This window comes from Heteronotia binoei, chromosome 1, assembly GCF_032191835.1.
Source record: "Heteronotia binoei isolate CCM8104 ecotype False Entrance Well chromosome 1, APGP_CSIRO_Hbin_v1, whole genome shotgun sequence".
NCBI lineage: Eukaryota > Metazoa > Chordata > Lepidosauria > Squamata > Gekkonidae > Heteronotia > Heteronotia binoei.
In genome coordinates, this window is record NC_083223.1 from 279,140,100 (window position 1) to 279,252,958 (window position 112,859).

At 47.9% G+C, this 112,859-nt stretch overlaps 3 protein-coding genes across 3 annotated transcripts; all 3 read left to right on the forward strand.

Annotated features, from left to right (window-relative positions):
- Positions 1 to 25,358: 25,358 nt before the first annotated feature.
- LOC132586016 (zinc finger protein 436-like) lies at positions 25,359 to 36,807 on the forward strand. Its single transcript, XM_060257972.1, has 8 exons — positions 25,359 to 25,426; positions 27,581 to 28,084; positions 29,175 to 29,289; positions 30,235 to 30,290; positions 30,457 to 30,583; positions 31,958 to 32,077; positions 32,430 to 33,832; positions 36,673 to 36,807. The coding sequence occupies exons 1-8, from the start codon at positions 25,367 to 25,369 to the stop codon at positions 36,805 to 36,807; spliced, it is 2,520 nt and encodes an 839-aa protein (XP_060113955.1). The 5' UTR covers positions 25,359 to 25,366.
- A 5,411-nt stretch (positions 36,808 to 42,218) lies between these two features.
- On the forward strand, positions 42,219 to 80,236 carry LOC132586100 (methanethiol oxidase-like). Its single transcript, XM_060258086.1, has 9 exons — positions 42,219 to 42,371; positions 56,260 to 56,400; positions 57,841 to 57,961; positions 66,882 to 67,064; positions 69,224 to 69,240; positions 70,522 to 70,704; positions 76,332 to 76,424; positions 79,548 to 79,666; positions 80,024 to 80,236. Exons 1-9 carry the CDS (start codon positions 42,219 to 42,221, stop codon positions 80,184 to 80,186), a joined length of 1,173 nt encoding a protein of 390 aa, XP_060114069.1. The 3' UTR covers positions 80,187 to 80,236.
- Positions 80,237 to 97,323: 17,087 nt separating this feature from the next.
- On the forward strand, positions 97,324 to 104,281 carry LOC132586184 (zinc finger protein OZF-like). Its single transcript, XM_060258205.1, has 4 exons — positions 97,324 to 97,513; positions 100,582 to 100,727; positions 100,929 to 101,980; positions 104,248 to 104,281. Exons 1-4 carry the CDS (start codon positions 97,324 to 97,326, stop codon positions 104,279 to 104,281), a joined length of 1,422 nt encoding a protein of 473 aa, XP_060114188.1.
- Positions 104,282 to 112,859: the final 8,578 nt, after the last annotated feature.

Here is a 112,859-nt window from a genome sequence, read left to right on the forward strand (position 1 = left end):
ATCTCCGTAGCGTGGAGAGAGTTTGCAATTCTAGGAGATCTCCGGGCCCCACTTGAAGGGTGTCCATCAACAAAAGCAATAAAGCTCACGACCAAATTACTGAGGTGCAATAAAGATATTTCATTCAGAATTACGAAAATCTGTGATGTCTTCTTATGTATCAAAGTGTCCAGCAACCGCAGATACTCTTCTTTTGAGGTAAGTCCCTGACTCTGTTTCTTGAAGATTTCCATTTTTTCCTTTAGCACATCTCAGAGTTCTCTGCTCACCCACATTGGCTTTATTCGAATCCCCTTCCACGTTTCCTTCTCGTCGAAACAGTGATGGCCTGAGCTTGCAAGAGCTCTCGTTTTAGGGAAGCCCACCCTTCCTTTGATAAAGGAATTATGGCTGTATCCGCACTTTACACAAATGTACTGCTTGAGGGATCGAGAGCAGCAGTAGAGAGGCAAAGAGAAGAAATATAACCCACCCTCCAAATCATTTTTTGTTGGCTATACCAGATCTGCTTTTTGAGAATAATTATTTCGTGGCGCTGCACACGTCTACCAACGAAAGGGTACAGACAGTGGACTTTGGGGCCATGACAGCAATTGGAAATTAATTTGTATTTTAAGTGGTGCTGTATTCATGGACCTTTGTGAGAATTTTGGTGAAGAACGCGTGAACAGGATATACGAAATATCCGTGGAGCAAGTCTTTGCAATAAGAACATAAGAGAAGCCATGTTGGATCAGGCCAATGGCCCATCCAGTCCAACACTCTGTGTCACATAAGAACATAAGAGAAGCCATGTTGGATCAGGCCAGTGGCCCATCCAGTCCAACACTCTGTGTCAAACAGGGGCCAAAAAAAAAAATACACACACACACACACACACTCTGTGGCTAATAGCCACTTATGGACCTCTGCTCCATATTTTTATCTAAACCCCTCTTGAAGGTGGCCATGCTTATGGCCGTCACCACCTCCTGTGGCAGTGAATTCCACATGTTAATCACGCTTTGGGTGAAGAAGTACTTCCTTTCATCCGTTTTAACCTGTCTGCTCAGCAATTTCATCGAATGCCCACGAGTTCTTGTATTGTGAGAAAGGGAGAAAAGTACTTCTTTCTCTACTGTCTCCATCCCGTGCATTATCTTGTAAACCTCTATCATGTCACCCCACAGTCGACGTTTCTCCAAGCTAAAGAGTCCCAAGCGTTTCAACCTTTCTTCATAGGGAAAGTGTTCCAGCCCTTTAATCATTCTAGTTGCCCTTTTCTGGACTTTCTCCAATGCTATAATATCCTTTTTGAGGTGCGGTGACCAGAATTGCACACAGTACTCCAAATGAGACCGCACAATCGATTTATACAGGGGCATTATGATACTGGCTGATAATATATAAGTAACCCAGTTCAGGTGCTACTAATCAGTACACTGTGGCTTCCGGTTTTGCCTACCTGGGGATTGGCAACCCCAATTGTGGACACAATGGAGCAAGCAGAGGAGAGCGACAAGGAGGATCAGGGGCCCGGAGACCAAGAAGCCTTGGGAGGAAAGGCTGAGGGACTTGGGAAGGTTCCGGGGGGGGGGGGGACAGGATGGCTCTCTTGAAGTCTCTGAAGGGCTGTCCCTTAGAGGAGGGCAGGGAGCTGTTTTTGCTGGCAGCGGAGGAGAGGGCTTGCACAGAGGAGAGCAGCAAGGTTGATCAGGGGCCTGGACACCAAGAAGCCCTAGGAGGAAAGGCTGAGGGATTTGGGAGGGTTCCGGGGGGGGGGGGGACAGGATGGCTCTCTTGAAGTCTCGGAAGGGCTGTCCCTTAGAGGAGGGCAGGGAGCTGTTTCTGCTGGCAGCAGAGGAGAGGGCTTGCACAGAGGAGAGCAGCATGGTTGATCAGGCGACCAAGAAGCGCTAGAAGGAAAGGCTGAGGGACTTGGGAAGGTTTAGTCTGGAGGAGGCGGAAGGGGGACAGGATGGCTCTCTTGAAGTCTCGGAAGGGCTGTCCCTTACAGCAGAGGTCCCCAACCCCCGGGCCGCAGACCATTTTGGCAAATGCAATTTTGGGCTGTATCAACGGAAGTCTAGTGTTCAGATCATGTGATGCGATGGTGTCGCTTGACTCTGCTCTGGTAACACCTCACTTGGAGTTAGGCTTGCCAATCCCCTGGTCCCAGCGGGGGTTCTTCTGCTTTTCCAGGCTCCTTCCCGCCCCCAGTCAGCTGACCGACGGGGGGAAGCCCCGCCCCCAAAGCCACCATGTGACTTTCTACCTCTGGAGGCTTCAGTCTCCGATTGAAAGGCTTCCTCTTGGAATGGGGTGTCTCTGTTACTTGGAAGAAGTTGGCAGCAAGTTATGGTAGAGAGGCCAATCCCTCGCTTCAGAGTTGCCAGAAACGGGGGGGGGGGGAGGGAATGAGGTAGAGGCACCAAATTTTTATTGTAGCATCTACTGCCTCTCCTCAAAATACCCTACAAGTTTCAAAACGATTGGACCAGGGGTTCCAATTCTATGAGCCCCAAAAGAAGGTGCCCCTATCCTTCATTATTTCCTATGGAAGAAAGGCATTTAAAAAGGTGTGCTGTCCCTTTAAATGTGATGGCCAGAACTCTCTTGGAGTTCAGTTATGCTTGTCACACCCTGGCTCCTGGCTCCACCCCCAAAGTCCCCAGATATTTCTTGAATTGGACTTGGCAACCCTACCTGGAGTCTTGTGTTCAGTTTTGGGCACCACATTTTAAGAAGGATATCGACAAGCTGGAATGGGTCCAGAGGAGGGCGACGAAGATGGTGAGGGGTCTGGAGACCAAGTCCTATGAGGAAAGGCTGAAGGAGCTGGGGATGTTTAGCCTGGAGAGGAGGCAGCTGAGAGGTGATAGGATCACCATCTTCAAGTCCTTGAAGGGCTGTCCTATAGAGGGGTCTGGAGACCAAGTCCTATGAGGAAAGGTTGAAGGAGCTGGGGATGTTTAGCCTGGAGAGGAGGCAGCTGAGAGGTGATAGGATCACCATCTTCAAGTACTTGAAGGGCTGTCATCTAGAGCAGGGGTGGCCAACAGTAGCTTTCTAGAAGTTTTTTGCCTAAACTCCCATCAGACCCAGCCATTGACCATGCTGACTAGGGTTGATGGATGTTGTAGGCAAAAAACATCTGGAGAGCTACCGTTGGCCACACCTGCTCTAGAGGATGGTGTGGAATTGTTTTCTGTGGCCCCAGAAGGTACGACCAGAACCAGTGGGTTGAAATTAAATCAGAAGAGTTTCCAGCTCAACATTAGGAAGAACTTCCTGACCGTTCGAGCGGTTCCTCAGTGGAACAGGCTTCCTCGGGAGGTGGTGGGCTCTCCTTCCTTGGAGGGTTTTCAACAGAGGTTAGATGGCCATCTGACAGCAATGAGGATCCTGTGAATTTAGGGGGAGGTGTTTGTGAGTCTTCTGCATTGTGCAGGGGGTTGGACTAGATGACCCTAGAGGTCTCTTCCAATTCTATGACTGTTAAGAGTGGTTCCTCAGTGGAATAGGCTTCCTCCTCGGGAGGTGGTGGGCTCTCTTTCCTTGGAGGTTTTTAAACAGACCCTAGATGGCCATCTGACAGCAATGAAGATCCTGTGAATTTAGGGGGAGGAATTGTGAGTCTTCTGCATTGTGCAGGGGGTTTGACTAGATGACCCTAGAGGTCCCTTCCAACTCTATGATTCTATGACAACAATGCTGATCCTTTAGGGGGAGGTGTTTGTGAGTTTCCTGCGTTGCGCAGGGGGTTGGACTAGATTGATAGAGGAGGCTGTTGTTTAACTCTAGTCTAAGGAGGAAATGCAGAATAGCGTAACAAAAAACATCTTGTATCATGAGGCATAGATGGAGGCTAGAAACCGTTAGGTGAAAATAGATAAGGGGAAGCACAGGAATATAACCTGGGGGAGGGGGTGTTGGGACGGGTCGCTTTAGGATGCTTTGGGGCATGCATATCTTATTACTAGGCAGATTGCGAGGGGGCCCACCAATTGGTGAGTTCCATGAGGGTGTAGGCAGAGGTATAAAGAACTCTCTGCTGCGTCACAGAGCGAGAGTCAACGGGTGGGGCTGTCCATCCGGGCTCTCCGTGCTTTGCAAATCACGTTGAAAATAAACGATCCTTGCTGGACCCAACTGTGTGAGTATTTACTGTCAGGGGGACAGTTCCTTCTGGGTTTGAGTCCCAGGTTACTACTCTATACGTAACAAGATGACCCTAGAGGTCCCTTCCAACCCTATGTTTCTATGAATTTGGTGCCCCCACCCTGCCGGTCCTGGAGCTGCGGTGGGCGGGCCGGCCCTGGTGCTGGTCCCCGGTACCAAGAAGTTTGGGGACCCGGACCACTGCTTTAGAGGGGGGCAGGGAGCGGTTTTTGCTGGCAGCGGAGGAGAGGACTCACACTCATGGGTTTAAATTAAGGATGGGAAGGTACAGAGCTGGATATTAGGAACAAGTTTTTTTACAGGAAGAGTTGTTCAGTGGTGGAATCAGCTCCCAAGGGAGGCGGTGCGTTCCCCCTCGCTGGCAATCTTCAGGCAGTGGCTGGACAAACACAGGTCAGGAATGCTCTAGGCCAGGGGCCAAACAGACTTAAGATAAGAGCCACACAGAATAAACGTCAGATGTTTGAGAGCCCCAAGGAAGGAAGGAAGGCCAACAGATAGGGGGAGGGGGAAAGAAAGTAACTATCACTTTGAAAGCACCGTCCAAGCTACCAACTGGCTTGTCTTGGAGAAGAGGTTTCTATAGACAAATGCCTTCTCCAAGCCAGTCGATGATGGGGGCTTCAAGAGCCACACGATGGGCGTGAAAGAGCCGCATGGGGGCTCCTGAGCCGCAGTTTGGCCTCCCCTGCTCTAGGCTGACCCTGCATTGAGAAGGGGGTTGGACTAGATGGGCTCTGCTGCCACTTCTAACTCTATGATTCTATCAACTTCAGGAGATCGTCCAAACCTGTTTTAACAGATAAACAGGAGTAACAAGCTGTGTTACCCTGAATAAAACTCTGTTGATCTTAAAAGTGCCACTGGACTCAAAGTCTGTTCTAGGAAGCGTAGAGCAGTTAACAATAGGGCATTTGGGAGGTCTGCAGACTGTAAAGCTGAATTATTCCAGAAGGCTTTTTGTATGCAGGCAATAGAGTCACACTGTAATAAATGATTCACAAGGTAAACTTGGGAAAATTATTAGGGACCGTGGTCTGTCCTACCATGCATAGCAGGGGTGGCCAAACTTGCTTAATGTAAGAGCCACAAAGAATAAATGTAAGATGTTTGAGAGCTGCAGGACATGAATATCAGAACTCAGGAAATATCTGGGGACTTTGGAGGTGGAGCCAGGAGACTTTGGGGGAGGAGCCAGGAGCAATTGAACTCCAAAGGAAGTTCTGGCCCTCACGTTTCAAGGGACCGTGTTCCTTTTAAATGCCTCCCCGCCGTTTAGAATTATGAAGGATAGGAGCACCTTCTTTGGGAGCTCATAGAACTGGACCCCCTGGTCCAATCTTTTTGAAACTTGGGGGGAGGGGGGCTTTTGAGGAAATGCACCTATGCTGAAAATCTGGTGCCTCTGCCTCAAAAAAAAGGACCCCTCACCAAACCCCAGATACCCACAGATTGATTCTCCTTTATACCCTATGGGAACCAGTCTCCATAGGGAATAATGGAGTGCCCCCTCCCCGCTTTCTGCTAACCCTGAAGGGAGGGAGGGCCTCCAAACCAGGGAATCTCCTGCCCCCAACTGGAGATTTAGACAACCCGAAAGGTGAAAGACTCAGTGAGGCCTACAACCCTCCAGAAGGCCTCTGAGGCCTGGTATAAAGTTTGCAAGAGGCCTGCGTTTCCCAGGCAACCGCTATGCCCTGTGATTGGACTGGGGTGAAATTGGAGGGAAAGGAAAGCCCAATCACCATCCAAGGGGGCGGGGCCATCGGAGAGAGCATATAAGGCCCTGTTGCTGGGGGTGGGAATTCAGTCTTCTCTGGGGAGCTGAGTGAGTGGACTGTGGTGGGCTGAACTTAGGAGCACCCTCCCAGGTTACGGTTGCCAATCCCCAGGTGGGGGCAGGGGATCCCCCACTTTGGAGCCAACCCCCCCTTCAGGCTCATCAGAAAGCGGGGGGGGGGGGGCAGAAAATGTCTGCTGGGTGCTCCATTATTCCCTATGGAGACCAATTCATAGAATCCTAGAGTTGGAAGGGATCTCCAGGGTCACCTAGTCCACCCCCCTGCACAAGGCAGGAAATTCCCAAATATCTCCCCCTAAATTCACAGGATCCTTATTGCTGTCAGATGGCCATCTAGCCTCTGTTGAAAACCCTCCAAGGAAGGAGACCCCACCACCTCCCGAGGAAGCCTGTGGAAACTTAGAATGATAGAATCGTAGAGTTGGAAGGGACCTCCGGAGTCATATAGTCCAACCCCCTGCACAAGGCAGGAGACTCAGAAAGACCTCCCCCTAAATTCACAGGATCCTCATTGTCAAATCATTAATGATTTGGAGTTGGGAGTAAGCAGTGAAGTGGCCAAGTTTTCCGATGACACTAAATTGTTCAGGGTGATGAGAACCAGAGAGGATTCTGAGGCACTCCAAAGGGATCTGTTGAGGCTGGGTGAGTGGGCGTCAATGTGGCAGATGAGGTTCAGTGTGGCCAAGTGTAAAGTAATGCACATTGGGGCCAAGAATCCCACATACAAATACAAGTTGATGGGTTGTGAACTGGCAGAGACTGAACAACAGAGAGATCTTGGGGTTGTGGTAGATAACTCACTGAAAATGTCAAGACAGTGTGTGATTGCAATAAAAAAGGCCAACGCCATGCTGGGAATTATTAGGAAGGGAATTGAAAACAAATCAGCCAGTATCATAATGCCCCTGTATAAATTGATAGTGCGGTCTCATTTGGAATACTGTGTAAAATTCTGGCCCCCTCACCTCAAAATAGATATTATAGCATTGGAAAAAGTGTAGAAAAGGGCAACTAGGATTATTACAAGATTGGAACACTTTCCCTATGAAGAAAGGTAAAAATGCTTGGGGTTCTTTAGCTTGGAGAAACGTCGACTGAGGGGTGACATGATAGAGGTTTGCAAGATTACACATGGGATAGAGAAGGTAGAGAAAGAAGTACTTTTCCCCCTTTCTCACAATACAAGAACTCGTGGACATTCAATGAAATTGCTGAGCAGTCGGTTTAGAACTGATAAAAGGAAGTACTTCTTCACCAAAGGGTGAATAACACATGGAATTCATTGCCACAGGAGATGGTGGCGGCTGCAAGCATAGCCAGCTACGAGGTTGGATAAACATGGAGCCAGAGGTCCATCAGTGGCTATTAGCCACAGCTTATTGTTGGAACTCTGTGTCTGGGGCAGTGATGCTCTGTATTCTTGGTGATTGGGGGGGAGGAGGCACAGTGGGAGGGCTTCTAGTGTCCTGGTCCCACTGATGGACCTCCTGATGGTGCCTGCTTTTTTTGGCCACTGTGTGACACAGAGTGTTGGACTGGAGGGGCCATTGACCTGATCCAACATGGCTTCTCTTATGTTCTTATGTGACACAGAGTGTTGGACTGGATGGGCCATTGGCCTGATTCATCATGGCTTCTCTTATGTTTTTATGGACCTCCTGATGGCACCTGGTTTTTTTGCCACTGTGTGACACAGAGTGTTGGACTGTTGGGGCCATTGGCCTGATCCAACATAGCTTCTCTTATGTTCTTATGGACCTCCTGATGGCACCTGGTTTTTTTGCCACTGTGTGACACAGAGTGTTGGACGGAAGGGGCCATTGGCCTGATCAAACATGGCTTCTCTTATGTTCTTATGTGACAGAGTGTTGGAATGGATGGACCATTGGCCTGATCCAACATGGTTTCTCTTATGTTGTTATGTTCTTCTAGTGGTGACGAAAGCCATGAGGAGTTGGTTTTCAGGCTCCCCAAAATCCAGGATCTAATCAAATGAACACCACAGTTCAAAGAGGGGCCTCCATTGTTTTTGGAGGTGTTGTTCTTACCTAACACTTTATGTCTATTGAAGAGGTCACCAGTCCCTGTGGTCGTTTTGGGGTCCAGCTCCCCTTAAGATTTAGCCCCTTGCCAGACTGAACCCATGTAAGGAGTGACTAAGCTTTTACCTTTCTTAGAGCCAAACAGAGATGGCCAACTTTCCCAAAGAACCAGGGAGGTATATCTAAAATCGCTTGGTATGTAATATAGCAAAATGATATGAAACCTGATCTGCAAGCCACAGCAAACCCTCTTGAGCTGACCTGCCAAGGCGATTCTCAGATGCCTTCCTCGTGATAACCTTACAGTCTCTGTCTCTCCTTCCCTCTAGAAAGAAGTCTGTCTTTATAGCCGAGTCACTCAAGGTATCTTTACCCAGCTGGGGGTGACCCAAGAGCAGGTGAAGGAGATGGAAGAGCAGCACCCAGGAGAACATGGAGGTGGCACGATATCGAGCAGAGGCCCCCGTCGCACCCAAGCTGGGAGTGGTGCTGCTGAATTACAGGAAAACACTGTGCCAGTTATGTCTTTCCAGGTCATGCCTATCTCAGACGTGCATTGCCAACGCTTTCGGCAGTTCCTCTACCGTGAGGCGGATGGGCCCCGAGAGGTTTGCAGCCAGCTCCATCGACTCAGGAACCGCTGGCTGAAGCCAGAGAGGCGCTCCAAAAAGGAGATCCTGGACGTGGTGGTCCTGGAGCAGTTCCTCGCCATCCTGCCCCTGGAAGTGCAACGCTGGGTCAGAGAATGTGGGCCAGAGAGCAGCTGCCAGGCGGTGGCCTTGGCTGAAGGCTTCCTGCTGAGTCAGGCCGAGGAGGAGAGGCCGGCAGAGCAGGTGAGGGGTTCCCTCCAGGGATGTCCCCTTCAAATCACATTCCCTGACCTGATCCTGAAGTTCCCCTGAGAGATATTTGTCCACGTGGTTTCTTCTTTTGAAAGATATATTACTTACTGGGCTCAAGCAAGATATAAATTGTTCTATTTCCCCAAGTAATCCTCCGTATGGGAAGTGAACAGCCTCCTTCGGCAGCCTCTTCTACTAGGGAATTCCCCCCCCCCCTCCTGGATATCTCACCAGGTGCGGCTGGAAGGGTGCAGAGTCCAGGAACGGCAAACAATAGCAAAAATGGGCTCCAGTGTTAAAACAGTGCACAGCTTTAGAAAAGACAGGGGGACGCACTCCTCATACAATTCAGTATCATATATCACAGTGAACTTTGTATGTTTTGTACAAAAGTAAATCTGTAGCTATTTGCAATTACTCTGTTAATACAAAACGTTCAAGAGCAGCTTGGGCTTGTCAGACGCATAAATTGTAGGTCAGAGTGGCCACTTTTGGAACTGTGGAAGACTTTACCGTTCCGTACGAATTCTTGGTGAGGAGGAGATCTTGAAAAAGACCTCACTTCTGGTGGAAACGATTTTTGGGCAAGGGGCCTCAGGAGCAAGAGACTTCAGCGTCTTTCGAAGAGTTTCATTTTCTCCCAGAGTTTTTTGTCTCGTTATACAATTGTTTGAGCACTCTGTTTGAAGGACTTTTGCTTGGTGTAGTGGTTAAATGTGCGGACTCTTATCTAGGAGAACCGGATTTGATTCCCCCCTCCTCCACTTGCAGCTGCTGGAATGGCCTTCTGTCAGCCATAGCCCTGGCAGAGGTTGTCCTTGAAAGGGCAGCTGCTGGGAGAGTACTCTCAACCCCACCCACCTCACAGGGTGTCTGTTGTGGGGGAGGGAGATAAAGGAGATTGTGAGCCGCTATGAGACTCTTGAGTGGAGGGCAGGATATAAATCCAATGTCGTCGTCTTCTTTTTTAGAGTGCACTTGTTTAATGAGATATGGACTGAGTAACCTACTTCTGGAGACAAAGGACTTGAACGTTTTGTATTGATGGAGTCATTGCATATAGTTTCATATTTGTTGTTGTTGTTCGGTCGCAGTTGAGTCCGACTCTTTGCGACCCCATGGACAAAGTCATGCCAGGCCCTCCTGTCTTCTACCATCCTCCGAAGTCTGCTAGTTTCGTATTTACTATTGTATAAAACATATAAAGTCCACTGTGATATAAGGTGTTGAATTGTATGAGGTGTGCATTTTCCTGTGATCTATATAGCTGAGTACGGGAGTGGGGTGGGAAACGTTGCTCGCTCTCTTTTCCATTCCATCTCTTTCCGTTCTCCCTGGCTGCTGTTCCAGGTGTGGGGACCATCCGTGGAGAGAGACGCAGCATTCCCCGAGGCGGAAGAAGCTTCCCTGGAGCGAGAGCAGAGGGCGCAGACCCAGCAGGGTGCCCAAGATGCCCTCTCCTGTGGTAAGGACCCATTTTGCCTGCATGCGGTTGGGCTGCCCTGTGAACGGGATGGGTAGAGAGTTCAGGACAGGAAGAGAATTAAATACTTCTTCACATAACAAACAGCACTCAATGCCTATGACCTGCAATTCTTATTGAAGGGGATTGGACACAATTAAAGAGATGGTACATTCCTCCCATTCATTGAAATTCTCATATCTCACCTTCCTTCCATAAAAGGAAGTCAGGGTGGCTCAAGAAAGAAAAGAAAAGGCAGACAGACCTGGGCAGAGCTATTCCACTTGGTGGGCACAGGGAGCCTCTGCCTCTTGGGGCAGCACTGAGCACTGAAAGCCAGTTCCTAGGGGCCAGTAATCATGGGGAAATGTGCCTTCTGTGCCAGGCTTCTAGGGGCACTGGGCAGGCCCTGCGGGGAATAGGATGCTGAGGTGGGAATGAGAGGCTGTGGTCTGGCACCCCAGGAGATTGGGGGGAGGCCTTAGCTTGATGCTGATATTACCCTGGCTTCTCCAGAAACGCTCAAGTGATGTCTGGTTTTTGGCTGAATGTGATGGTGACATGTCATGTGATGTCATTTCCATTCCCTTTTCCCACCACTAGACCTGACCTGAAGGCCCAGCCAGCAGGAGAACGGGATTCCTGGGCTTTTGGTCTGATCCAGCAGGGATGCTGTGACCTTTGAACTCCAGAGTTCATAGGGCACATTTCAGGTCTCACAGAAGCCTGAAATACGTTGGTGGCCTTTGTCACCCCTGAGGCTCATGTGTACTTCTCTTTTGCCTCTCCCAGAATTGAGTAAAAGAATGTGTTGCGTGTACGCAGGGCAAGGTTTCAGCCTCCTGGGAAGGGAGTGTGTGAAGAGGGGAACAAACCAACCAATGGAATAGGAAGTCACGACAAATACCCTTCCTTGTTTCTTCTTTCTCCTTCCTCCACAGGTAGTGGAGAGATGCTGTTGAGTCCTCATGTGTTTGGGGGTGTGGAAACAGTCCAGGTAGGGGAAATAAACAGTCCAGGTAGGGTTCCCCCATACTTTCTTGGGGGGAGGGCTTTTGCTCCTGCGGTTTCTACAATGGTCCAGGAGAGAGAGGCTGTCCCCAAGTCAAGCCATACATCCTGTACCCTTTAGACCAGTCCCTTCCAGTGTGCAGTCTCTGAGGACTAAATCTGCTTGTTCTTTCAGAGTCCTTTTTCCTTTGAGGAGGTGTCTGTCCGTTTCACTCCAGCAGAATGGGCCCTGCTGGATCCGAGCCAGAGAACTCTCTACAGGGAAGTCATGCGGGAGAACTATCGGAGCGTCATCTCTCTGAGTAAGGAAGATCTTCCACCAGTGCCAAAGTTAGAACTTGAACAGTAGTACATCATTTTGAGGACTTTCCAGCTCCTTGCCCAGTGTTGTGGCCTTCGCCCAAGCCAGAGAAATTGTCCTGGTCAGAGGCCAGAGGCAAAGGTGGGGATGAGAGACTGGTATGTAGCAGCTGCAGGCCAATAAGCCAGACATGTCCAGGTGCTCACACAAATCCCAGAGCTGGGGGGTGGCTCTGGATCAGCTGTTGGTGGTGAGTGTTGGACAGCCTGCAGCTCACCAGCCTGCTTGATGGCTTCTGCAGACACAGAGCCAGCCATGTGTGGCTCCCTTTCTCCTGAGGAGTCCTCTTCCCCAGGGGGCTTTGTGGAGAGCTCAGGCTGGCCCATGACAGAGACGCTCAGAAAGACTCTGGGAGGGGCCAGATCCTCATTTCTCGCTAAAATTTACAACACCCCCTCTACTCCCCATGATGGGATTTCAAAAAACCCCTTGAACTGAGATCTGGAAATAATCCTGTTAAGAACCCAAGCCTGGGTCCCCCTGGGTTACTAGTCTTTGTACCGGAACAGCACCCAGTTCAGTCGGTTCACAAGGAGAGTGGATACAAGTCAAGCAGGGACTATATAAAGATTTATTTATTTATATTAAGATTTATACCCCGCCCTTCTCACCTAGGTGTCTCAGGGTGTCTTACATTTATACAGAATGTAAAAACAAGTCATCTACAGTTCTAAAGATTTATGAAGGATGTAAAAACAAGACATCTATAGCTGAGAAGAACAAGAAGATTTTGGATTTATACCCTGCCCTTCTCTCTGAATCAGAGTCTCCGAACGGCTCATAATATACTTTATAGTCTTCCTCCACAACATACACTCTGTGAGGTAGCTAGGGCTGAGAGAGCTCTCACAGAAGCTGCCCTTTCAAAGAGAACTCTGCAAGAACTATGGCTAACCCAAGGGCGTTCCAGTAGCTTCAAGTGGAGGAGTGGAGAATCAAACCCGGTTCTCACAGATCAGAGTCCACACAATTAACCACTACACCTATGTTAGCCACTACACCAAACACTTAACCAGTTCAGCAACAGAAAAACTATCCTATGTTCATGAAATGTTTGGCATTAGGTGGTACCTCTCCTTACAACATAGGTATTCCAGCTGTAGCTTAAGTTACTCTACATAATACAGTTCATCAGAAGAAAGCAAGAAACATCCAAGTGCACCAGCATGGCATGAGCATAAAGTCTGCATGGCCTCTCTCTGGTCTATACCGGTATTATACTTTCCACCCCTCTAGGATCAGATGGCTCAAATGAGCCAATCAAGGATCCTCCAAGATGGAATCTTCCAGAGGCTGGTAGCACCATTCACCTCCCCGCTCCATCCTGATTACACAGCGGGATTAATCTCACAGTTAACCAATTACCAGGGTCTTGAGTCTGGCCTTGAAAGAGATAAGGATGTTACCTGCAGGGAGAGTCAAATCATGAACATCTGCAAAGCAGACCAGGCCGTTTAAGAATCCCGTTACGCCTTGCGGGGAAGTGGGGTGCTTTGCCTCATAGATCCGTCCCACTTGTACCAGTTGGGATTATGGGCTATGATCTCGACCACGGTTCCATCCTCCCAGAAGAATTTTTACTCTTGAATTTCTTTCCTTCACCATATAAGAATGATGTCTCTCTCCCTCTCTCTTTATTTGTGTGTGTGTGTGTGCAAAAGAAGACCGAAGTGTAAGAGAGACGTTGGTGGAGAAAGACAAGGGTCTCGCATCTGAAGAAAGGCTGCAGAGTTTCTCAGGAGGATCCCAAGAACATGTTTCCTTCCCAAAGGAGGTGACTGACAGTGAGTACCCTTCACGGTTATGTCAAGAGAACAGGCAAGGAATAGCCATGGAAATTTCTGATTCACTTCTGAGCAACATTTGGCTTGGTACAGTCCTACAGCCTGCTGGGTAAAGAGGCCCTTTGGGAACTGGGATTTGGAGGGTCAGGAGTTCCTTCTGAGCAAGACCTGTGGCTCTTGAGGGGATGAGGGATCCTTAAATATAATATATCCTGGGTACGTTGGGGGGGGGGTTATGTCCAGGAAAGCTGGAGGAGGTGAAAGGGCCATCAGACCTTTCTTCCTGAAGTCATGTGGGTGCTTTGGGATCTTACCTGCCCCCTCAGGCATTAATGGGATATCTTTATTTCAGCAGAGGATGACCAGAAGAATGAAGAGGGTGATGAACTTGATCAACAGTTGCCAGAAGGAGTTAAGAATGAAGACTTGAGAGAAAACATCAGGAGTCGAGGCAGACCTAAGAGAATGAAAGTCAGGCTTATTGAGAAAAGAGATGTAAGATGGCGTATTGTACATTTTCCAAATCAGAGAATAATGAAGGCAAGTACATCCATTCAATGTGGAAAGTATTTCAAAAGTAGATCGGAGTTCTTTGTGCAGCAAAGAACCCACAGAGGCGAGAAACGCTTTAGCCATCTTCAAGAACATAGAAAAAGCCACACAGGGGAGAAACCTTCTGAATGCTCAGAGTGTAAAAAGAGATTCACTCACAGTGGCCATCTTCAAAGGCATCAGAGAACCCACATAGGGGAGAAGCCTTTTGAATGCTCAGAGTGTGGAAAGAGATTCAGTCGGAGTGGTGATCTTCAAAGGCATCAGAGAACCCACACAGGGGAGAAACCTTTTGAATGCTCAGGGTGTGCAAAAAGATTCAGTGACAGTGGCTATCTTCAAAAGCATCAGAGAACCCACATAGGGGAGAAGCCTTTTGAATGCTCAGAGTGTGGAAAGAGATTCAGTGAGAGTGGCAGTCTTCACAGCCATCAGAGAATCCACACAGGGGAGAAACCTTTTGAATGCTCAGAGTGTGGAAAGAGATTCACTCACAGTGGCCATCTTCAAAGCCATCAGAGAACCCACACAGGGGAGAAGCCTTTTGAATGCTCACAGTGTGGAAAGAGATTCAGTCAGAGTGGTGCTCTTCAAAGGCATCAGAGAACCCACACAGGGGAGAAACCTTTTGAATGCTCACAGTGCGGAAAGAGATTCAGTCAGAGTGGTGATCTTCAAAAGCATCAGAGAACCCACACAGGGGAGAAACCTTTTGAATGCTCAGAGTGTGGAAAGAGATTCACTCACAGTGGCCATCTTCAAAGACATCACAGAACCCACACAGGGGAGAAGCCTTTTGAATGCTCACAGTGTGGAAAGAGATTCAGTCAGAGTGGCGACCTTCAAAGGCATCAGAGAACCCACACAGGGGAGAAACCTTTTGAATGCTCAGAGTGTGGAAAGAGATTCAGTCAAAGTACCAATCTTCAAAGCCATCAGAGAACCCACACAGGGGAGAAGCCTTTTGAATGCTCAGAGTGTGGAAAGAGATTCACTCACAGTGGCCATCTTCAAAGCCATCAGAGAACCCACACAGGGGAGAAGCCTTTTGAATGCGCAGAGTGTGGAAAGAGATTCAGTCAGAGTGGTGATCTTCAAAAGCATCAGAGAACCCACACAGGGGAGAAACCTTTTGAATGCTCAGAGTGTGGAAAGAGATTCAGTCACAGTGGCCATCCTAAAAGCCATCAGAGAACCCACACAGGGGAGAAACCTTTTGAATGCTCAGAGTGTGGAAAGAGATTCAGTCACAGTGGCCATCTTAAAAGCCATCAGAGAACCCACACAGGGGAGAAACCTTTTGCATTCTAAGAGATTCACTCACAGTGGCCATCTTCAAAGCCCTCACAGAGGAGAAGCCTTTTGAATGCTCAGAGTGTGGAAAGGGATTCAGACTGAGCGTCCATCTTCAAAGGCATCAGAGAACCCATACAGGGGAGAAACCTTTTGAATGCCCAGAGTGTGAAAAGAGATTCCGTCAGAGTGGCCATCTTAAAAACCATAAGAATGCTCAGAGTGTGGAAAGAGAATCAGCATGGCGGTCTTTGACAGCATCCAGAGAATTAGAAATCACGGAACATCTTAGTTCATGAAAAGACTTCTCGGAAACATGAATCTACACAGAATCTTTGCCCTTAGCAGGCAGAAATGTTAAAAATAGGCTATTGAAGGAGCTTGAGTCATATTTGAAGCCCTCAAGTACATCCCACTATCCCACATGGTGTTAAAGAAATGTCTACCCCCTCCAGATAGCTGGCAACTCACGATTAAGTGTTACGTTATGAGCAGGAGAAAACAAAACTCATTTACGGGAGGGTCATAGCTCCTTAAAGAGATGATTATTTGTTTCAAGTAAATGAGACATTTTGTTTGCGGTGCTTTCTGGAAGTTTTTATGAGTTAAGCTTCAATAAATGTGTGAAAGGTTGGTGTGGCATGTCTTTTTTCAGTCCTTTTGCAGGTTGTTGAAAAGAAACCTGTCCTGACCTGGATAGCCCAGGAGGCAAGCCTGATCTTCAGATGTCGGAAGCTAAGCAGCAGTCAATTCTGGCAAGTACTTAGATGGGAGACCTCCAGGAAATATCTGCAGTCGGGAGTATAGGGGCAAGTTTTATTCAGCCACTTCTCTAAATATCCTCTAGTTCCCTAGCAGGGGTCAGTCACTGTAGGTCGCCCTAATCTCCATGTGCAGACATGCACACAACCACATGCATAATAAATAAATAGAAGAAGAAGAAAAATTATCTTGCAGATGCTTGAAACCCACACTATGGGCATGACTGATATTCATGAATGAATGAAACCAACCCAGTTCTCCCCCATTCATGAGGTCGGTCAGTTGAAGAGTGTTGGGTTTAGACTTGGTAGGTCTGGGTTCAAATCCATGGTAAGAACATTAAAAAAGTAAGAGCATAAGAGAAGCCATGTTGGATCAGGCCAATGGTCCATCCAGTGGAACAAAAAACAGGCGCCATCAGGAGGTCCATTAGTGGGGCCAGGACACTAGAAGCCCTTCCACTCTGCCCCCCCTCCCAAGCACCAAGAATACAGAGCATCACTGCCCTAGACAGAGAGTTCCAACAATATGCTGTGGCTAATAGCCACTGATGGAGCTCTGCTCCATACGCTTATCCAATCCCCTCTTGAAGCTGGCTATGCTTGCAGCCGCTGCCACCTCCTGTGGAAGTGAATTCCATATGTTAATCACCCTTTGGGTAAAGAAGTACTTTTATAAGTTCTAACCCAACTGCTCAGCAATTTCATTGAATGTCCACGAGTTCTCGTATTGTGAGAAAGGAAGAAAAGTCCTTCTTTCTCTATCTTCCCTATCTCATACATAATATTGTAAACCTCTGTCATGTCACCCCTCATTCAATGTTTCTTTAAGCTAATAAAGCTCTGTGGATGCCCTTTAACCAGTCAGTTTGGTGTAGTCAGTTTGAGAGCCAGTTTGGTGTAGTGGTTAAGTGTGCGGACTCTTATCTGGGAGAACCGGGTTTGATTCCCCACTCCTCCACTTGGATCTGCTAGCATGGCCTTGGGTCAGCCATAGCTCTGGCAGAGGTTGTCCTTGAAAGGGCAGCTGCTGTGAGAGCCCTCTCCAGCCCTACCCACCTCACAGGGTGTCTGTTGTGGGGGAGGAAAGTAAAGGAGATTGTGAGCCGCTCTGAGACTCTTCGGAGTGGAGGGCGGGATATAAATCCAATATCATCATCTTCTTCTTCTTCATATTTTCAGCCTAAAAGATCGTCTTTGACTTTCTTTCTCCCACTCCTCCGCATGCAGCTGGTGGTCTGACCTTGAGTCAGTCGTAGTTCTCTCAGAGCTGTTCTCCCAAGAGCAGTTCTCTGAGAGCTCTCTCAGCCCCACCTACCTCCCAGGGTGACATTTGTGGGGAGGGGGAGGGATGGAGATTGTAAGCTTCTAGGAGACTCCAAGAGAACGGCAGGGTATAAATCTAAAACTTTCTTCCTTATTACCTTTTGGCAGCTCCTGTGATTTGGGGGATCTTGACTAAAAGAAAACCCACATTATTTACTAAAGGAAAATATGTTTGACAGAAATTTGGCGACCGAATACCAAATGTTCAAGGCTGTGCTCAACTTTCGGGGCTTCTCTTTTCTTTGATTTTTACCCATAGGGATAATTTGTTAACTGCCATTCTGTGAAGCATCTGTTTGGCATTCAGAAGGTCCCAGATTCCTTCCCCTGCATCTCCAGTTGAACGGACCAGGCAGGAAGTGATGGGAAAGGCCTCAGCCTGAAACCCTGGAGAGCCATGGAGAAGGGCCATAGCTCAGTAGCAGAGCATCTGCTCAGTATGCAGAAGGTCCCAGGTTCACTCCCCAGCATCTTCCAGTTAAAAGGACCAGGCAGGAGGGGATGGGAAAGACCTCAGCCTGAGACTCTGGAGAGCCATGGAGAGGGGCCATAGCTCAGTGGCAGAGCCTCTGCTTGGCATGCAGAAGTTTCCAGTTTCAGTCCCCAGCATCTCCCAGTTAAAAGGACCAGGCAGGAGGTGATGGGAAAGACCTCAGTGTGAGACCATGGAGAGGGGCCATAGCTCAGTGGCAGAGCATCTGCTTGGCATGCAGAAAGTCCCAGGTTCCATCCCTGGCATCTCCAGTTAAAAGGAGCAGGCAGGAGGTGGTGGGAAAGACCTCAGCCTAAGACCCTGGAGAGCCATAGAGAGGGGCCATAGCTCCATCCCTGGCATCTCCAGTTGAAAGGACCAGCTGGCAGATAATGTAAAAGACCTTCGCCTAAGACCCTGGAGAGCTGCTGCCAATTTGAGTAGATCGTCTGACCTTGATTGACCTAGGGTGTATTAGTGAGGGGCTGTGGCTCAGTGAGAGCATCCGCTTGGCATGCAGAAGGTACCAGGTTCAATTTCCGGCATCTCCAGTTAACAGGTCAGAGGGTGATGTGAAAGACCTCAGCCTGAGACCCTGGAGAACTGCTGCCAGTCTGAGTACACAAGACCGACCATGACGGCGTGAGAGTCTGGTTCAGTCTACGGCAGTGATTTGTGTCTTTCTGCCTTAAAGAGTCCAAGGCAGCTTCTAATCTAAATGAAGTTCATAAAATGAAGTGTGTAAGAATACATCCATCCAAAACATTTAAAATATCAATTTAGGACAGCTTTAATCAATTGCAGCCCCGTAGTCGTGTTCTGTTACCTCTTAAAGGCCGAAGGTGTGGGGTTCAAGCACACCTTTCTGGGGAGCTTGTAGAATTGTGGAGCTGCCACTGAAAAGGCCTTGTACCCCCCCCCCCCATATGTCATATGTACCCCCCAAATGGTCAAGGGAGGAGGGAAAGATGGGAACCACTGCTGGAAACTATTGCTGTGGGATGCTGTTAACCTCTCAAGTTTCCTAGATCTATCAGCGACGAAAGGTGTCTTGGTGCAGAGTTAGAGTCCCGTCTTTTTGAATCTGGGAGACTTGGAGCAGAATGTGCTTTCTCTGGCTGGCAGGCCCTGCTCCCGGCTGCCCTCCTGGTTGTCCTGAACACCTGCCTCTCCATTCAATCGCCTGACTTTTGTAGGGATCGCCCGCCAGGAGGGTCAGGACTCCAAACTTCTCTTCCACGGCCTGCTGCAGCCCAGCCCCTGGTTGCCATGCGGACAGCTTTCTGCCTTGTGCCCCCCTGGGGGAGGAGCCAGTGGCTGGCAGACTGCCCTCCCCTTCCTCCTGGTGCTTCTTTTGCAATAGCATCTCCCAGACGACGGAGGTCAATGTGGCACAGAGAACCACTACCAGGATCCAAAGTTAGAAAGTGGTTATTTAAAAACAAATGTTCACCAGCATACTTTCAGCTCAGCACCAGACTGAGCAAAGAATTGTAAAGAAAAGGGTAAAATGCAAAACCACCTTCTATACGTGCCCTAGCTGGGGTTGCCAATTCCCAAGGGATCCCCTGGTTTGAGCCCCCCCCCTTTCAGGGTTTTCAGAAAGCAGGGGAGGGGGTTGAATGTCCAATCAACACTCCATTATACTCTAGGGAGACTGGTCCCCATAGGATATAATGGCCTTAGACTGTGACAGAAAAGCTATCCAATGCAGGGAGTTTTGACTCTGGGAAGCTAACTTAGAGGGGCTGGAAAAGAAGGAAGGAGTCAGCTTTACCAGGAAAAGGACAGGAATCACACCATGGATGCCATTGAGAATCAAACTAGGCCTAACGGGTGACACAAGCCAGGACTCAGGTGTGTACGAGCCAGGACTCAGGCGTCCAACCAACGGGACTCTTTGCCAGACACATGGAAGGTGGAAAGCACCTAGAAAGGGCTCTGGTCTGTTCCTTTCAACTCCCAATCGCTGAAGGGAGCAGGACGCCTACTGGTTTTGGTGGCCAGTGGAAATGGATGTGGATCCAGAGAAAGGGGCTAAGCGGACCCCTTGACGTTATTGCCAGCGGTGAAAACAGAATGACGAAGACACTCTACCTCATCAGAGTTCTCCAGAGCCAAAGAAAGTGCATTTAGGGTAAGTGCCACCTGTCCCAAGTGTGACAATGAGTCAGATTAGACGCCCGCATCTGATTCTTGCCACCAGAAGGATCCAGCCTGGCTCTTGGAGAGAGTAAGAGGAAGAGGAATCGTTCCCTTCCTAGAAAAGATAAATTCCTCTCCTGGCTGGTTTCCTATCCCTTTTTTGTCTGGTTGCCATGAAGGAGGGGAGGAAGCTGGATTGGTCCAGTCATCCACCCACTGAAATCCAACGGAACTGGGAACTTCCAACTTTGCCCACTGGGATTTCAGGTGGATCTTTACAGCATTGGGGAGGGCAGAAGTGCCCCAGAGATTGGGGAGGGGGTCCTGATGAAATTCAAATGCTTGTTCCGTTTGCCAAATTGCCCTCGAAAGAGATGTGGGGGGATTTAGTTAGGTGGCTAACGACAGCAAATGCACGGGGTCAATAACCTGTGTATGCGAGATATAAGGGCCTTAGACCGTGACAGAAAAGCTATCCAATGCAGGGGGTTTTGACTCTGGGAAGCTCCTACCCCCAACTCCTTGCTGGTCTCTGAGATGCCACCAGACTCGAATCTAGAGAAATATACCAGGTGACTGATAAAAATATAGAAGCACTTGGAGGGGCTTGAAAAGAAGGAAGGAGTCAGCTTTACCAGGAAAAGGACAGGAATTGCTCTGTGGATGCCAGTTAGAGTCAAACTAGCCTCATGGGTGACGCAAGCCAGGACTCGGGCGCCCAACCATGCAACGGTCACCTCGAGGTTGGACTACTGTAATGCCCTCTACATGGGGCTGCCCTTGTGCCAAACCTGGAAGCTGCAGCTAGTGCAGAACGCGGCCGCCCGGCTGTTATTGGGGCTCCCCACGTGGGAGCACATTCAGCCGGGACTGCAGGAACTGCACTGGCTGCCAATAGTATACTACAGGGGTGGCCAATGGTAGCTCTCCAGATTTTTTTTGCCTACAATTCCCATCAGCCCCAGCCAGCATGGCCAATGGCTGCGGCTGATGGAAGTTGTAGGCAAAAAACATCTGGAGAGCTAACGTTGGCCACCCCTTGTTAACAGACAAAGTATACAGGGTTCTACCTCTATATAATAAAAGGGGATCTTTATTCAGATACTCTGGGAAGAACACCCCTCAGGGCCAAAGACACCAGATTCTCAGGCTCTGACAGATATTGAGAATTTATTTAAATCTTAATTACTGCAGTATTCTGACAAGACCAGGGACAAATGTATAATCCCAAGGTTACATGATTACATAGCTACATGGGCTCATTGGTGTTTGGTTACATGACCCATGGGTCCAAGGTTACTTGATTACATAGTTTCTTAGTTACATGGCTATAGTCTTTCGAGTGCTCAGGTTCCTTAGCCTATTACATTTAGTAAAAGCAAAGCCATTGTATAGATAGCAAAAAGCATTTCATCCTCACCTCTCTTATGGCTTCAGGTGGTTGTCTATGCAGAAGTGCGGAGGGGTCTTGCTTCCCAGGAGGCTTCCCTTAAACTCACTGTTAATTAGCTAACCGACCAACCCCTTTGATCTCCTCCTTATACCTTTCTCCACAATGTCTACCGCTTCCTTCTATCCAATCAAAAACCAGAAAGCCAGATTCTGTCATCATATATATAAAAGGGGAAGGCTATGTATGTGTGTATATGCAGAGAGCTATATAAAGCCCACAAAGATTCTGTATGGCCACTATACTTTCCCTGCATGATTTTCTAACCATTAGATCCACTATAGTTCCCTAGCCTATTAGGAAAGTCTAACAAATCCATTTAATAAAAATCTCTTCTCTGAGTCCATGCCTGAATTCCTGACAGGCTCTCCCCTTTTGGCAATCTCTCTCTCATTCCCCCTCCTTTCTCCATTTCACTACGGTATTGGGATAATTGTTATAGGAACCCCCTATAGGAGATCATTTCGGCCACCTATCTATCTCATCTCTTCCCAACAGGGTATAGACAAACATCCATAATATTATTCTATAGAATTCAGGCTGTTTAACAATATTTCTCCACGCCGGACGCATTGGAGCTCCATACAAGGGCATTGTCAAAGTCCTCTTCCGCCGTGAGATTAATAGACTTGTTTTCCCAGATCCTCATTAGTACTCCATGTGTTGAGGACACCGTTCTCAAAGTTTACTTTATCATCTTCAGATGTTTTGGGAACAAACTTGTTTACAGCATTTTTGTGCAACTATGCAGTCACATAAGAAGATATTGACTCCACACATACTTTTACCGATAAGTTTATCCGGCCAGCCGTTAAGTAGTACCAAACGTGTTTTCCCAGATAAGTTCATCTGTCGGCCAACCGTCCCTTTTTATTAGAGAAATACGGGCCCTTCAATAAGAACAGTCATATAGAAACATCATATATATAAAAATCCAACACACCCCTCATCCAGATCACAAGCAATACTCCCTCTAAGCCAGGGGTGTCAAACATGCGGCACGGGGGCCGAATCAGGCCCTAGGAGGGCTCCTATCAGGCCCCCAAGCAACTGGCTGTCTTCTGCCTCCTTCTCCCTCTGTCTTTCTCCCTTCTGCATCACAGCTTGCTTTGCATGGCTTACTCAATCGTACAGGAGCTACAGAGCAAAACCTCTATTTTCTCCATATTTTCCTAGGAGGAAAGGCTGAGGGATTTGGGAAGCTTCGAGGGGGACAGGATAGCTCTCTTGAAGCCTCTGAAGGGCTGTCCCCTAGAGGAGGGCAGGGAGCTGTTTTTCCTGGCAGCGGAGAAGAGGACTCATAATCACGGGTTTAAATTAAGGATGGGAAGGTACAGAGCTGGATATCAGGAACAACTTTTTGTACAGGAAGAGTCATTCAGTGGTGGAATCAGCTCCCAAGGGAGGCGATGCGTTCCCCCTCGCAGGCAATCTTCAAGCAGCGGCTGGACAAACACAGGTCAGGGATGCTCTAGGCCAGGGGTGCCAAACTGGCTTAAGATAAGAGCCACACAGAATAAACGTCAGATGTTTGAGAGCCCCAAGGAAGGAAGGAAGGCCAACAGATAGGGGGAGGGGGAAAGAAAGCAACTTTCATTTTAAAAGCACTGTCCAAGCTACCAACTGGCTTGTCTTGGAGAAGTGATTTCTATAGACAAATGCCTTCTCCGAGCCAGTCAATGATGGGGGCCTCAAGAGCCACACGATGCGTGTGAAAGAGCCTCGTGGGGGCTGCTGAACGCAGTTTGGCCTCCTCTGCTCTAGGCTGACCCTGCATTGAGAAGGGGGTTGGACTAGATGGGCTCTGCGGCCACTTCTAACTCTATGATTCTATAAACTTCAGGAGATCGTGCAAACCTGTTTTTAACAGATAAACAGGAGTAACAAGCAAGGTTACCCTGAATAAAACTCTGTTGATCTTAAAAGTGCCACTGGACTCAGAGTCTGTTCTGCTAGGAAGCGTACAGCAGTTAACAATAGGGCATCTGGGAGGTCTGCAAACTGTAAAGCTGAATTATTCCAGAAGGCTTTTTCTATGCAGGCAACAGAGTCACACTGTAATAAATGATTCACAAGGTAACCTTGGGAAAATTATTAGGGACTGTGGTCTGTCCTACGATGCATAGCAGGGGTGGCCAAACTTGCTTAATGTACGAGCCACATAGTTGAGAACTGCAGGACATGAATATCAGAACTCAGGAAATATCTGGGGACTTTGGGGGAGGAGCCAGGAGCAATTGAACTCCAAAGGAAGCTCCCACAGATTGATTCTCCTTTATACCCTATGGGAATCAGTCTCCATAAAGAATAATGGAGTGCCCCCCCCCCACTTTCTGCTAACCCTGACGGGGGGGAGGGCCTCCAAACCAGGGAATCTCCTGCCCCCAACTGGAGATTTAGACAACCCGAAAGGTGAAAGATTCAGTGAGGCCTACAACCCTCCAGAAGGCCTCTGAGGCCTGGTATAAAGTTTGCAAGAGGCCTGCGTTTCCCAGGCAACCTCTATGCCCTGTGATTGGACTGGGGTGAGAGTGGAGGAAAAGGAAAGCCCAATCACCATCCTGGGGGCGGGGGCCATGTGAGAGAGTATATAAGGCCTTGTTGCGGGGGGGGGGGAAGACTTCAGTCTTCTCTGGGGAGCTGAGTGAGGGGGTGAAGGGCTGCTGCCAGCCGAAGAGGAACACCCTGTCCCATCCAATCCAATCCATCCGAGGACGGTGGTGGGCTGAACTTAGGAGCACCCCCCGGGTTAGGGTTGCCAAACCCCAGGTGGGGGCAGGTGATCAACCAGTTTGGAGCCCAACCCCCCCTTCAGGCTCATCAGAAAGTCTGTGTGTGTGTGGGGGGAATGTCTGCTGGGTGCTCCATTATTCCCTATTGAGATCGATTTATAGAATCCTAGAGTTGGAAGGGACCTCCAGGGTCATCTAGTCCAACCCCCTGAACAATGCAGGAAACTCACAAAGACCTCCCCCTAAGTTCACAGGATCCTCATTGCTGTCAGGTGGCCATCTAGCCTCTGTTGAAAAACCTCCAAGGAAGGAGAGCCCACCACCTCCCACGGAGGAAGCCTGTTCCACTGATGAACCGCTCTTAACAGTCACAGAATCCTAGAGTTGAAGGGACCTCCAGGGTCATCTAGTCCAACCCCCTGCACAATGCAGGAAACTCACAAACACCTCCTCCTAAATTCACAGGATCCTCATTGCTGTCAGATGGCCATCTAGCCTCTGCTTAAAAACCTCCAAGGAAGGAGAGCCCACCACCTCCCGAGGAGGAAGCCTGTGGAAACAGAATCCTAGAGTTGGAAGGGACCTCCAGGGTCATCTAGTCCAGCCCCCTGCACCAGGCAGGAAACTCCCAAATACCTCCCCCTAAATTCACAGGATCTTCATTGCTGTCAGATGGCCATCTAGCCTCTGCTGAAAACCCTCCAAAAAGGAGAGCCCCCCACTTCCCGAGGTAGCTCCGTTGTTCAACCCCCTACACAAGGCAGGGAACGCACAAACACCTCCCCCTAAATTCACAGGATCCTCATTGCTGCCAGGTGGCCATCTAGCCTCTGTTTAGAAACCTCCAAGGAAGGAGAGCCCCCCACCTCCCGAGGAGGAAGCCTGTGGAGTCCTAGGGTTGGAAGCGAAGGGATTCTCTCCCAAGGCCAACGGGAGGGACTGGGAGACAGCCCAGGAGGAGAGGGAGCCGGGCGGATTCCTCCTTGAGGAAACATGCAGCTTCCTGCTCTCCCAATCACCAGCCAGCGGCGCCGTGTGATGACGACACCAGTGGGGGCGCTCCACTCCCAACCAATCACCAGCCAGTGCTGTGAGATGACGACAGCGGGCAGCGCCGAGCACTGTTGGCTGCTGGGAAAGCGAGGCAGGCAGGCGCAGGCAGCGGTGAATGGGAGGTAAGGGCTGCGGGGCGCGGCTGAGCAGAGCTGATGTGTGGGGCTTCCTTCAGGTAGGCGGGCAAGGCTTGGTGTGGCTGCCCTGCGGCCAGGGGGCGCCCCAGGCAGCCGCCTACTTGGAATCATAGAAAACTAGAGCTGGAAGGGACCTCCAGGGTCATCTAGTCCAACCCCCTGCACAATGCAGGAAACCCACAAACACCTCCCCCTAAATTCACAGGATCCTCATTGCCAAATCATTAATGATTTGGAGTTGGGAGTAAGCAGTGAAGTGCCCAAATTTACAGTTGACACTAAATTGTTCAGGGTGGGGAGAACCAGAGAGGATTCTGAGGCACTCCAAAGGGATCTGTTGAGGCTGGGTGAGTGGGCGTCAACGTGGCAGATGAGGTTCAATGTGGCCAAGTGCAAAGTAATGCACATTGGGGCCAAGAATCCCAGCTACAAATACAAGTTGATGGGGTGTGAACTGGCAGTGACTGACCAAGAGAGAGCTCTTGGGGTTGTGGTAGATAACTCACTGAAAATCTCAAGACAGTGTGCGATTGCAATAAAAAAGGCCAACGCCATGCTGGGAATTATTAGGAAGGGAATTGAAAACAAATCAGCCAGTATCATAATGCCTCTGTATAAATCGATAGTGCGGTCTCATTTGGAATCCTGTGTGCAATTCTGGTCACCGCACCTCAAAAGAGATATTATAGCATTGGAAAAAGTGCAGAAAAGGGCAACTAGGATTATTACAAGGTTGGAACACTTTCCCTATGAAGAAAGGTTAAAACGCTTGGGGTTCTTTAGCTTGGAGAAACATCGATTGAGGGGTGATATGATAGTTGTTTACAAGATTACACATGGGATAGAGAGGGTAGAGAAAGAAGTACTTTTCTCCCTTTCTCACAATGTGGGCATTCAATGAAATTGCTGAGCAGTAGGTTTAGAACTGATAAAAGGAAGTACTTCTTCACCAAAGCGTGTCTTACACATGGAATTCATTGCCACAGGAGGTGGTGGCGGCTACAAGCATAGCCAGCTTCGAGATTGGATAAATATGGAGCGAACTGATAAAAGGAAGTACTTCTTCACCAAAGCGTGTCTTACACATGGAATTCATTGCCACAGGAGGTGGTGGCGGCTACAAGCATAGCCAGCTTCGAGATTGGATAAATATGGAGCAGAGGTCCATCAGTGGCTATTAGCCAGAGAGTATTGTTGGAACTCTGTGTCTGGGGCAGTGATGCTCTGTATCCTTGGTGATTGTAGTGGAGGGGGCACAGTGGGAGGGCTTCTAGTGTCCTGGTCCCACTGATGGCTCCTGCTTTTTTTGGCTACTGTGTGACACAGAGTGTTGGACTGGATGGGCCATTGGCCTGATCCAACATGTCTTCTCTTATGTGACACAGAGTGTTGCATTGGAGGGGCCATTGGCCTGATCCAACATGGCTTCTCTTATGTGACACAGAGTGTTGCATTGGAGGAGCCATTGGCCTGATCCAACATGGCTTCTCTTATGTTCTTATGTTGGACTTGATGGGCCACTGGCCTGATACAACATGGCTTCTGTTATGTTGTTATGGACCTCCTGATGGCACCTGGTTTTTTTGGCCACTGTGTGACACAGAGTGTTGGACTGGATGGGCCACTGGCCTGATACAACATGGCTTCTCTTATGTTCTCAAGTGACACAGAGTGTTGGACTGGATGGGCCATCAGCCTGATCCAACATGGCTTCTCTTATGTTCTTCTAGTAGTGACGAAAGCCATGAGGAAAACTCAAGGTTTTCAGGCTCCCCAAAATCCAGGATCTAATCAAGTGAATCCCACAGTTCAGAAAGGGACCTCCATTGTTTTTGGAGGTGTTGTTCTTCTTACCTAACACTTTATGTCTATTGAAGTGATACATACAGTGGTTAAGAGGTCACGAGTCCCTGTGGTCATTTGGGGGTCCAGCTCTCCTTAAGAATTAGCCCCTTGCCAGACTGAACCCATGTAAGGTGGGCTAAGCTTTTAACTTTCTTAGAACCAGAGATGGCCAACTTTCCCAAAGAACCCTGGAGGTATATCTAAAATCTCTTGGTATGTAATATAGCAAAATGATATGAAACCTGGTCTGCAAGCCACAGCAAACCCTCTTGAGCTGACCTGCCAAGGCGATTCTCAGATTCTCTCCTTGTGATAACCTTACAGTCTCTGTCTCTCCTTCCCTCTAGAAAGAAGTCTGTCTTCATAGCCGAGTCACTCAAGGTATCTTTACCCAGCTGGAGGTGACCCAAGAGCAGGCGAAGGAGATGGAAGAGCAGCACCCAGGAGAACTTGGAGGTGGCACGATATCGAGCAGAGGCCCCCATCGCACCCAAGCTGGGAGTGGTGCTGCTGAATTACAGGAAAACACTGTGCCAGCTATGTCTTTCCAGGTCATGCCTATCTCAGACGTGCATTGCCAACGCTTCCGGCAGTTCCTCTACCGAGAGGCGGATGGGCCCCGAGAGGTTTGCAGCCAGCTCCATCGACTCAGCAACCGCTGGTTGAAGCCAGAGAGGCGCTCCAAAAAGGAGATCCTGGACGTGGTGGTCCTGGAGCAGTTCCTCGCCATCCTGCCCCTGGAAGTGCAACGCTGGGTCAGAGAATGTGGGCCAGAGAGCAGCTGCCAGGCGGTGGCCTTGGCTGAAGGCTTCCTGCTGAGTCAGGCCGAGGAGGAGAGGCCGACAGAGCAGGTGAGGGGGTTCCTTCCAGGGATGTCCCATTCAAATCACATTTCCCTGACCTGATCCTAAAGTTCCCCTGAGAGATATTTTTCCGCGTGGTTTCTTCTTTTGAAAGATATAATACTTACTGGACTCAAGCAAGATATAAATTGTTCTATTTCCCCAAGTGTTAATCCTCCGTATGGAAAATGAACAGCCTCCTTCGGCAGCCTCTTCTGCTAGGGAATTTCTTATCCCCCCGGATATCTCACCAGGTGCGGCTGGAAGGGTGCAGAGTCCAGGGACGGCAAACAACAGCAAAAATGGGCTCCTGTGTTAAAACAGTCACAGCTATAGAAAAGACAGGGAAATGCACTCCTCATACAATTCAGTATCATACATCACAGTGAACTTCGTATGTTTTGTGCAGCATTAAATATGTAGCTATATGCAATTACTGTGTTAATACAAAACGTTCAAGAGCAGCTTGGGCTTGTCAGATGCATAAATTTTAGGTCAGAGCGGCCACTTTTGGAACTGTGGAAGACTTTACCGTTCCATACGAGTTCTTGGTGAGGAGCAAATCTTGAAAACGACCTCACTTCTGGTGGAAACGGTCGTTGGGCAAGGGGCCCCAAGAGCAAGAGACTTCAGCGTCTTTCGAAGAGTTTCATTGTCTCCCAGAGTTTTTTGTCTTGTTAAATAATTCCTTGAGCACTCTGAAGGACTTTTGTATTTTAGAGTGGACTCGTTTAATGAGATATGGACTGAGTAACCTACTTCTAGAGACAAAAGACTTGAACGTTTTGTATTGATGGAGTCATTGCATATAGTTTCATATTTGTTGTTGTTGTTCTGTCGCAGTCGAGTCCAACTCTTTGCGACCCCATGGACAAAGTCATGCCAGGCCCTCCTGTCTTCTACCATCCTCCGAAGTCTGCTAGTTTCATACTTACTGTTGTATAAAACATATATAGTCCACTGTGATATAAGGTGTTGAATTGTATGAGGCGTGCATTTTCCTGTGTTCTATATAGCTGAGTACGGGAGTGGGGCGGGAAACGTTGCTCGCTCTCTTTTCCATTCCATCTCTTTCCGTTCTCCCTGGCTGCTGTTCCAGGTGTGGGGACCATCCGTGGAGAGAGACGCAGCATTCCCCGAGGCGGAAGAAGCTTCCCTGGAGCGAAAGCAGAGGGCGCAGACCCTGGAGGGTGCCCAAGATGCCCTCTCCTGTGGTAAGGTCCCATTTTGCCTGCATGCGGTTGGGGGCCCCTGTGAACGGGATGGGTAGAGATTTCAGGACAGGAAAAGAATTAAATACTTCTTCACATAACAAACAGCACTCAATGCCTACGAACTGCGATTCTTCTTGAAGGGGATTGGAGAAAATTATAGAGATGGTACATTCCTCCCATTCATTGAAATTTTCATATCTCACCTTCCTTCCGTAAAAGGAAGTCAGGGTGGCTCAAGAAAGAAAATAAAAGGCAGACAGACCTGGGCAGAGCTATTCCACCTGGTGGGCACAGGGAGCCTCTGCCTCTTAGGGCAGCACTGAGCACTGAAAGCCAGTTCCTAGGGGCCAGTAATCATGGGGAAATGTGGCTTCTGTGCCAGGCTTCTAGGGGCACTGGGAAGGCCCTGCGGGGAATAGGATGCTGAGGTAGGAATGAGAGGCTGTGGTCTGGCACCCCAGGAGATCGGGGGGAGGCCTTAGCTTGACGCTGATATTACCCTGGCTTCTCCAGAAATGCTCAAGTGATGTCTGGTTTTTGGCTGAATGTGATGGTGACATGTCATGTGCTGTCATTTCCAGTCCCTTTTCCCACCACTAAACCTGACCAGAAGCCCCAGCAAGCAGGAGAACGGGATTCCTGGGCTTTTGGTCTGATCCAGCAGGGATTCTGTGACCTTTGAACTCCAGAGTTCATAGGGCATATTTTAAGTCTCACAGAAGCCTGAAATATGTTGGTGGCCTGTGTCACCCCTGAGGCTCATGCGTACTTCTCTTCTGCCTCTCCCAGAATTGAGTAAAAGAATGCGTTGCGTGTCCGCAGGGCAAGGTTTCAGCCTCCTGGGAAGGGAGTGTGTGAAGAGGGGAACAAACCAGCCAATGGAGTAGGAAGTCACAACAAACACCCTTCCTCCTTTCTTCTTTCTTCTTTCTCCTTCCTCCACAGGTAGCGGAGAGATGCTGTTGAGTCCTCATATTTTTGGGGGTGTGGAAACAGTCCAGGTAGGGGAAATAAACGGAATAGCCTTGGGTGGCTTTTGCTCCTGCAGTTTCTACAATGCTCCAGGAGAGAGAGGCTATCCCCAAGACAAGCCTTACATCCTGTACCCTTTAGAGCAGTCCCTTCCAGTGTGCAGTCTCTGAGGACTAAATCTGCTTGTTCTTTCAGCGTCCCTTTTCCTTTGAGGAGGTGTCTGTGCGTTTCACTCCAGCAGAATGGACCCTGCTGGACCCAGGCCAGAGAAGTCTTTACAGGGAAGTCATGCGGGAGAACTATTGGAGCATCATCTCTCTGAGTAAGGAAGATCTTCCACGAGTGCTGAAGTTAGAACTTGAACAGCAGTACATCTTTTTGAGGACTTTCTAGCTCCTTGCTCAGTGTTGTGGCCTTCGCCCAAGCCAGAGAAATTGTCCTGGTCAGAGGCCAGAGGCAAAGGTGGGGATGAGAGACTGGTATGTAGCAGCTGCAGGCCAACAAGCCAGACATGTCCAGGTGCTCACACAAATCCCAGAGCTGGGGGTGGCTCTGGATCGGCTGTTGGTGGTGAGTGTTGGGCAGCCTGCAGCTCACCAGCCTGTTTGCTGGCTTCTGCAGACTCAGAGCCAGCCATATGTGGCTCCCTTTCTCCTGAGAAGTCCTCTCCCCCAGGGGACTTTGTGAAGGGCTCAGGCTGGCCCACACAGAGACGCTGGGAAAGACTCTGGGAGGGGCCAGATCCTCATTTCTCTCTTGCTAAAATTTACAACACCCCCTCTACTCTCAGCGATGGGATTATAAACATCCCCTTGAACTGAGATCTGGAAATGATCCTGTTAAGAACCCAAGCCTAGGTCCCCCTGGGTTACTAGTCTTTGTACCGGAACAGCACCCAGTTCAGTCGGTTCACAAGGAGAGTGGACACAAGTCAAGCAGGGACTTTTAAAACTATATAAAGATTTATACAGAATGTAAAAACAAGTCATCTACAGTTCTAAAGATTTATGAAGGATGTAAAAACAAGTCATCTACAGCTCACTTACCCAGTTCAGCAACAGAAAAATCTTATGTTCATGAAATGTCTGGCATTAAGTGGTACCTCTCCTTACAGCATAAGTATTCCAGCTGTAGCCTAAGTTACTCTACATAAAACAGTTCATCAGAACAAAGGAAGAAACATCCAAGTGCATCAGCATGGCATGAGCATAGAGTCTGCATGGCTTCTCTCTGGTCTATACCGGTATTTTACTTTCCACCCCTCTAGGATCAGGTGGCTCAAATGAGCCAATCAAGGGTCCTCCAAGATGAATCTTCCATAGGCTGGTAGCACCATTCCCCTCCCCCCTCCATCCTGATTACACAGCGGGATTAATCTCACAGTTAACCCATTACCAGAGTCTTGAGTCTGGCCTTGAAAGAGATAAGGATCTTACCTGCAGGGAGAGTCAAATCACGAACACCTGCAAGGCAGACCAGGCCGCTTAAGAATCCCGTTACGCCTTGCAGGGAAGTGGGGTGCTTTGCCTCACAGATCCGTCCCACTTGTACCAGTTGGGGTTATGGGCTATGATCTCGACCACGGTTCCATCCTCCCAGAAGAATTTTTACTCTTGAATTTCTTTCCTTCCCCATATAAGAATGATCTCTCTCTCCCTCTCTCTTTATCTGTGTGTGTGTGTGTGTGCAAAAGAAGACCGAAGTGTAAGAGAGACGTTGGTGGAGAAAGACAAGAGTCTCGCATCTGAAGAAAGGCTGCAGGGTTTCTCGGGAGGATCCCAAGAACATGTTTCCTTCCCAAAGGAGGTGACTGACGGTGAGTACCCTTCAGGGTTATGTCAAGAGAGCAGGCAAGGAATAACCATGGAAATTTCTCATTCACTTCTGAGCAACATTTGACTTGGTACAGTCCTACAGCCTGCTGGGTAAAGAGGCCTTTTGGGAACTGGGATTTGGAGGGTCAGGAGTTCCTTCTGAGCAAGAGCTGCGGCTCTTGAGGGGTTGAGGGATCCTTAAATATAATATATCCTAGGTACGTTGGGGGGGGGGTTATGTCCAGGAAAGCTGGAGGAGGTGAAAGGGCCATCAATCCTTTCTTCCTGAAGTCACGTGGGTGCTTTGAGATCTTACCTGCCCCCTCAGGCATTAATGGGATTTCTTTATTCCAGCAGAGGATGATCAGAAGAATGAAGAGGGTGATGAACTTGATCAGCAGTTGCCAGAAGGAGTTAAGAATGAAGACTTGAGAGAAAACATCAGGAGTCGAGGCAGACCTAAGAGAATGAAAGTCAGGCATATAATTGAGAAAAGAGATGTAAGATGGCGTATTGTACATTTTCCAAATCAGAGAATAATAAAGGCAAGTACATCCATTCAATGTGGAAAGTATTTCAAAAGTAGATCGGAGTTCCTTGTGCACCAAAGAACCCACAGAGGCGAGAAACGCTTTGGCCATCTTCAAGAACATAGAAAAAGCCACACAGGGGAGAAACCTTTTGAATGCTCAGAGTGTAAAAAGAGATTCACTCACAGTAGCATTCTTCAAAGCCATCAGAGAACCCACACAGGGGAGAAACCTTTTGAATGCTCAGAGTGTAAAAAGAGATTCAGTCACAGTAGCCATCTTCAAAGGCATCAGAGAACCCACATAGGGGAGAAACGTTTTGAATGCTCAGAGTGTGGAAAGAGATTCAGTCAGAGTGGCAATCTTCAAACGCATCAGAGAACGCACACAGGGGAGAAACCTTTTGAATGCTCAGAGTGTGGAAAGAGATTCAGTCAAAGTGCCAGTCTTCAAAGCCATCAGAGAACCCACACAGGGGAGAAACCTTTTGAATGCTCAGAGTGTGGAAAGAGATTCAGTCACATTGCCAGTCTTCAAAGCCATCAGAGAACCCACACAGGGGAGAAACCTTTTGAATGCTCAGAGTGTGGAAAGAGATTCAGTGACAGTGGCTATCTTCAAAAGCATCAGAGAACCCACACGGGGGAGAAACCTTTTGAATGCTCAGAGTGTGGAAAGAGATTCAGTCACAGTGGCAGTCTTCAAAGCCATCAGAGAACCCACACAGGGGAGAAACCTTTTGAATGCTCAGAGTGTAAAAGGAGATTCACTCGCAGTAGCATTCTTCAAAGGCATCAGAGAACCCACACAGGGGAGAAACCTTTTGAATGCTCGGAGTGTGGAAAGAGATTCAGTGACAGTGGCTATCTTCGAAAGCATCAGAGAACCCACACGGGGGAAAAACCTTTTGACTGCTCAGAGTGTAAAAAGCGATTCACTCGCAGTAGCATTCTTCAAAGCCATCAGAGAACCCACACAGGGGAGAAACCTTTTGAATGCTCAGAGTGTAAAAAGAGATTCACTCGCAGTAGCATTCTTCAAAGTCATCAGAGAACGCACACAGGGGAGAAACCTTTTGAATGCTCAGAGTGTGGAAAGAGATTCAGTCAAAGTGCCAGTCTTCAAAGTCATCAGAGAACCCACACAGGGGAGAAGCCTTTTGAATGCTCAGAGTGTGGAAAGAGATTCAGTAACAGTGGCCATCTTCAAAGGCATTATAGAACCCACGTGTGGAGAAACGCCATTTTAGTCAATGTAGGTGCTTCATTGGGAGGGAAAACATGAAACTCCTAAGCAGGCTTTGGCCTAGCCTTCCCCTCACTCCCCCCTCCCTTTCAGAGCCAAACCAACAACTCTAGGGGGAAAGTCTCCTAGAGCGGCAGGAAGTTCTTTTGTTCTTGGCATGTGTTAGGCAGGAAGAGAGGTCAGTTCTCAGCTAGTACTCAACGGAGAAGGATGTGAGGCTGGGAGCTCCTGCCTGGGGAAGAGGCCCATTTACGCAGGAAAAGGCCCCCAGGTAGTCAGACCAAGTAAGTCGTCCACAAGACAGGACCAGTTTAGACCAGGGACAATAGGATTAGTTTATAATCAACTTTTCTTTGTCATGCTGTTTGCTGTGCTGTGCTAACCATTTACAAGCAACTGTTTTTGTTTTGTTCTTCTTTTCTTTTCTTTTTCTCTTTTAATTAAATATTTTTACTGTTTTAAATGCTGGCAGTCCATCTCTGTACCACATAGATCCCCGACCGCTCAGACCACGCTACTTTATGAAGGGGGCCCCGGGGAAGGGGGAAGGCATGCAGTTGGATAAGGTGCCAATCCTCCAGGGGTGCCCCAAAGAAGTGCTGAGGTCTCTGTGAAACCCAAGTACAGGGTGGCAGAGGACCTTGAGGCCTGGCCTCATAGCTGGAGAGGGGGATTGGGAGTCCTGTTCCTCTCAATCTGAACCCCTAGACTGAGCAGGTGGTGGCAGCGAGCCCAAGGGGCAGGAGGAGAAATAGCTCCCTCCAGGAGTTGGCGACTCAATAGGGAGCTGACGGGACCGGGTCTGAAGGCAGAATCGGGCCGGTTCCGTCACACCACACAAGGGAGAAACCTTTTGAATGCTCAGAATGTGGAAATAGCCATCAGAGAACCCACACAGGGGAGAAGCCTTTTGAATGCTGAGAGTGTGAAAAGAGATTCTGTCAGAGTGGCAGTCTTAAAAGCCATCAGAGAACCCACACAGGGGAGAAACCTTTTGAATGTTCAGTGTGGAAAGAGATTCAGTCGGAGCAGCCATGTTCAAAGGCATCAGAGAACCCACACAGGGGAGAAAACGTTTGAATGTTCAGAGTGAGGAAAGAGATTCAGTTACAGTGGCCATCTTAAAAGCCATCAGAGAAACCCACACAGGGTAAAAATCTTTTGAATGCTCAGAGTGTACAAAGATTCAGTCAGAGTGGCAGTCTTCAAAAGCATCAGAGAACCCACACAGGAGAAACCTTTTGAATGCTCAGAGTGTGGAAAGAGATTCAGGCAGAGTGGCCATCTTAAAAGCCATCAGAGAGCCCACACAGGGGAGAAACCTTTTGAATGCTCAGAGTGTGGAAAGAGATTCAGTCACATTGGCCATCTTAAAAGCCATCAGAGAGCCCACACAGGCGGGAAAACTTGAATGCTCAGTGTGTGGAAAGAGATTCAGTCACAGTGGCCATCTTAAAAGTCATCAAAGAGCCCACACAGGGGAGAAACCTTTTGAATGCTCAGAGTGTGGAAAGAGATTAAGTCACACTGGCCATCTTAAAAGCCATCAGAGAGCCCACACAGGCGAGAAAACTTTTGAATGCTCAGTGTGTAAAATGAGATTCTGTCAGTGGCCATCTTAAAAACCATCAGAATACCCACACAGGGGAGTAACCTTTTGAATGCTCCGAGTGTGAAATGAGATTCTGTCAGAGTGGCCATCTTAAAAACCATCAGAATACCCACACAGGGGAGTAACCTTTTTTTCCCCCAAGTTTAAATTTTTTTTATTAATTAATAAAAACACAATTCTACAAACATCAACTATAACAATAACAATATCTATAACACAAGCCATCCTGTTTTGTATATGATATATATAAATATCTAGTAAAAAGCAAAATCTAAGTATTTATCCGGTAATTTACAAAGTGCACTTTTGTCAGTTTGTACATAGGCAAAAAAATGAAACCATTTCTCTATAAACATATTCTTCTCGCTTCCTTTGTCAAATGCTTCTGAATTTTGTATACAACCAGCTATTTTATCCATCACTATTAGGTCCCAAATTTTAAGAAACCATTTACGTTTAGAAGGTAGAACTGAAGCTTTCCATTGATGAGCTATTAATAATTTTGCTGCTAAAATAAGCATAGATGCCAATTCTTTCTTATGTTTTGGTATTTCCAAATTATTCCATAGGTTAAGCAATATTGATTCAGGGGAGAAGGGCACCTTATGATTTATAATACGTTCAATCGTGGGTAAGATTTTCTTCCAGAATTCCAAAACAACAGGACATTCCCACCAACAGTGGATAAATGAGCCAATATGGCTGCACCCTCTCCAGCAGTTAGCATCTTTGGATCTTTTAGAATAAAAAATCTTCAGTGGTGTCAAGTACCATCTGGAGTAAATCTTAAAATTTTGTAGCCGCAAATTCAATATAGGGGTGTGGTATAAAGATGATGACCAGATGCTCAACCAATTTTCTATTGTAATTTTAGTCCCACAATCCTTATCCCAAGCTTTTACTATTGAGCTTTCTGTATTTATTTTAAAGTTACTTAGTTCTTTATAGATAATCGCAGTTTTTCCCTTGAGTTTAGGTTCCGGGTCCATCATGGCTTCTTCAAAGATTTTTAAAGGTCTGTTTAACTGGGACAAAATATTTGGGTTGTGTAATAAATGCTGTACCTGGTTGTATTGCATCCAGTTGGCCTTAAGATGGAATTTTCTTTCTAAATTTTTAACCGATCTCATTAAGTTATTTATAATTAAATGTTTGAATCTAAAAATACCTGCCTCTCTCCAGTTCTTAAAGCTTGCTTTTTCCTTTGCAGCTGGAAACCAATCTTGCCCCAAAAATACTGTTGCTGGGGAAGGATGAGGCGCTAGTATATTCCTATATTTGTCCCAAACATTCAAAGTTAATTTCAAAAATGGGTTCAATTGAATACTTGAACTACGTGAGCTAGGCCTATTCCAAATTGTTTCATATATTAAGTTTGGTTCTATAAAAGATTGTTCTATATGAACCCAGTCTTTTTCTGGGTGTGGAGTGGCATATAACAAAACATGTTTTAATTGAGCCGCCAAACAATATTTTTCCAGATCTGGAAGCGCCATTCCGCCTTGAGTTAAGGGTTTCACTAAGGTCGAATAGGCTATCCTATGTTTTTTCCCTGCCCATATAAAATTTAGAAGCAACGATTTCCATTTTTTAAAAATCTCAGGTTTAATAACTATGGGGAGGTTTTGAAATAAAAATAAAAATTTTGGTAGGATAAAGACCTTTAGTTGCTCTATTTTTTCTAATAAACAATGAAAGTTTCTCACAGTCTTTGAAAGTCGTTGTTATAGATTTTACTAGGGGGGTCAAAGTTTTCTCTAAATAAATTCTGTAGATCCAAAGGTATTAAAATTCCTAAATGTCTAAAGTTGGATTTAACCCATTTGAAATTAAATTTGTTTTTTAACTTAGACTCTAGATCAGGACCCAACCAAATAGGGTATATTTCTGATTTTTTGAAATTTATTGTGAAACCTGCGACTTTTCCGAACTCTTCAGTTAATGTCATTAATCTGGTTAAGGAAGGTAGTGGGTTTGTACAGTAGAAGATTGCATCGTCTGCAAATAGACTTACTTTATAGGAAGCATTTTGAGAGCCTTTATAGGAAGCATTTTGAGAGCCTTACGGCTAGGGCTAGGGGTTCTAAGGACAAGGCAAACAAAATTGGTGATAGGGGACATCCCTGTCTAGTTCCTCTTGATAGAGTCCATCTTTGTGAATTGTAGTTGTTAATGGACAAGAATGCTTTGGGCTCTTCATAAATAGCTTCTATAGAACGTAAAAAATTAGGGCCAAATCCCATGTTTCTAAGAACTGTTTTTAAAAAGAGAATTTCCACCTTGTCAAAGGCTTTTTCAGCGTCAAGAGACAGCATAACTGCCTCTAATTTAGTATTCTTACAATAATTGATGATGTTCAGAGTCTTTCTTATGTTATCAGTTATAGATCTTTCCGGAATAAAACCAGCTTGATCTTTATGAATGTAATTAGAAATGATTTTATTTAACCTGGCTGCTAAGGTAGAAGAAAAAATTTTGAAGTCGTGGTTAAGGATAGAGATTGGTCTATAGGAACTTACATTTAATTTATCCTTGTCTGGTTTAGGTAATACTATTACTTTCGCTTCTTTCCATGAATCAGGCATAGAGCCCTTTGAAAGTACCAAATTGCATGTTTCCAGGAGCGGATCCAGTATATCAGGTAGAAATTTTTTGTAAAATTCAGACGTTAAACCATCATTACCTGGCGCTTTATTATTTTTCATATTTTTTATGATTTTTTGCAGTTCAGTACTATCAATAGGTTTTTCAAGAAAAGAGAGGTGTTCTTCTGATATTTTAGTCTTAAAATTAATTTTTTTAAGGAATTCATCAATAGAACTCTGCTGAGGATTATTAGAGTTATATAAATTTCTATAGTAATCTAAAAATTGTGCTGTGATTTCTTTTGTTTTCAGGTGCAGTTCACCTTGTGGGGATCTTATAGCATAAATTAACGAAGAGGTTTTCTTTTGGGCTATTCTATGTTTCAATAATCTCAGATATTTAGGAGATTTAGTAATATATCTCTGTTTTAAATACATTAGTTGTTTTTGGATTTGAGATGTTTCAAGTACTTCTAGTTTCTTGCGTTCAAATTCTAGTTTTTTTAAGGTTCTTTTGCCTCCATATCTCATATGTCTTAGTTCTAGTGTTCTGATATTGTTTTGTAAATCACTTATGGTTTTTTGTTTATCTTTTTTATATTGAGTTGTTAAAGAGAGGAGGTTGCCTCTCATTACTGCTTTGAACGCATCCCAGACAACTTCTTGCTTTACACCACATGAAGAATTAAAACGAAAATATTCTTCAATCTGCTTCATAGCTGCATCACAAAAACTTTGTTCTTGCAGTAATAAAGAGTTTAAAGACCGTGAATGGCTAGTTTCCTCTGTGTTATGTATATCGACTGTAGCTGATATGATTGAGTGGTCTGACAGTGATTGAGAACCAATATCAGATTCAGTAGTGTGTTGTAGTAGGTCATTAGACATGAGTATATAATCAATACGAGAATAAATGTTGTGTACTGGTGAGAAAAAAAGAGTATTGCCTTACACCTGGATTCAGTACTCTCCAAACATCTTTTAGGTTATGTCTTAAGAAAAGGGATTGTAATTTGGACGTGGCAGGCACCCCTTTTGCTTCAAATTTGTTTTTGTATGTTTTATCTATCTTAGGATCATCTATTAGGGTGCGGTCTCCCCCAATCACTACTTCTCCTTGTTTGAACTCATTTAATTTAAAAAAAAAACAATTTCTAGGAACTCTATTTGATTATTGTTTGGGGCATAAATTGATGCTATTGTCAATGGCAATCCATCAAGATCACCCTTGATAAACAGAAATCTACCATGAGGATCCACTAAAGCGTTTTTACATTGGAAGGGGATATTTTTTGAGACCAGAATGGCAACTCCTCTTGCTTTTGATGAGCCTGGAGCTTGGAAGCTTTGTGAGAACCATTTGGAATTTAAAATGGAATCTTGATTTTTTACAATGAGTTTCTTGCAAACATTTACTTTCTCTTTATACATAAGGTTTGAGATTCTTTTGACCTTAATACAATTACCTAAGCCTCTACAATTCCATGAGGCTATTTTTATGTGTTTAGACATTTTGTGCACTGGACTGCTTCAACTTCCTTTTATATAACTCAACAGGACGGCCTATATGTATAGATTCACTAAAAAACAAGATAAGAACTGTAAACTTCAAAAAACTATTTGTATATGTACAAAATCCTCAACTAGTGGGATTCAGTTCTACACCTCTACCTGCAGAGAGGGTTAAGAGAGCTTTTAAGCATATAGCTCTCACAAAAGAACTGAGAGTATATCAACAAAATTACATTTATTCTAACTTGGTTGGAGGGCACTTTAAAAAATGTTAAGATTTAAAAGCGTGAGCTCCTCCTCCCTCCTATACTGTATAAAAGAATCTATGAACAACAATTATACTTATCCAAATTCATTAAATTAAATTAAAATAGAGGGATGGGTATTACATTTAATGGCTTAACTACATTGAATCTGTACTTACAACTCCAGCAGTCATGTAATACCCACTATCCATAAAATAAGAATATGTAATCATTTTATAACCAAAGAAATAAATAACAAGTACAACATATAGAATTCATTAACTGATTTGTCTGGAAGACTACCTTAATATTTATAACTAAAATTTCTTTTCAATGAAGTGCTTGCTTTACCAAAATTAAGTAATTAATTCTAAGTTCAACAACAATGATATATCCTAAGTCTAAATCTTGTTTAACTAAATATCTATTCAACAAATCAGTTTTTATCTCTGTAAATACTAACATAAGAACATAAGAGAAGTCATGTTGGATCAGGCCAACGGCCCATCAAGTCCAACACTCTGTGTCACACAGTGGCAAAAATTTTTATATACACACATACACTGTGGCTAATAGCCACTGATGGACCTGTGCTCCATATTTTTATCTAAACCCCTCTTGAAAGTGGCTATACTTGTGGCTGCCACCACCTCCTGTGGCAGTGAATTCCACATGTTAATCACCCTTTGGGTGAAGAAGTACTTCCTTTTATCCGTTTTAACCTGTCTGCTCAGCAATTTCATCGAATGCCCACGAGTTCTTGTATTGTGAGAAAGGGAGAAAAGTACTTCTTTCTCTACTTTCTCCATCCCATGCATTATCTTGTAAACCTCTATCAAGTCACCCCGCAGTCGACGTTTCTCCAAGCTAAAGAGTCCCAAGCGTTTCAACCTTTCTTCATAGGGAAAGTGCTCCAGCCCTTTAATCATTCTAGTCGCCCTTCTCTGAACTTTCTCCAATGCTATAATATCCTTTTTGAGGTGCGGCGACCAGAACTGCACACAGTACTCCAAATGAGACCGCACCATCGATTTATACAGGGGCATTATGATACTGGCTGATTTGTTTTCAATTCCCTTCCTAATAATTCCCAGCATGGCGTTGGCCTTTTTTATTGCAGACGCACACTGTCTTGACATTTTCAGTGAGTTATCTACCACGACCCCAAGATCTCTCTCTTGGTCAGTCTCTGCCAGTTCACACCCCATCAACTTGTATTTGTAGCTGGGATTCTTGGACCCAATGTGCATTACTTTGCACTTGGCCACATTGAACCGCATCTGCCACGTTGACGCCCACTCACCCAGCCTCAACAGATCCCTTTGGAGTTCCTCACAGTCCTCTCTGGTTCTCACCACCCTGAACAATTTAGTGTCATCCGCAAACTTGGCCACTTCACTGCTCACTCCCAACTCTAAATCATTTATGAACAAGTTAAAGAACATGTTAAAGTTAACATTTCTAATGAGTTAATACTCCCAAACAGTTAAACCCACCCATATATAATCCTATATCCGTTTTAAGTCTAAATCCTATAGTATTATTAATTTCATAATGAAATTTTTAACAATTAACTCATTTATAAAAATATATTAATAGGCTCATTTTTAAAGAAAAGCAGTTGATTTGTATACTTATTGAAAATAGGTTAGACGTTATATACCAGAGCAATTGAAATAAATTGATATAAAACAGTGTTGGATTTCAAGAAGAGGGTCAAGCCAGGCAAAAACCTTTAAGAACGATTTGTAGAACGGGGGCTCCGCCTCTTCCATGTCAGAACCTTATCGGTCCTTGCAAACTTATAGTACTCAAGTTCTGAACATAATTCTCTCCCCTCTAAGACACACACCTTATAAAGGAATGAATTTAGCAGCTTATAAGTCAAAGTGTTTTCTTGTAGTTTGTTCCCCCCTCCCTCCCAAAACAGAAATATATATGATATATATATATACTGTATATTTTAGGTTTTGCTGTATTTTAGAAAAGTAATCACTAGATGGCAGCAGTGTATCTCAGAGCTTCACTAAATTTAAACAGCTACGTTAAGTTAAAAAAAAAACCCATGTAAATCTTTAATAATTAATAAAGGGAGGGGAGGGGGTTGGGTGGGAAAGCAGCATCCACAACACATTACAGCCCGAAATAATTTACACCCTCTATGACTGAAGCATCATTAAATGTATCAGCTATGTCAGTTTTCCTTGCAGGAGAGGCTAAAATAAGGCATGCTTCGTTTGCTCACTCGAAAGAAAAACAGCAGATAGAGCTGGACTTTGGAAAAAAAAACCCCCAAGCAATCCAACTAGTCAGTTTAGTAGGTGATATTGATGTCAGTCTTTCAAATGCCATTATTCACCCAATAGCTGGAACGGAGCGGGCTGGGAAATGAGGTGAGATTGCATTGCAGGACGATGATGGGAGGATTCTGGCGAGGAATGATGAGATCCTTAGTGGCGTTGATCCCGGGCTTGTTCTATGCAGCCGCCGGTATGGGGAAGAGGCTGTGGGCCATGGCCAGGGTGACGGAGAGGACAGCGGGGAGCAGCCCGGAGCACTGCATGGTGGTCTGGAGCCTGCTGAGGGGGAGGAGGGAGAGGGGGGGAAGCGGAGGAGGCGGAAGAGGAGTTGTCTGCCGTCTCTCTCTCTCCCTCCCTCCCCCCCCTCCGACTCCCTTGCAAACTGAAACTTCTTTAAGAAGAAGAAGAAGATATTGGATTTATATCCCGCCCTCCACTCCAAAGAGTCTCAGAGCGGCTCACAATCTCCTTTACCTTCCTTCCCCACAACAGACACTCTGTGAGGTAGATGAAGATACTGGATTTATATCCTGCCCTCCACTCCGAAGAGTCTCAGAGCGGCTCACCATCTCCTTTCCCTTCCTCCCCCACAACAGACACCTTGTGAGGTAGATGAAGATATTGGATTTATATCCCGCCCTCCACTCCAAAGAGTCTCAGAGCGGCTCACAGTCTCCTTTCCCTTCCTCCCCCACAACAGACACCCTGTGAGGTAGATGAAGATATTGGATTTATATTCCGCCCTCCACTCCGAAGAGTCTCAGAGCGGCTCACAGTCTCCTTTCCCTTCCTCCCCCACAACAGACACCCGGTGAGGTAGATGAAGATATTGGATTTATATCCCGCCCTCCACTCCAAAGAGTCTCAGAGGGGCTCACAATCTCCTTTCCCAGAACTGCTTTCCCAGAACTCCTTTCCCAGAACAGACCAGAACTGCACACAGTACTCCAAATGAGACCGCACCATCGATTTATACAGGGGCATTATGATACTGGCTGATTTGTTTTCAATTCCCTTCCTAATAATTCCCAGCATGGCGTTGGCCTTTTTTATTGCAGACGCACACTGTCTTGACATTTTCAGTGAGTTATCTACCACGACCCCAAGACCTCTCTCTGGGTCAGTCTCTGCCAGTTCACACCCCATCAACTTGTATTTGTAGCTGGGATTCTTGGCCCTAATGTGCATTACTTTGCACTTGGCCACATTGAACCGCATCTGCCACGTTGACGCCCACTCACCCAGCCTCAACAGATCCCTTTGGAGTTCCTCACAATCCTCTCTGATTCTCACCACCCTGAACAATTTAGTGTCATCCGCAAACTTGGCCACTTCACAGCTCTCTCCCAACTCTAAATCATTTATGAACAAGTTAAAGAGCATGGGACCCAGTACCGAGCCCTGCGGCACCCCACTGCTTACCGTCCTCCACTGCGAAGACTGCCCATTTATACTCATTCTCTGCTTCCTATTACTCAGCCAGTTTTTGATCCACAAGAAGACCTGTCCTTTTACTCCATGACTCTCAAGCTTTCTAAGGAGCCTTTGATAAGGAACTTTATCAAAAGCTTTCTGGAAGTCAAGGTAAACAATATCTATCGGGTCTCCTTTGTCCACATGTTTGTTCACCCCCTCAAAGAAATGTAACAGGTTAGTGAGACAAGATCTTCCCTTACAGAACCCATGCTGAGTCTTCCTCAATAACCCGTGTTCATCAATGTGCCTACTCATTCTGTCCTTGATAATGGTTTCTACCAACTTTCCCGGTATTGAAGTGAGACTGACTGGCCTGTAATTTCCCGGATCTCCTCTGGAACCCTTTTTAAAGATGGGGGTGACATTTGCTACCTTCCAGTCCTCAGGAACGGAGGCAGATTTCAATGAAAGATTACATATTTTTGTTAGAAGATCCACAAGTTTAACTTTGAGTTCTTTCAGAACTCTCGGATGTATGCCATCCGGACCCGGTGACTTATTAGTTTTTAATTTGTCTATCAGTTGTAGGACCTCCTCTTTTGTCACCTCAATCTGACTCAGGTCTTTCAACACCCCTTCCAAAATTAGTGGTTCTGGGGAGGGCAAAAAGTTCTCATCTTCCACAGTGAAGACGGAGGCAAAAAATTGATTCAGCTTCTCAGCCATTTCCCTATCCTCCTTCAGTAATCCTTTTACCCCATGGTCATCCAAGGGCCCCACTGCCTCCCTGGCTGGTTTCCTACTTCTAATATATTTGAAGAAATTTTTATTGTTGGTCTTTATGTTTTTTGCAATATGCTCCTCACAGTCCCTTTTTGCCTGCCTGATCACAGTCTTGCATTTGATTTGCTACAGCCTGTGTTCCCTTTTACTAATCTGGTTTTGGACTGGTTTTCCACCGCTTAAAGGAGTCCTTCTTACCTTTTACAGCTTCCATTACTTTGTTTGTTAACCATGCAGGCCTATTCTTATGCCTGTTTGTGCCTTTCCTAACTTGTGGTATGTATTTTATCTGAGCTTCTAGGATTATAGTTTTAAATATTCTCCAAGCTTCCCCAAGGGTTTGGACCGTATTTACCTTTCCTTTCAGTTTCCTCCTCACATGCCTCCTCATCTCAGTGTATTTACCCCTTTTAAAGTTAAACGTGGTTGTGGCGGTCTTTTTGGACAACTCCCTATTTATACAAACGGTGAAATCAATAACATTATGGTCACTGCTCCCAAGCGGCGCAATCACTTTTACATCTCTCACCCAGTCTTGGGCATTACTTAGGACCAAATCCAGGATCGCCCCACCCCTGGTAGGTTCTGAGACCATCTGCTCCATACCACAGTCATTGAGAGCATCAAGAAACTCAATCTCTTTCTCTCGACCAGAACATATATTGACCCAATCAATCTGCGGGTAGTTAAGATCACCTATTACAACACAGTTTTTACGTTTAGCCGCTATCTTTAAGCCTTCCATCATATTATAATCGTCCTCTCTCTTTTGATTTGGTGGGCGATAACAAACTTCCATAGTTAAATTTCCTTTTGGGCCCTCTATTTCAACCCAAAACATTTCTAAAAGGGAATCTAATTCTCTGACCTCAGTCTTACTGGACTGTATATCCTCTCTGACATACAGAGCCACCCCACCTCCAACCCTTCCCTCCCTATCCTTCCGATATAACTTATATCCAGGAATCACCGTGCCCGACTGATTCTCCTCATTCCACCAAGTTTCTGAAATTCCCACAATGTCTATGTTTTCTCCCAACACTAAACATTCCAATTCACCAATTTTACTTCGAACACTTCTAGCATTTGCGTACAAACATCTATAATTTCCCAGGCAAGCTAGGCCCACCACCTTCCTCCTGCCGCCTCGAGACTCTGGCAGACAGTCCATACTGTTTGTCACCATCATAGTGGACAACTCTGGTCCGTTACCCGGTAGAAAAATAGCAGCCAACCCTTCATCTCTTTGAGACGAGTCCTCCCGAACCAGAGACATTTCCTCTCCTGTCGGCTTTCCCCCAAGATTTAGTTTAAAAACTGCTCTACCACCTTTTTGATTTTCAGCGCCAGCAGGCTTGTTCCATCTGGGGACAAGTGGAGACCGTCTCTTTTGTACAGCTCCCGCTTGTTCCAGAAAGCATCCCAGTGCCTAACAAACTTAAACCCTTCCTCCTGACACCATCGTCTCATCCACACATTGAGACTTGTAATTTGTGCCTGTCTCTCCTGCCCTGCACGTGGAACAGGTAGCACTTCTGAGAAGGCTACCTTGGAGGTCCTGGCCTTAAGTCTCCCGCTTAGGAGAGCCAGTTTGGTGTAGTGGTTAAGTGTGCGGACTCTTATCTGGGAGAACCGGGTTTGATTCCCCACTCCTCCACTTGCACCTGCTAGCATGGCTTTGGGTCAGCCATAGCTCTGGCAGAGGTTGTCCTTGAAAGGGCAGCTGCTGTGAGAGTCCTCTCCAGCCCCACCCACCTCACAGGGTGTTTGTTGTGGGGGAGGAAGGTAAAGGAGATTGTGAGCCACTCTGAGACTCTTCGGAGTGGAGGGCGGGATATAAATCCAATATCTTCTTCTTCTTCTAAATTTTTCCTCCAGGACCTCACGACTGCATTTCCCCACAAAGTTGGTGCCAACGTGCACCATGACCACAGGCTCCTCCCCAGCACTGTCTATCAGCCTGTCTACTACGTGCGTAATGTCCGCTACCTTCACACCAGGCAGGCAAGTCACCATACGGTCAGTATGCGGTTTCGCCACTCAGCTGTCTACTTGCCTAAGGATCGAATCATCAACTACCAACCCCCCCCTCTCCCCCTGCCCAGGGATGGTTCCTGGCGCGAAAGGATTCCCTCTCACCAACCAAAGAAGAGGTCCCTTCTGAGGGCGCATTCCCCTTATCCTCAGCACGGTGCCCTGTTCCCTCTCGACCCTCACGCTATCTGGCAGCAACTGGGCTGCTACGTTCAGAGCGGGGCTCATCTAATACGCCCCCGAGAGTCTTTCCCAAGTGCCTAACTGACCGTCTCTGCTTCTCCAGGGCAGTCACCTCGGCCTCAAGGGTACAAACTCGTTCCCTGAGGACCAGGAGCTCCTTGCATCGAGCACACACCCAAGACTTCTGTCCTTTGGGCAGATAGTCATACATGTGACACTCAGTGCAAAACACTGGAAAGCCCCCACCCCCCTGCTGGCATTCTATCTTCATAATATATATATATGTATTTTAAAATATACAGTCCTCTTTAAATGCTGTTTGTTTAAGTGGCTCCCCTTCTGGAGGGTCAACTTACCTTATTGGGAGAACAAGGAAATCAGGGATCTGGGTTCCTGGTCCTTAGGGAGCCCCCAGGCGAAAGCCACAGACCAAGAGCCGTTTAGCTCTCGTCCTTCGGCTCGCGCCAAAGGCTCGCGCCTTTGGCAAGGCGCAGCTTAAAATGCAAGGAGGGAGGAGCAGAGGCATTCCTCAGCAATCAGCAGCAATCACTCTCAATCTCTTTCTCCTTTAGCCCACGCAACCAAACAAAGACCAAACAAACAGCAGTTCCCCAGCTGTCACACCTCAGAATTTTAGGCAGCCCCACAAGAGCTCAGAATGAATTCTTCCAAAACTCAGAAATTCCCAGCAACTTCTCCAGCTGTCTCAGCTATGAGAGCTGCTCTGCTCTGTTCTGCTCCTCTCAGACCTCTGTGAGATGAGTTAAGCTTCAACAAATGTGTGAAAGGTTGGTGTGGCATGTCTTTTTTCAGTCCTTTTGCAGGTTGTTGAAAAGAAACCTGTCCTGACCTAGATAGCCCAGGAGGCAAGCCTGATCTTCAGATGTTGGAAGCTAAGCAGGAGTCAACTCTGGCTTGTACTTAGATGGGAGACCTCCAGGAAATATCTGCAGTCGGGAGTATAGGGGCAGGCTTTATTCAGCCACTTCTCTGAATATCCTCTCGGCCCCTAGTAGGGGTCAGTCACTGTAGGTCGCCCTAATCTCCAGGTGCAGACACACACACAACCACATGCATAATAAATAAATAGAAGAAGAAGAGGAAGAATTCTCTTGCAGATGCTTGAAACCCACACTATGGGCATGACTGATATTCGTGAATGAATGAGACCAACCCAGTTCTCCCCTGTTCATGAGGTCGGTCAGTTGGAAGAGTGTTGGGCTTAGACTTGATAGGTCTGGGTTCAAATCCATGGTAAGAACATTAAAAAAGTAAGAGCATAAGAGAAGCCATGTTGGATCAGGCCAATGGCCCATCCGGTGGAACACTGCCAAAAAAACCCAGGTGCCATCAGGAGGTCCGTTAGTGGGGCCAGGACAGTAGAAGCCGTCCCACTCTGCCCCCCCTCACAAGCACCAAAAATACAGTACATCACTGCTGTAGACAGAGAGTTCCAACAATATGCTGTGGCTAATAGCCACTGATGGACCTCTGCTCCAGATGCTTATCCAATCCCCTCGTGAAGTTGGCTATGCTTGCAGCCGCTGCCGCCTCCTGTGGCAGGGGATTCCATATGTTAATCACCCTTTGGGTGAAGAAGGACTTCCTTTTATCAATTCTAACCCAGCTGCTCAACAATTTCATTGAATGTCCACGAGTTCTTGTGAGAAAGGAAGAAAAGTCCTTCTTTCTCTACCTTCTCTATCTCATACATAATATTGTAAACCTCTGTCATGTCACCTCTCAGTCGATGTTTCTTTAAGCTAATGAAGCTCTGTGGATGCCCTTTAGCCAGGCATATTTTCAGCCTAAAAGGTAGTCTTTGACTTTCTTTCTCCCACTCCGCATGCAGCTGGTGGTCTGACCTTGAGTAGGTCTTAGTTCTCTCAGAGCTGTTCTCCCAAGAGCAGTTCTTTGAGAGCTCTCTCAGCCCCACCTACATTTCAGGGTGACGTTTGTGGGGAGGGGGAGGGATGGAGATTGTAAGCTTCTAGGAGACTCCAAGAGAACGGCAGGGTATAAATCTAAAACGTTTTTCCTTATTACCTTTTGGGAGCTCCTGTGATTAGGGAGATCTTGACTAAAAGAAAACCCACATTATCTACTAAAGTAAAATATGTTTGACAGAAATTTGGTGACCGAACACCAAATGTTCAAGGCTGTGCTCAACTTTCGGGGGCTTCTCTTTTATTTGATTTTTTCCCACAGGGATAATTTGTTAACTGCCATTTTGTGGGGCCATTCTGTGGAGCATCTGTTTGGCATGCAGAAGGTCCCAGGTTCCATCCCCAGCATCTCCAGTTGAAAGGACCAGGCATAAGGTGATGGGAAAGGCCTCAGCCTGAGACCCTGGAGAGCCATGGAGAGGGGCCATAGCTCAGTGCAGAGCCTCTGCTTGGCATGCAGAAGGTCCCAGGTTCAATCCCCGGCATCTCCAGTTAAAAGGAGCAGGCAGGAGATGATGGGAAAGACCTCAGCCTGAGACCCTGGAGAGCTTTGGAGAGGGGCCATAGCTCAGTGGCAGAGCCTCTGCTTGGCATGCAGAAGGTCCCAGGTTCAATCCCCAGCATCTCCAGTTAAAAGGACCAGGCAGGAGGTGATGGGAAAGACCTCAGCCTGAGACCCCGGAGAGCCATGGAGAGGGGCCATAGCTCAGTGGCAGAGCCTCTGCTTGGCATGCAGAAGGTCCCACGTTTAATCCCCGGCATCTCCAGTTGAAAGGACCTGGTGGCAGATAATGTAAAAGACCTTCGCCCAAGACCCTGGAGAGCTGCTGCCAATTTGAGCAGATCGTCTGACCTTGATTGACCAAGGGTGTAGTAGTGAGGGGCTGTGGCTCAGTGAGAGCATCCGCTTGGCATGCAGAAGGTACCAGGTTCAATTTCTGGCATCTCCAGTTAACAGGTCGGAGGGTGATGTGAAAGACCTCAGCCTGAGACCCTGGAGAACTGCTGCCAGTCTGAGTACACAAGACCGACCATGACGGCGTGAGAGTCGGGTTCAGTCTATGGCAGTGATTTGTGTCTTTCTGCCTTAAAGAGTCCAAGGCAGCTTCTAATCTAAATGAAGTTCATAAAATGAAGTGTAAGAATACATCCATCCAAAACATTTAAAATATCAGTTTAGGGCAGCTTTAATCAATTGCAGTCCTGTAGTCGTGTTCTGTTACCTCTTAAAGGCCGAAGGTGTGGGGTTCAAGCACACCTTCCTGGGGAGCTTGTAGAATTGTGGAGCTGCCACTGAAAAGGCCGTGTCGTATGTATGCCCCAAACGGGTAAGGAAGAAGGGAAAGATGGGAACCACTGCTGGAAACTATTGCTGTGGGATGCCGTTAACCTCTCAAGTTTCCTAGATCTATCAGCGACGAAAGGTGTCTTGGTGCAGAGTTAGAGTCCCGTCTTTCTGAATCTGGGAGACTTGGAGCAGAATGTGCTTTCTCTGGCTGGCAGGCCCTGCTCCCCCCTGCCCTCCTGGTTCTCCTCAACACCTGCCTCTCCATTCAATCGCAGCTGCCACAGCCTGACTTTTGTAGGGATCGCCCGCCAGGAGGGTCAGGACTCCAAACTTCTCTTCCATGGCCTGAGGCCTTGTCTCTGGCTGCTGCAGCCCAGCCCCTGGTTGCCATGGGGACAGCTTTCTGCCTTGTGCCCCCCTGGGGGAGGAGCCAGTGGCCGGCAGACTGCCCTCCCCTTCCTCCCGGTGCTTCTTTTGCAATAGCATCTCCCAGACGACGGAGGTCCATGTGGCACAGAGAACCACTACCAGGATCCAAAGTTAGAAAGCAGTTATTTTAAAACAAATGTTCACCAGCACCAGGCTGAGCAAAGGATTGTAAAGAAAAGGGTAAAATGCAAATACTCCCTCTATACGTGCCCTAGCTGGGGTTGCCAATTCCCAGGGGATCCCCTAGTTTGAGCCCCCCCCCTTTCAGGGTTTTCAGAAAGCAGGGGAGGGGGGTGAATGTCCACTCAACACTCCATTATACTCTAGGGAGATTGGTCCCGATAGGATATAATGGCCTTAGACTGTGACAGAAAAGCTATCCAATGCAGGGAGTTTTGACTCTGGGAAGCTAACTTAGAGGGGCTGGAAAAGAAGTCGTCAGTTTTACCAGGAAAAGGACAGGAATCACACCGTGGATGCCATTGAGAGTCAAACTAAGCCTCACGGGTGACACAAGCCAGGACTCAGGTATGCACGAGCCAGGACTCCGGCGTCCAACCATCGGGACTCTTTGCCAGACACATGGAAGGTGGAAGGCACCTAGAAAGGGCTCTGGTCTGTTCCGTTCAACTCCTGATTGCTGAAGGGAGCAGGACACCTACTGGTTTTGGTGGCCAGTGGAAATGGACATGGATCCAGAGGAAGGTGCTAAAGGACCCCTTGACGTTATTGCCAGCGGTGAAAACAGAATGACGAAGACACTCTACCTCATCAGAGTTCTCCAGAGCCAAAGAAAGTGCATTTAGGGTAAGTGCCACCTGTCCCAAGTGTGACAATGAGTCAGATTAGACGCACACATCTGATTCTTGCCACCAGAAGGATCCAGCCTGGCTCTTGGGGAGAGTAAGTGGAAGAGGGATCGTTCCCTTCCTAGAAAAGATAAATTCCTCTCCTGGCTGGTCTCCTATCCCCTTTTTGTCCAGTTGCCATGAAGGAGGGGAGGAAGCTGGATTGGTCCAGTCATCCACCCACTGAAATCCAACAGAACTGGGAACTTCCAACTTTGCCCACTGGAATTTCAGGTGGATCTTTATGGCATTGGGGAGGGCAGAAGTGCCCCAGAGATTGGGGAGGGGGTCCTGATGAAATTCAAATGCTTGTTCCATTTGCCAAATTGCCCTCGAAAGAGATGTGGGGGGATTTAGTTAGGTGGCTAAAGACGGCGAATGCACGGGGTCAATAACCTGTGTATGCGAGATATAAGGGCCTTAGATCGTGACAGAAAAGCTATCCAATGCAGGGAGTTTTGACTCTGGGAAGCTCCTACCCCCAACTCCTTGCTGGTCTCTGAGATGCCACCAGACCCGAATCTAGAGAAATATACCAGGTGACTGATAAAAATATAGAAGCACTTGGAGGGGCTTGAAAAGAAGGAAGGAGTCAGCTTTACCAGGAAAAGGACAGGAATTGCTCCGTGGGTGCCAGTTAGAGTCAAACTAGCCTCATGGGTGACACAAGCCAGGACTCGGGCGCCCAACCATGCAACGGTCACCTTGAGGCTGGACTACTGTAATGCCCTCTACATGGGGCTGCCCTTGTGCCGAACCCGGAAGCTGCAGCTAGTGCAGAACGCGGCCGCCTGGCTGTTATTGGGGCTCCCCAGGTGGGAGCACATTCAGCCGGAACTGCGGGAACTGCACTGGCTGCCAATAGTATACCGCAGAGGTGGCGAACGGTAGCTCTCCAGATGTTTTTTGCCTACAACTCCCACCAGTGCCAGCCAGCATGGCCAATGGCTGCGGCTGATGGGAGTTGTAGGCAAAAAACATCTGGAGAGCTAACGTTGGCCACCCCTTGTTAACAGATAAAGTATACAGGGTTCTACCCCTATATAATAAAAGGGGATCTTTATTCAGATACTCTGGGAAGAACACCCCTCAGGGACAAAGACACCAGACTCTCGGGTTCTGACAGATATTGAGAATTTATTTAAATCTTAATTACTGCAGTATTCTGACAAGACCAGGGACAAATGTATAATCCGAAGGTTACATGATTACATAGCTACACGGGCTCATGGGTGTACGGTTACATGACCCATGGTCCAAGGTTACATGATTACATAGTTTCTTAGTTACATGGCTATAGTCTTTCGTGTGCTCAGGTTCCTTAGCCTATTACATTTAGTAAAAGCAAAGCCATTGTATAGATAGCAGAAAGCATTTCATTCTCGCCTCTCCTATGGCTTCAGGTGGTTGTCTATGCAGAAGTGCGGAGGGGTCTTGCTTCCCAGGAGGCTTCCCTTAAACTCACTGTTAATTAGCTAACCGACCAACCCCTTTGATCTCCTCCTTATACCTTTCTCCACAATGTCCACCCCTTCCTTCTATCCAATCAAAAACCAGAAAGCCAGATTCTGTCATCTTTTGGCTGGAAAGCCCCCCCAAAACCCGTTACATAAGAAAACCACCTATTGTTGCCAAATACTTCTGCTAATTACTACCAGATAGGCCACTGAACCCCAAAGGGAAAAATCCCCATCTGGGACCAAAGACTTTCCCATGAAAGCTTGGGAACCCTATCTCACCCATCCTAATCAGTACCTTCTCTCTCTCTCTCTCGGCTTGACTTCGCGAACGAAGATTTAAGAAGGGTGTAGTAGTCCACGTCTGCTGCAGGTTCGCTGGTGGCTGACAAGACCAATGTGGGACAGGCAGATCCGGCCACAGTGGCTGCAGGGAAAAGTCTGATTTGGGGTTGGTGCTGTAGCAGTGCGATTCTTCCTCAATCTCCTTTTGTCCTCAAGACCAGCTATGCGTGCGTTCTCAAAGGAAGAGACAGCCTGGTGGATGGTGTGCCTCCATGCTTTGCGATCTGAGGCTAGGTCAGACCACTGGTGATGGTTGATGCGACAGGTGCCAAGGGATTTCTTCAAGGAGTCTTTGTACCTCTTCTTTGGTGCCCCTCTATTTCGATGGCCGGTAGAAAGTTCGCCATACAGAGCTATCTTGGGAAGGCGGTGATTTTCCATCCTAGAAATATGCCCTGCCCAGTGCAGCTGCGTCTTCAACAGCAGTGCTTCGATGCCTGTAACCTCCGCCCTCTTGAGGACTTCAGTGTTGGTCACAAAGTCACTCCAGTGGATGTTGAGGATGGTGCGAAGGCAGCGCTGATGAAAGCGCTCAAGGAGTCGCAGGTGATGACGGTATAAAACCCACGTACCTTAATGCATATAATAAAGCATACAATCACATTAACAATAAAGCATACAATCACATTAACAATAAAGCATACAATCACATTAACATAATATGAGACCAGAAATATTGCCCATATTTAAATATATATATATATAGAAAAGGGAAAGGCTATGTATGTGTGTATATGTGTATAAAGCCCACAAAGATTCCATGTAGCCACTATACTTGCCCTGCATGATTTTCTAACCATGAGATCCACTATAGTTCCCTAGCCTATTAGGAAAGTCTAACAAATCCATTTAATAAAAATCCCTTCTCAGTGTCCATGCCTGAATTCCTGATAGGCTCTCTTTGGCAATCTCTCTCTCATTCCCCCTCCTTTCTCCATTTCACTACGGTATTGGGATAATTGTTATAGAAACCCCCTATAGGAGATCATTTCGGCCACCTATCAATCTCATCTCTTCCCAACAGGGTATAGACAAACATTAATAATATTATTCTATAGAATTCAGGCTGTTTAACAATATTTCTCCACGCCGGACGCATTGGAGCTCCATACAAGGGCATTGTCAAAGTCCTCTTCCGCAATGAGATTAATAGACTTGTTTTCCCAGATCCTCTTTAGTACTCCATGTGTTGAGGACACCGTTATCAAAGTTTACTTTATCATCTTCAGATGTTTTGGGAACAAACTTGTTTACAGCATTTTTGTGCAACTATGCAGTTACATAACAAGATATTGACGCCACACATACTTTTGCCGCTAAGTTTATCCGGCCAGCCTCTAATTAGTACCAAATATGTTTTCCCAGGTAAGTTCATTCGTTGGCCAACCGTCCCTTTTTATTAGAGAAATACGGGCCCTTCAATAAGAACAGTAATATAGAAACATCATATATATAAAAATCCAACACACCCCTCATCCAGATCACAAGCAATACTCCCTCTAAGCCAGGGGTGTCAAACATGCGGCACGGGGGCCGAATCAGGCCCTAGGAGGGCTCCTATCAGGCCCCCAAGCAACTGGCTGTCTTCTGCTTCCTTCTCCCTCTGTCTTTCTTTCTCCCTTCTGCATCACAGCTTGCTCTGCATGGCTTGCTCAATCGTACAGGAACTACAGAGCAAAACCTCTGTCTTCTCCATATTTTCCTAGGAGGAAAGGCTGAGGGACTTGGGAAGCTTCAGGGGGGGACAGGATGGCTCTCTTGAAGTCTCTGCTGTCCCCTAGAGGAGGGCAGGGAGCTGTTTTTCCTGGCAGCGGAGAAGAGGACTTATGATCATGGGTTTAAATTAAAGATGGGAAGGTACAGAGCTGGATATTAGGAACAACGTTTTTTACAGGGTCGTTCAGTGGTGGAATCAGCTCCCAAGGGAGGCGGTGCGTTCCCCCTCACTGGCAATCTTCAAGCAGCGGCTGGACAAACACAGGTCAGGGATGCTCTAGGCCAGGGGTGGCCAAACTGGCTTAAGATAAGAGCCACACAGAATAAACATCAGATGTTTGAGAGCCCCAAGGAAGGAAGGAAGGCCAACGGATAGGGGGAGGGGGAAAGAAAGCAACTTTCACTTTAAAAGCACTGTCCAAGCTGCCAACTGGCTTGTCTTGGAGAAGTGGTTTCTATAGACAAATGCCTTCTCCAAGCCAGTCAATGATGGGGGCTTCAAGAGCCACTCGATGTGTGTGAAAGAGTCGCATGGGGGCTCCTGAGCCGCAGTTTGGCCTCCCCTGCTCTAGGCTGACCCTGCATTGAGAAGGGGGTTGGACTAGATGGGCTCTGCGGCCACTTCTAACTCTATGATTCCATAAACTTAAGGAGATCGTCCAAACCTGTTTTAACAGATAAACAGGAGTAACAAGCTAGGTTACCCTGAATAAAACTCTGTTGCCACTGGACTCAAAGTCTGTTCTGCTAGGAAGCGTAGAGCAGTTAACAATAGGGCATTTGGGAGGTCTGCAAACTGTAAAGCTGAATTATTCCAGAAGGCTTTTTCTATGCAGGCAATAGAGTCACACTGTAATAAATGATTCACAAGGTAAACTTGGGGAAATTATTAGGGACTGTGGTCTGTCCTACCATGCATAGCAGGGGTGGCCAAACTTGCTTAGTGTAAGAGCCACATAGAATAAATGTAAGATGTTTGAGAGCTGCAGGACATGAATATCAGAACTCAGGAAATATCTGGGGACTTTGGAGGTGGAGCCAGGAGACTTTGGGGGAGGAGCCAGGAGCAAGGGTGTGGCCAGCACAACTGAACTCCAAAGGAATATCTGGCCCTCATCTAGTCATCTAGTCCAACCCCCTCCGCAAGGCAGGAAACTCACAAATACCTCCCCCTAAATTCACAGGATCCTCATTGCTGTCAAGTGGCCATCTAGCCTCTGTTGAAAAACCTACAAGGAAGGAGAGCCCACCAGCTCCCAAGGAGGACTGTGGAAACTTAGAATCATAGAATCCTAGAGTCTGAAGGGTCCAACAGGGTCATCTAGTCCAACCCCCTGCACGGCAGGAAACTCACAAATACCTCCCCCTAAATTCACAGGATCCTCATTGCTGTCAGGTGGCCATCTAGCCTCTGTTTAAAAACCCTCCAAGGAAGGAGAGCCCACCACCTCCCAAGGAAGCCTGTGGAAACTTAGAATCACAGAATCCTAGAGTTGGAAGGGACCTCCAGGGTCATCTAGTCCACCCCCTGCAAGGAAAGAGAGCCCCCCACCTCCCGAGGAGGAAGCCTGTGGAGTCCTAGGGTTGGAAGGGAAGGGAAGGGATTCTCTCCCAAGGCCAACGGGAGGGACTGGGAGGCAGCCCAGGAGGAGAGGGAGCCAGGCGGATTCCTCCTTGAAACACGCTGCTTCCTGCTCTCCCAATCACCAGACAGCGGCGCCATGCGATGACGGCACCAGGGGGGCGCTCCACTCCCAACCAATCACCAGCCAGTGCTATGAGATGACGACGGCGGGCAGCGCCGAGCACTGTGGGCTGCTGGGAAAGCGAGGCAGGCAGGCGCAGGCAGCGGTGAATGGGAGGTAAGGGCTGCGAGGCGCGGCTGGGCAGAGCTGATGTGTGGGGCTTTCTTCAGGTAGGCGGGCAAGGCTTGGTGTGGCTGCCCTGCGGCCAGGGGGCGCCCCAGGCAGCCGCCTACTTGGAATCATAGAAAACTAGAGTTGGAAGGGACCTCCAGGGTCATGTTCATCCAATCTCGAAGCTGGCTATGCTTGCAGCCACCACCACCACCTCCTGTGGCAATGAATTCCATGTGTTAGTCACGCTTTGGTGAAGAAGTACGTACTTCATCATAATAATAAAACTTATTATTATTATTATTATTATTATTATTATTATTATTATTATTATTATTATTATTATTATTATTATTATTATTATTATTATTATTATTATTATGCACTTTCAACCCACTTCCGGTGCACTCTCCAACTGGATTTGACTGTGTGAATTGGCAAAATCCAATTGGAAAGTGCACTGAAAGGAGATTGAAAGTGCAATATTGGTTGTGTGCAGGGGTGGAATTCTAGCAGGAGCTCCTTTCCATATTAGGCCACACATCCCTGATGTAGCCAATCCTCTAAGAGCCAGTTTGGTGTAGTGGTTAAGTGTGCGGACTCTTATCTGGGGGAACTGGGTTTGATTCCCCACTCCTCCACTTGCACCTTCTGGAATGGCCTGGGGTCAGCTGTAGCTCTGGCAGAGCTGTCCTTGAAAGGGCAGCTTCTATCAGAGCTCCCTCAGCCCCACCCACCTCACAGGGTGTCTATTGTGGGGGGAGAAGATATAGGAGATTGTAAGCCGCTCCGAGTCTCTATCCTTGAAAGGGCAGCTGCTGTGAGAGCACTCTCAGCCCCACCCACCTCACAGGGTGTCTGTTGTGGGGGGAGAAGATATAGGAGATTGTAAGCCACTCTGAGTCTCTGTCCTTGAAAGGGCAGCTGCTGTGAGAGCCCTCTCAGCCCCACCCACCTCACAGGGTGTCTATTGTGGGGGGAGAAGATATAGGAGATTGTAAGCCGCTCCGAGTCTCTATCCTTGGCCTGATCCAACATGGCTTCTCTTATTTTCTTATGTTTTGTGTTCCTCTGAGATCTTTTATTAGCCAAGGTTAACCATCTCAAAGTTGCTGTACATATCCTGGACAAATCTCTATCTGAGAAATGTAGGCAGAAAGCCCAAAGAAAGACTTTTTACTACCCTCATCATCATCATTTCATCATCATTTTATTTATATCCTGCCCTCCCCGCTGAAGCAGGCTCAGGGCAGCTACCCTGAAGAGAGAATTAAGTTTCCCCTTATTCAGGGGATGGCAGCTCAGCTGGATTCTCAGACCGGAAGCCCAAAAGCATCTATTCTTCTGCATTCGGCCTTCCTTATAGTCCAGCTCTCACAGCCATTCATTACTACTGGGAATACCTCTGCAAATGTGCTTTCCTTTGCCTCCGCAGGTGATCGAGCCGAGAGAGGTTTTTGAGAAATGCGACCTGGCTTTCCTACACACCCCTCACTGCCTGGGCAGCGGGGAAGTCATGATCAGTTCTCTGGGGGACCCGCGTGGCAACGCAAAAGGTATTTTACAAAATGGATTCCCACGCTGAATCCCATAGCAGGGCGGTCTAGATCAGGGGTCTCCAGTGCAGTGTCTCCAGTGCAGTGCCATGGTGCCCCCTGAGAACTTTTCTGGAGCCCACCAAGTGCTTTTAGGAAATGAAGGCTTTTGGAGGTGTCATGATCTGTGCTGTGAGAGAGAGGCCTAGTGGGCCTGGGGAGCCTGTGAGGCCTGTGTCACAGCAGAAAGAGACAGCCTACAATCCCCAGAATGCTTGACGCTGGTTTCAGCCAATCAGTGTCCAAGTAGGCTCTGAGGAGAATGTAGGGCTGCCAATCCCCAGGTTCGGGTGGGGGTTCTCCTGCCTGGGAGGTTCCCAGCCTGCTGGCCCACATTGGGCCAGCAGGGGGAACCTCCCCCAACGTCTCTGGTGCGATAATGTCACCCGGATGTGACATCATAAAAATGGTGGTGCCCATGCAGGGGTGATCTAGGCGTTTCCAGGAAACTCTATGGTTTTCCCGAACGCTCTAGCTATTTGGGAGGTGAAAACTCTGTGGCGCATAGGTACCATAAAGTTTTTACTTACCAAATGGCTAGAGTGTCCAGGAAAACCATAGAGTTTTCCCGGAAATGCCTAGAGCAGCCCTGCATGGACGCCGCCATTTTGATGAGGTCACTTCCAGGTGACATCATCACGTCTTGCCCACGCTCTGCACGTGAGAGAGAGTCCCCCGCTGTGGGAAGCTGGGGACTTGGCAACCCTAGAAGAATGGCTTAAAACAGGGGTGTTGAACTCCTTTGTTATGAGGGCCGGATCTGACATAATTGAGATCTTGTTGGGCCGGGCCTTGTTGGGTTCGGCCAAGCCATGTTGGGCCGGGCCATATGTGTACCTATTTAGGATTAGGTAGCAGAGATATAAACTTTATAAAGGTCACAAATAAATTAAATATATAGATTTTTAAAATTTAAAACATGCTTAAAATGTTAGCAGTTGTTAGTCTTAAAGGTGCTTTCTTTGTATTTCTCCCATGGGATCCAGGGCACTGGCTCTTTCCTTCCTTCCCCAGGGGACGGGGGGGGGGGAGGAGCCTCAGCCAACAGAAGGAAGAAAGGCTTGGCTCAGTAGCTCTGCTGTGTGATTAAGCAAGCCTGGCAAAGAAAGTTGTGATGCAGAAGGAAGCCAGAGAGAGGGAGAAGGAAGCAGACGACAGCCAGTTGCTGGAGGGCCTGATAGGAGCCTTCCAGGGGCCTGATCCGGCCCCCGGATCGCATGTTTGACACCCCTGGCTTAAAAGCTTTCTCTGGGGGACAAACCCTGTTCTTTTCTTCCTGAGAGACCAAGCAGGAAAAATGGCTGCTGTTCAGGAGGAGGACCCTCACTCTGAGGGAGAGAGTGAGTGTAGCAGAAAAACAATGAGGTCCACACAGAATTTCTTTTTTTTTTTTTTAACATTTTAAACATTTTATTAAGGTATAAAAGTAGCTTACAATCCTTAGCGCAAAAGGTTTGCCGTCGAAATTAACAGAAATAACATCGTAAGCTTGATAAACAGAATACAAAACAAAGCAAAAACAACACTTAAAAAACAAAATACAAACTGGAGGTATTAATAATTATAGTTATTATAGCGCCATAATTGAAAATAAAATAAAATCAGGAAAGGGAGAAAGGAAGATACAATACACTTTGAGAATAACATGAAATTAACTTATTAGGAAAATTTTATAACAAAAGGAAATCCTTATACATTTTATTTTTAGAGTAAGAGTTAGCATAAAATGGATCGGTGTCAAGCTTTTCTAGAATGGGAAGCCAAGTTGCCAGATATTTAGCGTAGGCTTGGTATGGGTCTTTGTGATCTATGGCTGCCTGAATTTTATCCATTACAATATGTTCCCAGACTTTAAGTAGCCAGTTGTCAAGTGTCAAGTTCGATGGGTTTTTCCAGGACTGCGCAATCGTGGTTTTAGCAGCTGTCAGGAGCTTAACTATCAAGGATTTTTTAGAGGGTGAAAGGTGGGTATCGGACCAATGGTTGAGAAGTATCCTTGTTGGGTCATCTGGGATCAAAACCCCGGTTAGGGAGGAGAGATGGGCACAAATTGAAGTCCAGAATGGTCTGATTTGGGGGCAGTCCCACCAGCAGTGAAAATAGGAGGCTTTGAGCCCACAGTTTCTCCAGCAGTCTGAAGAGCCTAACTGGGTCATATGGGAGAACTGGCTAGGAGTAAGGTACCAGCGTGCTATTAACTTAAAGTTTTGTTGAGATATATTTATAATGGTAGATTGTAGGGCATCGCTGGCCCATATAGAGTCCCATTGGTCGGGGGAAAGGGTGATGCCACAGTCTTTATGCCATTGGGTGGTGTAAGAGGGTAAGGCTGCTTCAAGTTTAGACAACAGGATTCGATACAGCCGTGAAATGAGACTTTTAGGTGTTCTCTCTTCGTGAAAATGGAGGACCAGATATTCGTAGTCAGATGAAGGGCGAGAGAATGAAGAGATCACTTTAGGGTCTTGAAGGAGATGCCTAATTTGAAAGTATTCAAACCAAGGTGCTGGCTTGGTCAAAATTTGATCTAAGTCAGTTTTAGGAAGAGGTTGTTTAGAAGATGAAAGAAGATTAAAGAAAAAAACTTTTGAAGAGTCTCTCCAGACCTTAAAAGAAAAGGGTAGTTGGGCGGGGAGGAAGTATTTTTGTCCTATAAAAGATGAAATGATAGAGAGTCCTGGGGCCAGAAAGTGACGCTCCGAATCCCATACTGACAGGAGCGCCCTGAGGAATGGGTTCATGAATTGCCACGGTGGTCGTTCGTTTTTCTTGAGCCATAATAGTTCGTAATATTTCAGTGGGGTAAAGTGAGCTTCCTCTATGGGGGTCCACGGCGGCGGGGGATGTTGGTACAATATTTTGGTCATCTGGGATAAGATAGTAGCTTTATAATATTTTGCAATGTCGGGAACTGCTAGGCCGCCTTTTTGTCTTGATCGACATAAAGTAGAAACTTTGATTCTAGGCTTTTTAAATTTCCAGATAAAGGAGGTCAGGAGTTGTTGCCAGGATTTTAAGGTAGGCTGAGAGATCTCAATAGGAAGAGCCCGAAAAAGATATAAAAACTTGGGAAAAATAAAGGATTTAATTACATGAATTCTTTCCATCCAGGATAGTTGTAACTTATCCCATTGCTTTAGCATAGTAGTAATCTCAGAAGCCGTGGCCGTATAGTTAATTTTTAATAGACCGGCTATATTTAAAGGGATTTTCAGCCCCAAATAGGACCAGGAAGCAGAGACCCAATGAAAGGGGTAATTTGCAACTATGTCCTTTTTAGAAGTATCGGACATTTTAATCGGGTAAAGAATTGATTTCGAGTGGTTAACTGTAAGACCTGAAAGTTTACTGTAATCAGACAAAAGAGAGGAAACGGCTTTAATAGACTGTAGTGGGTTTGTAATATATAAAACAATATCGTCGGCAAATAAACTTATTTTAAAATTAGAATTTTGAACTGAGATACCAGAGATCTCTGGAGAAAGCCGTATCAAATTTGCAAAGGGCTCTATAACAATGGCGAATAGCAGTGGTGATAAGGGGCACCCTTGACGAGTCCCTCTTTCTAGGATAAGTGAAGGGGACTGTTGACCATTGATTTGTATAAACGCGGATGGGCAGGAGTACAAAGAATCTATAACCGTTCTGAACCTAGGTCCGAAACCCATGTGATATAAGACTTTTTTAAGGAAGAGAGGTTCTACACTATCGAAGGCCTTCTCTATATCTAAGGCAAGAATACAGGAGTCGTATGGCTGAAAAGTGCAATATTGAATTAAGTTAATTGTTTGTCTAGTATTGTCCGTGATATCGCGATTCGGAATAAATCCTGATTGGTTGGTGTGGATGTAGAGCCCTATGATTGTGTTCAATCTGGCAGTCAAAATGGAGGTAAATATTTTATAGTCGTTATTTAGTAAAGAAATGGGGCGGTAAGATTTAACATTTAGTGGGTCTTTGTCTATTTTGGGAATCATAACTATTTTCGCCTGGGACCAAGAAGGAGGCATACAGCCGGAGTCCAGGACAAGATTGCAAACAGTGGTAAGGTGAGGTACCAGGGAAAGATTGAATTTTTTATAAAATTCTGAAGGTAGTCCATCTCTACCTGGGGTTTTATTGATTTTGGAGGCCTTAATGGCATCAATGACTTCAAGGGAAGAAATCGGAGAGTCTAAAAAGGCTTGGTGTTCATGGGAGAGTTGGGTAAGGATCTTCTGGTTTTGAAAAAAGTGATCTATTAGGTGTGAAGGAGGATTGGACGAGGTATATAGCTGTTGGAAAAACTGATGTGGAAGGTGTCCAAAATTTTTTTATTTGATGAGTGTATTTTGCCAGAGTTGTCTCTAAGACAATTAATCTGTCTCTCACCTAGCTCTTTCCTAAGTTTCCACGAGAGTAGTTTCAACGAACGGGGGTGGTTATGCCAGTATTTTTGTTTCAGAAATAGTAGATTTTTTCGAATATTAGATGTTTCCAATAAGTCTAGTTTCTGTCTTTCGAGAACGAGCTTTTGGTAAACTTTATTAGAGCAGGTTTGCTTATGTTTTTGTTCCAAGTGTTTAATATTGTCTAAAATAAGTTGTTTCAGTTCTAATTTTCTTTTTTTGTAGGCCGAATGCAGGGAGATACACTTGCCTCGCAGAACAGCTTTCATTGCATCCCACACAATTTCTTTGGAAACCCCACACTCCAAATTGTTTTTGAAATAAAGATTGATCTCTTGCTCTAATTGTGTACAAAATTCTTGGTTCAGGAGGAGTGATTTATTTAATGTCCAATTGAAAGAAGGCCTGTCCTGAGAACCAGCCTGCAGTGTGCACTCCAACCAAGCGTGGTCGGAAAGTGTCCTAAGGCCAATATTAGTATGAGAAATTTGGTTCGATAAGGAGGGAGAAATAAGGAAATAATCGATCCTTGTAAAGGTATTGTGTAATGCCGAAAAGTAGGTGTAGTCCTTAACCCCCGGGTTATGGAGTCTCCAAATGTCACATAGGTTAAAATCTTGAAGGATAGATTGCATAGGTGCTGGGGAAGAAGTCGGGGGAGAGTGTGGCTTAAATGATCTGTCCCATTTGGGGTCTATGATTTGGTTAAAGTCCCCCCCTATAATGACTGCCCCTTCTTGGAAAAGGGCAAGTTTAGAAAGCGTGTCCTTTATAAAAGTAATTTGTGAAGAGTTGGGAGCATATAGAGAAACCAGAGTGAAAGGAGAGTCGTTAAGTGTACCTTTTATGAAGATGTAACGTCCCTGGGGATCGACTTCTTGAGCTGACAAAACAAACTGGATATTTTTTGAAAGTAGGATGGCAACTCCGCGTGATTTAGAGGAGCCAGGAGTTACATACTGAGTATGGAACCACTTAGATCGAAGTATGGTGGAGCTCGCCGACTTAATATGGGTTTCTTGTAGGAAAAGAAGATCGGGTTGTAATTTAGTCAAAGCAGAAGAAAGCCGCTTGGCTTTAATAATGTTGTTAAGACCTCTGCAGTTAAGAGAAATTAACTTTAAGTCAGACATAATTTAAATACATTAAAGTAAGAAAAACATCGTTAAAATCCATATAACACCTGTAGAACCCAGACTGGGGCTCTATATAACAGTAATGAGAAAAAATAGAAGAGACAAATAACAATGGCCAGATTTCTCCTGTTCTCATAGCACAAAATAAACAAAGAGAAAGCATTGGGGTAAAAGTACCAGGATTAATAACCTGACTGCAAAAGTATAGGTTCAAAACAGCAACCATGTTTGTCTGAACCCAATTGAACAAACACAAACCACTTTTTAATATAAATGTAAAAGTTTCCAAAAACCCAAACACCGCTAAAGGGATCCACTGAATTCGTGGAACATGGCCATAGTATACCAAGACATACCAGTGCTGGTCAAAAAGCACCGTCTGAAAAGGGCCATAAATAAACACGAGTATAGAGAGCCTTTTTCCCCTGAAAAAACAAATCAACAATATTAACAACATAAATCTTACTAAACTGTTCATTGTTTCCAACCAGGAAACAATGCAACTTTACTCAGTATATAAGAAATATACAATCTAGTATGGAGGGGGCAAAGAGAAGGAACATCCCGGCTGTTCCCTTAAGAATATGACATAATAAAAGGAAAGAAAACCCCCACTCCCTTGAATCAGAACAAAATGGCATGGGTAGTGCAAATACAACTGTTCAGTAGCAGGAGATGGAAGTAGCAGGAGGTGAACTGAACGTCCATGGAGAAGTCAGCGTCGTCTTCTTGGCTTGAAAGAAAATGGTGGGTTGGTTGAACGAGATGGAGTCGTCCCACATGAGTCAGGAGATGAAGGAGAGTCAATGTTTAATTGTTTAAGAAGGTCACAGCCGGAGGTGAAATCAGAAGCTGTTAGCCGAAGGCCCTGGTGAACAACCAGGATCTGGATAGGAGAAGCCCAGCGAAAGCGTATTTTGTGTTCAAATAGTAAGTTTAGAATGGGCTTCATTTCTTTTCTATGCTGCAAGGTTTCCGGTGAAAGATCAGCTAAAACCAGGATCTTTTTACCCTTGTAGAGTAGACCCTCTTCAGATCGGGCTCTCTGTAGGATCAGGGTTCTAGTCCTGGAGTCTGGGATCGTAACAAGTACGTCTCTTGAAAAGTCTTTTGACTTGGGCTGCAATGCCCCCAAACGGTAAGCGGAATCAATAAGAGGGGCGACGCCATCTTGGAGGTGGAGGGCTGAAGTAAGCCATGAGGCAATGAAAATTTTTACCTCCTGGTTCTCCTCCGCCTGTTCTGGCAGGCCTCTAAATTTCAGGTTGGCAGCCCTTAATCTGTTGTCCAGGTGAAGCACCTTTTCATGGAGCCATAGGTCTGCGCTTTGCAGGGCTTGTACAGCCTCATGGGCCACCGTAGCCATTTCCAGCGCTGAGTCTGCAGTTTGGGTGACTGCTGAAAGCGTTTCATTAATTTTTTTTAGTTCTAGTTGAAGGGGGGTGATAGCTTTGCTGATCTTCTCCCCTATTGTGACCCCTATTGAGTCCTCCAAACGTGAGATCGCCGTTTGAAATGTTTGGGTCGTTAATAAAGAGCCCTCTTCCTGAGCGGGGCCGGGGGAAGGGCTGGACGCCATTTCAGAGAGAGGTAAGGGCCCGGGGCTCGATGGAAGAAAGTTCAATACTTGCTGAGTCGGTGTGGCTTTCGCTGGAGTTTTCTTGGCTGCCTTGGTGTTCCCTGCAGTTCGTTTGCCCATGCCAGGTGAGAGAAATAGCTGAAAACGGGAGCGGGAGAAGCAGGAAGGGACTGCAAGCCGGGAGCCGCCGCTTTAAGCGTCCGCCATCTTCCGCGTTGCCGCGCCGCCCCACACAGAATTTCTGGTATGAAGCGAGGTGTTTTACTATTGGTACCAAAAGTAGGGCTCAGTCGGGCTTGGCTGCCCCGAAGACTGAGTTAAAATCGTTCTGCATACAGACAGTTTTCTTAAGAGACAAGCAAGCCGGCTGGCACCCAGGCTCATCTCATTTCAAGATCCCTCCTTCCCAGAGTCCTCCCTGGTAAAATTCCATGACACCATCCCTTTTCACTTACCTATTACAGGAAGTCGCTGCTAAGAGGCTGCTTCTCTTATTTTAGCTATCCTGCTTGGTGCCTCTACCTCAAAAGACAGCCCCCCCAGAGCCCCCGATACCTCCAGTTCAATTCCCCATTATACCCTATGTCACAGGGGTGGCCAGTGGTAGCTCTCCAGATGTTTTTGCCTACAACTCCCATCAGCCCCAGCCATTGGCCATGCTGGCTGGGGCTGATGGGAGTTGTAGGCAAAAAACATCTGGAGAGCTACCATTGACCACCCTTGCCCTGTGAGAATCGATCTCCACATAGGGAATAATGACGTGTCCAGCAGACATTTCCCTCCCCCCCCTCCCTGTTTCTGGCGACTCTGAAGTGAGGGATTGGTGTCTCTGTTCACTAGTTGCAGCCAGCTTCTTCAAAGTAACACAGACGCCCCATCCCAAAAGAAAGCCTTTCAATCAGAGACTGAAGACTCCGGAGGTGGAAAGTCACATGGTGGCTTTGGGGGCGGGCCTTCCCCCTGCTGGCCAGCTGAGTGGGGGCGGGAAGGAGTCTGGGAAAGTGGAAGAACCCCCACTGGGACCTGGGGATTGGCAAGCCTAGGCCAGCGCCTTAACGGAAGGTTACATCAGATATTTTAATGGAGGGGGGGTGGGCAAAGCATGCTCTTAAGTCATTGTTATAGGGGTATTAATTAATTAATCAGGGGCTCTCCTTCATGAGCAGACCAAGGCCTGGGTCCTAACAGACTAGGACAGTTCCGTTTAGTCACGTTAGCGGCTTTATGTTGATTTTCCTTCACCCACCTTGCTATAGTTTGACGCGCCTGATCTGTTCACTTTCCCTTTATTGATTTCCTGTTTTGAAATAAACCATTTGTTTCTCTGCCTGGTCGACTCGCCTATTTTCTTGGGCCAAAGGAAGGGAAAGGAAGGGCTTGGGAGGGGACTCTGGGCCTTCAGGGGACTGTTAGCCGCCCTGAGCCTGCTCCGGCGGGAAGGGCGGGATACAAATAAAATTTTGTTGTTTGTTGTTGTTGTTGTTGATTCCAGAGTTGTGGCAGCGTGTGTGTGTGTGTCTGCCTGGTAGTTACGGTTGCCTTCTAGCAGCCCCTAGTGGGGCTGGGATGCTTCAGAGAGGTGGTTTGCTACGGCCTGCCTTTGCCTCCTGCCCCACGGGGGCTCAGAGCAGAGTTAAGGTGATTTGAGGTGATTCAATTAACAGATTAATCACCAAGTTGATATTGGATCCCTTTCATTTCATTGGTACCCCGCCATTTGGACGCAGAGTTCAGGATAGGGTGCAGATTTCTGAGCATGGATCTTGTTCTTCTGCCAGGTGGTTTTGCCCTTCTGGACGCGGAGACCTTTGAATTGAAGGGCAACTGGGAGAGACCCACTCAAGCGGCCCCTCAAGGGCATGACTTCTGGTACCAGCCAAGGCACAACGTCATGATGAGCACAGAACTGGGGGGGTCGAAATTCTTCGCCAGCGGGTTCAACCAAGCTGACCTAGGGAAAGGTAAGGCCTCACTACATGGGACTGCATATATTTATATATTTATTTTTTTGTAGATATAGAAATATAGAGCTGGAAGGGAACTCAAGGGTCATCTAGTCAACCCCCTCGCACAACACAGGAAATTCACCTGGGTTTTGGCCACTGTGTGACACAGAGTGTTGGACTGGATGGGCCATTGGCTTGACCCAACGTGGCTTCTCTTATGTTCTTATGTGACACAGAGTGTTGGACTGGATGGGCCATTGGCCTGACCCAATGTGGCTTTTCTTATGTTCTTATGTGACACAGAGTGTTGGACTGGATGGGCCATTGGCTTGACCCAACGTGGCTTCTCTTATGTTCTTATGTGACACAGAGTATTGGACTGGATGGGCCATTGGCCTGACCCAATGTGGCTTTTCTTATGTCTGGGGAAGTGGTGCTCTGTATTCTTGGTGTTGGGGGGCATGAGTGGGAGGGCTTCTGGAGTTCTGGCCCTGCTGGTGGACCTTCTAATGGCACCTGGGTTTTGGCCACTGTGAGACAGAGAGTGTTGGACTGGATGGTCCATTGGCCTGACCCTCCGTGGCTTCTATTATGTTCTTATGTCTGGGGCATTGATGCTCTGTATTCTTGGTGTTGGGGGGCATGAGTGGGAGGGCTTCTGGAGTTCTGGCCCTGCTGGTGGACCTTCTAATGGCACCTGGGTTTTGGCCACGGTGTGACACAGAGTGTTGGACTAGGTGGGCCATTGGTCTGAACCATTATGGACCAGAACCAATGGGTTGAAATTAAATCAGAAGAGTTTCCGGCTCAACATCAGGAAGAACTTCCTGACCGTTAGAGCGGTTCCTCAGTGGAACAGGCTTCCTCCTTGGGAGGTGGTGGGCTCTCCTTCCTTGGAGGTTTTTAAAAAGAGGCTAGATGGCCATCTGACAGCAATGAAGATCCTGTGAATTTAGGGGGAGGATTGGTGAATTTCCTGCATTGTATAGGGTTGGACTAGATGACCCTGGAGGTCCCTTCCAACTCTATGATTCTATGAGTTGGACAAACACTTGTCAGGGATTTTCTAGGCTTATCTTGCATCGAGCTGGGTGTTGGACTAGATGGCCTCTATGTCCCCTCCAAACTCTGTGATTCCATACAGAGACCCGAACCGTACACAGTCTTCCATCAAATCTGTCCACTGTTTTATTTCCAGTCCTTTTCCTAATGATTCCTAAAAGAGTTTGCCTTTTCCCCGCTACAGCATGCTGGGTCAACATTTTCCTGGAGCTAGCCACTATGACCCCAAGACCTTTCCCCCACTCAGCAGCCATCTTTCTTCCATTTTATCCAGATTAAGCTTCAGTTTCTTCAAGCCTGCCTGGTCCTCCATGGCCACTGGTCATAGAGCAAACCCTGGCAAAGGATTGGCTGTTCAGGGTCATCTGTGCCTCAAGAGGATTCTGGACGGTGCAGACACCGTGGCCTGAATTGTTTCTCAGTGACCAGAAGCCTGTTACCTCAGTCATACCTCTCGCAGAGTTGTCCCTGAAAGGGCAGCTTCTGGGAGAGCCAGTTTGGTGTAGTGGTTAAGTGTGCGGACTCTTATCTGGGAGAACCGGGTTTGATTCCCCACTCCTCCACTTGCACCTGCTGGAATGTCCTTGGGTCAGCCATAGCTCTCGCAGAGTTGTCCTTGAAAGGGCATGTAGTGTATTGTGCTTAAGTAAAGCACCGCGCGGCCATGCAGCAGAGGCGACCAGAGGAAATCCCCTGGTCACTCGACGCAGCGCGCGAAAGGACTCCGCCAATCAAGATCTGTGGCGGGAAGTTTGACTGGCCAGGATTGGACTGGGCCAGCTGGGGGGCCGTTCCGGGTAGAGTGTATATAAAGCGGGTCCCGGCCCGCGTTGCCCCGTTCTGTGATGTACCATCCAATAAAGCATGTTGCCTTCAACACGTCTCGTCTCTAAGTATATTACAGGGCAGCTTCTTTGAGAGTTCTCTCAGCCGCATCTACCTCACAGAGTGTCTGTTCTGTACGTGTGTGGGGAGGGGGAGGTAAAGGAGATTGTGAGCTGCTCTGAAACTCTGATTCAGAGAGGAGGGCGGGGTATAAATCATAGTCTTCTTCTGATTCATAGTCACTCACCAGCTGTCTGGCTTTGGTTTTCTTCTCTGTGCACCTTCAGGGCGCTACGGCCGTCGTGTTAGGGCAAATGCTCTCAAAACGAACTTGGGGAATTAGATTGAGAGACAGCCGGCCCAATAGGAATCTTTGTTACCAATGTATACCAGGCTCAACCATCCAGAGAGTAAATGCTCAATAAAAGGACTCTAATTTAATAAAAACCAATTGTAATTTATTTAGAATAATATAGTTCTCTCACACAAGATAAAAATACAATACATTCACACATTCACACAGGTCTAAGAAACATAGATAGATTGATAGGGGTAACATGTAAGGGTAGACAAACAGGGTAATATTTACCAGAGTAGTCTTCAAAGAAGGTTCCAATGGCGACATAAGAGGACAGGGGAAATGGACCCAAAACTGTGGCCAGAATTGGGGATGGATCTATGCAGCGGAATATGGGTTGCTGATAGAAGCACACATGAATGGAGTTGGGTCAGAGGTTAAATAGACTCTCTTGGCCCCCTTAGGGGCTGGGAGGTCTAAGGGAGGAGAGATGGGAGGCTCTGCGATGACCAAGGAGGCTGGACATTAGCAGAGCCAATGGTGAGTTCTTGCTGACACCTAATTGGATGCCAGTTTTGACCAATGAACTTCACCTTAGTCCGGTGAACCTGGAAATTTCCAAGCTGCAATGCTGCCTGGGGCGGCTCCAAGGTATTAGACTGGAGTAAGAATGGGAATGTCTGGGTACTTAAGTTTAAATGGGATTATCTGGGAAGGTGACATAGGGAGTCAAATACTGGCCTAGGTATCACCCGGGTAAGACAAAAGACTTGATGAAGACAGGAGATGTTTTTCTTACTTATCTTCTTCCTGGCAGGATCCATCGTCTAGGGTATTTCCAGACAATCAGGACTAACAGTTGAGCTATTAATCCCTTTATGAGGTGGATGGGTTGCTTGCAGGCTCAGGGTGTGTACGTGTGACTTTCCCACTAAGAAGGAATGAGTTCAGCCTGGCAGGGTATGCTTGGATCAGGAAAGCAAGATGGATTCTGGTGGTGTTAAGCCTTTGATTCATGGAGACAGGCTGGAAACATGGTGGCCTGGCTTCTTCCACTGCAGTGGCCAAGACTGGGCACACAAGGAGCAGCTGGAGCATGTCTGTAGTTCTGGCTAACACCCTTCAGAGATGTAGAATGCTGCTGCAAAGCTGAGGCTTATAGTATCCACATAAGCCTTAGAAACTGTAAGCAAAGTCCACTTCTTAGAGCAGATGTGTGAGAGTCAAATCTCCAGGCACCCTGGCAACCATACTGGTGATCATGATGTCCATGTGTATGAAAAGTAGGGGGCTTTTCCTCACAGTTGCCTGAACGTCTGGGACTGGTCCACCCACTGTCTTCTCCAGTCGATCGGTTTAGGGGAGGATTCTGTTCCCTTCGAAGTTCGGTTCCTGCACGACCCCGACGCTGCACACGGGATGGTAACCTGTGGACTCCAGAGCTCAGTCTTTCACTTCTACAAGACAGAGGTGAACATCGGCAACTGTTTATGCACAGCTGATTAAAAAGGCCAGCTGGGTTTTCTCGCCTGAAGGATCAATTAAGGAAGCCACAAGGGCCATCAGCATGAAAGACCACAGCGAGGCTGTGGAGGAGAGGAGGTTTTGGAGGGTACCAGTTAGGGTTTTGGAGGGTATCAATTAGGGCAGGGGTGGGGAACCTCCATCCCGAGGGCCGTATGTGGCCCTCGAGGTCACTTGGTGTGGCCCTCGGAGATTGCTGGACCGAACCGAGCCATGTGGCAGCCGCCCTGGGGCCTGGCTGGCCAGCAAGGATCGTGGGGCCCAGCCGCTGTGCAGCAGCCTCCCCAGGGCCAGGTAGGGATCACAGGGCCCAGATGTACTGTGCGGCAGCTTCCCTGGGGCCTGGCTGGCCGGCCAGAATTGCTGCAGGGCCTGGAAAAGTTACTGTCACAGTTCAGTTTGCCCTTGATTATCCCAGATGGTGTGTCCTAATATGCTAATATTAGGGGATGTGGTCTAATATGCTACTGAGTCCTTGCTGGGCTTTTTCTACAAAAAAGCCCTGGACCTATGCATTTGCCTAGGGCGGCGCTGCTGGGTGTGTGTGTGTGTGTGCGCCAGATTAGGCTCTCCCCACATGACTTCAAATAGAAAAACAATTATTTGCATTAATTTTGCTGGCCTGAATCGTTCTCCCTCGGTGGAGCACTGTTTTTTAAGTTGATAATTTTTTATGGCCCGCGAATGATGTTATAAATATCCAAATGGCCCTTGGCAGAAAGAAGGTTCGCCACCGCTGGATTAGGGTTACCAGCAGGCCCAGCGCTAGGGGTTCTGCCATTCCCGGCAGACCCCTGCGCCGCTCCCTCCCCCCCACAAGCTCCCTTTTTTTTGCGTGCGCGTACTGCACGCGCAGAGCATCATGCAGGGCAGTGTGTGCGGGAGGAGAGAGAGTAACGGGCAGCGCACAAGAGTGCTGCCGCACTGCTGCTTCCCCCCTGCACTGCCTGGCTGCTTTCAAGTTGAAAGCGGCCGCTGTGCTCTTTGGAGGCTTCCTTGGAAGTCTCCGAATAGCGTGGTGTTTTAATGGCACCCAACCGCTTTCAGCTTGAAAGCAGCCCAGGCGGCGCTAAAACACTGCGCTCTTGGGAGGCTTCTAAGGAAACCTCCGAACAGTTAGGGCTGCCGACCCTCCGGTCCAAGCGGGGAATCTCCTGCCCGAAACGTTCTCAACCTGCCGGCTTGCATCGGGTCGGCAGGGGGAACTTCCCCCTGCGATGATGTCGCCCGGAAGTGATGTCATCAAAATGGCGCCGCCCGTGCAGGGCTGCTCTAGGCGTTTCCAGGGAAACTCTATGGTTTTCTCAGACGCTTTAACCATTTGGGAGGTTAAAAACCCCATGGTACTTTTGCACCATAGAGTTTTAACCTCCCAAATGGCTAGAGCATCCAGGGAAACCATAGAATTTTCCTGGCAACGCCTAGAGCACCACCATTTTGATGAGGTCACTTCCGGGTGACGTCATTCATCTCGCGCACATTGCGTGCACAAATGTCCCCCGCCAGGGGATGAAGAAGACTTGACAACCCTACGAACAGTGCAGCGGCCGAGCGGCGCCTTCCGCCTGGGGAAGGGCCAAGGGAGTAAGGTGGCATCTGGTGGCGCCCCCAGATGTGGTAGTGCCCTTGGGGGCCGCCTACACCACCTACTGCCACGCGCCAGCCCTGGTTGCCAGGACTGGCTCAAGGAGGGTGGATTTCTGACTCAAGAAATATCTGGAGACTTTGCGGGTGGAGCCAGGATCAAGGCTGTGACAAGCATGATTGAATTCTGAAGGGGGTTCTGGCCGTCACATTGAAAGGGAGGGACCTCATGCCTTTTATATGCCTTCCCTCCATTTGGAAATAATGAAGGATAGGGGCACCTTCTTTTAGGGTTCATAGAATTGGACCCCCTGGTCCAATCTTTTTGAAACTTGGGGAGTATTTTCAGGAGAGGTACTAGATGCTATGCCAAAAAGTTGGTGCCTCTACCTCAAAAGACAACCCCCCCCCCGAGCCCCAGATACCCATAGATCTATTCTCCATTATACCCTATGGGAATCAGTCTTCACAGAGTATAATGGAGTGCCCAGAAGACATTTCCCTCCCCACTCCCCACCCTGCTTTCTGGTGACCCTGAAGCGGAGGGAGGGCCTCCAAAGTGGGGGATCCCCTGCCCCCACCTGGGGATTAGCAAAAACAAAAAGGGGAAAAGCCACGGAAAGTAGAAGACCAATGGGCCATTGGTCTGATTCAAAATGGCTTCTCATGTTCTTATGTGACACAGAGTGTTGGACTGGATGGGCCATTGGCCTGATCCAACATGGCTTCTCTTATGTGACAGAGTGTTGGACTGGATGGGCCACTAGCCTGATCCAACATGGCTTCTCTGATGTTCTTATGTGACACAGAGCGTTGGACTGGATGGGCCATTGGCAGAGGTTGTCTTTGAAAGGGCAGCTGCTGTGAGAGTCTTCTCAGCCCCACCCACCTCACAGGGTGTCTGTTGTGGGGGAGGAAGGGAAAGGAGATTGTGAGCCGCTCTGAGACTCTGAAATTCGGAGTGGAGGGTGAAGTATAAATGCAATATCTTCTTCTTCTTCTCCTTTTACCTTCCTCCCCTGCAACAGGCACCCTGTGAGGTAGGTGGATCTGAGAGAGCTCTGACAGAAGCTGCCCTTTCAAGGACAACTCCAGCGAGGGTTATGGCTGATCCAGCAGCCACACACTTAACCACTACACCAAACTGGCTCAGTTGGGATTCTCATATTTCACCCAATGCAAGGGTGAGGCGTCAGTTCACAGTACAGCAGGCCACAGCTCAGCAATATCCACTGACTGAATTTACCTTCCTCATCTCCCATTAAAAGGATCAGGCAGGAGGTGATGTGAAAGACCTCTGCCTGAGACCCCAGAAAGCCTCTTCCAGTCTCAGTAGACAGTACTGAAAAAAATGCTGAGAGCCAGCATGGTGTAGTGGATAAGAGGAGCGGACTCTAATCTGGAGAACAGGGTTTGATTCCCCACCCCTCCTCCACAAGCAGCCAGCTTGGGTTCTCTCCGAGCTCTCTCAGCCCCACTTACCTCACAGGCTGCCTATTGGGAGAGGAATGGTAGGATAGCGTAAGCTATTCTGAGACTCCAAGGGAAGGATGGGATATAAATCCAGTCTCCTCTTCTTCCTCCTCTAGCGCTAGATTTGATATTACATTTCTGTACATACGGCATATTGTTGTTCAGTCGCACAGTCAAGTCCGACTCTTTGCGACCCCCTAGACAAAGTCATGCCAGGCCCTCCTGTCTTTCGCCATCCTCCAAAGTCTGCTCAAATATTACCCTGCAGTTTTAAAGCTTAAGGAAAATGGCGGACACACTGTGATGTAATAGCGAATCAGCCACTAGATGGAGCAAAGCACATATGGAAAAGAGAAAACCCTGAAGAAACAAGGACACATAAGTGGGAAAAAAAAAGAGAATGCAGAAGATTTCAGTCCTTTCAGCTTGAATCAAGGTGCCGGGATAACCATTGTTTTAAAACTTAATTTTTTATTAATATAAAACTTCAGCAACAACACAATACAATACAACACAGTTACAAAGTCTTTTTTTGCTTCTTTGGATCTACAGGTAATCTTATAGGATCAGTACAAAACAAAGTCTAAATATTTTGTAGCCATAATGCATTCTTTTGAAGCGTTGCCATTTACATAATCAAAAAAACACAAACCATCTTCAACAAAATTGTCCACTAATTTGGGATTATCATTGAATAAGAGCTGAATAGTTATTTTATCTTGTATAACCATGTCCCACATTTTATTAAACCAAGTAGTCACAGTTGGACTTTACTAATCTCCAGCTTTTTTGCTATTACTATTTTCCCTGCTAAGAGTAATAATGAACATATAAGAACATAAGAGAAGCCATGTTGGATCAGGCCAACGGCCCATCCAGTCCAACACTCTGTGTCACACAGTGGCAAAAAATTTTATATACACACATACACTGTGGCTAATAGCCACTGATGGACCTCTGCTCCATATTTTTATCTAAACCCCTCTTGAAGGTGGCTATATGAACATATGAAGCTGCCTTATACTGAATCAGACCTTTGGTCCATCTAGGGTTGCCAAGTCCAAGTCAAGAAATATCTGGGGACTTTGGGGGTGGAGCCAGGAGACTTTGGGGGTGGAGCCAGGAGACACTGGGGTGGAGCTAGGAGCAAGGGTGTGACAAGCATCACTGAACCCCAACGGGAGTTTTGGCCATCGCATTTCAAGGGACGGCACACTTTTTTAAATGTCTTCCTTCCCTCCACCCTCCCCTTCTCTGATTTCACCTCAGAGAAGAGGTGTGCAAAACTTTGGTTGGATTTGCCTGCGACGGAACTCGGCTCTGATGCCTCGGGGAGGGGGGGAAATCGTGTGGGACGTTCTCAAGTTTTTTTGTTTGCAGCTTTACTTTCCGAGCCCCCCACCCCCGCCGCATCGGATTTCCATTGCTGCATTCACAAACGTTTCCTAAACTCAGCGCCAGATCCCTAACTTTTTTTACAAATTGCAATCGTGTTTATGGTACCTTTTTTTTTTGAAGGAGTTGTGAAAGGCTCTCCGCCCACTGGATCCAGGCTGCTGGGTCGAATTCTAGGGCTGCAGCATGCGATCCCGAGCAGCCAGGCTTACCCGGAAGTACATTTCAGGGATGCCTGGCAGCAGAACAAGGAGTAACAAACGGAGGCCTGCAAAAAATGCCTGCTTTGCAAAAGAAACATCTGGGTAATCAGGCTGGGTTCCAGCAGGAGACAAAGACCCGTGGCAGCGGCCTGGCGTGGCGTCTTTGCTAAGGTTTTCTCCTGCAATCCCAATTAAGGTCTGTTGATCTCAGTGGGAGTTAGTTCCGCCCAGGGTTGCAGGGGATCGGGTTTCAAAGCCGCAGAAACCTTTGCAGGAGATAGAGCGTACAGAGCTGGGATCTTACGTGCGCTCGCTAGAGAGTAAGCGCCTGAACTCAGACGGTTGCCAAGTCCTGCCTGGCCATCGGTCGGAGATGGGGGGAGGGCGTGTTTCCCCCCCTCCCCCCGCTTCCATTTTTGGGGGGAGCAGGGGAAGAGGCCTCAAATCCTGGGGTCCCCCGCCAGGGTGGGAGGGTTGGGAAGCCTAGGTCCATCAAAGTCAATATTGTCTACTCAGACTGGCAGCGGCTCTCCAGGGTCTCAAGCTGAGGTTTTTTCACACCTATTTGCCTGGACCCTTTTTTGGAGATGCCAGGGATTGAACCTGGGACCTTCTGCTTCCCAAGCAGATGCTCTACCACTGAGCCACCGTCCCTCCCCTTAATTCAGCTTTCAATGGCGTAAAGTTTTGTTGGGGCCAGAAATTCAATAACATAGATTCTGGAGTGCGGGGAATAGAACAATTTACAACATGTTCAATTTTATCTATTACAGAGGACCAGTGCTGAGATACTATTAATATGCTGTTCTGCATCGGATTATCACAACATTTTACAGACAGCCCCTCTGACCCACTGGTTCTTCCATCTGACCGATCTTTTCTCTTTTGGGGTGGTGGGGGATCTTCGTGTGCACACAGGTGTTTGTGGGCGGCAGCATCCAAAAAGACGGGGTGGTCACGGTCCTTGAAGATCCGGAGCTCAACTGCCAACCTGATCCTTTCATGATCCAAGTGAGTAAATCGCAAACGGAGGGGGAGAGTGGAGGCTGGGTGCAGCGTTCCCTCCAAGCTGCAGAGTCCTGTGAGCAAAAATTCTACTTTGTGAGCTCCTGGGATCAAAGCTGCGAGCAACTGCGTAAATTAGTGTGCTCTGGGGGCCATCCTTCCTGAGGGAAGACCAAAATGTGTGAGCTGGAGGGTAAGAAGCTGTGAGCTGGCTCATGGCTAACTCAGCTTAGAGGGAAACACTGGCTGGGTGGTAAGGTTACCGACTCTGGTTTGGGAAATTCCTGGAGATTTGGGGGTGAAGGCTGAGGGGAGTGGGGTGTGGGGAGGGGAGGGACCTCAGCACGATAAGCAGCCGTCTCCAAGAGAACTGGTCTTGTAGAGATCTTTGGGAACACTCCAGGCACCACCTGGAGGCTGGCAACTCGAGATCGGGGAGGCAATACTCCCTTCCCCCCATCGTCATTCTTAACGTGCCAGGCCTCAGCCACCTCAAATGAAGAAGAGGATGGCTTGTCGAAGGCTTTCTGTTTATTTATTGAATGTAGTTGTTAGTCACCTCTCTACTCTACGTAACGTTCCTGGATCTCAAGGTGGTTTACAGTGCAGAAAAACCCCAAACAAACAATGAAACACGAACAAATTACAAACTAAAACCAACTGTTACCAGAATTGCCCTTGGAGTTATGTTGTGGGGGAGGCAGAAGAATTTCAACAAATCCAATGCTATCACGAATAGAACTGTTTTCACCTGCCTCCTAAAGGCTGAAAGGGCCACGAGCCAGGCATACATCCTAGAATATAGTGGGTTCTTAGGCACTGAAGAGGCGAGGTGGAAGTGACAATAAGCTCTTTATTGAGTACAGCATGGGAGGTGGCTGCACTAACTAGAATGGGGCCCGCTGGGCCAACTATATGCAGCACTGGGTTCCCGCACTAGCACGTGATTGGGTCATTCAAACCAGCCGGGGGCCTGTGATTGAAGAAGGGCAGTTTGGATTTGGATCCTACTGACCATTGTTCCCAAGTCCCCAAGTTCAGCCCTTCAGGCTCCAAGGAGCTGGGCAGGAACACCATTGATAACATACTGACTTTCATACATAACGTCCAGAATCGTGGGACTGCCACAAAAAAGGCCCTGTCTCCTTGACCCACCACTAGAGCTACTTTTGTCACTGGGACAGTCAAGATGGCCTCTCTCTGTGATCTTAGATCCTGGGCAAGAACTCTCGCCTCAGAAGTCGCATCTCCTTGTTTTGGTTTTGCCCTTAAGTCAAAGCTGATCTTTGGCGACCGCAGAGGACAAGAGACATTCAGAGGCGGTTTCCCATTGTCTGTGTCTGCGCCATGAGCCTGGCATTCCTTAGAGGCCTCCCATCCAAGTACTAGCCAAAACTGACCCAGTTTAGCTTCCAAGACCTGATAAGATTGGGCCAGTCTAGGCTATCCAGGTCAGGGATTCCTCCTTGATGGGCTGTTTGTATCCTAAACTGGCTTGGGCCCCAGAATCCGCGCTCTTGTTTCCCTGAGAAGCCCCTCCCAACTCAGTTGCTGGTGTTGGCTGCATCACCCGAACGTCACAGTACCAGCAATTCCAACAGGCCTCCTTTGGAGTACTGTGTACAGTTCCAGTCACCACACCCCAAAAAGATAGTATAGCATTGGAAAAAGGGCAACTAGAATGCTTCAAGGGTTGGAACACTTTCCCTAGGAAGAAAGGTTGAAACGCTTGGGGCTCTTTAGCTTGGAGAAACATTGACTGCGGGGTGACATGAGAGAAGTTGACAAGATTATGCATGGGATGGAGAAGGTGGAGAAAGAAGTCCTTTTCTCCCTTTCTCACAATAAAAGAGCTCGTGGGCATTCAATGACATTGCTGAGCAGTCGGGTTAGAACGGATAAAAGGAAGTCCTTCTTCACCCAAAGGGGGATTAACATGTGGAATTCACTGCCACAGGAGGTGGCGGCGGTTGCAAGCATAGCCAGCTTCAAGAGAAGATTGGATCAACATATGGAACAGAGATCCATACGTGGCTATTAGCCGCAGTATATTATTGGAACTGTCTGGGGCAGCTATGCTCTGTATTCTTGGTGCTTGCGGGGAGGTAAATGGGAGGGCTTCTAGACCCACTTGTGAACCTCCTGATGGCACTTGTGCGGGTTTTTTTGACCACTGTGTGACACAGAGTGTTGGACTGGATGGACCATTGGCCTGATCCAACATGGCTTCTCTTATGTTCTTATGTGACACAGAGTGTTGGACTGGATGGGCCATTGGACTTATCCAACATGGCTTCTCTTATGTTCTTATGTGACACAGAGTGTTGGACTGGATGGGCCATTGGACTTATCCAACATGGCTTCTCTTATGCTCTTATGTGACACAGAGTGTTGGACTGGAGGGGCTATTGGCCTGATCCAACATGGCTTCTCTTATGTGGCACAGAGTGTTGGACTGGATGGACCATTGGCCTGATCCAACATGGCTTCTCTTATGTTCTTATGAGACAAAGAGTGTTGGACTGGATGGGCCAGTGGCCTGATCCAACATGGCTTCTCTTATGTTCTTATGTGACACAGAGTGTTGGACTGGAGGGGCCACTGGCCTGATCCAACAGGGCTTCTCTTATGTTCTTATGTGACACAGAGTGTTGGACTGGATGGACCATGGCCTGATCCAACATGGCTTCTCTTATGTTCTTATGTGACACAGAGTGTTGGACTGGATGGGCCATTGGCCTGATCCCACATGGCTTCTCTTATGTTCTTATGTGACACAGAGTGTTGGACTGGAAGGGCCATTGGCCTGATCCCACATGGCTTCTCTTATGTTCTTATGTGACACAGAGTGTTGGACTGGATGGGCCACTGGCCTGATCCAACAGGGCTTCTCTTATGTTCTTATGTGACACAGAGTGTTGGACTGGATGGGCCATTGGCCTGATCCCACATGGCTTCTCTTATGTTCTTATGTGACACAGAGTGTTGGACTGGATGGGCCACTGGCCTGATCCAACATGGCTTCTCTTATTTCTTAGGCCCTAAGAGCCGAACTCGTGCCACACAGCCTTTCCAACTTTTTGCCATCTGCATCTGTTAACCCTCTCTCCTGTCTCCCATGCGTTTTAGGCAAGAAAAGTCTACGGGGGACCTCACACGCTTCAGCTCAGCTTGGACGGCAAGAGGCTTTACTGCACCAATAGTCTGTACACTCCTTGGGATAGGGTGTATTACCCCGATTTGGTTAGGTACGAAACCTTTCCCTGGTTTGGCATAGTGGTTAAGTGTGTGGACTGTTATCTGGGAGAACCAGGTTCGATTCCCCACTCCTCCACTTGCAGCTGCTGGAATTGCCCTGCGTCAGCCATAGCTCTTGCAGGAGTTGTCTTTGAAAGGGCAGCTTCTGTCAGAGCCCTCTCAGCCCCACCCACCTCACAGGGTATCTGTTGTGGGGGGAGAAGATATAGGAGATTGTGAGCCGCTCTATCTGATTCCGAGAGAAGAGCAGGGTATAAATCTGCAGTCATCTTCTCTTCCTGCGGCCAGCCCTCTCCCCTCTTCATTCACCGCTTGTTCACCCGGTCTCTGTTTCTTTCCTTCTTCAGGGAAGGCTCCGTCATGCTCCAGATCGACGTGGACACGGAACATGGAGGTCTGTGCGTGAACGAAGACTTCCTGGTCGATTTCGGGAAGGAACCCTGCGGGCCTGCCCGGGCTCACGAGATGCGTTACCCCGGGGGAGACTGCACCTCGGATATCTGGGAGTAGTTGGGGAGTATGTGGGCCTAGTCCAACGCTAGCTTTGGGAGAGCGCTCCGGAGAAGGCATGCGCACAGCGGCTTGGGGGTTCTTCTCGACTCATCGGTTTGTTTTTTAAAATGTACATTTGTGCTGACTTGTGACCGGGGTTTTTTTGTTGAGCAGGAATGCAGTTCCGGCTGGCTTGGCATCAGGGTGTGTGGCTTAATATGCAGATGAGTTCCTGCTGGGCTAAGCCTGCGTGAAACAATGGTGCTGTCAAGGGGTGTGGCCTAATATGCAGATGAGTTCCTGCTGGGCTAAGCCTGCGTGAAACAATGGTGCTGTCAGGGGGTGTGGCCTAAAATGCAGATGAGTTCCTGCTGGGCTAAGCCTGCGTGAAACAATGGTGCTGTCAGGGGGTGTGGTCTAATATGCAGATGAGTTCCTGCTGGGCTTTTTCTACAAAAAAGGGCCTGCTTGTGACATACAAACTTTATAGGGTTTGCCAACTGTGGGCTGTGAAATTCCTGGAGATTTGGGGGTGGAGCCTAGGGAGTGCGGAGATTGGAGAGGGGAGGAGGCTCAGCAGAGATGTGACGTCGCTCTAGGACTTCTATTCCTCCTAGACTTCATGGTATACCATAGAGTCTGTCCACTCAAGCTGCTGTTTCCTCCAGGGGAACTGATCTCTGTAGCGTGGAGAGAATTTGCAATTCTGGGAGATCTCCGGGCCCCACTTGAAGGGTGTCCATCAACAAAAGCAATAAAGCTCATGACCAAATTACTGAGGTGCAATAAAGATATTTCATTCAGAATTACGAAAATCTGTGGTGTCTTCTTATGTATAAAAGTGTCTAGCAACCGCAGATACTCTTCTTTTGAGGTAAGTCCCTGCCTCTGTTTCGTGAAGATTTCCATTTTTTCCTTTAGCACATCTCAGAGTTCTCTGCTCACCCACGTTGGCTTTATTCGAATCCCCTTCCACGTTTCCTTCTCGTCGGAACAGTGATGGCTTGAGCTTGCAAGAGCTCTCGTTTTAGGAAAGCCCACCCTTCCTTTGATAAAGGAACTATGGCTGTATCCGCACTTTACACAAATGTACTGCGTGAAGGATCGAGAGCAGCAGTAGAGAGGGGTCTTGCAAAGAGGAGAAATATAACCCACCCTCCAAATCATTTTTTGTTGGATATACCAGGTCTGGTTTTTGAGAATAATTATTTCGTGGCGCTGCACACGTCTACCAACGAAAGGGTACAGACAGTGGACTTTGGGGCCATGACAGCAATTGGAAAATAATTTGTATTTTGAGTGGTGCTGTATTCATGGACCTTTGTAAGAATTTTGGCGAAGAACGCGTGAACAGGATATACGAAATATCCGTGGAGCAAGTCTTTGCAATATATAAGCAACCCAGTGGTTTATTTCAGGTGCTACTAATCAGCACACTGGGGCTTCCGGTTTTGCCCACCTGGGGATTGGCAACCCCAATTGTAGACACAATGGAGCAAGCAGAGGAGAGCGACAAGGAGGATCAGGGGCCCGGAGACCAAGAAGCCTTGGGAGGAAAGGCTGAGGGACTTGGGAAGGTTCAGCCTGGAGGGGGTGGAAGGGGGACAGGATGGCTCTCTTGAAGTCTCGGAAGGGCTGTCCCTTAGAGGAGGGCAGGGAGCTGTTTTTGCTGGCAGCGGAGGAGAGGGCTTGCCCAGAAGAGAGCAGCAAGGTTGGTCAGGAGACCAAGAAGCCCTAGAAAGAAAGGCTGAGGGACTTGGGAAGGTTCAGTCTGGAGGGGGCGGAAGGGGGACAAGATGGCTCTCTTGAAGTCTCGGAAGGGCTGTCCCTTACAGCAGAGGTCCCCAACCCCCAGGCCGCAGACCATTTTGGCAAATGCAATTTTGGGCTGTATCAACGGAAGTCGAGTGTCCAGGTCACGTGATGCGATGGTGCCGCTTGACTCTGCTCTGGTAACACCTCACCTGGAGTTAGGCTTGCCAATCCCCAGGTCCCAGCGGGGGTTCTTCTGCTTTTCCAGGCTCCTTCCCGCCCCCAGTCAGCTGACTGACGGGGGAGAAGCCCCGCCCCCAAAGCCACCATGTGACTTTCTACCCCCAGAGGCTTCAGTCTCCGATTGAAAGGCTTCCTCTTGGGATGGGGTGTCTCTGTTACTTGGAAGAAGTTGGCAGCAACTCATGAGTAGAGAGGCCAATCCCTCGCTTCAGAGTTGCCAGAAACAGGGGAGGGGGGGAGGGGAGGGAATGTCTGCTGGGCACTTCATTATTCCCTATGTGGAGATCGATTTTCATAGGGTATAATGGGGAATTGATCTGGAAGTATCGGGGGCTGTGGGAGGGCTGTATTTTGAGGTAGAGGCACCAAATTTTCAGTGTAGCATCTACTGCCTCTCCTCAAAATACCCTACAAGTTTCAAAACGATTGGACCAGGGGGTCCAATTCTATGAGCCCCAAAAGAAGGTGCCCCTATCCATCATTATTTCCTATGGAAGGAAGGCATTTAAAAAGGTGTGCTGTCCCTTTAAATGTGATGGCCAGAACTCTCTTGGAGTTCAATTATGCTTGTCACACCCTGGCTCCGCCCCAATGTCTCCTGGCTCCACCCCCAAAGTCCCCAGATATTTCTTGAATTGGACTTGGCAACCCTACCTGGAGTCTTGTGTTCAGTTTTGGGCACCACATTTTAAAAAGGATATAGACAAGCTGGAACGGGTCCAGAGGAGGGCGACGAAGATGGTGAGCGGTCTGGAGACCAAGTCCTATGAGGAAAGGTTGAAGGAGCTGGGGATGTTTAGCCTGGAGAAGAGGCAGCTGAAAGGTGACAGAATCACCATCTTCAAGTACTTGAAGGGGTGTCATCTAGAGCAGGGGTGGCCAACGGTAGCTTTCTAGAAGTTTTTTGCCTAAACTCCCATCAGACACAGCCATTGACCATGCTGACTGCGGTTGATGGGTGTTGTAGGCAAAAAACATCTGGAGAGCTACCGTTGGCCACACCCTCTCTAGCGGATGGTGTGGAATTGTTTTCTGTGGCCCCAGAAGGTACGACCAGAACCAGTGGGTTGAAATTAAATCAGAAGAGTTTCCGGCTCAACATTAGGAAGAACTTCCTGACCGTTACAGCGGTTCCTCAGTGGAACAGGCTTCCTCGGGAGGTGGTGGGCTCTCTTTCCTTGGAGGGTTTTCAACAGAGGCTAGATGGCCATCTGACAGCAATGAGGATCCTGTGAATTTAGGGGGAGGTGTTTGTGAGTCTTCTGCATTGTGCAGGGGGTTGGACTAGATGACCCTAGAGGTCTCTTCCAATTCTATGACTGTTAAGAGTGGTTCCTCAGTGGAACAGGCTTCCTCCTCAGGAGGTGGTGGGCTCTCTTTCCCTGGAGGTTTTTAAACAGACCCTAGATGGCCATCTGACAGCAATGAAGATTCTGTGAATTTAGGGGGAGGTATTTGTGAGTCTTCTGCATTGTGCAAGGGGTTTGAGTAGATGACCCTAGAGGTCCCTTCCAACTCTATGATTCTATGACAATAATGCTATTCCTTTAGGGGGAGGTGGTTGTGAGTTTCCTGCGTTGTGCAGGGGGTTGGACTAGATGACCCTAGAGGTCCCTTCCAACTCTATGTTTCTATGAAGCACGCCATCTAACACTTTGAAGTACGTGCGATAAAATGCTTCTCCCCACCCCCTTCTTCCTGGAACCAGAAGTGAGGGGGGAGAAGCATTCTCTCGCACGTACTTCAAAGTGTTAGATGGTGCGCTGGCCCCATCGAAACTGGTAAGGCCCAGTTTTGATTCTGTTCTGCTGAGGGAGGGGGGCAGGGCACTGTGGGAGGGGGGCGGGAAGACTGCACAGCACCGCAGGGGATGGGGGGGGGAATTTGGTGCCCCCACCCTGCCGGTCCGGGAGCCGCGGTGGGCGGGCCGGCCCTGGTGCTGGTCCCCGGTACCAAGAAGTTTGGGGACCACTGCCTTAGAGGAGGGCAGGGAGCTGTTTTTGCTGGCAGCGGAGGAGAGGGCTTGCACAGAGGAGAGCAGCAAGGTTGATCAAGGGCCTGGACACCAAGAAGCCCTAGGAGGAAAGGCGGAGGGATTTGGGAAGGTTCTGGGGGTGGGGGGACAGGATGGCTCTCCTGAAGTCTCTGAAGGGCTGTCCCTAAGAGGGGGGGCAGGGAGCTGTTTTTCCTGGCAGCGGAGGAGAGGACTCACAATCATGGGTTTAAATTAAGGATGGGAAGGTACAGAGCTGGATATCAGGAACAACTTTTTTTACAGGAAGAGTCGTTCAGTGGTGGAATCAGCTCCCAAGGGAGGAAGGTGCGTTCCCCCTCGCTGGCAATCTTCAAGCAGCGGCTGGACAAACACAGGTCAGGGATGCTCTAGGCCGGGGGTGGCCAAACTGGCTTAACATAAGAGCCACACAGAATAAACGTCAGATGTTTGAGAGCCCCTAGGAAGGAAGGAAGGCCAATAGATAGGGGGAGGGGGAAAGAAAGCAACTTTCACTTTGAAAGCACTGTCCAAGCTGCCAGCTGGCTTGTCTATAGACAAATGCCTTCTCTAAGCCAGTCAATGATGGGGCCTCAAGAGCCACACGATGGGTGTGAAAGAGCCGCATGGGGGCTCCTGAGCCGCCGTTTGGCCTCCCCTGCTCTAGGCTGACCCTGCATTGAGAAGGGGGTTGGACTAGATGGGCTCTGCAGCCACTTCTATGATTCTGTAAACTTCAGGAGATCGTCCAAACCTGTTTTAACAGATAAACAGGAGTAAGAAGCTAGGTTACCCTGAATAAAACTTTGTTGATCATAAAAGTGCCACTGGACTCAAAGTCTGTTCTGCTAGGAAGCGTAGAGCAGTTAACAATAGGGCATTTGGGAGGTCTGCAGACTGGAAAGCTGAATTATTCCAGAAGGCTTTTTCTATGCAGGCAATAGAGTCACACTGTAATAAATGATTCACAAGGTAAACTTGGGAAAATTATTAGGGACTGTGGTCTGTCCTACCATGCATAGCAGGGGTGGCCAAACTTGCTTAATGTAAGAGCCACATAGTTGAGAACTGCAGGACATGAATATCAGAACTCAGGAAATATCTGGGGACTTTGGGGGTGGAGCCAGGAGACTTTGGGGGAGGAGCCAGGAGCAAGGGTGTGGCCAGCACAATTCAACTCCAAAGGGAGTTCTGGCCACCACATTTAAAGGGACCACACACCTTTTAAATGCCTTCCCTCTATTGAAAATAATGAAGGATAGGGGCACCTTCTTTTGGGGCTCATAGAACTGGACCCCCTGGTCCAATCTTTTTGAAACTTGGGGGGAGGGGGGCTTTTGAGGAAATGCACCTATGCTGAAAATCTGGTGCCTCTACCTCAAAAAATAGGAACCCTCCCCAAACCCCAGATACGCACAGGTTGATTCTCCTTTATACCCTATGGGAACCAGTCTCCATAGGGAATAATGGAGTGCCCCCCCCCCCCGCTTTCTGCTAACCCTGAAGGGGGGGAGAACCTCCAAACCAGAGAATCTCCTGCCCCCAACTGGAGATTTAGACAACCCGAAAGGTGAAAGACTCAGTGAGGCCTACAACCCTCCAGAAGCCCTCTGAGGCCTGGTATAAAGTTTGCAAGAGGCCTGCGTTTCCCAGACAACCTCTGTGATTGGACTGCGGTGAGATTGGAGGGAAAGGAAAGCCCAATCACCATCCAGGGGGGTGGGGCCATGGGAGAGAGCATATAAGGCCCTGTTGCCGGGGTCGGGAATTCAGTCTTCTCTGGGGAGCTGAGTGAGGGGGTGAAGGGCTGCTGCCAGCCGAAGAGGAACACCCTGTCCCATCCAATCCAATCTATCCGAGGATGGTGGTGGGCTGAACTTAGGAGCACCCCCCCCCCCAGGGTTAGGGTTGCCAATCCCCAGGTGGGGACGGGGGATCCCCTGTTTGGAGCCCAACCCCCCCTTCAGGCTCATCAGAAAGTGGGAGGGGGGGAGGGAAATGTCTGCTGGGTGCTCCATTATTCCCTATGGAGACCGATTCATAGAATCCTAGAGTTGGAAGGGACCTCCAGGGTCATCTAGTCCAACCCCCTCCACAATGCAGGAAACTTACAAACACCTCCCCCTAAGTTCACAGGATCCTCATTGCTGTCAGATGGCCATCTAGCCTCAGTTTAAAACCCTCCAAGGAAGGAGACCTCACCACCTCCCGGGAAAGCCTGTGGAAACTTAGAATCATAAAGTTGTAAGGGATCTCCTGGATCATCTAGTCCAACCCCCTGCACAATGCAGAAGACTCACAAAGACCTTCCCTGAATTCACAGGATCATCATCACTCAGTTGGCCATGAAGCCTCTGTTGAAAACCCTCCAAGGAAGGAGAGCCCCCCACCTCCCGAGGAGGAAACCTGTGGAAACTTAGAATCCTAGAGTTGGAAGGGACCTCCAGGGTCATCTAGTCCAACCCCCTGCACAATGCAGGAGACTCATAAATACCTCCCCCTAAGTTCACAGGAACCTCATTGCTGTCAGATGGCCATCCAGCCTCTGATTAAAAACCTCCAAGGAAGGAGAGCCCACCACCTCCCCCTAAATTCACAGGATCCTCATTGCTGTCAGATGGCCATCTAGCCTCAGTTTAAAACCCTCCAAGGAAGGAGACCTCACCACCTCCCGGGAAAGCCTGTGGAAACTTAGAATCATAAAGTTGTAAGGGATCTCCTGGATCATCTAGTCCAACCCCCTGCACAATGCTGAAGACTCACAAAGACCTTCCCTGAATTCACAGGATCGTCATCACTCAGTTGGCCATGAAGCCTCTGTTGAAAACCCTCCAAGGAAGGAGAGCCCCCCACCTCCCGAGGAGGAAACCTGTGGAAACTTAGAATCCTAGAGTTGGAAGGGACCTCCAGGGTCATCTAGTCCAACCCCCTGCACAATGCAGGAAACTCACAAACACCTCCCCCTAAGTTCACAGGATCCTCATTGCTGTCAGGTGGCCATCCAGCCTCTGTTGAAAACCCTCCAAGGAAGGAGAGCCCCCCACCTCCCGAGGAGGAAACCTGTGGAAACTTAGAATCCTAGAGTTGGAAGGGACCTCCAGGGTCATCTAGTCCAACCCCCTGCACAATGCAGGAGACTCACAAATACCTCCCCCTAAGTTCACAGGATCCTCATTGCTGTCAGGTGGCCATCTAGTTTCTGCTTAAAAACCTCCAAGGAAGGAGAGCCCCCCACCTCCCGAGGAGGAAGCCTGTGGAGTCCTAGAGTGGGAAGGGAAGGGAAGGGATTCTATCGCAAGGCCAGTCCCAGGAGGAGAGGGAGCCGGGCGGATTCCTCCTTGAGGAAACACGCTGCTTCCTGCTCTCCCAATCACCAGCCAGCGGCGCCATGGGATGACGACACCAGGGGGGCGCTCCACTCCCAACCAATCACCAGCCAGTGCTGTGAGATGACGACAGCGTGCAGCGCCGAGCACTGTTGGCTGCTGGGAAAGCGAGGCAGGCAGGCGCAGGCAGCGGTGAATGGGAGGTAAGGGCTGCGAGGCGCGGCTGAGCAGAGCTGATGTGTGGGGCTTCCTTCAGGTAGGCGGGCAAGGCTTGGTGTGGCTGCCCTGCGGCCAGGGGGCGCCCCAGGCAGCCGCCTACTCGGAATCACAGAAAACTAGAGCTGGAAGGGACCTCCAGGGTCATCTAGTCGAACCCCCTACACACTGCAGGAAACTCACCAACACCTCCCCCTAAATTCACAGGATCTTCAGTGCTTTCAGATCATAGAATCATAGAGTTGAAGGGACCTCCAGGGTCATCTAAGAACATAAGAACATAAGAGAAGCCATGTTGGATCAGGCCAATGGCCCATCCAGTCCAACACTCTGTGTCACACAGTGGCCAAAATATATATACACTGTGGCTAATAGCCACTGATGGACCTCTGCTCCATATTTTTATCCAATCCCCTCTTGAAACTGGCTATGCTTGCAGTTGCCACCACCTCCTGTGGCAGTGAATTCCACATGTTAATCACCCTTTGGGTGAAGAAGTACTTCCTTTTATCCGTTTTAACCTGTCTGCTCAGCAATTTCATCGAATGCCCACGAGTTCTTGTATTGTGAGAAAGGGAGAAAAGTACTTCTTTCTCTACTTTCTCCATCCCATGCATTATCTTGTAAACCTCTATCATGTCACCCTGCAGTCGACGTTTCTCCAAGCTAAAGAGTCCCAAGCGTTTCAACCTTTCTTCATAGGGAAAGTGCTCCAGCCCTTTAATCATTCTAGTTGCCCTTCTCTGCACCTTCTCTAATGCTATAATATCCTTTTTGAGGTGCGGCGACCAGAACTGCACACAGTACTCCAAATGAGACCGCACCATCGATTTATACAGGGGCATTATGATACTGGCTGATTTGTTTTCAATTCCCTTCCTAATAATTCCCAGCATGGCGTTGGCCTTTTTTATTGCAAACGCACACTGTCTTGACACTTTCAGTGAGTTATCTACCATGACCCCAAGATCTCTCTCTTGGTCAGTCTCTGCCAGTTCACACCCCATCAACTTGTATTTGTAGCTGGGATTCTTAGCCCCAATGTGCATTACTTTGCACTTGGCCACATTGAACCGCATCTGCCACGTTGACGCCCACTCACCCAGCCTCAACAGATCCCTTTGGAGTTCCTCACAATCCTCTCTGGTTCTCACCACCCTGAACAATTTAGTGTCATCCGCAAACTTGGCCACTTCACTGCTCACTCCCAACTCTAAATCATTTATGAACAAGTTAAAGAGCATGGGACCCAGTACCGAGCCCTGCGGCACCCCACTGCTTACCGTCCTCCACTGCGAAGACTGCCCATTTATACTCACTCTCTGCTTCCTATTACTCAGCCAGTTTTTGATCCACAAGAGGACCTGTCCTTTTACTCCATGACTCTCAAGCTTTCTAAGGAGCCTTTGATGAGGAACTTTATCAAAAGCTTTCTGGAAGTCAAGGTAAACAACATCTATCGGGTCTCCTTTGTCCACATGTTTGTTCACCCCCTCAAAGAAATGCAACAGGTTAGTGAGGCAAGATCTTCCCTTGCAGAACCCATGCTGAGTCTTCCTCAACAACCCGTGTTCATCAATGTGCGTTCTCATTCTGTCCTTGATAATGGTTTCTACCAACTTTCCCGGTATTGAAGTCAGACTGACTGGCCTGTAATTTCCCGGATCTCCTCTGGAACCTTTTTTAAAGATGGGGGTGACATTTGCTACCTTCCAGTCCTCAGGAACGGAGGCAGATTTCAATGAAAGATTACAGATTTTTGTTAGAAGATCCACAAGTTCAACTTTGAGTTCTTTCAGAACTCTCGGATGTATGCCATCTGGACCCGGTGACTTATTAGTTTTTAATTTGTCTATCAGTTGTAGGACCTCCTCATTTGTCACCTCAATCTGACTCAGGTCTTTCAACACCCCTTCCAAAATTAGTGGTTCTGGGGCGGGCAAAAAGTTCTCGTCTTCTACAGTGAAGACGGAGGCAAAAATTTCATTTAGCTTCTCAGCCATTTCCCTATCTTCCTTCAATAATCCTTTTACCCCATGGTCATCCAAGGGCCCCACTGCCTCCCTGGCTGGTTTCCTACTTCTAATATATTTGAAGAAAGTTTTATTGTTGGTCTTTATGTTTTTTGCAATATGCTCCTCATAGTCCCTTTTTGCCTGCCTGATCACAGTCTTGCATTTGATTTGCCACAGCCTGTGTTCCCTTTTACTAATCTTACTTGGACTGGTTTTCCACCGCTTAAAGGTGTCCTTCTTACCTTTTACAGCTTCCATTACTTTGTTTGTTAACCACGCAGGCCTTTTCTTATGCCTGTTTGTGCCTTTCCTAACTTGTGGTATGTATTTTATCTGAGCTTCTAGGATTATCGTTTTAAATAGCGTCCAAGCTTCCCCAAGGGTTTTGACCGTATGTTCCTTTCCTTTCAGTTTCCTCCTCACATGCCTCCTCATCTCAGTGTATTTACCCCTTTTAAAGTTAAACGTGGTTGTGGTGGTCTTTTTGGACAACTCCCTATTTATACAAACGGTGAAATCAATAACATTATGGTCACTGCTCCCAAGTGGCGCAATCACTTTTACATCTCTCACCAAGTCTTGGGCATTACTTAGGACCAAATCCAGGATCGCCCCACCCCTGGTAGGTTCTGAGACCATCTGCTCCATAGCACAGTCATTGAGAGCATCAAGAAACTAAATCTCTTTCTCTCGACCAGAACACATATTGACCCAATTAATCTGCGGGTAGTTAAAATCACCTATTACGACACAGTTTTTACGTTTAGCCGCTATCTTTAAGCCTTCCATCATATTATAATCGTCCTCTCTCTTTTGATTTGGTGGGCGATAACAAACTCCCATAGTTAAATTTCCTTTTGGGCCCTCTATTTCAACCCAAAGCATTTCTAAAAGTGAATCTAATTCTCTGATCTCAGTCTTACTGGATCGTATATCCTCTCTGACATACAGAGCCACCCCACTTCCAACCCTTCCCTCCCTATCCTTCCGATATAGCTTATATCCAGGAATCACCGTGTCCCACTGATTCTCCTCATTCCACCAAGTTTCTGAAATTCCCACAATGTCTATGTTTTCTCCCAACACTAAACATTCCAATTCACCAATTTTACTTTGAACACTTCTAGCATTTGCATACAAACATCTATAATTTCCCAGGCGAGCTAGGCCCGCCACCTTCCTCCTGCCGCCTCGAGACTCTGGCAGACAGTCCATATTGTTTGTCACCTTCACAGTGGACAACTCCGGTCCGTTACCCGGTAGAAAAATAGCAGCCAACCCTTCATCTCTTTGAGACGAGTCCTCCCGAACCAGAGACATTTCATCTCCTGTCGGCTTTCCCCCAAGATTTAGTTTAAAAACTGCTCTGCCACCTTTTTGATTTTAAGCGCCAGCAGCCTGGTTCCATCCGGGGACAAGTGGAGACCGTCTCTTTTGTACAGCTCCCGCTTGTTCCAGAAAGCATCCCAGTGCCTAACAAACTTAAACCTTTCCTCCTTACACCATCGTCTCATCCACGCATTGAGACTTCTAATTTGTGCCTGTCTCTCCTGCCCTGCACGTGGAACAGGTAGCACTTCTGAGAAGGCTACCTTGGAGGTCCTGGCCTTAAGTCTCCCGCCTAGCAGCCTAAATTTTTCCTCCAGGACCTCACGACTGCATTTCCCCACATCGTTGGTGCCAACATGCACCACGACCACAGGCTCCTCCCCAGCACTGTCTATCAGTCTATCTACTACACGCGTAATGTCCGCTACCTTCGCACCAGGCAGGCAAGTCACCATACGGTCAGTACGCGGTTTCGCCACCCGGCTGTCTACTTGCCTAAGGATTGAATCACCAACTACCAATACCCCCCCTCTCCCCCTGCTCAGGGATGGTTCCTTGGCGCGAAAGGATTCCCGCTCACCAACCGAAGAAGAGGTCCCTTCTGAGGGCGCATTCCCCTTATCCTCAGCACGGTGCCCTGTTCCCTCTCGACCCTCACGCTCTCTGGCAGCAACAGGGCTGCTACGTTCGGAGCGGGGCTCATCTAATACGCCCCCGAGAGTCTTCCCCAAGTGCCTAACTGACTGTCTCTGCTTCTCCAGGGCAGTCACCTCGGCCTCAAGGGTATGAACTCGTTCCCTGAGGACCAGGAGCTCCTTGCATCGAGCACACACCCAAGACTTCTGTCCTTTGGGCAGATAGTCATACATGTGACACTCAGTGCAAAACACTGGAAAGCCCCCAACCCCCTGCTGGCATTCTATCTTCATTGTATATATATATATTAAAATATACAGTCCTCTTTAAATGCTGTTTAAGTGGCTCCCCTTCTGGCAGGTCAACTTACCTTACCTCAACTTACCTTATTGGGAACTTACCTTATTTGGAGAACAAGGAAGCCAGGGATCTGGGTTCCTGCTCCTTAGGGAGCCCCCAGGCGAACAGCCACAGTCCAAGAGCCCTTTAGCCCTTTGGCAAGGCGCAGCTTAAAATGCAAAGAGGTGGAGCAGAGGCACTCCTCAGCAATCACTCTCAATCAGCAGCAATCACTCTCAATCTCTTTCACCCTTAAGCCAGTCAACCAAAACAAAGAGCAGTTCCCCAGCTATCACACCTTAGAATTTTAGGCAGCCCCACAAACCTTAGAATGAAGTCCTTCCAAACTCAGAAATTCTCAGCAATTTCTCCAGCTGTCTCAGCTATCAGAGCTGCTAGTCCAACCCCCTGCACAAGGCAGGAGACTCACAAACACCTCCCCCTAAATTCACAAGATCTTCAGTGCTTTCAGATCATAGAGTTGAAGGGACCTCCAGGGTCATCTAGTCCAACCTCCTGCACAAGGCAGGAGACTCACAACACCTCCCCCTAAATTCACAGGATCCTCATTGCCAAATCATTAATGATTTGGAGTTGGGAGTGAGCAGTGAAGTGGCCAAGTTTGCGGATGACACTAAATTGTTCAGGGTGGTGAGAACCAGAGAGGATTGTGAGGAACTCCAAAGGGATCTGTTGAGGCTGGGTGAGTGGGCGTCAACGTGGCAGATGAGGTTCAATGTGGCCAAGTGCAAAGTAATGTACATTGGGGCCAAGAATCCCAACTACAAATACAAGTTGATGGAGTGTGAACTGGCAAAGACTGACCAAGAGAGAGATCTTGGGGTCGTGGTAGATAACTCACTGAAAATGTCAAGACAGTGTGCGATTGCAATAAAAAAAGGCCAAGGCCATGCTGGAAATTATTAGGAAGGGAACTGAAAACAAATCAGCCAGTATCATAATGCCTCTGTATAAATCGATGGTGCGGTCTCATTTGGAATACTGTGTGCAATTCTGGTCACAGCATCTCAAAAGAGATATTATAGCATTGGAAAAAGTGCAGAAAAGGGCAACTAGGATTATTACAAGGTTGGAACACTTTCCCTATGAAGAAAGGTTAAAACGCTTGGGGCTCTTTAGCTTGGAGAAACGTCGACTGAGGGGTGATATGATAGATGTTTACAAGATTACACATGGGATAGAGAAGGTAGAGAAAGAAGTACTTTTCTCCCTTTCTCACAATGTGGGCATTCAATGAAATTGCTGAGCAGTCAGTTTAGAACTGATAAAAGAATGACTAACACATGGAATTCATTGCCACAGGAGGTGGTGGCAGCTGCAAGCATTGCCAGCTTCGACATTTGATAAACATGGAGCAGAGGTCCATCAGTGGCTGTTAGCCACAGAGTATTGTTGAAACTCTATGTCTGGAGCAGTGATGCTCTGTATCCTTGGTGATTGGGGGGGAGGGGGCACACTGGGAGGGCTTCTAGTGTCCTGGTCCCACTGATGGACCTCCTGGTGGCTTCTGCTTTTTTTGGCTACTGTGTGACACAGAGTGTTGGACTGGATGGGCCACTGGCCTGATCCAACATGTCTTCTCTTATGTAATGCTGAGTGTTGCATTGGAGGGGCCATTGGCCTGATCCAACATGGCTTTTCTTATGTTGGACTAGATGGGCCATTGGACTGATCCTACATGGCTTCTCTTATGTTCTTATGGACCTCCTGATGGCACCTGGATTTTTTGCCACTGTGTGACACAGAGTATTGGACTGGATGGGCCATTTTTTTTTAGTTTAGTTTATTTGTAATTTGTATCCCGCCCTTCCCACCAGGTGGCTCAGAGCGGCTTATAGCATATAAAATCTAACATAAGAATATAAAAATTTAAACATTTCACACAGTTTACATAGTTAAAACATTAAAAACATATAGCAATCTTATAAAAACTACACTCAGTTTCAAGTGCCGGTTAGTTGTAAGCCAGCCGGAAGAGGACTCTCTTACAGGCCCTGGGGAATTGAGCGAGATCCCGCAGGGCCCTTACCTCTTCCGGCATCTGGTTCCACCAGGAAGGGGCCATTACGGAGAAGGCCCTATCCCTACTAGATTTCAAATGGGCTTCCTTTGGCCCGGGGACAACAAGGAGATTTTGAGTTCCCGATCTCAGTACTCTCTGGGGAACATGTGGGGAGAGACGGTCCCTCAGGAAGGCAGGTCCTAGGCCATATTGGCCTGATCCAACATGGCTTCTCTTATGTTCTTAGGTGACACAGAATGTTGGACTGGATGGGGCCATTGGTCTGATCCAACATGGCTCCTCTTATGTTCTTATGGGACAGAGTGTTGGACTGGATGGCCATTGGCCTGATCCAACATGGCTTCTCTTATGTTCTCATGTGACACAGAATGTTGGACTGGATGGGCCATCGGCCTGATCCAACATGGCTTCTCTTATGTTCTTCTAGTAGTGACGAAAGCCATGAGGAGTTGGTTTTCAGGCTCCCCAAAATCCAGGATCTAATCAAGTGAATCCCACAGTTCAGAAAGGGACCTCCATTGTTTTTGGAGGTGTTGTTCTTCTTACCTAACACTTTACGTCTATTGAAGTGATACATACAGTGGTTAAGAGGTCACCAGTCCCTGTGGTCGTTTTGGGGTCCAGCTCCCCTTAAAAATTAGCCCCTTGCCAGACTGAACCCATGTAAGGAGTGGCTAAGTTTTTAACTTTCTTAGAGCCAAACAGAGATGGCCAACTTTCCCAAAGAACCAGGGAGGTATATCTAAAATCGCTTGGTATGTAATATAGCAAAATGATATGAAACCTGGTCTGCAAGCCACAGCAAACCCTGTTGCGCTGACCTGCCAAGGTGATTCTCAGATGCTCTCCTTGTGATAACCTTACAGTCTCTGTCTCTCCTTCCCTCTAGAAAGAAGTCTGTCTTCATAGCCGAGTCACTCAAGGTATCTTTACCCAGCTGGAGGTGACCCAAGAGCAGGCGAAGGAGATGGAAGAGCAGCACCCAGGAGAACTTGGAGGTGGCACGATATCGAGGAGAGGCCCCCATCGCACCCAAGCTGGGAGTGGTGCTGCCGAATTACAGGAAAACACTGTGCCAGTTATGTCTTTCCAGGTCATGCCTATCTCAGACGTGCATTGCCAACGCTTTCGGCAGTTCCTCTACCGAGAGACGGATGGGCCCCGAGAGGTTTGCAGCCAGCTCCATCGACTCAGCAACTGCTGGCTGAAGCCAGAGAGGCGCTCCAAAAAGGAGATCCTGGACGTGGTGGTCCTGGAGCGGTTCCTCGCCATCCTGCCCCTGGAAGTGCAACGCTGGGTCAGAGAATGTGGGCCAGAGAGCAGCTGCCAGGCGGTGGCCTTGGCTGAAGGCTTCCTGCTGAGTCAGGCCGAGGAGGAGAGGCCGGCAGAGCAGGTGAGGGGGTTCCCTCCAGGTATGTCCCCTTCAAATCACATTCCCTGACCTGATCCTAAAGTTCCCCTGAGAGATATTTGTCCGCGTGGTTTCTTCTTTTGAAAGATATAATACTTACTGGACTCCAGCAAGATATAAATTGTTCTATTTCCCCAAGTGTTAATCCTCCGTATGGGAAATGAACAGCCTCCTTCGGCAGCCTCTTCTACTAGGGAATTTCTTATCCCTCCGGATGTCTCTCCAGGTGCGGATGGAAGGGTGCAGAGTCCAGGGACGGCAAACAAAAATGGGCTCCTGTGTTAAAACAGTGCACAGCTTTAGAAAAGACAGGGAAATGCACTCCTCATACAATTCAGTATCATACATCACAGTGAACTTTGTATGTTTTGTACAACATTAAATATGTAGCTATCTGCAATTACTGTGTTAATACAAAACGTTCAAGAGCAGCTTGGGCTTGTCAGATGCATAAATTGTAGGTCAGAGTGGCCACTTTTGGAACTGTGGAAGACTTTACCGTTCCGTACGAATTCTTGGTGAGGAGGAAATCTTGAAAACGACCTCACTTCTGGTGGAAACGATCGTTGGGCAAAGGACCCCAGGAGCAAGAGACTTCAGGGTCTTTCTAAGAGTTTCATTGTCTCCCAGAGTTTTTTGTCTCGTTAAATATTTCCTTGAGCTCTCTGTTTGAAGGACTTTTGTATTTTAGAGTGGACTCGTTTAATGAGATATGGACTGAGTAACCTACTTCTGGAGACAAAAGACTTGAACATAAGAACATAAGAGAAGCCATGTTGGATCAGGCCAACGGCCCATCCAGTCCAACACTCTGTGTCACACAGTGGCAAAAAATTTTATATATACACACACAATGTGGCTGATAGCCACTGATGGACCTGTGCTCCATATTTTTATCTAAACCCCTCTTGAAGGTGGCTATACTTGTGGCCGCCACCACCTCCTGTGGCAGTGAATTCCACATGGTAATCACCCTTTGGGTGAAGAAGTACTTCCTTTTATCCGTTTTAACCTGTCTGCTCAGCAATTTCATCGAATGCCCACAAGTTCTTGTATTGTGAGAAAGGGAGAAAAGTACTTCTTTCTCTACTTTCTCCATCCCATGCATTATCTTGTAAACCTCTATCATGTCACCCCACAGTCGACGTTTCTCCAAGCTAAAGAGCTCCAAGCGTTTCAACCTTTCTTCATAGGGAAAGTGCTCCAGCCCTTTAATCATTCTAGTTGCCCTTTTCTGGACTTTCTCCAATGCTATAGTATCCTTTTTGAGGTGCGGCGACCAGAACTGCACACAGTACTCCAAATGAGACTGCACCATCGATTTATACAGGGGCATTATGATACTGGCTGATTTGTTTTCAATTCCCTTCCTAATAATTCCCAGCATGGCGTTGGCCTTTTTTATTGCAAACGCACACTGTCTTGACATTTTCAGTGAGTTATCTACCACGACCCCAAGATCTCTCTCTTGGTCAGTCTCTGCCAGTTCACACCCCATCAACTTGTATTTGTAGCTGGGATTCTTGGCCCCAATGTGCATTACTTTGCACTTGGCCACATTGAACCGCATCTGCCACGTTGACGCCCACTCACCCAGCTTTTTGTATTGACGTTTTGTATTTATGGAGTCATTGCATATAGTTTCATATTTGTTGTTGTTGTTCAGTCGCAGTTGAGTCCGACTCTTTGCGACCCCATGGACAAAGTCATGCCAGGCCCTCCTGTCTTTTACCATCCTCCAAAGTCTGCTAGTTTCATATTTACTGCTGTATAAAACATATAAAGTCCACTGTGATATAAGGTGTTGAACTGTATGAGGAGTACATTTTCCTGTATTCCATATAGCTGAGTATGGGAGTGGGGCGGGAAACATTGCTCACTCTCTTCCATTCCATCTCTTTCCATTCTCCCTGGCTGCTGATCCAGGTGTGGGGACCATCCGTGGAGAGAGACGCAGCATTCCCCGAGGCGGAAGAAGCTTCCCTGGAGCGAGAGCAGAGGGCGCACACTCAGGAGGGTGCCCAAGATGCCCTCTCCTGTGGTAAGGACCCATTTTGCCTGCATGCGATTGGGGTGCCCTGTGAATGGGATGGGTAGAGAGTTCAGGACAGGGAAAGAATTAAATACTTCTTCACATAACAAACAGCACTCAATGCCTACGACCTGTGATTCTTCTTGAAGGGGATTGGAGAAAATTATAGAGATGGTACATTCCTCCCATTCATTGAAATTCTCATATCTCACCTTCCTTCCATAAAAGGAAGTCAAGGTGACTCAAGAAAGAAAAGAAAAGGCAGACAGACCTGGGCAGAGCTATTCCACCTGGTGGGCACAGGGAGCCTCTGCCTCTTGGGGCAGCACTGAGCGCTGAAAGCCAGTTCCTAGGGGCCAGGAATCATGGGGAAATGTGGCTTCTGTGCCCAGGCTTATAGGGGCACTGGGCAGGCCCTGCGGGGAATAGGATGCTGAGGTAGGAATGAGAGGCTGTGGTCTGGCACCCCAGGAGATCGGGGGGAGGCCTTAGCTTGACGCTGATATTACCCTGGCTTCTCCAGAAACGCTCAAGTGATGTCTGGTTTTTGGCTGAATGTGATGGTGACATGTCATGTGCTGTCATTTCCAGTCCCTTTTCCCACCACTAAACCTGACCTGAAGGCCCAGCAAGCAGGAGAACGGGATTCCTGGGCTTTTGGTCTGATCCAGCAGGGATTCTGTGACCTTTGAACTCCAGAGTTCATAGGGCATATTTTAAGTCTCACAGAAGCCTGAAATATGTTGGTGGCCTGTGTCACCCCTGAGGCTCATGCGTACTTCTCTTCTGCCTCTCCCAGAATTGAGTAAAAGAATGTGTTGCGTGTACGCAGGGCAAGGTTTCAGCCTCCTGGGAAGGGAGTGTGTGAAGAGGGGAACAAACCAGCCAATGGAGTAGGAAGTCACGACAGACACCCTTCCTTGTTTCTTCTTTCTCCTTCCTCCACAGGTAGCGGAGAGATGCTGTTGAGTCCTCATCTGTTTGGGGGTGTGGAAACAGTTCAGGTAGGGGAGATAAACAGGGAACAGCCTGGGGGGGGGCTTTTGCTCCTGCGGTTTCTACAATGGTCCAGGAGAGAGAGGCTGTCCCCAAGTCAAGCCATACATCCTGTACCCTTTAGACCAGTCCCTTCCAGTGTGCAGTCTCTGAGAACTAAATCTGCTTGTTCTTTCAGCGTCCCTTTTCCTTTGACGAGGTGTCTGTCCGTTTCACTCCAGCAGAATGGGCCCTGCTGGATCCAGGCCAGAGAACTCTCTACAGGGAAGTCATGCGGGAGAACTATTGGAGCGTCATCTCTCTGAGTAAGGAAGATCTTCCACCAGTGCCAAAGTTAGAACTTGAACAGCAGTACATCATTTTGAGGACTTTCCAGCTCCTTGCCAGTGTTGTGGCCTTCACCCAAGCCAGAGAAATTGTCCTGGTCAGAGGCCAGAGACAAAGGTGGGGATGAGAGACTGGTATGTAGCAGCTGCAGGCCAATAAGCTCCCTCCCCCCTCCGATCCCAGCGCTTGCTTTAGACATCACAGCTGAAGGCAGGGACACAGGCAAGTAGGAAGCACCCACCACCTCCGCAAACGCAGCGCTTTGCGAGCGCCGGCTGTGGAGAGGGCAGCGTGCTTCCTACTTCCCTGTGTTCCTGCCTTCAGCTGTGATGTCTAAAGCAAGCGCTGGGATCGCTCCCTCCCCCCTCCGATCCCAGCGCTTGCTTTAGACATCACAGCTGAAGGCAGGAACACAGGGAAGTAGGAAGCACGCTGCCCCCTCCGCGGCCGGCGCTTGCGAAGCGCTGGGGCCACGTGGAGCGATCCCACGCTTGCCTGAAGAAGATGGAGCCAGGCAAGCCTGTGCCGGGGAAGCGCCGGATCGGAAGAAGAGGCAGCAGATCGCCCCCTCGCCCCCCGAAGGTACGTACCTTCGGACCATAAGACGCACACACTTTCCCCCCCACTTTTTTGGGGGGAAAAGTGCGTCTTATGGTCCGAAAAATACGGTATTTAATGTTCATGAAATGTCTGGCATTAGGTGGTACCTCTCCTTACAGCATATGTATTCCAGCTGTAGCCTAAGTTACTCAACATAGTGCAGTTCATCAGAAGAAAGCAAGAAACATCCAAGTGCACCAGCATGGCATGAGCATAAAGTCTGCATTTCTCTGGTCTATACCGGTATTATATTTTCCACCCCTCTAGGATCAGGTGGCTCCAATGAGCCAATCAAGGGTCCTCCAAGACGAATCTTCCAGAGGCTGGCAGCACCATTCCCCTCCCCCCTCCATCCTGATTACACAGCGGGATTAATCTCACAGTTAACCCATTACCAGAGTCTTGAGTCTGGCCTTGAAAGAGATAAGGATGTTAGCTGCAGGGAGAGTCAAATCATGAACACCTGCAAGGCAGACCAGGCCGCTTAAGAATCCCGTTACGCCTTGCGGCGAAGTGGGGTGCTTTGCCTCACAGATCCATCCCACTTGTACCAGTTGAAATTATGGGCTATGATCTCGACCACGGTTCCATCCTCCCAGAAGAATTTTTACTCTTGAATTTCTTTCCTTCCCCATATAAAAATGATGTCTCTCTCCCTCTCTCTTTTTTTGTGTGCGTGTGCCAAAGACCGAAGTGTAAGAGAGACGTTGGTGGAGAAAGACAAGAGTCTTGCATCTGAAGAAAGGCTGGAGGGTTTCTCAGGAGGATCCCAAAAACATGTTTCCTTTCCAAAGGAGGTTACTGACAGTGAGTACCTTTCACAGTTATGTCAAGAGAACAGGCAAGGAATAACCATGGAAATTTTTGATTAACTTCTGAGCAATATTTGGCTTCGTACAGTCCTATAGCCTGCTGGGTAAGGAGGCCTTTTGGGAACTGGGATTTGGAGGGTCAGGAGTTCCTTCTGAGCCAGAGCTGTGGCTCTTGAGGGGATGAGGGATCCTTAAATATAATATATCCTAGGTACGTTGGGGGGGGGGGGGGTTATGTCTGGAGGAGGTGAAAGGGCCATCAATCCTTTCTTCCTGAAGTCACATTGGTGCTTTGGGATCTTACCTGCCCCCTCAGGCATTAATGGGATCTCTTTATTCCAGCAGAGGATGATCAGAAGAATGAAGAGGGTGATGAACTTGATCAGCAGTTGCCAGAAGGAGTTAAGAATGAAGACTTGAGAGAAAACATGAGGAGTCGAGGCAGACCTAAGAGAATGAAAGTCAGGCTTATAATTGAGAAAAGAGATGTAAGAGGGCGTATTGTACATTTTCACAATCAGAGAATAATGAAGGCAAATACATCCATTCAATGTGGAAAGTATTTCAAAAGTAGATCGGAGTTCTTTGTGCACCAAAGAACCCACAGAGGCGAGAAACGCTTTGGCCATCTTCAAGAACATAGAAAAAGCCATCATAGAACCCACACAGGAGAGAAGCCTTTTGAATGCTCAGTGTGTGGAAAGAGATTCAGTCACAGTGCCAGTCTTCAAAGGCATCAGAGAACCCACACAGGGGAGAAACCTTTTGAATGCTCAGAGTGTGGAAAGAGATTCAGTCACAGTGCCAGTCTTCAAAGTCATCAGAGAACCCACACAGGGGAGAAGCCTTTTGAATGCTCAGAGTGTGGAAATAGATTCAGTCAAAGTGCCAGTCTTCAAAGGCATCAGAGAACCCACACAGGGGAGAAGCCTTTTGAATGCTCAGAGTGTGGAAAGAGATTCAGTCAGAGTGACAATCTTCAAAAGCATCAGAGAACCCACACAGGAGAGAAAACTTTTGAATGCTCAGCGTGTGGAAAGAGATTCAGTCGGAGTGGCAATCTTCAAAGCCATCAGAGAACCCACACAGGGGAGAAACTTTTTGAATGCTCAGAGTGTGGAAAGAGATTCAGTCAAAGTGCCAGTCTTCAAAGGCATCAGAGAACCCACACAGGGGAGAAACCTTTTGAATGCTCAGCGTGTGGAAAGAGATTCAGTCGGAGTGGCAATCTTCAAAGCCATCAGAGAACCCACACAGGGGAGAAACTTTTTGAATGCTCAGAGTGTGGAAAGAGATTCAGTTGGAGTGGCGATCTTCAAAGGCATCAGAGAACCCACACAGGGGAGAAACCTTTTGAATGCTCAGAGTGTGCAAAGAGATTCAGTGACAGTGGCTATCTTCAAAAGCATCAGAGAACCCACACAGGGGAGAAACCTTTTGAATGCTCAGCGTGTGGAAAGAGATTCAGTCGGAGTGGCAATCTTCAAAGCCATCAGAGAACCCACACAGGGGAGAAACTTTTTGAATGCTCAGAGTGTGGAAAGAGATTCAGTCAAAGTGGCAGTCTTCAAAGGCATCAGAGAACCCACACAGGGGAGAAACCTTTTGAATGCTCAGCATGTGGAAAGAGATTCAGTCGGAGTGGCAATCTTCAAAGCCATCAGAGAACCCACACAGGGGAGAAACTTTTTGAATGCTCAGAGTGTGGAAAGAGATTCATTCACAGTGGCAGTCTTCAAAGGCATCAGAGAACCCACACAGGGGAGAAACCTTTTGAACGCTCAGAGTGTAAAAAGAGATTCACTCACAGTGGCCATCTTCAAAGGCATCAGAGAACCCACATAGAGGAGAAGCCTTTTGAATGCTCAGAGTGTGCAAAGAGATTCAGTTGGAGTGGCGATCTTCAAAGGCATCAGAGAACCCACACAGGGGAGAAACCTTTTGAATGCTCAGAGTGTGCAAAGAGATTCAGTGACAGTGGCTATCTTCAAAAGCATCAGAGAACCCACACAGGGGAGAAACCTTTTGAATGCTCAGAGTGTAGAAAGAGATTCAGCCAGAGTGGCGGTCTTCAAAGGCATCAGAGAACCCACACAGGGGAGAAACCTTTTGAATGCTCAGAGTGTGGAAAGAGATTCAGTGACACTGGCTATCTTCAAAAGCATCAGAGAACCCACACAGGGGAGAAACGTTTTGAATGCTCAGAGTGTGGAAAGAGATTCAGTCAGAGTGGCAGTCTTAAAAGCCATCAGAGAACCCACACAGGGGAGAAACCTTTTGAATGCTCAGAGTGTGGAAAGAGATTCAGTTACAGTGCCAGTTTTCAAAGCCATCAGAGAACCCACACAGGGGAGAAACCTTTTGAATGCTCAGAGTGTGGAAAGAGATTCAGTCAAAGTTGCCATCTTCAAAGCCATCAGAGAACCCACATAGGGGAGAAGCCTTTTGAATGCTCAGAGTGTGGAAAGAGATTCAGTAACAGTGGCCATCTTCAAAGACATCATAGAACCCACACAGGGGAGAAGCCTTTTGAATGCTCAGAGTGTGGAAAGAGATTCAGTCACAGTACCAGTCTTCAAAGGCATCAGAGAAACCCACACAGGGGAGAAACCTTTTGAATGCTCAGAGTGTGGAAAGAGATTCAGTCACAGTACCAGTCTTCAAAGTCATCAGAGAACCCACACAGGGGAGAAGCCTTTTGAATGCTCAGAGTGTGGAAATAGATTCAGTGAAAGTGCCAGTCTCCAAAGGCATCAGAGAACCCACACAGGGCAGAAGCCTTTTGAATGCTCAGAGTGTGGAAAGAGATTCAGTCACAGTGACAATCTACAAAAGCATCAGAGAACCCACACAGGGGAGAAACCTTTTGAATGCTCAGCATGTGGAAAGAGATTCAGTCGGAGTGGCAATCTTCAAAGCCATCAGAGAACCCATACAGGGGAGAAACTTTTTGGATGCTCAGAGTGTGGAAAGAGATTCAGTCAAAGTGGCAGTCTTCAAAGGCATCAGAGAACCCACATAGGGGAGAAACCTTTTGAATGCTCAGAGTGTGGAAAGAGATTCAGTCAAAGTGGCCGTCTTCAAAGGCATCAGAGAACCCACACAGGGGAGAAACCTTTTGAACGCTCAGAGTGTAAAAAGAGATTCACTCACAGTGGCCATCTTCAAAGGCATCGGAGAACCCACATAGGGGAGAAGCCTTTTGAATACTCAGAGTGTGGAAAGAGATTCAGTCGGAGTGGCGATCGTCAAAAGCATCAGAGAACCCACACAGGGGAGAAGCCTTTTGAATGTTCAGAGTGTGGAAAGAGATTCAGTCGGAGTGGCAATCTTCAAAGCCATCAGAGAACCCACATAGGGGAGAAGCCTTTTGAATGCTCAGAGTGTGGAAAGAGATTCAGTCAAAGTGGCCGTCTTCAAAGGCATCAGAGAACCCACACAGGGGAGAAGCCTTTTGAACGCTCAGAGTGTAAAAAGAGATTCACTCACAGTGGCCATCTTCAAAGGCATCGGAGAACCCACATAGGGGAGAAGCCTTTTGAATACTCAGAGTGTGGAAAGAGATTCAGTCGGAGTGGCGATAGTCAAAAGCATCAGAGAACCCACACAGGGGAGAAGCCTTTTGAATGTTCAGAGTGTGGAAAGAGATTCAGTCGGAGTGGCAATCTTCAAAGCCATCAGAGAACCCACACAGGGGAGAAATCTTTTGAATGCTCAGAGTGTGGAAAGAGATTCAGTCACAGTGGCCATCGTCAAAAGCTTCAGAGAACCCACACAGGGGAGAAACCTTTTGAATGCTCAGAGTGTGAAAAGATATTCAGTCACAGTGCCAGTCTTCAAAGCCATCAGAGAATCCACACAGGGGAGAAGCCTTTTGAATGCTCAGAGTGTGGAAAGAGATTCAGTCGGAGTGGCGGTCTTAAAAGGCGTCAGAGAACCCACACAGGAGAAACCTTTTGAATGCTCAGTGTGTGGAAAGAGATTCAGTCACATTGACCATCTTAAAAGCCACCAGAGAGCCCACACAGGCAGGAAAACTTGAATGCTCAGAGTGTGGAAAGAAATTCAGTAACAGTGGCCATCTTCAAAGCCATCATAGAACCCACACAAGGGAGAAACCTTTTGAATGCTCAAAGTGTGGAAAGAGATTCAGTCAAAGTGGCCATCTTCAAAGGCATCAGAGAATCCACACAGGGGAGAAAACGTTTGAATGCTCAGAGTGTGGAAAGAGATTCAGTTACAGTGGCCATCTTAAAAGCCATCAGAGAGCCCACACAGGCGGGAAAACTTAAATGCTCAGTGTGTGGAAAGAAATTCAGTCAGAGTGGCCATCTTAAAAGTCATCAGAGAGCCCACACAGGGGAGAAACCTTTTGAATGCTCAGAGTGTGGAAAGAGATTAAGTCACATTGGCCATCTTAAAAGCCATCAGAGAGCCCACACAGGCGAGAAAACTTTTGAGTGCTCAGAGTATGGAAAGGGATTCAGCATGGCGGTCTTTGACATCTAAGACTCCAGAGAATTAGAAATCATGGAAAATCTTAGTTCATTGAAAGACTTCTTGAAAACATGAATCTACACAGAATTTTGGCCCTCAGCAGGCAGACATGTTAAAAATAGGCTATTGAAGGAGCTTGAGCCATATTTGAAGCCCTCAAGTACATCCCACTATCCACATGGTGTTAACGAAATGTCTACCCTTTCCAGGCAGCTGGCAACTCATGATTAAGTGTTACGTTATGAGCAGGAGAAAACAAAACTCATTTACGGGAGGGTCATAGCTCCTTAAAGAGATGATTATTTGTTTCATGTAAATGTGACGTTTTGTTTGCAGTGGTTTCTGGAAGTTTTTATGCGTTAAGCTCCAATAAATGTGTGAAAGGTTGGTGTGGTATGTCTTTTTTCAGTCCTTTTGCAGGTTGTTGAAAGTAAACCTGTCCTGACCTGGATAGCCCAGGAGGCAAGCCTGATCTTCAGATGTCGGAAGCTAAGCAGCAGTCAACTCTGGCAAGTACGTGGATGGGAGACCTCCAGGAAATATCTGCAGTCGGGAGTATAGGGGCAGGCTTTATTCAGCCACTTCTCTGAATATCCTCTATGCCCCTAGTAGGGGTCAGTCACTGTAGGTCACCCTAATCTCCAGGTGCAGAAACGCACACAACCACATGCATAATAAATAAATAGAAGAAGAAGAAAAATTCTCTTGCAGATGCTTGAAACCCACACTATGGGCATGACATGATATTCGTGAATGAATGAGACCAACCCAATTCTCCCGTGTTCATGAGGTCGGTCAGTTGAAGAGTGTTGGGTTTAGACTTGGAGGGTCTGGGTTCAAATCCAAGGTAAGAACATTAAAAAAGTAAGAGCATAAGAGAAGTCATGTTGGATCACTGTGCGAAAAAAAAAAACCCAGGCTCCATCAGGAGGTCCATTAGTGGGGCCAGGACAGTAGAAGCCCTCCCACTCTGCCCCCCCTCCCAAGCACCAAGAATACAGTGCATCACTGCTCTAGACAGAGAGTTTCAACAATATGCTGTGGCTAATAGCCACTGACGGACCTCTGCTCCATATGCTTATCCAATCCCCTCTTGAAGCTGGCTATGCTTGAAGAAGTACTTTTATAAGTTCTAGCCCAACTGCTCAGCAATTTTATTGAATGTCCACGAGTTCTCATATTGTGAGAAAGGAAGAAAAGTCCTTCTTTCTCTACCTTCTCTATCTCATACATAATATTGTAAACCTCTGTCAGGTCCCCCCTCAGTCAATGTTTCTTTAAGCTAATGAAGCTCTGTGGATGCCCTTTAGCCAGTCATATTTTCAGCCTAAAAGATCGTCTTTGACTTTCTTTCTCTCACTCCTCCGCAAGCAGCTGGTGGTCTGCCCTTGAGTCGGTCTTAGTTCTCTCAGAGCTGTTCTCCCAAGAGCAGTTCTCTGAGAGCTCTCTCAGCCCCAGGGTGACATTTGTGGGGAGGGGGAGGGATGGAAATTGTAAGCTTCTAGGAGACTCCAAGAGAACGGCAGGGTATAAATCTAAAACTTTCTTCCTTATTACCTTTTGGGAGCTCCTGTGATTAGGGGGGTCTTGACTAAAAGAAAACCCACATTATTTACTAAAGGAAAATATGTTTGACAGAAATTTGGCGACTGCATACCAAATGTTCAAGGCTGTGCTCAACTTTCGGGGCTTCTCTTTTGTTTGATTTTTACCCATAGGGATAATTTATTAGCTGCCATTCTGTGAAGCATCTGTTTGGCATGCAGAAGGTCCCAGATTCCATCCCCGGCATCTCCAGTTGAAAGGACCAGGCAGGAAGTGATGGGAAAGACCTCAGCCTGAGACCCTGGAGAGCCATGGAGAGGGTCCATAGCTCAGTGGCAGAGCATCTGCTCGGCATGCAGAAGGTCCCAGGTTCAGTCCCCAGCATCTCCCAGTTAAAAGGACCAGGCAGGAGGTGATGGGAAAGACCTCAGCGTGAGACCCCGCAGAGCCATGGAGAGGGGCCATAGCTCAGTGGCAGAGCATCTCCTCGGCATGCAGAAGGTCCCAGGTTCTGTCCCCAGCATCTCCCAGTTAAAAGGACCAGGCAGGAGGTGATGGGAAAGACCTCAGCCTGAGACCGTGGAGAGCCATGGAGAGGGGCCATAGCTCAGTGGCAGAGCCTCTGCTTGGCATGCAGAAGGTCCCAGGTTCAGTCCCCAGCATCTCCCAGTTAAAAGGACCCGGCAGGAGGTGATGGGAAAGACCTCAGCGTGAGACCCCGGAGAGCCATGGAGAGGGGCCATAGCTCAGTGGCAGAGCATCTGCTCGGCATGCAGAAGGTCCCAGGTTCAGTCCCCAGCATCTCCCAGTTAAAAGGACCAGGCAGGAGGTGATGAGAAAGACCTCAGCCTGAGATCATGGAGAGCCATGGAGAGGGGCCATAGCTCAGTGGCAGAGCCTCTGCTTGGCATGCAGAAGGTCCCAGGTTCAGTCCCCAGCATCTCCCAGTTAAAAGGACCAGGCAGGAGGTGATGGGAAAGACCTCAGCGTGAGACCCCGGAGAGCCATGGAGAGGGGACATAGCTCAGTGGCAGAGCCTCTGCTTGGTGTGCAGAAGGTCCCAGGTTCAATCCTCGGCATCTCCAGTCAAAAGGACTGTGATGGAACCGGCCCGATTCTGCCTTCAGACCCGGTCCCGTCAACTCCCTATTGAGTCGCCAACTCCTGGAGGGAGTTATTTCTCCTCCTGCCACTTGGGCTCGCTGCCACCACCTGCTCAGTCTAGGGGTTCAGATTGAGAGGAACAGGACTCCCAATCCCCCTCTCCAGCTATGAGGCCAGGCCTCAAGGCCCTCTGCCACCCAGTACTTGGGTATCACAGAGGCCACAGCACGTCTTCGGGGAACCCCTGGAGGATTGGCACCTTATCCAACTGCATGCCTTCCCCCTTTCCCGGGGCCCCTTTCTTAAAGCAGCGTGGTCTAAGGCGGTTGGGGATCTATGTGGTACAGAGTTTGACTGCCAGCATTCAAAACAGCAAAAATATTTTATTAAAAGAGAAAAAGAAAAGAAAAACAGAACAAAAACAGTTGCATATAAAAAGTTGCCACAGCACAGAACCCGCACAGCAAACAGCATGACAAAGCAAAGGTGGTTATAAATGCATCCTACTGTCCCTGGTCTAAACTTGCCCTGCCTTGGGGATGACTTACTTGGTCTGACTGCCTGGGGGCCTCCTTTTCCTGAGCAGGCCTATCCCACAGGCAGGAGCCCCCATGCTCACAACCTCCTCCTTCGAGCACTAGCTGAGAACTGAACGTTTCTTCCTGGTTAACTCAAATGCAAAGAACAAAAGAACTTCCTGCCGCTCTAGGAGGCTTTCCCCCTAGAGTTTCTGGTTTGGCTCTGGAAGGGAGGGGGGGGGTTGGAGGGAGGCTAGGCCAAAGCCTGCTTAGCAGTTTCATGTTCCCTCCCAACTAAGATGGCGTTTCTCCACACATCCCCCTCCTTAAATTCTCAGCCGGAGGGGTTGCCTCCTACAGAGGTGACCCCGTAGCAGAATCCAACCAAACAAGGAGAAACCCATTAACCAAAATATTACACATTCAGGTATTTCTCCAATACATGAAGGCTGACATCTTCAGCAGCACCATCCCTTCTGGACAGAAAGTTGCATTGCTGCAATCGGAAGGAATGTCCAATCTTTAAGATGTACTCCTCCATCTCCCAGGACCACCTCTGGAGTTTGGTGCTCTCCCTCAGTTGCTGCTGTTGCTGGGATGAGTGGTCCATCAAAGGAGGAAATTCCTGGCCCCACATATGAGGTTGGAAACTGCCCAGTTCCCACACAGTTGCTTCTTCTTTATCCTTCATTGGTGGAATGTTCCCTCTGTCCACTCTGACCTCCCAGAAAACCACCTCGGGGGCTCCAAATAATTGCTGTCCCAGCTTCTTTTTGTCTCCTTCCTTCCTACCTATATGCAACACCATGGACCTTGCAGAGAATGGCTGTGGTATATTCACCTGCACCACTTTAACTGCCTTTCCCGTCTTCTCCATAGCCACCACATAAGTAGCATCGTCTAGGTCATCCACAATCATATGGGGTCCCTCCCATTCCACTTTCCGTTCACCAGTATGAAGTGGCAGGAAAATCATCACCCTATCCCCTGTCTCAGCTTCTGAGAACTCCACTTTCTGGTCCCTTGCCACCTCACACCGTGGTTCCAGCTTAGGGTCACTTTGAACCTCAGACAGGAACATTCCTGGCTCCCCCAGACTTTCTATCATCTGTGCCTTCAAGCTACCCCGAGTCCCACTGTTTCCAGAATCCTCAGAAAGGGTTTGGCTTGGGTTCTCAGTCCCCTCGGTTGGTTTTTCAGCACTACCCAACTGACCCCCCTCCTGCCTGGAAGGTCCCACAGCTTCCCAGGACTCCTGTCTGCCCTGCTTCAAGACAACCTGTTCTGAGAGAGTCTCGGAAGATCCCACTTCCTGATCCACAGCTACTTGGTGAACCGGTTCCAACCTAAGGTCACTCAGGACCCCCTTCTGGAACCGCTCCCGTTCCCCCAAGCCTTCAGCTATGTGCTCCTCTGAGCCCACATTAGCCTTGCTGCTCTCAGAACCTCCTGTGAAATCTCCACTCTCCTCCTCTGTCTCTTCAGGATGCACATCCTTTACGCTAGACAGGTTCCCTTCCTCGCTAGGAACATCTACAGCCTCTTGCTGCACTTGGGGAAAGCTACACCCCTCTTCCCCTTGGGAACACCCTCCTCCAGGGCTCGAGACAGGCTGGTCCTCCCCCTCCTGGGTGACTGCCCTCTCTTCGTCCTCAGTAACCTCGGCTATTTCCCCCTCCCTGGTTGGTGGTGAGGTGGCTTCCCTAAAGTTGCCTTCCTCCTCCCACTTTCCTCTGTCAGAGTCCTCTTCCGCAATGAGATTAATAGACTTGTTTTCCCAGAGCCTCCTTAGTACTCCATGTGTTGAGGACACCGTTATCAAAGTTTACTTTATCATCTTCAGATGTTTTGGGAACAAACTTGTTTACAGCATTTTTGTGCAACTATGCAGTCACATAACAAGATATTGACTCCACACATACTTTTGCTGCTAAGTTTATCCGGCCAGCCTCTAATTAGTACCAAATATGTTTTCCCAGATAAGTTCATTCGTCGGCCAACCGTCCCTTTTTATTAGAGAAATACGGGCCCTTCAATAAGAACAGTCATATAGAAACATCATATATATAAAAATCCAACACACCCCTCATCCAGATCACAAGCAATACTCCCTCTAAGCCAGGGGTGTCAAACATGCGGCACGGGGGCCGAATCAGGCCCTAGGAGGCCTCCTATCAGGCCCCCAAGCAACTGGCTGTCTTCTGCTTCCTTCTCCCTCTGTCTTTCTCCCTTCTGCATCACAGCTTGCTCTGCATGGCTTGCTCAATTGTACAGGAGCTTCAGAGCAAAACCTCTGTTTTCTCCATATTTTCCTAGGAGGAAAGGCTGAGGGATTGGGAAGCTTCAGGGGGGGGGGGGGACAGGATGGCTCTCTTGAAGTCTCTGAAGGGCTGTCCCCTAGAGGAGGGCAGGGAGCTGTTTTTCCTGGCAGCGGAGGAGAGGACTTATGATCATGGGTTTAAATTAAGGATGGGAAGGTACAGAGCTGGATATTAGGAACAACTTTTTTTACAGGGCCGTTCAGTGGTGGAATCAGCTCCCAAGGGAGTGGTGTGTTCCCCCTCGCAGGCAATCTTCAAGCAGCGGCTGGACAAACACAGGTCAGGGATGCTCTAGGCCAGGGGTGGCCAAACTGGCTTAAGATAAGAGCCACACAGAATAAACATCAGATGTTTGAGAGCCCCAAGGAAGGAAGGAAGGCCAACAGATAGGGGGAGGGGGAAAGAAAGCAACATTCATTTTAAAAGCACTGTCCAAGCTGCCAACTGGCTTGTCTTGGAGAAGTGGTTTCTATAGACAAATGCCTTCTCCGAGCCAGTCGATGATGGGGGCTTCAAGAGCCACACGATGGGTGTGAAAGAGCCGCGTGGGGGCTCCTGAGCTGCAGTTTGGCCTCCCCTGCTCTAGGCTGACCCTGCATTGAATAGGGGGTTGGACTAGATGGGCTCTGCGGCCACTTCTAACTCTATGATTCTATAAACTTCAGGAGATCGTCCAAACCTGTTTTAACAGATAAACAGGAGTGACAAGCTAGGTTACCCTGAATAAAACTCTGTTGCCACTGGACTCAAAGTCTGTTCTGCTAGGAAGCGTAGAGCAGTTAACAATAGGGCCTTTGGGAGGTCTGCAAACTGTAAAGCTGAATTATTCCAGAAGGCTTTTTCTATGCAGGCAATAGAGTCACACTGTAATAAATGATTCACAAGGTAAACTTGGGGAAATTATTAGGGACTGCGGTCTGTCCTACCATGCATAGCAGGGGTGGCCAAACTTGCTTAATGTAAGAGCCACAAAGAATAAATGTAAGATGTTTGAGAGCTGCAAGACATGAATATCAGAACTCAGGAAATATCTGGGGACTTTGGGGGTGGAGCCAGGAGACTTTGGGGATGGAGCCAGGAGCAAGGGTGTGGCCAGCACAACTGAACTCCAAAGGAAGTTCTGGCCCTCACGTTTCAAGGGACCGTGTTCCTTTTAAATGCCTCCCCTCCGTTTAGAATTATGAAGGAGAGGGGCACCTTCTTTGGAAGCTCACAGAATTGGACCCCCTGGTCCAATCTTTTTGAAACTTGGAGGGAGGGGGGCTTTTGAGGAAATGCACCTATGCTGAAAATCTGGTGCCTCTACCTCAAAAAACAGGCCCCCTCCCCAAACCCCAGATACCCACAGATTGATTCTCCTCTATACCCTATGGGAACCAGTCTCCATAGGGAACAATGGAGTGCTCCCCTCGCTTTCTGCTAACCCTGAAGGGGGAGAGGGCCTCCAAACCAGGGAATCTCCTGCCCCCAACTGGAGATTTAGACAACCCAAAAGGTGAAAGACTCAGTGAGGCCTACAACCCTCCAGAAGGCCTCTGAGGCCTGCTATAAAGTTTGCAAGAGGCCTCCGTTTCCCAGGCAACCTCTGAGCCCTGTGATTGGACTGGGGTGAGATTGGAGGGTAAGGAAAGCCCAATCACCATCCTGGGGGGCGGAGCCATCCCACCCCTGTTGCCGGGGGTGGGAATTCAGTCTTCTCCAGGGAGTGAGGGGGTGAAGGGCTGCTGCCAGCTGAAGGGGAACACCCTTTCCCATCCCATCCAATCTATCCGAGGACGGTGGTGGGCTGAATTTAGGAGCACCACCCCCCGGATTACGGTTGCCAATCCCCAGATGGGGGCAGGGGATCTCCCAGTTTGGAGCCCAACCCCCCCTTCAGGCTCATCAGAAAGTGGGAGGGGGGGAGGGAAATGTCTGCTGGGTGCTCCATTATTCCCTATGGAGACCGATTCATAGAATCCTAGAGTTGGAAGGGACCTCCAGGGTCATCTAGTCCAGCCCCCTGCACAAGGCAGGAGACTCACAAAGACCTCCCCCTAAGTTCACAGGATCTTCATCACTGTCAGGTGGCCATCAAGCCTCTGTTGAAAACCCTCCCAAGGAAGGAGAGCTCACCACCTCCTGAGGAAGCCTGTGGAAAAATCATAGAATCCTAGAGTTGGAAGGGACCTCCAGGGTCATCTAGTCCAACCCCCTGCACAATGCAGGAAACTCACAAAGACCTCCCCCTAAGTTCACAGGATCCTCAGTGCTGTCAGATGGCCATCCAGCCTCTGATTAAAACCCTCCAAGGAAGGAGAGCCCACGACCTCCCGAGAAAGCCTGTGGAAGCTTAGAATCATAGAATCCTAGAGTTGGAAGGGACCTCCAGAGTCATCTAGTCCAGCCCCCTGCACGGCAAGAACTCACAAAGACCTCCCCCTAAATTCACAGGATCCTCAGTGCTGTCAAACGGCCATCTAGCCTCTGTTGAAAAACCTGCAAGGAAGGAGAGCCCAGCAGCTCCCGAGGAGGAAGCCTGTTCCATTGAGGAACGGCTCTTAACAGTCATAGAATCCTAGAGTTGGAAGGGACCTCCAGAGTCATCTAGTCCAACCCCCTGCACAATGCAGGAAATTCACAAAGACCTCCACCT

Coding starts and splice junctions, on each gene's coding strand:
- LOC132586016 (XM_060257972.1), top strand. CDS start 25,367: ATGGGAGGTAAGGGCTGCGGGGCGCGGCTGAGCAGAGCTGATGTGTGG. Junction 28,085..29,174: donor AGGAGAGGCCGACAGAGCAG/GTGAGGGGGTTC, acceptor CTGCTGTTCCAG/GTGTGGGGACCATCCGTGGA. Junction 30,291..30,456: donor GGGGTGTGGAAACAGTCCAG/GTAGGGGAAATA, acceptor TTGTTCTTTCAG/CGTCCCTTTTCCTTTGAGGA.
- LOC132586100 (XM_060258086.1), top strand. CDS start 42,219: ATGATGGGAGGATTCTGGCGAGGAATGATGAGATCCTTAGTGGCGTTG. Junction 42,372..56,259: donor GCCCGGAGCACTGCATGGTG/GTCTGGAGCCTG, acceptor CCCAATCACCAG/ACAGCGGCGCCATGCGATGA. Junction 76,425..79,547: donor CTGATCCTTTCATGATCCAA/GTGAGTAAATCG, acceptor CATGCGTTTTAG/GCAAGAAAAGTCTACGGGGG.
- LOC132586184 (XM_060258205.1), top strand. CDS start 97,324: ATGGGAGTGGGGCGGGAAACATTGCTCACTCTCTTCCATTCCATCTCT. Junction 97,514..100,581: donor CCAAGATGCCCTCTCCTGTG/GTAAGGACCCAT, acceptor TCTTTATTCCAG/CAGAGGATGATCAGAAGAAT. Junction 101,981..104,247: donor CACAGTGGCAGTCTTCAAAG/GCATCAGAGAAC, acceptor CCATCTTAAAAG/CCACCAGAGAGCCCACACAG.